The sequence below is a fragment of the Saccostrea echinata genome, unplaced genomic scaffold (genome assembly GCF_033153115.1).
Source record: "Saccostrea echinata isolate AGI-Se365-2 ecotype Australia unplaced genomic scaffold, CSIRO_AGI_Sech_v1 ptg000029l, whole genome shotgun sequence".
Lineage (NCBI taxonomy): Eukaryota > Metazoa > Mollusca > Bivalvia > Ostreida > Ostreidae > Saccostrea > Saccostrea echinata.
The window spans coordinates 18,617,906-18,718,917 of NW_026889778.1; the positions used below are offsets into that span (position 1 = coordinate 18,617,906).

Genomic DNA, 101,012 nt, shown 5'->3' on the forward strand with positions numbered 1-101,012 from the left:
GGACAGACAACAATGTGCTTATTTATGAATACCGCTAAGAAATCATTTATGTATACCTTATACGGCATGGAAATGTGTAGCGCAAATTCATGATTACGCCAACAACTCCATACCCAGAGACTGCGGTAAATTTTGAGAAAGCCAATTTATGTACACGTACAGTATTTCATGAAACGCGATATGTTATTTTCATGAAAAATACATGTATGCCTGCATGTATATCTGTGATTTACACACCAGTAATTCACACTAAACTTAAATACATTCCTTATATTTACATTTAACGTGTTTAAAAGCACCAAAAATAAACTCAATGTTTGAATTTCCCTCTGTCCTTTATCGTCATATTTCATTAACGTCTCTGTACCCTTATTGTGACCTCATTTTAGCGCGAGTTTCTCTGTGTATATTTCTACGCGTGAGTATATACAAAAATGCATTCAAATCAATTTCAACTTACAAGGAAAACAGCAAATGTAAATACATTCAAAATTTACGAAAATCATTTCATAAGAAAGTGTGTAAATCATTCAAAGCAAGTGATAATTGATCCTAAAATTGTGAATAGATGCTACCTAGACTAACGAGTAATATTGAATGAATTATTATCTAAGTTTTATAAATTTATAATAAATAGTATTCCTCATTTATAAACTCTAAATTTTCTTCTTAATTCTATATCATGTAAAATGGCTGATATTTTCTATCTTTCAGTGCGCACGGGGTTATTTGATAAAAATTCAATACATACTCCCATTTATTTCAATTGAACCATTTTTATGCTTTCTTCTCTGTGTGGAATGACATGTAACTTCTTTTGATCTCCAGACGCTTGATTAAATATATTCGCTAAAAATCCTTAAGAACGATAAAAATACAATACATTTAAAATTAAATGAAGATTTTGCCTCACTTCACCATCTTTTGGAATCCTCAAGCGAATATCCAAATAATCAACGATGTAAAGTCTTATTTGATTTCCACTGGATAATTATGTTTGTGTTACACACCTTCCAAAAGATCAGCAGCCATCCTGGACTGAAGCAGCTGTATGACATTCTCTTGTGGTAACTGTACATGAAAACTCTGCGGAAAAAATCCCGATTGCCCCCCTAACTGCTCCCCCCCCCCCCCAGAATGCTTCATAAACTTTTAACTTACCTCCTCTGTAACTATTTAATTCCGAGAGGTTAGTGCGGGTAAAATTTCACGATTGTCAATTGTAATTTCTTAAAAGCTCCCGCTGAGGTGTTTTGATCTTCTCTGAGTTGCATGCATACCCGAATTAGTTGTCGCATGTCGATAAAAATACGTAATAATAAGTGTGCTTTAATTGTGTGTAATTAATTTTTATGCATTTGAATGTTGCATTTCAGATGCAAATGTCAGGAAAGAAGATTTCATTACTTTTTCTCAATTATTTCCCTTTTCATTTGATGCAAATGGTAAATACAAGATACGACTTGATGAATTGGGATTGCCACTTATCATTCAAGTTGATTATGTTTTAAATAACTGTGTGATTTTCTTTTGTTTATAAAATGTTTGTATATTATATGTTACATTTCTATGCATAGAGATCTGATTAAAAAAAAAAGATTTACATTATACCTTTGTCACATTTCTCCCCCTCCCATCCATCAACACACCCCTCTTCACAATATCCGGTCACGTGGTGACAATCTGTTAAGTTCGCACATTTTCCACAAGCTGATTGACATTGATGCCCGTATGTTCTATTGGAACATCCTGTTTAAGAAATATTAAAATAATTTAGAACAAAAAATATACCCATTGGAAGTAAAGTTTCTATTAAAATACTTTAACTTACTCTGAGTACATTTGTCTCTCTGCCAACCATCTGAACATATCATGCTTAGACATTTCCCATCTAGAATGTCACAAAATTTTCCTATGCAATGTTCTGAACAATTTCTGTCACAGTTTTCACCAAACACACCAGCGTCGCATCCTTAAAATACAAAAATGTAGCAAAAAAACGTCACTTAGTAAAATAACGAGTAATCAATGCAAATAAAGGCAAAAATGATTTTTATTTCAATTTTTCAACATTTTTCTTTGCGGATTGTGTATGTTGCTAGACAAAATATAACTGCCTTCAGGTCTAAACGAACGAATTCAGTTAGGATGTGCCAATGGCCATGAAAAAACGTCTACTATACTTCATACCTAACAATGTAGATAACATTTCGGTTGTATTACATGTACGTGTGTCAACTCTTGATGAAAAGAATATTTCGATTACGATATGATTAAATATTAACCGATAACAGAGAAATTCTTTCCTGGATATAAATATATACGAATCCAATGTAACATAAATTACTGTAATGTAATTCACGAAGCAAATGACAATTCGACCGTGTATTCAAAAAAAAATCACAGCAATTTGAAATCAATTAATGGCGTCATTGATACTTTCGAATGAGAGGAGACTTGTATTCCATATTGTTGTCTTCTTCAAGGTAGACAGATTTGATAACGAAGGTCAACCCCACCCCCACCCCCCACCCCCAAATGGAAATTCTGAATTCTAGACTATAGACTATATTGGAATATTAATGCATTGCATTTATAGAAGACGAGGGTAAAGCACTTTTCTTAAAAAATAATCAGTTATATTTTTAACAAAGAATTACATAGTTTAAACAATCAAAGCATCGAAGGTTATAGGGTTTCGTGGCAATAAAATTTCGTAAGGCAATTCACTTTACTTTTTTGTGACAATGAGATATTACCAATTTTCATTTTATAAAAAACTATAATATGGAAAGTATATGCTTTTTAATAATTTCTTTTTTTTTCATATTTTACTTCTGCAATTTGAATTAATTAAATTACTGGCCAAGATTATTTTTGTCCAACAAAAATACAATTTGCTATTCATACCATCAGTTTGTGAACGAGTTTTCTAACATACAGTGTATTTAAGGTTAAAACATATAATATTTCGAGCTATGTCTTGATTCATTTTTTTTAATTATGTATATAAATAATATAATAACAATATAATCAGGTATTATAATAACGCATATATGTAAAGTCACATTTAAAATTGTTGTGAAAGACACCCAATTTTTCTTAAAATTCACAAAAATACATAGTCAATAGTGATAAACACAATGAAGTTTTTGTTACAAGTTACATAAATCAATAAATAGTATCCGATTAGTGCAACACAATGACGTCTTATACTATTATGACGTCTTATCTAGGTAGTTCAGAGTAGTTACAGCAGATTGTTCAGTGCGATATTTTATCGACATACTTTTATTCTAGTACAACTCTTAAATCTTGTACATATACAGACAAAAATTTCTTAGCAGTGAATAAAAAGAATTTGTAACTAACGATTTTACAATTCTTATTTTTAAATCTTAGATAAGTATTCTTCTGCTAGACTTCCAATAACTTGTAAGTGTTGTAAAAACAGCATTCGAACAACCTAATTGAAGTATGAATGTACTACACATCTGAGGAATTCTAGCGATCAAGCTGTATTTCAAATTATTTAAATGGTTTTAAAACTCACCCCCCCCCCTTCCCTGAGGGAAAATGGACGAGGGATGGAGAATGCAAAAAATCATACTTGTCCTACACAGATTTTTCCTCACTTTGATTTGTTTCATTATTAAGAGTCATTCTCTGTAATGGCTTCAATTTTAATGTAGGAGCTCTGGCTCGCATAGTCTCAGAATTTCTCCAAACTCTGCATGATAACAGTCTTTGACGCCGTTAACTCAAATCAGGCAAAAATTGGTATCTACGTTCATGTTTTCCATATCAAAATACCCTTAAGTTAGAAAAATGTCATTTTTGAACATGTCTAGCGTCCCATGGTTTATGTTTGCAGCAATGCAGACAAGTGGCAATGACTGTTTCCAAAAATTGAAGGTTTTAATGTTCAATGTTTTGATCCTACATGATCTTATCTTTTTAAATACATTTTTATGTAATTAGTATTCAATTTTTCAAGATTGTCGTCCTAATTTCCACATTTCAAAAAATTCAAATTTAATTCTTAAAATAGAGCGTTGAAATGGAAATTATAGGAAAAAAATATGCATAAAAAGCTGAAAAATATTTCGTTTTCTTGGATACCTTCGTATGTAGATTCCAAAAGCTTTTATGATTGATTTTTATAAACAAATAACCCGACTTTCAATTTTGACATGTACCACACAACCTCTAACTGGATATGAGTAGGATCATTCATGATTTCTCGGTCCTTATTCTTGTAGTATATTACAGCTTCCAGTCAATGAGGTATACGTTTGTATGAAATATATCTCCAACATATTGTCTAATATGTTTTAAAAGACGCAGCAGTCCAGCTACCATTCCAAGTTTTCACAAAGTTTATATCACACAGCCACCAATCGCTCCAACTCATATCCAAATGATATGAAAAGGATTTCGTTATCGGGACTTCAGGATATGCGTTGGAGGGACTTTCTGCATTCGCTTCGGAGGTAATTTGAGCTCTTTTTCTTGTATTTTGACCATTTTCTACAAAACAAAGAATGTGATGGTGACTTTGTTTCAGTGGATCTTAGACGCTTAGATGGACCTTAGATGTATTGGCTCCAGTCTTTGGCGCCCTTTTTTCAGCTCTTCAAAGATTTTATTTTTCTTTTTATATAAATATTTCGGATTTCCAAAGTTTCAGCATGAGCATCACTGAAAAGGCATAATTTGTCGAAATGCGCATCTGGTGCATCAAAATTGGTACTGTATATTATTTATATTATAACCCTTGGGTTGAGGCACTGTTGGTGGACTATTAGTCCCCGAGGGTCTCTACAGCCCAGTACCTACGTAATTCGGTACTAGCTTAAAAATACGGATATATATCAAATTGCTGTGATAAAATTCAGAAATTTATTTCAAAATTAATGATTATCTCCCTCATGCATAGCTCTGATCCTTCGATGTATTTGGCTCCAGTCTTTGGCACCTCTTTCAGCTCTTCAAAGTTTTTTTTTCTTTTAACATAAATATTTCGGATTTCCAAATTTTTGACATGAGCATTACTGAAGAGACATAATTTGTCGAAATGCACATCTGGTGCATCAAAATTGGTACCATATATGATTTACACGCTACCGGATAGTTTTGTGTAACGAAACAGACAGAATAAAAGATCTAGCGTCTTTTTAACACTGAGTTCAGTCCAAACAGTTCACAGTGAGGCAATAACTTAATAAAAGAGGTGGAATCACATTCTCTGTTTTGGAAAAAAAATTGTCAAAATACAAGAAAAAGAGCTCAACTTACATCCGAAGCGAATGGAGAAAGTCCCTCCAACGCATATCCTGAAGTCCCGATAATGAAATCCTTTTCATATCATTTGGATTTGAGTAAGAGCAATTGGTGGCCGTGTGATATAAAATTTGTGAAAACTTGAATGGTAGCTGGACTGCTGCGTCTTTTAAAACATATTAGACAATATGTTGGAGATACATTTCATACAAACGTATGCCTCATTGATTAGAAGCTGTAATATACTACAATAAGGATCGAGAAATCATGAATGACCCTACTCATTACATGCCATCGGGCATGATTTGTGCTATATTGCTTCATATACCTGTGGTAAATTTTATGCTTCTAGTTTAACTTGAGGAAGCATTGTTGAATCCCACCCCCATTTTTTTCACAATTTGGGAAGAATAACCATGCATTCATTTTGTTTGCTTTATACACAGAGCAGAAAAGAAGATTTTCAAAGAATTTTTAAATGAATTTTCTCTATATTAGCAAAAGAGCCCTGTCCTAAATCCAGAATCTCAGAAAAAGAGACCATGACTTCACAGTTTTGGACGAAGCACTCTTGCACATCATATTCATGCACCTAGTATGTACTATAAATACACAATATCAGAGAAGATTTTCAAAGAAAAAATGCATTTTCCCTATAGACGAATGTATGGATCCCCATCCTAACTCTAAAACCCCGGACCCAAGGGCCCAAATTTCACAGTTTTGGAAGAGGCACACTTGCTTAGCAAAACTACTTAGTTTGTCTGAATAATATACATGGAGAGAGAAAACAATTTTGAAGAATTTATACACTTTCACTATATGGTCTACAAGGGCCACTCTAACACCAAAACCATTGACCCAGGCCCCGTGAATTTTAGAAGTTTGAAGAGGGTGAAATGCTTATGACAATCATGCCTATAAATTGACTTGGGGGCTATGAAATTCACAATTTCTGTTCCCCTTCATTCATAAATGATACTTATTGGTTGAAATTGGTTGAACGGGTCAATTAAAGTTGAAAACTCACGCCGAACGAAAACAGATAGCATTAGGTACGTACCAAAAGTAACTCATGTACATGTAACCTAAAAGTACACAGACCAAGTGTCCAAATGGACAATTTATGAAAATGTGACAATCTATCGACATTCTTACCTTCTATTTTGGTTTCACAAATGAAAAACCATTCTGATTTCGTCCGGGGAGACTTCCCACTGTTAATTAAATGAGTGTTCTCCTCAAATCGTTTCACAACAAAACGGCCATGTATAGCACATGTGGTATTAATAAATAATTGTTTGTTGGTATTCTTTCTTAGTTTGGCGCATAAGAACCCCGACGACCAAGAACTTGAATTAGAAATATAAACTGACAACTGACCATTCAGAGCATATGATGAAACTTCCCCTGTAAAATAACATCTTAAATTATGTTGCATGAAGTAATTAAAATCAATGTTTTCAAAAATCAATTCATTTCATTTTTTCTGTCAATTACAGTGCCGACGATTTTTTTTATCGTTTTTAAGATATGATACACGTAGATAATAGACAAAAAATGGATGCCTGGATTGTTTTACAGTGTAATTACTTAAGTTGTAAATGGTGCAAATATCAAAAATGGAAACTTTCTATGATGTACAAAATTCAACATTTTTGCTTTCATCTTTATCAACATATACAATATCTTTATCACTTTATAGGACATTATTTTGAAACTTTGAATGAAATATTGTAATAAATAAACTTATTCATTTTATTTTTATTAACATGGCTTCAGTTATTTGTTATATTCATGATTTAAAAAAAAAATAAATTAAAAAAAAATAAAATAAAAAAAAAAACAACAAACAAACAAACAAGAGGCCCATGGGCCTTAAGGGTCACCTGAGTATAATACAACACTGTATTAGGATCCATAGTAGTATAAAACAAAATTAACTGACAGAAGAAGCAATGTTGCCCAATTATTTTAAAAATCTCGTAAAAATACCCTTGCTTATTGTAAAGTGCTAGACCCGAGTGATCTCCTTGGAATCATAATTGGTTTTCCCAAGTCTTACAGGGATGATAATGAATGCAAAATATACAAATGCAATGGATACTTGCCGATTGTGTAAGGTATTCAATATATACAGATATGTTTTTGTCACTTGTCTAGTGGTACAACTCAGTACACACAGACTTGGGTATACAACGTAGCTATTTGCCTCTTGTCACCAATTACAATAAGTCACCCTGGCTCTCTGTGATTCTTTTATACATGTATTGCTTTCCAGGGAGGAATCTTACTTTGAGCATGCTTTGCTCATTTAAACCAAGCATTCATTTTTATTTTGTTTCTCTATACTTGTATAGAACATTCGATCTTTCTTGTATTCCCATTCAATCAAATAACCTGTTAATTAAATCTTATACAAGGATTCCTTGATTAACTACATTTAGCAAAGGGTAGTAACTCTCATTTGCTTCACTTATTACAATCGTGGACTCTGCGCAAGAGCAAAGAAAAGGTACATTTAGTTTCAATTATATTTAAAACATTAACATTGATATTATTACATTTAGTTTCTTTGCTTAGTACTCAGGGGCAGAGGAGAATATTTTCAAAGCATTAATACATTTTTGCAAATTAATCTATAGAGCCCCACCCAAGCACAAGAACCCCTGACCCAGGGGCCATGAAATTCACAATATTTGAAGAGGCATCCTTTTTCATCATAACTACATGTACGTATTTAGATTATTTCCTTAATACTAAGGAGCAGATAAGAATTTCAGAACTTTAATTTATTTTCAGTATATAATAAATAACCCTCCCCCCACGTAACCCCTGACCCAGGGGCCATGAAATTCCCAATTTTGGAAGAGGCACTTTTCTTCATCATAACTACAGTGTATGAAATTAATTCATCGGCTTAATACCCAGGAGTAGAGGAGAGGATTTTCATAAGAATTAATGCTTTTTCACTATATAATCATTAGAATCCCGTCCTAACACCCAAACCCCTGACCCAGGGGCCATGAAATTCAAAAGTTTGGAAGCGGCTTTCTTCCTCGTCATATCTATGTACTTAGTTCATCGGCTTAATACCCAGGAGTAGAGGAGAAGATTTTTACAGAATTAATGCATATTCACTATATAATCATTAGAGCCCCACCCTAGCGCCAGAACCCCTGACCCAAAAGCCCTGAAATTCACATTTTTGGCAGAGGGCTCAATGCTCATTACAATCATTACAAACAGTTTGACTGCTTGATGTCCAGGAGTAAAGAGGACAGTTTTTAAGATTACATTAATTTGATGGTTTTAGCCCCACCCCTCAGGCCCCACTTGGGCAGACATGAATTTTACAATTGTTACACCCCCCCCCCTTCACCCATAGATGCTTTATGGCAAAATTTGTGAAATTGGTGTAGTGGTTCAAGAGAAGAAGCTAAAAATATTCAAAAGTTTATGACCAATTGACGACGAACGACGAAGGACGAAAACAGATAGAAAAAGGTCATTTAAGTGACTCAAGTGACCTAAAAAGTTTGTATTACCTGACCTTAAACAGCAAAGTGTGATAGATGTCTATTGTTTTTTTTTTTTTTTTTTTTTTTTTTGGTTAACGATCTTAATAATATCAGAAATTATTTAGTGAAGAGATTTAAGGGCAATCGTTCGGGCGAAAATAACACGGAGCTAAAATAACCCTGTAAGAGTATTTAAGTGTACTAGTATTTGACATGTTTTTCTTTGTAAGAATATTAAAGATTATGTATATCTGTTTTAAAACATTTACCTGAAACTTCTATCCGGTAGATACTTTTCAAAGTTGTGAAATCTATGTACCATGTAACATTCTCAGTTTTTTGTGTTCCATGACATATGGAGTAGTCGCCATCCATAATCGCTATTTCTTTGACTCTCTCATTCCCAGCAGACATTACTCCATAACGACCTTGTGACAAATTTTCTTTGGAAAAAAACCCACAGTTATATTTGTATTCGTAAATGCATCTTACGATTTATTTTCATCTTCAAAAATTGGTCGTGCATGCAAGATATGAAATGTACGCTCAAGTTAACAAATATCTTTATTTTGGCTTAACCCAGCAAACCCTTAACTTACCCTTAGCGCATCGTCATCATTAAAAGACAAATTAAGAATTTAGAAAAGTCATTTTTAGGCTTGTCATAGCAGCTGAAGTTATACATAGCTATCTAAATTACTATTTCACTTACCGTAGCCATGACAGTATGCAAGTAAACTAAACATGATCATCATCTTGAAATCCACAATGGTTACAGGTGGCATATTATATTTCAGTGAATATCCTATTCTTCTTTCAAAGTTCAATGAAAAGATTTAAGAAAAATTTAACAAGGAAATAGTGTTTTTTTAACGACAAACACTTCAACAGCGGAAAGGAGAGATAATGAAACATTTTATTTTTTTTCAGCGACTCTGTTGTAATACAGTGTTTCTACATTATACAAAGCGACGCCTTTCACACTCCTATTCAACTGGATGTACATTGACATTTACCGATGTTTCAATGATTATCAAATTCTTTCATTCCATAGTTATGCCCAATGATGTTGTTTGACTTGGAAACAGAAATGAGACAAAAAAGGGTTGGTAACAATAGTTTGTTTGAAAGAATGTAAGCATTTATGAAGTATTTCATTATATTTGCCCTTATTTGATAAAACCCAATATTTTCTACATAATTAATTCATTAAATAAGTATGGTATTTTGAACTTTGGGAATGCGAATTTTGCTTTAAAAAATGTTCCTGCTATGAAAAACAAGTAATACATGTATACTGTATTTGGAATATTAAAAATTTGTCATCAAGTGGTCACTTTACAAACAAAATGAATCATTTTCCTTACTTTAAGGTTTCTTTTTTTTTTTTTTGTAGATAATAACAAAGATTAAATTCATAGAAGGTAATGAAGGTATGACCCTAGGCTTCAGAATGTCATAAATATGCATCTCAAACAATTTGTAAATAGCTTCAAGATTGCAAAGATAGGTTACTATAACCTACTTATAGATTGTCACGCTCTTAGGCCCCAAGATACTTCATAGTTCTCACAGTGGGCAAAATATCAGTTTTAACAAATTTATTTTAGGAATCTTAAGATCAAGTCTTTTGTCCTAGCGCTATGTCTTGAAGAATTTGAACCTACAGATATCATCATCCTTATATTTGCTTTAGGTTGTTCTGGAGAAAACTTACTGAGTTACCATTTATACTACTTTAACGTTCCAAACTTATATCCTCTTGCTGACACATTGGTTGAAGGATAATATATTGTAAATAGTACAAGCCTATTTTTGAAATAGCACCCATGCTAAAAAGTTCAAGTAGACCGCCGTAGCATACGTTCTTTGATAAGATAAAAAAAAAACACACACACACACACGAAGAACAAATTTAGGGTAAAATATACGTAATATTCAATACAGGATTACATATGATGAAAATTTGCTGGAAACTCTAAACACTCTTGCGGAGTATTCAGTAGAGCATATCAAATAATATTAAACTCCATTTATTTAATTTCATTTTTTAACAGGGGAATTATTTTAAAAAGGGAGTTATTTATTATTTGTCTTTGAGTGTATTTTTCAATGAAATATTATTTCAACTACCTCACACATCATATTTGTATGACAATTAACTTAAAAGTGTTTTGTAACATACACTTTTATTAGACGGATATAATAGATTTATATATTCTATGATAATTTGGTGTCTGGAAATATTCTTAATTGTATGAAAGAACCTTTCTTCCTTCACATTAAAGTTTACAAAGCTTTTTATAATCTTATAATAATCTGCCATCTACAGTAGTGTAGTTTCATATTGCCAGGGATATCTCTTAAGGACAGACGATACGTTCCTCAATAATATATAATTTTTTCCAAGATTTTGTCATTGAAGTATTGCTACTTTAACAAGTTTACTCACAAAAAATTGAGGTACCTTACCAGGCTTTTGTGCAAGATACCAGAGGATGGTGTTTCCTATATAATCCTTTTGGGAAAATCTTTATTTGCCAATATCACACTTTTTAGTGTTTCGATTATTTCAAGACAATAAGAAACCTGCTAAGAAATCAGAAAGTAGTTAAAATTTTGAATATTTTTCATACACTATTAAGAGTTGCAAAACAGATATTTGAGGAACGTATCATCTGACCTTAATTCTCAAACTCTTAATATGTGTTTATATCGTAAGTATATATATTCATTAAATTGCAAGATTATTTAGATTTAAGTTTCATGGCGTAGTATAGCTTTTATTTGGCAGAAAGGAGTGAACGAAACATACTTATGAAGAAATGGTCCACGATGAGGTGTTACTAAAACTCTAAGACTTATGACTTTCTGTACGAATTGGCCAATAGCAGTACTGATGAAACATATCCTTGGAATTAACACCTTATGTAAAATTTTTATATTGTTAAAGGCAGAGATTTAAAGCACCGCCTTCAAAAATACCTGGTCTGTGTACCCCTGTCAATCAAATGCATTAAGGTACATTATTGGTTGCTAGAACTTGATTGACATTTACTTACTAGTCCCTGTGTATACCCTATATACCTTGTTTGGCACTAATGGCGAACTTCAAATTAACTTTTGATCCTTTGATATTTACCACACATAGTATAAACAACAGAGAAGATGTATTACTATGGAATTTTTAGCTTGATAATATATGTATATACATACCTGTAGTATTTGAAAAAAATATGATATTCTTTATAATAATATAAAATTTTATATCAAAATTTGGTAAAACTTTTTCAAAGCTGAACAAATATTTTGAATAATAAAAGTTTTTAATGGGTGGGGATGCTTTGACAAATATTCAATTACAAATTAATAAAAATTATTGAGATTAAACTCTATTTTCAACTTTTTATTTCTAATTTAGAATCATCTCAAAAAACCAACACAGGTAAAGTTTGACTTCTTGGGTATTCTACTGTGTATTAAATCACTTCCTGTGTATAGGGATTAGGAGACAAATGACCACAGGTAGACTGCTAGCCCTCAAGGCATTCACACCTGTACAAAATAAGTCCCTCCCTTATCTGGAATTTACCACCCGGTAAAAAATCTCTGCCTTTAAGAACATCTCTTTAATATGTACTCATTTAAAAAAAGAGATGTGTGGTATAAATATTAGCTTATTTGTTAATCTGAATTATTGTGTTTGCTTATAATGAGAAATGAAACACATTTCACTTATATTCCACAAACTTCATCCTCTGTTTTTTATGTACAGCTCAGAGTAAATTCAAATAAGTCTGAAGTTTTGTGTAACATTCCCTAAGAAATCAATTTTTTTTTCTTTATTAAACAGAAAAAAAATCCTGCATAAAAAATAATGAAAATGTACACATTATTTATTTATTTTATTATTCTTTGTCCATCTTTGCATGCCCTCTGAATTAAGAGAAAGAGAGAGAGAGGGAGCTAGGGAGGGAGAGAATCTGCTACATAAATTGCAGACTTTAATTACACTTTTTAAAGTGAATCAGTTTGCAGCAAGTACAATATTATGACATCATAATACAGAATGATATTTATGTTCATGCATGGTAGTTCCTGAGAAAAATGACGTTTTTCTTACTTACAAAGAATCTTAGAGAAAAATAATTAGAAATGTTAATATATAAAAATGTTGCTGCAAGTCGATGCTTGTGGGTAGCTTAAACTGTCTTTCCAGTGCATGCACCAAATATCCCTAAGAAGCATAAAACAGTTTTTTATGAACTAAAGTACGATATAAGTGATTTTCTTTACTATTTTCCAGGTGGTTTTGAAGGAGACAAAATTGCAACTATTTCTCCAGCATGGAATGCGTACATGTATATTTATCATCCCTTTCTTCATTAGTAATACATCCTTTTACATTCATATTCATAAGTTTTTTTTTTCATAAGTATTTTAAAGGCACAAGTTTAAATTGATAATATATCAAGAAAATATTTGAAATCTGCATATCTAATTTATTTCTTAGTATCTTTATTGCATAACATTAGAATTTATATCAAAAGCAATTAACCAAAAGGACAACATGTGCATTTTGTTGAACAACTTTTACAAAATGAATGTATAGTTAAGAAAAAATATTAGATTCTTGCATTGTCTATACTTAAAAGAGCACTACTCTTTACATCATGATTCGGATAACAAAGAATCCCTATTCACTTAAAATTTCTCCTTTTTTTCTGTGTCTTTTCTTTCTCAAATGCCTGTTCTATATCCATTTTCCTTTGATATCCCTGTAATTACTACCACTAATTATGAAATTTTATGTTTCCCTAAATAATATGAGATTTGAAATTGTACATTACAATCACTCTTAATAAGGTTTCTGGTTTTGATGTATCAACCATCACACGATAAGTGGGATATTTCGATACTCTATTCTTACGAATCCTAATTTAAAACAATATTTACAAGGTTTTCATGAGAAAACATTCTTTTTCCATAAATAGTTTTGTGAAAATGATCCCCTTTCACCGGGTGTCTCTAGTCACAAGGTTTTAATGCGTTAATCATTCACTTTCTGTATGCTTATAGATAGTGATGTGGATATAATCCCGTTTCACTAGCTTTTGGATTTTATAATTGTAATCCTCGGTTTCTCTCATCACAAGGTTTCCTGTGTGTGTGATAATTTCCCTGACTTTGGAAGCTTTCGAGGCCAGGACTTTTCAGCATCTGTTGCTTTCTTTCCCTTAGGCTTTGGTTTTGTTTGTTCCTCATCTTCCTATTTATCATATATAAATAACACACTTAAAATTTGCAAAGAAAAAAAATATAATTTACATAAAACATTTCAAAAAAAATTCACTGCATATGTGAAATATAACAACGTTGGAGGGGATACAGTAACGTGCTTGTGAGAGTACAATGAGAGTGGGGACAAGTGAGTCCATGCATAATGGAAGTAATAACAAGGTTTTTTGCCATGGGGTTGCCCCTATTTAGCAATACGTTGGCCTTGTGAAATCTAAATTATAAGAAGTACTTTCAGTTCTGTATGGAATCTGAGGGGGGAAAAGATACTGGAGCAAGTGAGTTATGTAAGAGGTAAAGTATATATAATTCATGTACAGTACCTTGTCAACTAGGTTAAACCTTTTCTTGATTCTTTCCTTAATCAGCAGTCCCTTGATTAACAGCTTCCAGTTTCCTATCACCCTCTTCTCTTTTTTCTGATATATAAAAAAATGTCTTTAAAAATATTATTCACCTCAAAAAACATGATATTACTACTTGAGCCTGTATAAGGAGAAAGATTGTGTAATTTAATGAGAAGTAATGAACTTGCTGACAATAAGACCAGAGCTTGCATTTGAAAATGTATTAAATCTAATCTTTGTGAACTTATAACTGAAATCTTGTCTTTAAATTCCATTAATACAAGCACACAATGGATGAAGCCACATGAGTAACTCTGGAATATTTACATCCACTGAATAGTATTTCCTTTATTTCTTAAGAAATCCATTGCTGTTTATCTGTGAGTAAACAACACTAAGCAAGCCACCAGTATAGATTTCTTGAGCAACGGCTGTTCCATCAATTATACATACAATGTCATACACTTCTATAATACAATATTTAACATGTTTAATTTTACATTGAATGTTTTTTTATTCAGATATAAATATAAACAATAAAATGAATTTCTTTGTTTATTAGTACGGGAATTAATGTCGCAGCTATTGCAGAAAAAAATTTACATAACCCGCTTACGCGGGTTATGTATTTTTTCTGCAACAGCTGCGACATTAATTCCCGTACTAACAACCAAAGAAAGCATTTTATTGTTTAATTAAAATTCCTTGTAGTACCTGTAAAACTGGATTTAAGAACTGGCTCCTCCAAGACCATAAACTGAGAACAGACTTAAGTCAAAATTTTGATTTTAAATATTTTGAGTTCTAATTAATTTATGTGCATGAAACGTTGCAGGTGTGCAAATTACAAAAATCCATACACATGGAGAAAGATGTATTTCATTATCAAAATTATTTTAAAAATTATATTAATTTGAAATTTTGACTTAAGTCTATTCTCAGTTTATGGTCTTGGAGCCTAATTTGACTGTAGTAATTCTGGATTTAAGAATTAACGAATGGTAACTCTTGACTTATTATTGAATTGACTTAGCAACTCTGGATTAAAATACTAGGTTGTAATATAATAACGTTGGATTTAAGTACTAACTTGTAGTAACTCTAGACACTGGCACTAACTTGACTTATTAACTCTAGATTTACATTTAAGTACTGACTTCTTGTAACTCTGAATTTAGAAGCCCTGACTTGTAGTGCCTGTTGATTTAAGAACTAAGTAACTTGGATTGTAAGTTCTGACTTGGCTGTAGTATCTCTGAATTGAAAACTACTGATCGACCTTAATAGCATCAGAATTAAGTACTGACTTGTTGTAAATCTGAATTGAAGAATTGGCTTGTAACAGGTTTTAAGCATTGTCTTCCAGTAACTCTGGATTTATGTACATTAATGATTTATTGTAAGTTTGGATTTAAGTACTGACTTGGCTGTAACTCTGGTATAAGTATTGAATTGCAGTAACTGGATTTAAGTATTGATTTATAGTAACTTTGGACTTAAATACTGACTTATAATAAGATTGGATTGAAATACTTTGAGTAACTCTAGATTTAAGAACTGACTTTTAGTTACTATGGATTCATTTAAGTAATTCTGGATTTAAGTAATGACTTGTAGTATTCTGGACTTAAGTACTGACGTTAAGTAACTCTGGATTCAAGTAACTCTGGATTTAAGTAATGACATTTACCTCTGCCTCTTTTTGTTTCTGGATTTCCTGTTCTTCATCCCAAGCTGCCAATAGAACATCTTTATGTTCCTCACACACAATAAATCCATCCAATCTGTAATATTATAATAATCAAAATGCAATACAACAAACACAAAGCGTTCATAAACAATGATTGCATTCTATTTGTAATCACATCCAACAAAGAGAATGACACACATAACTTTCACAAACTTTTAAATATGAATCCATCCTGCAATCAGATGAAAATTGCCAAATATACTGTGAAATCACTTATTTTCGTAGGAGTGTAATTTTCATTCTTTTCAAGGTATGCTGAGAACCCATGGATTTACGTCCTCCACGAATTGCAAATTATCATACAATATTATATAACAACTCATCCATGAAATCAAAACCCCACAAACCAATTTTTTTTCCCTCAGAACATGAAAATTTTACTGCTCGAAAATATGTGATTTTACATTAGGATACGCAAGTCTACTTTAAAGTTAACACAGGACCAAATTCTGAAATAATAAACATACTTGCACAGGGCACTGGGGCTAACAATGGGGCATTTAGTGTGAGGGGCATAATTATATAAGGTATTCAATGTGAGTGACATTACTTACACAGGATGTGAGAATCCACAGTGTGTGTCCCAGCCCACCATGGCAGGGACACAATCTATGTTCAACTTCTTAGCTACCTTGTTTAAACCTGGTACTGAAATATGAGTTCAGTAGTAATTAGATATTTATTCAAATCAATCAATACTGAAATGGTCATGAGTGTTGCTATTTTTTAATGATTATTGGGTTTGCTTTTGGCTTGCCTATTAAATTTGCTTACTGAATTTATCCTGTGATATTTTTTTTTTCAAATCATAATTATGTAACATCTTATTCAATTATTAAAAAAAAAATCACTTTTATTAATCATATTTCTTTTATATACACCATAAATAATTCTAAGGACCTGTATACATACTTTTGAGATGAACAGTCCCTGCTGGTAACATAGTAGGTTTGAACATTTCCACATTTCCATAGGCATTCCTAGGAACTTTTCCCTGTGTTTCAATAAATTTATATGCTTTAATGCATAAAAATACAATTTGCTATACTTTTTTTTTTAATCAGAGTTTTACATTTAAAATAATAATGTGTGATATTATCAATTTATGTTTAGATCACTCTAAACGTATATGAGCTAGTGGTAAATATTAAATGACTGAGTCAATTCAAACAAAATTTGGATTCAAAAGAAAATGTCTGTTTCAGCATGTCTTGTCTGATCTGTCTCAATTATCAACATGTTTGACAATTTAATTCAAGTATTTTTGACTGTGTAAGTTTTCAGGCAAGAATTTTAAGGCTTGAGAAATTCTGATGGTACAAATGGGAAAAAATATACATTTTTTTGGTTCCTTAACCATACATGTGAATTAATTTTTAAAAAAGAGATTTATCTTTCTTTGATTAATTATCAAGTATAAAAATTTTGTGGCCAATATGTGAAAAGTTGATAATGTAAGGAATATAGTTTAGAAATCACTTCAAAATCTCATGCTGGAAAATACTTTTTTTTTCAAAATAATTAGGCCTTAGGAACCCTGCTATAATAACTTTTCAATGTATGTACACAATTTGACTCATAATTCTGTATACTGTACAGTAAATCGTGGTTACAGAGATGTGATTTTCATTCCCTGTAGTTTTAAAACGTATCACAAACTTATTGAATATAAAGAATTACATGTAACAAATCAAAATTGTTTGTCCCTGGCATTTCACTACAAAAATTTTACTGTAACAAAATACAGAAATCTTACATCAACAGCTGGTGGAGGTATATAGAGTTCTGTCTGCCATAATCCAAATACCTCCAGATCTAGTGCATCTGGGTCAAGTTTGGGCTTATTCTGTAAATGGCCACAAAAAGCATGATTAAACTGATAAGTACACAGAAATGTACCCATATAATGGTGTCACAGTCTTTTCAAATTAAGATTTCAATTAAAAAGAATTTTCTGGCACTACAGCAAAAAGCATGCTAAGTTCTTTGAGAAAACCATCTGCACTGTATACATATCAACCATTTGTCTTTTTTTTTTCTTATATGCTATGACTAATAATTTTTCTGTCTGTTTGGTTTATAAACTAGAATTTATCACATACCCATTTTGGTCTTGACTTCACCATTTTGTACGCTTCTTCTCCAATCTGGAATGGCATGCAATTTCTTTTTTATCTTGCTGACAATGAATTAAATACTAAATACTGGCATGATGATATATTTGCTTCTGAAAGCAGTATACTCTGTTACTTCAGTCATTCACAAATAAATCAACACATGGTGCATTTAAGCTATGCATAACAACCATCTAAATCAACACATGGTGCATTAAAGCTATGCATAAAAACCATCTAATACATTTTTTTTTTCAATTTTCAAAATAATTAATCCTCAAATTGGTAATTATAGAATTAGTGTCTACTAACCCTCACAGCTCTGCCTTCTTTCAGCCAAGTCTCTCTGGAATGTAACTGTAAATAGAAAAAAAAATCTTAAGAAAAAAATGGGTAAAGCTTAATATACATTTAGTAATAAACTCTACCTCCTTTTTAAATCCATCTTTCTCTCAGAAGTATAATTATACAGAAAAGAAAGCTTAACTAATTATACAAACAAAATCAATGATATTCATTGACTTGTATTCCATAAGTTGTAATTATATATATATATCTTCTTCAAATTACAGTTTACAATATTAAAGATATCTTGCAATACAAGAGAGTTTGCTGGGGGGGGGGGGGGGGGGGGGGGGGGTTGTTTACAATATTTTCAACTGGGGGGAGGGGGCGAATACAATATTTGCAGTATTTACTAGAAGTGGACTTCCATAAATGGGTATATGAAAATTCACCACAAAATTATTTAAAAATATGTAAATCATATACATGTACAACTAAGCCACATGAAATCTTAATACTGGTTTTACAGAATCTCAACCAGTCCCCTGAATTTACATGTATCTTGAAAATAGGTTAAGACTGGATCTACATAAATCTAAATACATTTTCTTTTACTTTCTCCACTTGAATACATATACTGCAATATTATTGCATTATAGAACTAGAAATCACAATATATAGCAAAATGACTTTCATGACAATACTCAGTTTTATTACATTTTCAACAGTGAAATACTGTGATTTATTCATTGAATAAAAGTGATATTCTCTCACAGTGTGAAAGGAATACCAAAATGATATTCTCTCACAGTGTGAAAGGATATCAAGTAAGTAAAAAATAATTTCTGGCCTGTCATAAGATAGAGATAGTAACTAAGCATCTTGATAGAGCTAAAACTGCAAATTTCTTCCCAAATATGTTGCGAAAAAGCATGCTTTGTAATGTTTTCAATAACACAACTGCTAAGCTATGATGTCTCAACTGCTCAACTACGACGTCAAGCTTATGACACTGTGTTAAGAAAAGACAGAGGCAAAGGGAAAATAAAAGAAAATGTAATAAACAGAAAATTCAATGTTTTGTAGATGAATATGGAATTTATTTCATTCGTGGGACAGGATTTTTTGACATTTTCACTTGTGCTTCGTACTCGTGAAAATATAAAAAAAATCCTGTCCCACTGTGAAATAAATTCCATATTCATCAACAAAACATTGAATATCCTCTATTTACTAAACATTTTCATAATCTACCTCATGTACACACTCTCTGGCATAAACTGGTTCCCCTCTGATGTAGCCTAGTGGTGCTGATGTCTCCGGGTAGATAGCCTCAAACTTTAACAAATGTCTCCGAAGGGCATATCTATCAAAAACACCTTAACTTTAATTTCAGAAGTGAAACCCCATTATTACTGATATCAGTATAATTATGTTTGACTTACCGTTATCTTTTCCAGGTTTGATGCAAGGAACATAATGTGTGCCTTTATCACGGTTTATTTTTTTTAATCTCAGTACATATATTTTAAAAGAAAATTAGATATAAAGCTTAATGCTCACGAAATTAATTCAATATTTAGAAATTAAATATCTGCTTACAGAGGATGGCTCTTAAAGGCTGAAATATTGGTGGGTAATGGCCTCTTCATAAGGTTGGCTACAAATAATACAGAAAACACTTAATTATTACATATCAGTGATCAATCCTACCATTTTAAGACTCTAGACTAAACTCTGAATTCCAAGTTTTTCCCTAAAATATACGAAAAAAAATTTTGCTGTACATATTTATCATACTTTACACCTTTCCTTCTTTAAAAAGCAGAATTTTGTTAAAATTTAACACATTTATACTTCCATTCTTTATCAAATACAACCTCCAAAAACATACATGTATCATTTGCTAATTTGGCCAAATCAAGCAAGCCTTCATCATGAATTCACTTTAGTACCTTTAATTTCCTCATCTTCAGCTCTGTCTTCCTCACATTTGTACACACTCAGTGTCTCCTCCCACCACTCTGGATCCACCCTTAGCTTTCTGGTGTCTGTCATCCAGTTGGAGGCATATCTGGCTGTTACATCCTTCCATTTTCCATCTGAAATAATGTTTGTTACTCTAAACTTACAATTACTTGAAATGAAGAAATTTGACTGACAATACAAAGTAAATAATACAATTAACAGAAAGAATAATACATGGCTTTAACAGAAAGAATAATACACAGCTATTGCATGAAACATTTAAAATACCTCCATTATCCATCTTTACTGTGTATGTTATTATTCTAATCTTAATTTCAACTCAGCATGTTGCAACTAATTTTTATCACAGTGACAGTGACTATATGAGCAAACAGAAAACTGCTACAGACAGAACTATTGTCATCACAGTCTGACCTTCATTGTAAGCCACAACGTAGTGGACAGGCTGGGTAGCAGCACTCTCTATACGGTAAGGACGATTGATGTGTCCCCTCAGGCAGTCAATACCTGAAACAGCAAAATCAAGTACAGTCAAACCTCGTCATCTCGAACTCCATGGGACAGAGAAAAAACTTTGAGATATCCGAGAATTTGAGATATCTGGAATAAAATACTTATTAATAAGGGATAAGGGGTTGGGACTTCAAAATCACTTTGACATATCAATGGTATTCGAGATATCTGTGTTTGAGATACTGAAGTTCAACTGTATATGTACATCATATTTTTGTTTTTCACATCTTGTAGTGGAAATGACATTACATTTTAGCTTGACAAACTTTCAATTAATATGGATAATTTCTTCCTGAAAGAATTAACCTTTAGCCTTTAAAATTTCTAAACTACAGGTTGAAGGCAATATTTTCATTTATTTGTCAGAAATTTCAAATCAAAACAAAAAAATCACATACATGTATCTACCAAACTAACAAATGTACTTCAGAGTCTTTAATTCCTATAGAAATTCTACCACTTACACATCCATGATTTCTCAGGTTCCACATAAACCTCCACCCATTCATCACAACCTACAATATATTATGGAATCAATTTCTCTACCATCAAATACAGTAACTGTAGACATACTTTTTTCTGCATATTAAGGATTAATTTTTGGTATGTACATGCACCCTGTCACAATTTCTCCAAAGAAATTTGTCACAGCATACTAAAAGTACATTTTAGAAATACAATGGCAGTCAGGGATCGAAATGTGCATATAATTTTCTACCCGCAGATTGAATAGAAAATGTAATTCCACAAAATTATGACCCCATGGAAAAAAGTAAGTTTACAGTAAACCAATGTTTAGTTGTCGTTAAACACTGATTGATACATGTATTGTCAAATACTAATAATAATTTTTGTCAAGATAGTACTTGTAACTGGCATAAAATTCTTTAAATCAAAGTTTTTTTTTCTAATTTCCAGCTAAGGAGAATACTAAGAATCAATGGAAAAACTAAAATTGGAATGTGCATGTCATACCTTGTTTGGACACCAGCCCTTCACTCTCAGAGTCTGAAGATAAGACTTTTTTGTTCTTTTTCTTTCCTGACGTGGATTTTCTGACTGGACTTCTGAATGTCCTTGTTTCTTCCTCAAAATCAGAATCTTTATCTGACCTGCTTATAATGTCAAATACAACGTACGGCACACATTTAGAAATCTGTACACTATAACTAACTCTAATATTTACTCTGTCCTGGATTTTACAATTATTTTACAATCACAAATGAGTCTTCTTTGTCCAGTTCATCTCAAATTCAAAGACTTAAATTTCCTTCACGCTATCATTAAGGAATGAATTATTTATTTAATCTAGCATTTGTGGTAAGAAAATGGGAATGTGATAGGAGGTCATTACGATACGTCCATGTCATCTAAGTAAGAGAGACTTAGCTTCATCACTGCTGTGCTACTCTGTATTACAATCAACATTAACATTCTGAATCCTACAACAGAGCAAATTATTCCAAAACAACTATACCTTTCTGAAGATTTGTCAGACAAGCTCAAACTATCTGAACTCCTCTGCTTTCTTCCTTGACTTCCACAAGTCTTTTCTGGCTCAAAGTCATCTCCTGAGTCATCGATATCACTGTTGTCATGGTAACTGTTTGGCCTCACTTTGGAGTCCCGCTCCCTGAGACTCTTGTTTTTGATTTTTTGAGTTTTTGACACCTTTGACACAGAGCTCTGTTCTGTAGATTTCCCAGCAGTACTCTGTTTCTTTTTATTACTGCTTTTCTTCTCTGTCTTGCTTTTACTTTCTTTGCCCTTTTTCTCTGCTTTAACCTTTTCTTTGGGATCTTTCTTGGAGTTTTCCTTGCTAGGTTTTTTGATTGCAGCTGGGTTCCCTTTTATGTTAATTTTCTTCACATTTTCTTCCTGAAATTAAGTAAAAAACATCAACATGCATACTATTTAACTTCACAATATCTCCTTGTAAAAGAAATTTAATATGAAACATCTAGTTGAACATGCATGCATACAATTTAACTTCACATTATCTTCTTGTAAAAGACTTTTTTTATATGAAACATCAACATGTATAAAAATTAAACTTCAAATTACATGTAAAAACGATATCAAAGAATTACAAATAAAATTCACATTTAATGTAGACCTACTGGACAATACATTGTATTTTTATTACAGTTTCAACTCTCCTGTTAACCAAACTAATTTTTTTAAATTAAGCTCACCTGTTTATTATTTTTAAGAGGGAGGGGCTGTAGAGATGTAACCAGTCTGGCATTGAAACCTAAACATCTTAACAGGGCCAGGTAGAACTATGTGAAATATGACAAGCAGAAGTCATTGTCAATAATATATCACCAAATGTACATACATGTACCAGTACATGCATCAACTTGAGACACAGAATTTATATGTACCAGGTATATGTGATTCAATTTATTTTGACATTTTAACATTTACGGTATTTTTAGGTACATGTATATGGGATAATTTCTGCTGATGTCCATTTTTGAATTGCAGATTTTGAAATAATTGTTATATTTAATTTCTTTTTAAAAATTCAAACTGCAAAATTTGCCTGCTATGTGGTATAATGTTGGTAAATGATAATACATTGTAAAGTATTAATAACAGTGCTACAAAATAGGAAGTACTTACTAAAACAAACTCCATACGACTGGCAACTTTTTTATTCTCCATTCTTCTTACAAGAGATTCAGGCTACATAAAACACAGAATTTTTTAATATGAAAACATATATCAAGGGGAAAAATATAATCAAAAATAAGTCACAATTTTTACAAAGTTATTACAATGAAATAATTTGTCTTAAAATTATCATTCAAACTTAGCTGCCTGCAGAACTGTAGCTCTCCGAAAAATAATATTGACAGACCGGAGAGCTAACAGTGCCACCCATAGATAAAACTGTATATTTAATGGCTAAGTTTTGAATTTATTTTACCAAATTCTTACCTCCAACTGTACAAAAGCTTGATTAAAAAAAAAAAATTCCTGGACTCTATCAAATACTCTCATAGTTGACATCTGCACAAAGGGTGTTGGACTGAATTATATTGCCACCCAAAATGGCAATTAATTAGGTGAAATTTTGATGGTCTCAATTTCAGGCCCAGAAGGGCTTTTAACAACAGTTGTAACAAATGATTTGTTGTGGAAATAGTAAAAGAATATGTTAGGAACTCACAATTAGTAATATTTTGAGATGGCAGTTTAAATATTATAGAGAAATAAACTGCAAACTTTTTGTGCACAATAAATATATAGTGTTTTTTTTCTCTATGGTTGGCACTGTAGCTCTCTGGTCATCCATCCCAATTTTTTCAGACCAGTTAGCTACAGATCGGCAGCTAGTAAAGACAAGCATGATAAAATAAATCTAATGCCCTGTTCACACGGAGAGTTTAATTCGCAGTAAATTAATTCGAAGTAAACTAATGCGAATTAAACTAATGCGAATTAGAATGCGTTCACATGAGAGCTACTGCGAAGTAAACTAATGCGAATTAAAATTATATTTCTACAGTAAGGCTATTCTGTAAGCCTATTATGACGTCATTTTCAAATCACGTCACATTGTGCAGAGCAGGTACATTTTACATAATGTCATAGTGTCTGTACACATTTTATTGATTAACATGATGAACAGGGCATAAGTGAACTCTTGGCTTGCTTGGAAAATACACTTTTGATTAAATATGTTCATTCTTTACACAATACTGAATAAAAATACAAGCAAAAAAATCATAATTATATGAAAATATACGCATACCAGATTAGATTTTTCATCATCAGCAATGCTACAGTCAATACTAACAGTCCCTTTGTACCAATTTACAAATCTTGTGTGAGTAGACGCATCGTACTTCCTGAGAGGGAGGGAGGAAAATTCAGGAGGAATGATAGACAATGCCACACCCCTTAGGACCGAGTCATTACACACCTGATTCAAGTAACGACCCGTAGACAGCAAACACATCAGATGTACCTGTAATGAGGTGAAATAATAATTTTTAAAAAATTTCTAACACATTCATGTATCTTTTGTTATTATCAAGATGTCTTTTTCAGACAGAAAAAGGTCTTATTCTTAATCACAATCCAGAGTTATCTTTCCTGATACATGAACCAAACAACCAAATAGCAGATCATATGCTGCACTAAAACATTTGCACTTGGAATGAAATGTCTTTAGACTTCTTGGAATTTTTCAAATATAAAATTGTTTTTTATTCAATGAACATTATTAAAGATATTGATGCTAATGTAAAAACAAGTTCCTTTCAAGCTTTGAAGATACATGTATGTTTTACAAGAACCTTATAAAATCTGAAGCATGAACATGCAGATAAAGGTGATGTGACTGAATGGAACAAAAGCTCTGGATAGAAATTGATCCCAGGATGAAAATGGTCAAAAATTTAACACTCAACTACAGTTCAACACTCACTTTAACACTCAACTTCAGTTGAACCTTGATATCTGATATACCATGGATACGTCAAAGTGATTTTTATGTCCAACCTTCTTTTTCTTTATGTTTTAAACCTCGTTATCTTGAATGCTTGTATACCTTGATTTTTTTTATCTGTCCCATTGAGTTTGAGATAACAAGGTTTGACTGTATATTGTTCACACGGTAGTCATTTATAATGTCTCATCTATGTTCAAACAGAGCATTCCCACAATTACAACTTAGTAGCTCACCTTGTGAATATCCTCCCTTAATTCTTTGTTGAATCTGTTAATTTGTCTCTGGACATAGGCTTTCCAATCAAATTCTTTCTTCTTCCTGATTAGAATATTTAAACAAAAAAATTGACTCTTAGAAACACATGAGCTAACAATAGACTTTATTGTCAATTACAAACTATCAGATTATTGGTATTTTTAGCTCTTGTCAAGCTTGTGTAAAATTTTCAAAAAGCTTAATAGACAGATGTTAATTGATTACCATAATATAGGAATATCCATGTACATGAAGTAAAATCTGTAAGAATTTTTTTATCAATTCAATATCTGAATGAAACACACTGTATAAATGTTGATAAAAATTCACCTTTTCTTTATGAAGTTAGGGGCCTCTAAAATCACTTCCACTGGTTCCTTTGGAATCTGAGACTTCAAAGGGCTGCCTTCAACATCTAAAATGATTTACCATTGTCATATCAGTTGACTGTGTGATCAAGTAATTTCTATACGGTAACCATAGAGTTTCTTTTATATCAAGCACTCCCGTAAAATACAAATGGATTATTTGTACATGTTGTGTGCAAAAGTTCATCACATTTTGGTTTTAATGTGTTTTGTTATTAACTCTATCATTATTACTGACAATTGGGAAAATAACACACATGGCAACAGGATTTAATTCTTAATATACTAAATATATTTCACCTTTGACCTCCTCCCAGTCTGACTCCTCCTCGCTGTCCCCGTCTGTGTCCCCGACACTCTCCTGACCCCCAGTAGACAACCCTGAAGGACCTGCCTTCTCACTCACCCCTTCCATGTGCAGCAACACTGACATTACATCTGAATGGTCAATGTTCTTGGACTTTTCTGAGGATCCTTTGAAATGAACACTTTCAGGTGGGCAAGAAATATCATTAGACCTTTGAGATTCATGTGTGGAATTCTCTACAGATTTTCCTGAGTTTTTCCTTTTTGACGAGGACTTTTTATCAACATTAGTTTTACTAATCTGTTTTACATCTTTTTTGTCTTTCGTATTTTTCTTTGTTTCTTCACCTTTTTTCTTGAGCTGTTCTTCATCTTCACATTGCTCTTTTCTTTTCTTCCTTGCAGCTGCTTTGTGTGCTTTCTCTTTTGATACTGAATGAGGCGTACTCTTTGTATCTACACCTTCCCTTGCTTTGCAGATTTCTTCTTCGTTGGACGACTTCAATTTTTTTGTCACGGGTTCAAAGTCATCATCAGAGTCGCTAGATGACATGACACCAACTTCATCACATTCCCGGTCAATTTTAACTTTCACATCACTTAATCTGTTTTCTGTACTTTTATCCAACTTAATTCCAAGATGTTCTGCTGTTACTGTGCTTAGATAAGGAATATCTTCATCTTTTACTTCATTATTCCCCTTTGTGCTGCCTTTTGTCTTTGCTTTACCCCTTGCTGATCTTTCAATCTTCTGCCTACATGGATCACCCAAGTTGTCTTTACTCTGAACACTCTCTGTTCCAATTTCTGCTTCATCATTTGTGTTACCTGAAACCTTTTTCTGCTTTCGTCCACGAGTCTTATTTCCATTCTTCATTTCTCCATCATGCAATAAAATTGGTTCATTTTTGGATGCACGACTTCCTTTACACTTAGTGCTGCTGGGTTTACTATCCGCAGTGGTTACCGTCCTTTTTCTTGATTTCCCTACACCCTTGTCCGATTCTCCAGAGTGCTCCACTGCGACCCTCTTTCTTGATTTTCCTGTAACCAGCTGGTCGCAACTATTTGTCGTTTTTATTAAGTTTAAATCATCATTGTCAATATTTCTTGTGCTCTTGTCCAGCTTTACTGTGCAAGTCATTTTAACATCACTAATATTATCTCCATCTGCACCAGTCTTTGAATCTGCATTTGATTTTAACATACATTTATTTCTCCCCCTGACTTTTGTGCTTTTTGCTACCGTATTGTCAGTTTCACGATGAATGCGTTTCCGTGCTGGCATGTTTATTTTAAGAATCCTGGAAAAAACAAAGAACTTTAAATTGGACCGAAAAGCTTTTATGCAACACCTCTACTGCTGTAGGCGGGTAAGAAAGTGGCTCGTGAAAAAGATATCAATACATGCACGTTACATAATTACCGAATGTCATGAAATATGGCAATTGTGCTTTATTGAGCTAATTTTTGCACTTAAATGGAATATGCTATGCATAGTAAATTTAATTTTGAATGCAATCACGATTTAAATACTTACTGAAAACATTCCCACGTGCTTTTGTTTATTTGGTTTTCGGTTATGCAACCTCTTCTCTTTTTTTAGACAAGTCGTACCATTCATATTTCGTAATTGTTTTTCAAAATTCGAGCTGAGCTTGAGGTCAAGATCTAATAAATGAAAGGTGCCTAAAGATTTCTCAAATTTTAGAAGTGAGTTCTTTTAATGATCCATTACAAATATAGCTTGGTAAAAAAAGGTGTATCGGGACAAAATTTTTAGGCAAACGCAATAAAAATTCATCTTTTAAACTGCCATTTTCATGATTTTCAATGAAAAATGAAGAAGGTCAGTATAAATTTCAGTTTTTTTTCATCTCAGACAAAGGAAATGTATCAATGTTGCCTACAGTCTCTCAGAAACAGGTTTTTCGTATCTTCTTGACCTCTTCCTTAAAATGATATTAAACTGAATATACATGTAGGTATCGGAGTTACTGTTAATATGATTTCAAATTGAATTCCCTGAAAATGCTTCATTTTTAACATAATTCTATTATAGCCATAAAGTACGGGGAAAATTCATTTATAAATCAATTATGACGTCATAATGGTTCTAGCACCAAAAAGACAGTCTAAACTCATTTACACGTACAAGATTTTGATTTAAAGTCCCTCTCCCTTTTTCTCCCTTCTCGTTGACGACTATGTATATGGAAGGGATACCCCTTCCTTTAAGCAAGATATTTTTAAATATATTTTCTGAAAAAGGGGAGGATGTCTGAAAAGAGTGTTTATATTATATGTAGCTGTTTAGTTGGGAATTCTCACTCAAAGAACTCTTGACCAAGTACTTTTTTGTAGCAGTTTGATTGATCCCTCCCACGTTATTGAACCCCAAAATGTCAACAAATATAAGAGTAGGATTAATACTGTCCCACTCCCTAAGATTTAAACATACATGTATATTGTGTATTTCAACCCACCCACTGACCCCATGCCATTATTTTCCTTTTGCTCAGTTTCAAAGCTTTTGAAGCAATTTTTTTTGTTTTCGTTGTCAATTATTTTTCTGATTGACTCTCTCTCTCTCTCTCTGATTTCATGCTTGAAATTTAGCTTTGCACCAAAGGAATTAAAGTATACATGAACACAACTGAAAATCAATTGCTCTAGAATGAACATTAGAAATGTCAAGTGATCTTCATTGGTATGGTGAACAAGTATTATGCAGCAGTGGTGTCTTGGGATTTGAAGATTTTTTTTATTTGGCTTTGGTTTGTGTCTTATGTGGTTAAAATAATATCTGGATTTCACAATTATTTAGGCCTCAGAATTATTTACATGAATTAAGATGAATGCGAAAATGCAATCTTATGACAGTTTTGATGAAAAACAGTTATTTATCTGCACAAGTTCACAAAGCCTGTTAGAGTTTTCACACTTTCGACTGATAGCGAGAACGGTTTCTGGTCACGTGATGACTAGAGTTCAATTCACAAAACAGTTACTTTTCAAAGACTGCAACAATGACTTTGTATTATATTCTTCATAACAGAAAGAAAAGTTTTGTATCGTTTTTCATTCAACAATGAGCATGTGCCTTTTTTAGTCACATCCTTGTAATTGCCATATCTTAATTCGTACGAAAACTGCATTCTTAATCATTGTAAAGAATAAATTTTCTTTCTATTTGGATCCTACAAAATTAACACAGTCACAACTCAGATTTATGCAGACAAGACATTAGTTTCAAGAACAGAAAATATATTAAGATTCAAAAATCTGAGGTAAAAATTTATTAAAAAAAAAACACTATATCAACATGTTTCCCTTAGAATAGAAGGGATTTATTTGACCAAGCATAAAGATCACAGGTTGCATATGCAGTACAATGCATGTACATGCATGTGCAGATACATGAAGCAGGTTTGTTCACGTGCCTTTATTGCCTGAAACAAGCAGAAATATTATCCCACCACCACCCTCCAGAAATCTCCAATTTATACTTATCTCTCAAATGCTTAGCAGTTATCTTGTGAAATTTGCATAAGGTTACTCTGGGTGTACTCAAATGATCTCCCTTTGAACGACGTAAGTACAACGCTCATTGGAATAAAGCTAATGTAAATGCAAAGACTGGGTGACGAGATGGCGAGAGTTCGTCTTGAAAAACACACAAAGTACTGTTCAAAGACTACAAAATTTCCCTGATATTAAGCCCTTCAAAACAAGCACGATATTAAGCACTTCAAAACAAGCTCGATTTCGTTAAATCTTACAAAGATTTAGTGTTAATGCATTTCAAATTTTACAAATTCACGTAGTATATTGCCAGGAAAGGTAAACAAAATAAATTTCATAATACATTTTACGTTACACTTAGTCAGAAATGTTATTTTCAGAAATAAATGGCATCAAAATCGACTAAATAAAAAAAAATGAAAGTTTGTGTCTATTGTGAATTTTTGAGGCCAATTGAATTCTCCCTCTCTCTCTCTCTCTCTCTCTCTCTCTCTCTCTCTCTGATTTCATGCTTGAAATTTAGCTTTGCACCAAAGGAATTAAAGTATACATGAACACAACTGAAAATCAATTGCTCTAGAATGAACATTAGAAATATCAAGTGATCTTCATTGGTATGGTGAACAAGTATTATGCAGCAGTGGTGTCTTGGGATTTGAAGATTTTTTTATTTGGCTTTGGTTTGTGTCTTATGTGGTTAAAATAATATCTGGATTTCACAATTATTTAGGCCTCAAAATTATTTACTCATGAGCTACACGTATTTGTCAAGATTACGAATTTCACGCAGTCTGATGCATGGTAGACAAATTTCATCAATTTTATTATTAAAAAAGTAATCGGGGGTTCTTTTTGATCTTGTAACGGCAATGCGTAGTAATGTATCTAAGATGAATGCCAAAATGCAATCTTATGACAGTTTTCATGAAAAACATTTATCTGCACAAGTTCACAAAGCCTGTTAGAGTTTTCACGCTTTCATTTGATAGCGAGAACGGTTTCTGGTCACGTGATGACTAGAGTTCAATTCACAAAACAGTTACTTTTCAAAGACTGCAACAATGACTTTGTATTATATTCTTCACAACAGAAAGAAAAGTTTTGTATCGTTTTTCATTCAACAATGAGCATGTGCCTTTTTTTTTAAGTCACATCCTTGGTAATTGCCATATCTTAATTCGTACGAAAATTGCATTCTTAATCATTGTAAAGAATAAGTTTTCTTACTATTTGGATCCTACAAAATTAACACAGTCACAACTCAGATATATGCAGACAAGACATTAGTTTCAAGACAGAAAATATATTAAGATTCAAAAATCTGAGGTAAAAATTTATTTAAAAAAAAGCACACTATATCAACATGTTTCCCTTAGAATACGAGGGATTTATTTGACCAAGCATAAAGATCACAGGTTGCATATGCATATACATGAAGCAGGTTGGTTCACGTGCCTTTATTGCCTGAAATAAACAGAAATATTAGCCCACCACCACCCTCCAGAAATCTCCAATTTATACTTATCTCTCAAATGCTTAGCAGTTATCTTGTGAAATTTGCATAAGGTAACTCTGGGTGTACTCAAATGATCTCCCTTTGAACGACGTAAGTACAACGCTCATTGGAATAAAGCTAATGTAGATGCAAAGACTGGGTGACGAGATGGCGAGAGTTCGTCTTGTAAAACACATAAAATACTGTTCAAAGACTACAAAATTTCCCTGATATTAAGCCCTTCAAAACAAGCACGATATTAAGCCCTTCAAAACAAGCTCGACTTCGTTAAATCTTACAAAGATTTAGTGTTAATGCATTTCATATTTTACAAATTCACGTAGTATATTGCCAGGAAAGGTAAACAAAATAAATTTCATAATACATTTTACGTTACACTTAGTCAGAAATGTTATTTTCAGAAATAAATGGCATCAAAATCGGACTGAATAAAAAAATGAAAGTTTGTGTCTATTGTGAATTTTTTAGGCCAATTGAATTCTCTTTCTCTCTCTCTCTGATTTCATGCTTGAAATTTAGCTTTGCACCAAAGGAATTAAAGTATACATGAACACAACTGAAAATCAATTGCTCTAGAATGAACATTAGAAATGTCAAGTGATCTTCATTGGTATGGTGAACAAGTATTATGCAGCAGTGGTGTCTTGGGATTTGAAGATTTTTTTATTTGGCTTTGGTTTGTGTCTTATGTGGTTAAAATAATATCTGGATTTCACAATTATTTAGGCCTCAAAATTATTTACTCATGAGCTACACGTATTTGTCAAGATTACGAATTTCACGCAGTCTGATACATGGGAGATAAATTTCATCAATTTTATTATTAAAAAAGTAATTGGGGTTCTTTATTGATCTTGTAACGGCAATGCGTAGTAATGTATCTAAGATGAATGCCAAAATGCAATCTTATGACAGTTTTCATGAAAAACATTTATCTGCACAAGTTCACAAAGCCTGTTAGAGTTTTCACGCTTTCATTTGATAGCGAGAACGGTTTCTGGTCACGTGATGACTAGAGTTCAATTCACAAAACAGTTACTTTTCAAAGACTGCAACAATGACTTTGTATTATATTCTTCACAACAGAAAGAAAAGTTTTGTATCGTTTTTCATTCAACAATGAGCATGTGCCTTTTTTTTTTAAGTCACATCCTTGGTAATTGCCATATCTTAATTCGTACGAAAAATGCATTCTTAATCATTGTAAAGAATAAGTTTTCTTACTATTTGGATCCTACAAAATTAACACAGTCACAACTCAGATATATGCAGACAAGACATTAGTTTCAAGACAGAAAATATATTAAGATTCAAAAGTCTGAGGTAAAAATTTATTTTAAAAAAAGCACACTATATCAACATGTTTCCCTTAGAATACGAGGGATTTATTTGACCAAGCATAAAGATCACAGGTTGCATATGCAGTACAATGCATGTACATGCATGTGCAGATACATGAAGCAGGTTGGTTCACGTGCCTTTATTGCCTGAAATAAACAGAATAAACAGAAATATTAGCCCACCACCACCCTCCAGAAATCTCCAATTTATACTTATCTCTCAAATGCTTAGCAGTTATCTTGTGAAATTTGCATAAGGTTACTCTGGGTGTACTCAAATGTTCTCCCTTTGAACGACGTTAGTACAACGCTCATTGGAATAAAGCTAATGTAAATGCAAAGACTGGGTGACGAGATGGCGAGAGTTCGTCTTGTAAAACACATAAAATACTGTTCAAAGACTACAAAATTTCCCTGATATTAAGCCCTTCAAAACAAGCACGATATTAAGCACTTCAAAACAAGCTCGACTTCGTTAAATCTTACAAAGATTTAGTGTTAATGCATTTCATATTTTACAAATTCACGTAGTATATTGCCAGGAAAGGTAAACAAAATAAATTTCATAATACACTTTACGTTACACTTAGTCAGAAATGTTATTTTCAGAAATAAATGGCATCAAAATCGGACTGAATAAAAAAATGAAAGTTTGTGTCTATTGTGAATTTTTGAGGCCAATTGAATTCTCCCTCTCTCTCTCTCTCTCTCTCTCTCTGATTTCATGCTTGAAATTTAGCTTTGCACCAAAGGAATTAAAGTATACATGAACACAACTGAAAATCAATTGATCTAGAATGAACATTAGAAATGTCAAGTGATCTTCATTGGTATGGTGAACAAGTATTATGCAGCAGTGGTGTCTTGGGATTTGAAGATTTTTTTTTTATTTGGCTTTGGTTTGTGTCTTATGTGATTAAAATAATATCTGGATTTCACAATTATTTAGGCCTCAAAATTATTTACTCATGAGCTACTGGTATTTGTCAAGATTACGAATTTCACGCAGTCTGATACATGGGAGATAAATTTCATCAATTTTATTATTAAAAAAGTAATTGGGGGTTCTTTATTGATCTTGTAACGGCAATGCGTAGTAATGTATCTAAGATGAATACCAAAATGCAATCTTATGACAGTTTTCATGAAAAACATTTATCTGCACAAGTTCACAAAGCCTGTTAGAGTTTTCACGCTTTCATTTGATAGCGAGAACGGTTTCTGGTCACGTGATGACTAGAGTTCAATTCACAAAACAGTTACTTTTCAAAGACTGCAACAATGACTTTGTATTATATTCTTCACAACAGAAAGAAAAGTTTTGTATCGTTTTTCATTCAACAATGAGCATGTGCCTTTTTTTTAAGTCACATCCTTGGTAATTGCCATATCTTAATTCGTACGAAAAATGCATTCTTAATCATTGTAAAGAATAAGTTTTCTTACTATTTGGATCCTACAAAATTAACACAGTCACAACTCAGATATATGCAGACAAGACATTAGTTTCAAGACAGAAAATATATTAAGATTCAAAAATCTGAGGTAAAAATTTATTTAAAAAAAAGCACACTATATCAACATGTTTCCCTTAGAATACGAGGGATTTATTTGACCAAGCATAAAGATCACAGGTTGCATATACAGTACAATGCATGTACATGCATGTGCAGATACATGAAGCAGGTTGGTTCACGTGCCTTTATTGTCTGAAATAAACAGAATAAACAGAAATATTAGCCCACTACCACCCTCCAGAAATCTCCAATTTATACTTATCTCTCAAATGCTTAGCAGTTATCTTGTGAAATTTGCATAAGGTAACTCTGGGTGTACTCAAATGATCTCCCTTTGAACGACGTTAGTACAACGCTCATTGGAATAAAGCTAATGTAAATGCAAAGACTGGGTGACGAGATGGCGAGAGTTCGTCTTGTAAAACACATAAAATACTGTTCAAAGACTACAAAATTTCCCTGATATTAAGCCCTTCAAAACAAGCACGATATTAAGCCCTTCAAAACAAGCTCGACTTCGTTAAATCTTACAAAGATTTAGTGTTAATGCATTTCATATTTTACAAATTCACGTAGTATATTGCCAGGAAAGGTAAACAAAATAAATTTCATAATACACTTTACGTTACACTTAGTCAGAAATGTTATTTTCAGAAATAAATGGCATCAAAATCGGACTGAATAAAAAAATGAAAGTTTGTGTCTATTGTGAATTTTTGAGGCCAATTGAATTCTCTCTCTCTCTCTCTCTCTCTCTCTCTCTCTCTCTCTCTCTCTCTGATTTCATGCTTGAAATTTAGCTTTGCACCAAAGGAATTAAAGTATACATGAACACAACTGAAAATCAATTGCTCTAGAATGAACATTAGAAATGTCAAGTGATCTTCATTGGTATGGTGAACAAGTATTATGCAGCAGTGGTGTCTTGGGATTTGAAGATTTTTTTTTTATTTGGCTTTGGTTTGTGTCTTATGTGGTTAAAATAATATCTGGATTTCACAATTATTTAGGCCTCAAAATTATTTACTCATGAGCTACACGTATTTGTCAAGATTACGAATTTCACGCAGTCTGATACATGGGAGATAAATTTCATCAATTTTATTATTAAAAAAGTAATTGGGGGTTCTTTATTGATCTTGTAACGGCAATGCGTAGTAATGTATCTAAGATGAATACCAAAATGCAATCTTATGACAGTTTTCATGAAAAACATTTATCTGCACAAGTTCACAAAGCCTGTTAGAGTTTTCACGCTTTCATTTGATAGCGAGAACGGTTTCTGGTCACGTGATGACTAGAGTTCAATTCACAAAACAGTTACTTTTCAAAGACTGCAACAATGACTTTGTATTATATTCTTCACAACAGAAAGAAAAGTTTTGTATCGTTTTTCATTCAACAATGAGCATGTGCCTTTTTTTTTAAGTCACATCCTTGGTAATTGCCATATCTTAATTCGTACGAAAAATGCATTCTTAATCATTGTAAAGAATAAGTTTTCTTACTATTTGGATCCTACAAAATTAACACAGTCACAACTCAGATATATGCAGACAAGACATTAGTTTCAAGACAGAAAATATATTAAGATTCAAAAATCTGAGGTAAAAATTTATTTAAAAAAAAGCACACTATATCAACATGTTTCCCTTAGAATACGAGGGATTTATTTGACCAAGCATAAAGATCACAGGTTGCATATGCAGTACAATGCATGTACATGCATGTGCAGATACATGAAGCAGGTTGGTTCACATGCCTTTATTGCCTGAAACAAGCAGAAATATTAGCCCACCATCACCCTCCAGAAATCTCCAATTTATACTTATCTCTCAAATGCTTAGCAGTTATCTTGTGAAATTTGCATAAGGTAACTCTGGGTGTACTCAAATGATCTCCCTTTGAACGACGTAAGTACAACGCTCATTGGAATAAAGCTAATGTAGATGCAAAGACTGGGTGACGAGATGGCGAGAGTTCGTCTTGTAAAACACATAAAATACTGTTCAAAGACTACAAAATTTCCCTGATATTAAGCCCTTCAAAACAAGCACGATATTAAGCCCTTCAAAACAAGCTCGACTTCGTTAAATCTTACAAAGATTTAGTGTTAATGCATTTCATATTTTACAAATTCACGTAGTATATTGCCAGGAAAGGTAAACAAAATAAATTTCATAATACATTTTACGTTACACTTAGTCAGAAATGTTATTTTCAGAAATAAATGGCATCAAAATCGGACTGAATAAAAAAATGAAAGTTTGTGTCTATTGTGAATTTTTGAGGCCAATTGAATTCTCTTTCTCTCTCTCTCTCTCTGATTTCATGCTTGAAATTTAGCTTTGCACCAAAGGAATTAAAGTATACATGAACACAACTGAAAATCAATTGCTCTAGAATGAACATTAGAAATGTCAAGTGATCTTCATTGGTATGGTGAACAAGTATTATGCAGCAGTGGTGTCTTGGGATTTGAAGATTTTTTTTATTTGGCTTTGGTTTGTGTCTTATGTGGTTAAAATAATATCTGGATTTCACAATTATTTAGGCCTCAAAATTATTTACTCATGAGCTACACGTATTTGTCAAGATTACGAATTTCACGCAGTCTGATACATGGGAGATAAATTTCATCAATTTTATTATTAAAAAAGTAATTGGGGGTTCTTTATTGATCTTGTAACGGCAATGCGTAGTAATGTATCTAAGATGAATGCCAAAATGCAATCTTATGACAGTTTTCATGAAAAACATTTATCTGCACAAGTTCACAAAGCCTGTTAGAGTTTTCACGCTTTCATTTGATAGCGAGAACGGTTTCTGGTCACGTGATGACTAGAGTTCAATTCACAAAACAGTTACTTTTCAAAGACTGCAACAATGACTTTGTATTATATTCTTCACAACAGAAAGAAAAGTTTTGTATCGTTTTTCATTCAACAATGAGCATGTGCCTTTTTTTTTTAAGTCACATCCTTGTAATTGCCATATCTTAATTCGTACGAAAAATGCATTCTTAATCATTGTAAAGAATAATTTTTCTTTCTATTTGGATCCTACAAAATTAACACAGTCACAACTCAGATATATGCAGACAAGACATTAGTTTCAAGAACAGAAAATATATTAAGATTCAAAAATCTGAGGTAAAAATTTATTTTAAAAAAACACACTATATCAACATGTTTCCCTTAGAATAGAAGGGATTTATTTGACCAAGCATAAAGATCACAGGTTGCATATGCAGTACAATGCATGTACATGCATGTGCAGATACATGAAACAGGTTGGTTCACATGCCTTTATTGCCTGAAATAAGCAGAAATATTAGCCCACCACCACCCTCCAGAAATCTCCAATTTATACTTATCTCTCAAATGCTTAGCAGTTATCTTGTGAAATTTGCATAAGGTAACTCTGGGTGTACTCAAATGATCTCCCTTTGAACGACGTAAGTACAACGTTCATTGGAATAAAGCTAATGTAAATGCAAGGACTGGGTGACGAGATGGCGAGAGTTCGTCTTGAAAAACACACAAAGTACTGTTCAAAGACTACAAAATTTCCCTGATATTAAGCCCTTCAAAACAAGCACGATATTAAGCCCTTCAAAACAAGCTCGATTTCGTTAAATCTTACAAAGATTTAGTGTTAATGCATTTCAAATTTTACAAATTCACGTAGTATATTGCCAGGAAAGGTAAACAAAATAAATTTCATAATACACTTTACGTTACACTTAGTCGGAAATGTTATTTTCAGAAATAAATGGCATTAAAATCGACTAAATAATGAAAGTTTGTGTCTATTGTGAATTTTTGAGGCCAATTGAATTCTCTCTCTCTCTCTCTCTCTCTCTCTCTCTCTCTCTCTCTCAAGTATATTGAAAAACAATGCAACATGCCTGAGAAGTTTTTTTTCACATGCATTTTGATAATTAAAAAAATCCACTGGCAACTAGATCCATCTTTGGGGGTGGGGGGTGGGTGTGTTCACCATTGGTACTTTTAACGATTAATATGTTTTCTATTCTCTTTGAACGTTAATACGTATACATATGTATTAAACATGTATGCCTTTGAAATCCACATTTCATACTAAATACAATATCTGTAAATAATACAATATCCATAACTTGACGATGATTACAAATTTACTGTAAACACATGAAATGGATGGGATTCCCACTTTTTCTCCTACTCTGTGAAACTGTATTGTAACAATTGCATTATCCAATTTACAATCATAATTTACTTAGGTCATCTTCAAAAAATTGTCTGTTTTCCCTCTCCCGATCGACTAACCAAAAATGAACCGACTCAAAACTTTTTTTTATTTAACCTCCAGGTATAAAGATGGAATTATTAACAATTTTCAATTGCCAATGAGTACATTACTATTATAATTTCTTGAAGAAATAAACATTTCGAACGTTGAAATTCAGTTTTATTCATTTCAAATTTCCTTTTCCTGGATACAATTCAAGTTACATGAAGCTTTCAGTATGCTAAACATTTATACCAGCTTCCGGGGGCTTCGACCTAAAGGCAGTCCCCAACCCCCCTGCGTTTATTTGCATTATGTTTAAAAATGGTCTATTTAACACAAGATCAATGACATAGATATGTCATAGGCGCTCCTCTTGTAATTCTGTAATTGACGAATGATTAGTATACATGTATATATAGGTCTGTCCTCTATACTATAAAATCACGTTCATTTACATGTCTTATTATGTATAGTGAGGTACTTTTTTGTGTGGAACGGTTATTTTGAGTTTTATCCAAATTTTTCGAATGGTATACATGATAAGGAAGTGTAATAAGTATAAATTATATATATATATATATATATATATATATATATATATATATATATATATATATATATATATATATATATATATATATATATCCAACAAGCCCGGGGTCGATCATATATCGGGGGGGGGGGGGGTCCTGTCCACAAGTACCTGTGATATTTGGGGAAAGTTGGCAACAAAGATGGAGAAAAATGCCTAAATCGATTTTATAAAGGGCAATCGACTCAATTGATGTCAAAGAATATCTTATCTGCTCCTCCAGTTTTTTTTTTCAAAAGAATTGAGTTGTATTTCTTAAGTCATACTGGCCTACAATACTTATCATAAGGATCAGAATAAATGCTTTATTTTGCTGAAAAAAGGCGAATTCGTGCAAACCCTTTTTATAATAATTATACACGAAGAAAAAGAAACAACCTAATTTAAGGCAAAATATATTTATTAACAAGTTCAATTATCGGCGCCAAAAAGAAATTTTGGAAAGAGAGAACAACAGAGCTATAAGACATCTCAAAATGGATGCATCATTTACAATTTCACAAGTTTTGACAGGGAGTCCCTGTAAAACAGGGTGTTCCCTGAAAGGCCAAAAGGTTCGAAATAGTTGGAAGAAATTTTGCTCTGGTAACTCGGCAAAGCGATCTATCTCGCTTGCTTCGTTACCAGAAAAGGAAAGCCAAAGATGAATTTAGAATAGTCAAATTTTGTCAGCAATGCTAGCCTCGTCCGTTTGTGAGGCCAACATTCTGGAAAATTCCAAAGGTACATGTACGTCTAAAAGAGAACAATGTAAAATTAACAGCAAAAGAGAGCAGAGGGATAAAAGAGCTCGGGTGTCCCCTCCTTGGTTCCAGAAGATTTGAAATTTAGAAATAAAATGCTTTTGGTAAATTTTATGCCAGTCTTTTTTCAAAATTTATCACTGATGTTGATATATTTTTCAAGCCGCTCCATTTCCTTGTGGGCATTTTCAATTTTTTTCTGCACGATGGCCTCTTCCCTTCTCTGCTGGGCCCTTTCTTGATTTTCTGCCTGTGCCTTCTCTTGGTTTTCTGATTTGGAAAAAAAAAACCAGTTTAATAACAAAAACTAAGAATAAAACCTGTATTTAGAAATTATAGCTTAATGCTTTATTCGGGCTGTTCAATAATTTAATTTACCTCTCCATTTTTCAAAATTCTCTTTTTTGTCAGTGGTCAATCGACTAGGAGGTCTGGGTGGCAGCTTTAGTGCTGAATCCTCAGTGAGGAAAGTAAGATCAAAGGCCACTCCCCCCTTCCTCTCAGTCATATCCTCCGTGATCATTGTCCGACGTACATTTTCATAGGCCTCCATTTCTTCCTTCCCCATTACTCCTACTTTGTTGTGTTTGCCAAGACAACTCTGAAAGATACCCATGGTGTTTTTCGGTGTGTATAGTTGTAACCAACAGCGAAATCTTTGGGGATATATTATGACGTCATAACTATTATTACGCCATTGTTATTGTGACGTGATAGTGAAGGATCTACATTTCTTTTATTTAGGACGTTACGCGTGATGTTGGTGCCATTTTTCAATTTTACTAAATTGTTCCAGACCTATTAAACCCATCTTTAACTTCAAAACAATACTCGCAATATGGGTGATTTTGGTATGAATCAATAAGTTCTGAATAGAACCAGTCAGAAAATAATATTTAAGTAGATATTATGCAATATGTTTAGAATTTTACAACACAAATTAAATATATTTTAAGCGTATATAACGCGTTATGTTTTTAACCAACGATTTGTGCATTTTTCTTGGGTAGATTATTTAAAAATTAATCTACAGTTCTCATTTTTCTCACAACGCAAGAGAAATCCTGTAATATTGTTAACGATTTTGCATTCAGTGGTGGCAAGAAAAAGAAAGCAATGGTTTACACGGAAAAAGAATATGTAACGCAAATAATAAAACATGTACAAATAATAAAACATGTGCATATAATAAAAGTTATAAAACATGTGCATATGAATATAAACATCAGATTTACTCAATTACAAGAAAATTTAAATAGAAAAAAAAAATAAAGATTTATATCAAACTACATGCTTTGTAGCGAATAAATGAGTTACAAGTTCGACAAAAATGCACAGAGTCTAACATTGATGTGAAAAAATAAGATCAATTAGTCTTTCGAGCGGTTAAATTCTAATTATTTTTACTCGATTACAGAATAAATTATATGTTCATTACGTGCTAATTCAAAGAGTCAGAATGAAGGTCAGATTGATAAATTCACTCAATTAATTAATATTTTACGCAACATTTAGGGGGTTCTACATATTTGTCCAATGGACGGTTATGACGCGTTATTCGTTTAGTTTTAACGTAATGCACGAAAATGGGTTTAAGAGTGGTTTGAGTAATTAACAAACTTAATTTATTATACACAATTTAAAGCGTCCTTTTTGTTCATTTGTTTAATTACAAGTAATCTTTTTTTTTTTTTTGCTCATTTTTAAAGCACAGAGATCGCGATAGGACAATAATCATGCTAGAAGTGTGTTTAGAAGCTTTACGTTCATATTTCCGTAGCGCTATAAAAGCGTAACGTCAAGCGTCACCAACATCACGCGTAATGTCTTTCACATCAAACACCCCTATATTTCGGGCCCGAAATTTTTCTCTTGAATTTGCAGAGTAAAGATATATACACACACACAAAATGAATACCCCCTCCCCCCCCCCCCAAAAAAAAAACATGGACCCGGTAGGATGTCATGAAAAGGGTATGGATCCCCACCGCCTTCAAGAAAAACTAAGAAAAAGCACTAACACTCCCTCCCTTTCTAACGATCTTTTATGATTGGAAATACATGTAAAGTAAATTTTGACCAGATTTATTTGCTGAACCATTAACATCTCATTTCCTACTTCGAGTTATTTATAATTTATTTAATAATTTTTTTTTTTGGGGGGGGTGTCTTTCTTTTCAAAATTGAAGACAATATGAGTTCATCCGAAAATAAGAATTTAATGCTTATATTTACATTCTCCAATTTTCTCTCTTCATAATTGTTAATCTCGTAAATCTTTATTGTGAATTTAGCGCCTTTCAGAACTATTGTGATATAAGTAAGAGCCATTGTGACGTGGAAAGTTAAATACATGTAACGGATATGAATATTGCGAGGGGAAAAACGACAAATTAATTTCAAACGTACAATTGTTATATTCCTACATAAATAATGTCTTAAATATCTTAAACGATTGTGGACTTTCAAATATTTGGAACAGTCAAGCCTTCAATCCAAATTGGTTAAGAGCGAAAGTAAAACTAACTTTAATAGATCAATTTAAACAAAAATGGAATTCGGATGTTCAAAATTTATCAAAGACCCTAAATTATAGAATATACAAAGACGAACTAAAATTTGAAAAATATTTAGAAATTCTATCACGAAAAGAAGCCATAAATTTCTGCAAATTCCGTACTTGTAATCATTATTTGCCAATTGAAACTGGACGTTGGTTAAATGAACCAAGAGAGATTAGACTATGTAAGAAATGTCAATTAAATGAAATAGGAGATGAATTCCATTACATATTAAATTGTACGGCAATGACACGTGAAAGAAATAAATGTTTAACACAAAAACAATTACGATTCAAAAATACAATTACATTTAGAGAAATAATGAATTCAGATAAACAGTCATTTTTAAGAAAACTGTGTATATTTATTAAAAAAATTACTAAAACGTGCTCCCCAAACTAGTAAAGACCTAAACCTATAATTGTACTATTTGTCTATCCTCATACTCACGCATGCCATATATGTGTTTTTATTTTTCATCATTGTAGTTTACATTTATATCTCGCTATACAATTGTAAAATTGTGAAGAGATCAATAAATTCAGTTCAGTACAATACTTGAATAGGGTAATTGTTTTTAATTAAAGTGATCCGAAACAATATACATTCTGATGTTCCTAGAGTATTGAAAATGCATCTAGTTCCTACTGTGTATTCTACCGCGCAGTGAGAAAGTTTCGTGTGCATTGTACATTACCAAGAATTTCATAAAGAAAATTAATTACACTGAATGCAAATATATGTCTGTAAATGCAAAATTTGTGTATATGCATGGAAAAATCTTAAATCTTTTGACATATTTTCGGATATTAGATCTATATATTATTTTTGATGATTTTGGAACATACCACAGACAGAAATTCATAAGATTTTAATTTTGTTCCCTTGCACTTAGAAATCTAAATCTTTATATAATTTTATTTATTTATTGGGGGGGGGGGGGTGTGCATGCATTCTTTCTTAAATTTTGTAACTGGGGATGAACGGATTAATTCAATAATTGTTTTCGCCGATGGAGGTAAATTGAATGACATACTTTGATTTATCCTCCCTTATCAGCCAACATGAATTCTTTATAACCTTGAAAAAAGAATATCATAGAGCCGAGTATGTTCTAATTGATTCTCTCTCTCTCAACACGATTTCTATGGTTGGCATTCAGAAAAAAAAAATGATAAAGTAGTTAATTTCTTTTTTGTCTAGAAAAACGAAAAGAAGGGACAGGGTTTGGATACTTTAAAAATCAAAGAACAGGACGGGATATGAACACTTAATTAAACTTTAAAAGACTTATAATCCAGTACACTGAAATTTGGTGTTTTTCCTGTCCTTTACATGTACATGTAGTTTAAATTTCTTTTTTTTTAAATTAACGCATATCTTTTTTCCTAACAAATAAAATATTGATTGTTTTTCCATTTTTTAATTTTTTACTTTTAATGCATATATATATATATATATATATATATATATATATATATATATATATATATATATATATATATATATATATATATAATATCTATTTTATTGGAATGCAAGTAATTGTGAACTTCGTTAAAGTATAATTCACGGTTCTTTTATAAATTCATGTCCTGTGTCATTTTCATTAATGACACGTGAAAATCGAGCCACTACGACAGGAAATCATAAAGGACATAAATGATGGAAATAAATTGAAAAAAGTAAGTTTTGTGAGATTTTAGCCCTTAAAGCAAAACTTTAAATTGAGTTTTTTAAAAACGAATTTGAGTGATTATTGCGCCGTAAATAGGAAAATTGTTGAATAGCTGAATTTATTTACTACTTGGCGGTGTGTATCCGCGACAGAAATGATTCAGACAGGTACGAGCGCACCTGCTGATATTTAATTTCACGTCAACAACGATCAGCCATTTTATTAGCGAGGGAATTGGCATGGTCTGACATGTGCTACAAAGTTAGGTGTAAGAAATGTCAGCGATTTACCTGGACAGGTAAATTTTTCGTAAATTCATTCAGATCAGAAAATTTTACACACATTTTGTGTCTTAATTACCACGTGTTTGCTGATCATATGTGCAATTCATTCGTTTAAATGAACTATTAATGGCATTGTTTTAAAACATGACGAATCTTCCGATGCTTTACCTTTTTGACTTGCCATGTCCGTTATTCATTCAAGCACACCTTTATGAGACGAAAACACGGAGCGGATCGAATGAAATGTTTTTATTTAAATTGATAGGGTGTGGACGGCATATAGAGCTTGTTTTGGAGGATATTCCAGTGGAGGAGAGGTGTCAATGTAAAAAATCAGGGAAATGTACGATATTGTAAGTATCACATGACATTCTCTCTCTCTCTCCGCGAATCAAAGGTCAAACCACAGGGACTTGTGTTGCTCCCGAAGTGTTAAAAAATATTTATTGAAAAAAAAAAGGCCGATACAGTTGCAATGTATATGATTTTTTAAAATATCTTTTTATTTACACCTCTATGGTCAAACACATTTTTCAGAGTAACTGTCATGATATTTGTTAAATCATACTTACGCATACTTAAATTATTTTCTTCAAGATTAAACGTTTAAATTGATGCATTCAATTTTTAATTTTACCTTTAACAGATAGTTTCATCCTATATGGATGTACAATTACGTCAAGAGGAAACAGAAGAATCTCAATAATTATGCAAGTTTTACTGGAGATCATCAGAAATGCAAGGAACACCCACATTTTATTGCATATTTTACAGTATGTGCCAAATTCTTCATAAATTATACATGTATTAACATAATATACATTTCTTTATTCAGTTTTAGCCCTTTTGAACAGTTGAAAGCATATTTGCATATTATTCAGTTTATTATTAGAAATATATATTTATTTTCCTGTGGTTGAAATATTTAGACAATATGTTAATGTATTTCTTTGTGTCCCAAAATGTAAACCTAAAAGCTAAAAGGTTTTTTTTCATCTCTTGCATTGGAAGAAATGTTCAGTCTTTTTGCCTTAAAAGAATTTTTATTATTTACTTTAAAATGGATAATGAAGGCAACTTTATCCAATACTATCTAGAGCTAAAGATCAAAATAATTTTTGAATTATTCATGTGACATTTTTTTTTTTATATATATATTTTTGATGCTTTACAGCTTTATTAGACATTTATTGTGGTAATGGAAAGACACCTACAATGTAGCCTACATTAAATCTTAAAACTTCTTTCTGCATATTGTAAAAATATTACATGGGTCTGGCCAAATAAATAGTACCAAGCAGGCATAAGGTTTTATTTTTTCCCAAGTGGCTAAATGCATTTATTTGTCTTCAGTTGTTGATATTGTAACTTGAAGGTAGAAAAGTTTAAAATTTAGAGCAAGTCAATATTGGTTTTACTGGGCATTCAATGTATTAAATACCCCCCACAGCATTGTCCAAAGTGTTATTTTTCAGCATTATTTATCAAATTTCACTTGGAGGTGATGTCCTACTTTAAGACCTGTATTCTTCTGAGGGTAAAATCTTGGTTGATGGCACTTTTAAAATTTTTTCGATTTACGACAGCCAGAGGCAAAAAATTCTTAATCAAATGACAGGACAGGTACAGGTATCTTCTATCAAAAAGTAACCGTATTTTCTCAAGGTCATTCAATTGTAGCGAATAGATAAAAAGATGTTGACTAAAGAATCACATTACTTGTTTAAAGACACTTTTAAAGAGAATTATACATCCATTAGAAATCAGATATAATGCACTGAAAACTACCTCCAAGGTAACGTATCGTTCTTCACATCAGAAGATAATGGCTCTGAGGAAATTTTAAAGAATGGGTTAAGTTACATTTCTTTCTCTATATTCTAAGATGTCAAACTGATACTTTTGGGTGTAAAGTATTTCAAATTTTATCGAAAAGTTACATGTACTATTAAGTCAACTAAAGATGGTAATGTCAAAACAAAAATAATGGTGTCTTCAGACTTTTTAAGAGCAGTCAAAATTCCTTTATAACTACATGTACATAGTTCTTAAAAGAATTTGTGAGATTGCAATAATTGTATATCTACTGTAAATGTATTAAATTTAGTGTGTATGATATTTAGCAAAAATTGTTTTTACAACAAGTTGGGGTAGATTTGATTTAGCACTTTCTGAACATGTTAAATATTCAGAGACACAATTGCTTGATTTAGCAGAAGATGCCTTCTGCAAAGGGTGCTAAATAAAATACACCACCAAATGTAATATGTTTACAGTATTTTCTAGAAAAATCATATGTTTGCAAGAGTTTTAATTCACTAGCAGACTGAGAAATTGCTATTTTTATATTTAATGTTCACTGAGAAGAAGCAAATAAAAGGTTGATATGGCACAAAGTAAATTACACCCTCCCTCTACTTAAAAAAAAAAAAAAACAAAAAAAAAAAAACAAAACACGTCATCTGTATTTTATGAACTGACTGTTGACAAAAAGTAAATTTGGCCTATATAATTATTAATTATTTAATGTCATTGCTTTTGAATTAGATTTTCATAATTTTCTTAGTGTGGGTTTTTTTTGTTTTTTTTTGTTTTTTTGTATTTAGGAGTGTAATGCTCTAGTAGAAAACTTTAAAGTCCTGAAATATAATGAATAAATTTGGTTAAATTTGCTCTATAGAAATCAAAATGATCTCTGCATACCCATCTTGTAAGACTGTTGTTTTCCATTTATTTCTCTCAATGTTTTCTGTTTTAAGTTATAAAAAATCTTTTTATTTGTTATACATGTATGTAAATGTGCATGGACATACTTGTATTTGCTTCAGATAGTTTTGTCAGGTGCATGGAGAAAATTTGTAAAATTATATAACCTAGCTTTATAAGAAATACTGATATAAAATTCTGTAATTTTTTGCTTATGATTATTCAGAAGAAATCTAAATCATAAATAAAATGCAAACAATTTCAGGGTGCCTTGCAGGGCAAAATTTGATAATTACCTTTTTACATGACAATTTTATAAAGGAATATTTTGTACTTTGCTTATAAGCATTATTTAGTACTTTACTTAACAATCTTTAATATCAAGACAAAGATCTATCTTTCATTCTGACATTACGAAATACTGGAATGATATTTTGACAACAGTGTTTATCCCAATAGAGTTATCTCTCTTATCAGAGGGTCAGTGAACCTTAAATGCTTACACTTTGGGTTTGTACTGTTATAGTAATGATACATGTAGTAAGATGTTAATTAATTTTTCATGATTACTGCAAAATTAAAGTATCCCTTATGTCAAAGGATTAATTAACTAAATTGACCAAATAAATTTTGTCCTTGAGAAAATCAATCTAATTAAAATTAGATCTTTGATCTTCTTTACTTGGTAACTTGAAAACAGTTATATACACATTAAAGCTTAAGATCAGATTGAATCAAAGCAAATTGTTCAAAAATATATTTAGATTTCCAGTTTATTTATGTTTCTTGAATTAGTTATTTTTAAATTATTATTTTGAGTCAACTTTGGAAATAAGAAAATTGTAAATTTATCTTAACAATTAATGTACAAAGGGTCATAATGCTCACACAAAAATCAACAACATTCTCTTCCTTTAGCTTTATTGCATAGTGCAGGTTTTGAAACCTTAAAAAAATATTCTCATTTTGTTTGTTACATATGTAATTGTTCTTGTTTTTTGGTAATTATTTATGTATATATTAACTCTGTTGTCTTTTTAAACTCATAGGCAAAACAGGGGCATTTTAGTGCAAATGTAGTTCATTGTTTTTAGGGTTCATGTGGGCTTTTAGTGCACTTTGTATTGATAATTAAGTCATTGCAAAACTGAATAGCTATTAAAAAATTGTGTTCAACAATAAATATAGTTTTTGTTACAATGCTAGCTGCATGGTTTAATTAAAGTTTCACTGAAACAAAAAATGTAAAATTCTTATAAAATGTAAAATATGGTTTAATTGGTTTTTTTGATTGATATGTATTATTATATATTGTTCAAAAAAGAATTACTGATTATATAGTTTTTATATTGAATATTTCAAAGGATTATGGACCTATTGTTTTGTTTTTTTTTTAATTTGGAATGAATCCACCACATTTGAGCATTTTAAAAAGCCAAGGGCTCTCTTATTTATGACATTTATAAATATATTCAAGCATATATATTTCATGTGAATTTTTATTTCTTTTCTGTCAAGACATTTTTCTTGAATATATTGTATTAATATATATAATGCATATTATTTGCAATGAGTGTATCTTAAGTCAAATGCATGCTTTATTTTTGAAAGATTCTGTATTTTTATTACTACAGTTTGGTGCTAAAGTATCATATAGCATTTGCTTGAATGCCGAGTCTTAAAAATTTCTATGCCTTAACAAGGACTTGCACAGTATAGTGTAGTGTTCCTGCCCTTCATTTCTTTACATTTGTACTTTGCATATTGTTTGCATGAATTTTGTCAATAAACTAGTCATATAATAGTGTCTAGTCGTTATTGTACATGTCCACGTTTTAAATAATGAAGTAGCAAAACAAAGAGAATATAGAGGCACATCCTCCCAATGTCAGGGGTCCTGAGTCGACTCATTTGGTAATGTAATTGCTTGAGAGATAAGAAAAACAGTTATCAAGATTTGTAATTTCCCCAACAGACATTGCTGCAGTCAGCCAATAGAATATCAAATGAAATTTGTCAGGGGTCCAATGGCGATGACTTGACTCGAGACCCCCTGATGTGAGGATGATAGAGTGTGGCAGGCAAAGGAGAATAACTCCAACATTTCACTTTTAATGTATTTATTAGTGAGACATATTTTAATAAATACATGTACAGTACTTGAACATAACAGGTAGAGATTACTACAGATAAAGTTGCTATATAGCATAAACCAACTCATTCAAAAAAATTTCAGAATGAATAAAAGAGACAATCCAAAACATTAAGATCTGATATTATATGAGGGTTGATCAAAAAGTTCACGAACTATCTCTATATTTACAAAACCACAATTCAGATATGAATGAAATTTGACACACATATAGTCATGTCATACACATGTTCTATAAATAGCAAATGTTATATAATGTTTTGCTCTGTATTTGTGACATCACAATGTGAAAATGATGTCAATATGTAGGTGACTTGTGACCAAAAATTGTTGACTCAGTCTTACTCGTGCAATGAACGGCTGTAAAGTTTAATGTATATCATGGAAATTCCTTTGCAGTAGAATATGATAATTTGTACAAGGTTTATGAAGACAAAAGACTTACCAGAAGTTCAATCATTAATTGGATTGATTGTTTTAGTGAAAGCAGGGAGATGGTTAAAAATGATGTTTGTTCCGTTGCCCAGCGAAAGCAAGCTGAGGAAATTAAAAGATGTGTCCTTAGTTGAGCAATATGTTAGGAAAGATCGCCAAGTTACAATTAGAAAAATAGTTGGATATCTTAACAATGATATAATTATTAAATCCCTAAAATATCATTTACTTTAGACTTTAAACATGTGAGATATGAAAAAAAGAAGGCGCCCATACTTTATCCACATTGGATAAATGACGCTCCCGAGACAGAGGACTCAGGTTGGGAAGGGATATCCTTATCCACCCATCCTATTGCCGAGATTTGACCCTTTCTGACAGATGGACTGTTCTTGTTATAAAAAATAACTTGCATGGTAAGAAATATAAGACTCAGAAAAATCTTGTAGTTTATGTGACCACATGATTGGCGCATTGGAACAATGGCAGATGTGCATTAAAATCGGAGAGGACTACTTTAAAAAATAATGAACACTGAAATCTCATTTTATTTCTTTTACGGAAGTAATTCAATTAGTTCGTGAACATTTTGATCACCCCTTGTATATGGAAATTCAAATTTATCCTTTTGCCATATGTTAATTTTCTATTGTTAGGCAAAAAAAAAAAAATTCTCGAACCAACAATTTCAAACTTCAATGTGGCAGTGTTTGACCTCTTCCTTTGGAAGTGAATTGAAAAAAAAACCCAATGCAATAAAAGACTAAGCAAATAAAAAGAAAAGAGAAATACAAAAGAACAATCTCGCAAAAATAAGATGTCACAAAAATTTAGTGATCTACAGTAATTCCTAGCTCGTCAATCAGACATAACACTGCAATACACTTTCACAACTTTTTCTATTGATACAATCACAACCAGTTTTTCATGAATTTCTGTAAACAACCTCAAAAATATACAATTTTAGAAGTACATCTTATATACCATTTCCAAATTAAATCTTTCACCATATACAATTACTTATATACACGTATAAGTCTTTGCAGATTTACATCTGTCAAAATGCTTTGTTACAGTTAGACAATTTTGTACACTTATAAATAGATTTTACTGTACTATTCAAAAGTACATTAAAACTCAAAATTTTCTTTTTAAAAAAACACATACACACAAAATACTCAGAATAAGATGAAATTTTTTTTCTTTGAAGTGAGGAAAAAAAAAATTCTCAAACCAAGATCATAAATCATGACAAATATTCTTGCTTTTTGTTGCTGCAAATACTAAAAGGCTACATATAATTCCCATTTCTTGTTAAGTTATTTTTTAGGAGTCCGCTAGGCCTGATCAGTTTTAACTGGAGACCCTTCTTTTTTCTTGGCATGTGCCAGCGCTTCCCCCAGCATTGCTGCAGCGTCCTCAGCATTATACTTTTCTACTGTCCTGTGGAGTACGTACACACACGCGGCTAACCCTCCCATGTTGAATCCCACCATATTTCTACACTTCCAGTATTTGGCCGTTATTGATAATGCCTGAGTGTAAAAAAAAAGTCTTACAGTAAAACAAGTGTAATAACAGTTAAAGGAAAGAAAAATACAGTCAAACCAGATTATCTTAAATTCAATGGAACTAAGATGAAACTTTGAGATATCCCTTGATTGGAGATAACCACATTAATAAGGGTAAAAAAAAACCATAATGTGTTTGGGACTGCCAACTTACTTTGACATATCACTGGCATTCGAGATATCAGGGTTCGAGATAACGAAGTTTGACTGCATCATCCTTTTAAATTTCTTACAGCTCAATCTAAAGATATTTGTGGAAAAATACTTTGAATTTTACAATTAGTCAGAAATCTGACAAGAATCCCTCCTTAAACATAACCTTAAATTAATAGAATATGAAATCTTACTTTATTTATACACTTCTTGTCCTGTGTCAGTAAGCATGCCCGGCCTCTCTCTACTCGACAGGCTCGCGCCATCTCCATTAGGGTGTTAGGATACAGTTTCCAATTGTTCATTTTGGATCCACTCCTTTAAGATTATTTACAAAATATTTGAAACTGGAAACATCTCAGAATGTAAACTAAATGACACAGAATATATTAATTAAAATACTCTGTGTTAAGATTTAATCATGAACAGTTTAAAGAGGGCACTTCCATTGTATTTGATCTTAAAACTTGATCCTGATATCTTTATGTGACCTAAATTATGGCTTCTCTTCAAACCAGGATCCATCTTGATGCAATATCATGATCAAGAAAAACTAGAACTGTCCAAAAGGGACAAATACCCCCCGCTGGGTTTTTCAGAGAAGGTACCAAATCACTAATGTTTTCTAGATGTGAGAGGTGTTCACAATTTACTTAAACATTTACAGTGAAAATTTAATTACTCATTATATTTTTTTTTAATGAAACTAAGGTGCAGCCTAATAAAACATCAATACTAATAATTACAGTGTTTTTTATTACATTGAAAAAATAGTTTGCAACTATCTGTCATCTTTGTGAGACATGACACTCTGCAAATTGATTGTTGAAAAAAAAATATCATAATTAATTATACAAAATCAAATTGATCTTAATACCTTTATATCAAACTCATTTTAAAAATAAAAGGCTGGTTCCAGTAACTATGTATTTTGACAGACATAAATTACAATTAAGAGACTTGGAGGACAAAGATCTTTATTTCTTTCTGCCCAATTCCCAGGAGATATAGATAAGACCTGCTTGATCAGAGATGCCCTAACAGCTTCCCACACTGAACTCATTAATTAATCGTTAACTAGATGCATGTCCACTCATTACTCCCAAGGGACAAATGGATTTACACTATCTGCTGTGTAATGTAAAAACTGTTCTTAATACTTTGTGATTTTTTTTTAGTTCTAATGAGTAGTTTTAAGCTGTAGTTCACATTTTTTTTACAGATGTTCTAGATTCTATGTCTCAAACCTTAGACATGAACCTGAAATGACTAAGTCAATAAAAATGAAAAAAAAAAAAAAACCACCTGTAAAATGTAGAAAAAGGATGAATCGCTTAAACATCCAAATCTGCCCCCCCCCCCCCCCCCCCCGATAATTTACAAAAAATTAAGTTAAAGATTTTCTACATATTTTTGCCTCAATCTTTCCATCAAACATTGTAGTTTATTAATTTCAATTTCAATTTTTACTTCCTTGCACTGTAATTAGGTATTCATGTGATTAATGTAGCAGGGGTACGTTGTTAACATCGATTTCTCATAGACTTAAGGCCACACCCCCATTTTGCAAGCCCATTTTTTATATGAGCGCATGGATGTTTCAAGTTGTCGTAAATACGGTCAATGTAAAGAGTTATATTAGTCATTTACATTCATGAAAGAAATTGAAACAGTCTTGTGCTCGTTTGTTATTTTCCAAAAAAGGTGCAAAATCATGGGTGCTTGTCTCCATAGTAAAGGCACCTTGTTTACAAATTTCAATCCGTCTTTGACCTCATGAGTAACAAAGCACTGAACACGTGACTCAAATCTATTCACTTCCACGCTTTGAGCACACCGACATTGTGTCTAGTGTCTGCAAGCCATCGATGGTCAAATCATTTTTCAAACGGGTAATTAAAATTCTGGGAGAAAATTTTTTTATGATTAAGATGTGTTAAGATTTTCGGTCGATTTTGTTTGATTAAATTACTGTGGGTATATATTATACATTTGCCCTTGTTCCTAAGTATGCATCAGTGCTCCGTTCATTGACTTGGAAGATATGAAAGATTTTTTTTCAGTTAAAACTGTCATTAATTTTATACTCCGTTATTTGAAAAACACAAATTCATCATATCTTTAGAAAAATAAACTGTTTGATAGAAGTGCACAAATGCATACTTCCAATAGAGGAAACCTTCATGGAAAGAAATTGAAGTACGGAGCGCTCAAAAAACCTGTGTATCGGATGAAAAGTCACTGGATGAATACATTTGCACAGAAAGCATCCCTAATTTGAATAGAAGGAAGCTTCGGTAAAATTTCTTCTGAAGCAAATGCTGTTAATAACTTTTTACATCGGCACAAAATTTCACTATTTTTTTTTTTTTTTTTTTTTTTGCAGATCATGTAAAAAAAAGTCCATGTTCGTCGGTATTTTGAAAGCATAATGTTTAAAAGCAAGAACATGCTTTTGTATGACCCTTTCACATGTCCGATCAACGTAGATATTAATAAAAAAAAAAAATCAGTCGAATGAAAAAGGGCTTTAAAAATACCTCGGAGTGATTTATTATTTATCTTACTACAGGGAGAGAGTTTGTTAAAATCAAAAGGTACAGGAGTGCATGGATTTGGACAATTAATGAATTCCTAAATGAGGAAGATCATATTAACCTGTCTGGCATGAATAAGCAGGATTTTTTGAAACAATGCAATTTGGACTGTACAAAGTACACTGACACTGTTTCTTTATCCACCAGCGTTGATACTGACGATAAACTGACGTTTAATTGATGTTTAAATTTTCACTTTCTTAACTATCTATTTTTTATACACCGAGTGTAGTTTTATATCATAATTCAACTGCCCACGTGTTTTTGTTGTAGTACTCGGATTTTGCAAAATTATATATATGTGTATGAAAAAAAAATTCTAATTATGTAATAAGCTTAAATGGATTAATTATCTCTTTTTCAAAAAAAAAAGAAAAGGTTTCTTTAAAGTATGAAAAATAGTGTATCCTTCGTTATACGTTCTGTTTCCAAATTCCATTGTTTAGTTAATGTATAAATAATTTAATGAATTTCTAGTAAATCATTTCAAATACGACTCGTAAGTTAAGCAGAAAAGAAATCAAAGTTAAGCCAGCCAAATTAAAAATGTATGTTTATATTTTGTCGGTCTTTAGCATGAAAAAAGGCTTTTTAGGTGTCAGTTAATCATAAAACTTAGTACACCTCGAACACGCGCTAATGTATTCATACTAATCGCACGCTTGATAGACGCTCCGCCTTCTCATTCAAATAATACAATGACCTACATAGCTGTAAAGGCGAAACCGGGATTTTACAGTGAAGTGTACGATTTTATTTAATCGATATAATGTATATATTGAAAGTCTCTTTCCCCAAGAAATCTTTTATGAGTATCTATACAAACTATGCTTGAAGACTCGAGGTATAATATAACAATGTTCTGATTTGAAAAGGTAAAATTTTGCATTTAAAAAGGGGCGAGAAAGCAGTGTTATGAGGATTCATTCTTATCAAATAATGTTGAAAATACCAGGTGCACATCTTCATATGGTAAATAATAAGTGTACAAATTTTCATACAAATCTATGCAATTATTTTGTGTATACCCATTTTTAACATTCACAAGAGGCCCAAGGGCCTTAACTGTCACCTGAGTATAATGTAACGATCCATAGATTGAAAAACAAAATAAGCCGATAAACAGCTAAGTTGCCCAAAAGCATGAGAAATAGGATGGTCAGCGATTTTGTTAATCGTGAATTTCAGAGATAACTGTGAAGGAAGATGATTGCTACAAAACATACATCTTTTCTTGATCAACTGTACTTATATTCTGCGAGTGAATAAATAATCTAATTTTCTATTAGGAGTTAACAAACTTGTTAGACGTAGAGCGTATTTACCACGAAAGAAAACGATAACGAATCTGATTTTTAATAGCTGCAGATCTGTAGCTCGCTGGTCTGGAAAAAATTGGGATGGACGAACAGAGAAGCTCTCTGATCGTCCATCCCAATTTTTTCAGACAGCGAGCTACAGATCTGCGGCTAGATTTTTAGATTAACTGTATAATCCAGAAACACTAGCAAGGAATTCTGAATGCAAAAACATTGGCAGCCAGGTACGAGGCGGAAACCATGTATTCAATTCATTGTTTTATTTTTAAATTAATGTTAATTAAACATGTACATTATGAGAAAGATTCACTTGCACGTTCGAACAAGAACGTCGACAGTTTCACTTGCCCAAAATGAAAATTTACTTGCCCCAGGAAAATCAGACAATCATTAATGTCGATCCCTGCCCCTGGGGGACATGATTTGAACAAAATAGAATCTACACTACCTGAGGATGCTTCCACATAAAATCAGGGCTTTGCTGTTCCTGAGAAGAAGATTTTTAAAATTTTTCATATATATTTCTATGTAAAACTTTGATCCTCCATAGTTGCCCCACCCTACCTCCGGGGGTCATGATTTGATTAAATTTGAATCTATCCTACCTGAGGATGCTTCCATATAAATATGACCAGTCTGGGCTTTGCTGTTCCTGAGAAGATGATTTTACAAGATTTTTCCAATATACATGTATTTCTATGTAAAACTTTGATCCTCCATTGTGGCCCTGTCCTACCCTGGGGGTCTTGATTTGAACAAATTTGAATCTACATTACCTGAGGATGCTTCCATATAAATATGACTTACATGTATCATGGCTTTGCTGTTGAGAAGAAGATTTTTAAAGATTTTTCCTATATATTTCTATGTAAAACTTTGATCCTCCATCGTGGCCCCGATCTACACTACCTGAGGATGCTTCCATATGAGTTTCATCTTTCCTGGCCCTGTGGTTCTTGAGAAGAAGATTTTTAAAAGATGCTATTCATTTTTCACTAATTCTTTATCATCTCCCCTTGAAAGAGGGCGTGGCCCTTCATTTGAACAAACTTGAATCCCCTTCACCCAAGGATACTTTGTGGCAAGTTTGGTTAAAATTGGCCCAGTGGTTCTTGAGAAGAAGTCAAAAATGTTAAAAGTTTACAGACAGACAGATGGACAGACAGCTAGACAGACAGACAGACACTGGACAAAAAGTGATCAGAAAAGCTCACTTGAGCCTTCGGCTCAGGTGAGCTAAAAACTGAGGTCCTTTGTCACAGTAGCTGGTGGCACGGAAAAAGAGCTCTCACTGCTCAAAGGCTGTAAGTACCAAGTACTCGTCTAAATGATTTGCAACCTTCCACTGGCAAGTGGTTGAAACCTTTAGAAGGTTATTGTTTGATATTCACCAAAAAATATGAATATTGGCCTTGGCTTTGCTTCAGTCAATATCAATATTTTTGGTGAATATAAAATCAAATTAACCACCTAAAGAATCCATAATTGTATAATACACACAATCCAGATAAGACAAGTTTTATTGTACTAGTTAGGTGAAATACTATAATAATGTATTTTATAAATCTGTTATAAGCTGGTATGATGAATAAATGAGAAATAAATTTATAGTTACCTTATTCCAAATGGCTACAATAAAGAATAAAAAAATGTAAAAGGATTAAATAATGGGATACATCTTCAACTAGCATATAAATCTTTTCAGCTTTATTCTTCCCTCTATTGATTTTAAGACAACTGCTATTTGACAGATACATGTATGCAATTACCAATACACATGTACATGCATGTATGATTTGGATTCTTCTTTTTTTTTTTATTTTGTCTGTTAAATTTATTTAATGCAAAAAGAAAACACAAACTAATTGATTCCTTTAATAGCATTTAAAATACTCAGTTCTCAAAGCTTTTTTTCATATTTATTTAATATACATCGCAGCTATTTACACATAGATAATGATATAATTATCTCCCCTTACCAGATCAGTGATAAACACATCCATGCTCTCCGTTTTCAGAGGTAATTTGGTCACGTCCCATCTCACAACATCCAATGAAATAGGCCTGAAAATAGCATTAAAACTAAATTCTCCATTGTCTACATCAGACATGACGTATCCAATATCAATCGGCAGACATCTTTATGGTGCTATAGATGTATGTAGGAGTAAAGAAATCTGATGATATAATGGAACACTTTAATGCCTTCAGTTTTGGCTAATTCTATTACCCTCTCTTCAAGGTCCCACTTAACCAATTTCGATTCCCATATATCATGTTAGCTGGAGATGGAAAGGTTCATTTATCCCTAAGATGAAAATCTGAACAAATAACATTGACATTTACAATATATGAATATCTACCAGATAGACTACTTTGACTTGTCAATTTTTTCTATTTTGGGGAGTGGGGTGGTGGATGGGGGTGGGGGGTGAAGGCTGGCACTGACGATTGATTTTATATCGGTTATAATAATTGATATCTTACTGAGACTGACGCACAAAGTCAATATTCTGCATGGTTCTCTTCACAGCATTATTTATCATATCACCACATAAACTGACACAGGTCTCATACGATACTGCTGACTGAAAACAAAAATAAAATAACTTTGTGATGAAGATGAATTAAAAGGAGACTGTGGCACTGTGCACACATTACATGCATTAAATTAATGTTATTGTAAAATGATGGTGACTGTCAGTCATTGTGTGCAGATGGACGATTCTTCCTCCCCACATAATGCACCTGTGTAGGTGTCCTACAAAAAACTCACCTGTATTGGAATAGTTCCTCCCCCACACATTGGGTCACAGATCACCTCTCCCGGCTCAATCTTACAAAGTCTACAAAGGAAAACTCATCAAATTTAGACTACTGATACACTCATGCACATCAAAAGTAAAAGACTGTGGTGATATAAATTATATGAACTTCGGTATATCATACACTGATATCTTGAATACCATGGATATGTCAAAGTCACCTGGAAGTCCCAGCTACTTTTCTTCTCATTCCAATAGAGTTCAAGATAACAAGGTTTAATTGACTATATTTACAATTCTTCACAAGATTAATAAACAATAATTCTTCATCTATAATCATTACCTTTATTAACCAGGTTAATAAAATATTTTCTATTCCTGATTTCTAGAAATCAATCAAAATCATTAACAGCATACTGCTGTTTTTTTACCTGAGCATATTGTATGCAATAGTAGCCCTCAGAGCTGTTGGTCCAAAAGCTTTGATAAATCTATGATGGAGAGATTGTCGTGTTAAACCAAGACATACTGTAACATCACGATCCTCAATGTTTAAAATCACCTCAATGTCAAAATTCTTCATGGACACATTCCAGTTGAAATAGTTGAACACGCCCCCTCCAAAATTAGCAGCTGCCCCCATGGAGTCAAAAGGGTGGCCGTGACCATTGCGATTGCATGTCACTCTGAATGAAGGTTTTGTAGGGTCATGACCTGTTAATTTTTGTTTCTCTGTGGGTGCTGACTGGTCAGTCTCTAAATTTTCTGATTGGATATTTTCTGTTGTTTTTATCTTTTTGATGACTGGTGATTGGTCAGTTTCTACATTTTCTGCCTCGTTATTTTCTGTCTCAGTCACATGTGCTGGAATATTGTCTGACAGATTTTGAGAAATTTCACTGCTCTCTTTCGTACCCTTGGAAATATCACTGCTCCCATCCACTGAAGCTGTGTTTTCCAGATCTTGTGTGTTTTCCACATTCTCTCCCTTTGCAAATTGTTGAACATCTTTTCCTTTTTCTCTTGCTTGCAATTTCCGCAGCTTCCTTTTCTCAGATTTTGATAACTTAGGTTTTTTGGGTTCTAGAGATGGGTCCTTTGGATTATGAAATCTCGAGGAAAGAGTTGCCTCCCCTAGATCTTTTGGTATAACATCTGGAGTGCTGGCAATAGGGTGAGCAAATGAAAATATTCTACTCCAAGCAGAGAGTCCAAGTTTCCAGTTTACATCATAAACAAGTTTCCGAAGAATGGCCATACACTCTAGCTGAAAATTAAATGTTGAAACTAAGGGAAAGCAATTAAAACATGTTTTACAGAAGTAGGGCATATAACAGGCAAAAATAATAATATTTCCACATACTAGGTGATGATTATTCCATTGCAAGATGCCAGTAAATAATTGATATATTGTGTGATACTAGCTGATAATAACTTTTTGAATTACTGGAGCATATGGTCTCTAATCTACCTGCATATGAATATATATCAAGAGAAGTATTTTTCTCTTAAAAATTACAAATAAAGGAATACCTCATCATTTGTGAAATTGACATTGGAAAATCTTGACATGACAACAAAACAGTTATCAATTCCTCCAAGCTCCAAGACCTGAAAGAGAAAATATTTTGCAAAAACTAAGTACAAATATGTATACTTATGTAGCACAGGCACTTGTTTCGGTAATAAATTTTTAACCCACAGTATAATAATAACACAAGGTATCTAACTCCGAATTACACGCAGTACCCCCCTCCCCCAGAATCGCACTCATTTACACTTTCAGAGGAAATACACTGACAAACTGTTTATACCTATATTTTCTATGATAATTTATCTACACAACCATATATGGCATGCTTGTCTTTATTTTCTTTAGTCTCCGTAAACAGCGTCAAAACTCTGCTCGTCGAGTGGAAAAGTCGAATTCAACCATGAAATGGTATGTGCTAATCCCGCACATAGATTTTGATTGGCTAAAAATCTGTTTCTAAAATTACATCGGATAAACATCGTAATGTTTTCAGGGAAAATCAGACGTAAACAAGTTCTATTTACTCATGCAATATTTAAACACTGGAATTGAATTTATAAACCCACTCATTTTTTAATTTTGTTCTCTGTGCGGGATTAAAATAAAGACAACCATGCCATATATGCTTGTGTAGATAAATTATCGTAGAAAACATAGGTATAAACAGTTTGTCAGTGTATTTCCTCTGAAAGTGTAAATGAGTGTGATTCTGGGGGAGGGGGGTACTGCCTGTAATTCGGGGTTATATACCTTGTGTTATTATTATACTATGGGTTAAAAATTTATTACCGAAACAAGTGCCTGTGTTATGTAGTTATAAAACGTATGCTGTCATGTAAATTTTTTTCTACATATTTTAATACCATTGATATCTGAACACATAGGATATCCAGCAGAATCATTAATTTTTTAGGACTAATAAAAGCTCCGAATTTCAAAGACAATAATAAGATTGTTTAACAGGAAAGGAGAAAAATGTGACAGACCAGACAGGGATTCAAAACCCGGGCCCCCTGAATCTCCAGTCAGGTGCTTTACCAACTGAGCTATCTGGCCACACGCGATCAAACCTGTCTGACCACCACATTCCTCCCTCCATAAAGGTTTTCATCCCCGAAGACCCAAACCCAGGCTCTTCCCTGGCAGGTCTTTCCAGGGAACGGCACAGAACCAAATTTAACAGGAGAGGAGAAAGATGAGATGGACCAGACTGCGATTTGAACTTGGGCCCCCTGAATCTCCAGTCAGGTGCTCTACAAACTGAACTATCTGGTCACCAGCCATCGAACCCCTCTGACTACCACGATTGTATGAATATCTTGTGAATGACAGTAACAACTACAGTGTACATTCACTATACCAAAGGTAAAATCCAAAAAATTTTAACTTTAAGACAAATTATGTATGCTTTCAGATTAGGCTGCATGTTCAAAATGATTAGCCTGCAGTGTACTAAAAAAACTGACTATAAGTCGTGATGAAAAATAAAAATACAGTATTCATGCCAACACCAGTTTCATGTTAGATGATTTCACAATGAACATACATTTTTTATAGTTACTAAACGTATTTGAAATAATTTCTGATATATATACAAGTAAAAAGAGTCAAGTGTCTTTCACCATATAGATTATGATAAAAGAGTTTTATTATTGACCTTATTAACATCTTCTGTAGGAATTTTGAAAATGATTCGGCCACGTTTGAAATCCACTTGAACTTTTAGCTTTTCCTCTGCCTCTTCCTTGGCAACATTTTCAAAACCTGACACAACTGTCGCCTCAATTTCACAAATATCCCCCTTATTCTCCTGTGGCATGTTGTCCATGGGCGCAGACATCTTGAACACACGTACGGTCACATGACAGTGTTTTGATTCCTTTGTACTTCCGGGGGAATCCCGCTAGCGAAAGCGACACGGTCATGACGGTGCTCTGTAGACACTGGTCGATAAATGTCTTTCAGGTATATAAACAACACCGATCGAGGGAAAACTTTTAACTAGTAGTTATCCTTACTACCGAATATGGTGTTAAAATACAAGAACTTTTAGGAATGATGTCACGATAGATTTTGGGACTTGTGCGAGACATGAGAGTGAACTGTCGAAGGGTCGCTTTCTTTATACTGGTGGCTTACTTCGTTATCTCGTGTTATTCTGGTTTTCTTCTGATACAAAGACGCAGGGCTCAAGCCGCTTACGAATATCAACGCATCCAAGCTTTAACAGGTAAGTTTGTAGGCATAAATCAGTTTAAAATTTAAAAAAACTAAAGTGGGGGGGGGGGCACCTGCACCTACAGGTAGAAATCATATATCCGATTTTGTTGAACAGTACCATAGAAAAATATTGTTGACTTTAATCTGTATGAATTTTTTAATTGAGGATATAAGAGGAAAACTCTGATTAACATAGGAAGGAAATTTCGAGGAAATATTGTTCATCCTTTAATTTGTATGAAGATTAATTGCTACGTTATAGTGGTCAGTGCATTGTTGTGTGGTTTTATGGACTTGGCTGTTTGCCTTAGGTAGGAATAAATGAGATATAGAGGCCCGATAAACCCTGACTCAACGTTCATTACATCATACAGGACCTTTGTCCACTGCAGAATATTTAAATTGATTGTTTGAACATAATGTAAAGTTACGAGAGCATTTAAAAAGTTTTTGAAAGTGCTCTTAATGTATTTGAACAAGCAAGTATAAAGAAATGCATGATCTTTTCAGTTTGTTAAATGTTTCCAGTCAGACACTTTTAGTTCGTTAAATCTTTCTAATTAGCATGATTAGACACTTCTTTACTTTTAATGTATCGCAGTGCAGTAAATAACAGGAACAAGAAAGTTACTTCAAAGAAAAAGAATAAAAAAGAGTAAGAGCTTCATAACTTAAGCCAGATTATGTTTTTAGTGTGGCATACATTAGATAATGTAATTTGCTCAATTAATTAATTTTTTATTAGCACCTTTTGGAAGTTGTTATTTTATAAAAGTAAATCTCTGGAATGTTAAATAATTGCCAGCATCTTTATCATGGACAGAGAATATTTGCACCTACACAAAATGCTCTAAGGAACAATTAATATAACCAACAAGTTCTATAGAACATCTGCAGAGATGTACCTTTTTAGATATGATGTCGCTTGTTAGTGCGAAATTCACATCAGGTCCGTGGGCTTTATATTACAATTTTTCCATTATTGTGCATTTGGCAGATAAAATAAGCAGCGTGCAGCTAAATTATAGGGGTCTGAAATTACACCCTATAACTGAAAAGAGTATTTAGACATGTATACATTTTACAGATTACATAACCTGCACTCTTTGTGGTAATTGTCATTAGATGAGTCACCCAAGAGTGCACAGGCATCATGCATGCATGGTCACAAACTTGTTATTAAATTAATTTTTCATACAGAAATTTGCATGCCTTATTGGTATTAATCGTGTTAATTTAAATTCAACCTGTTGGTGTTAGACAAGTATACAATACATGTTAAGTTGAAGGAACACAACACAGCTCTTGTGAATATCCTTAAGAAAAAAAGAATAATCTTGGTTAATGTGACTACCTGTGTCACCTGTTTTTTTAATAAATCAGGGATCATTTGGGTCAGGGTCACTCAGCCCGCAGCCCTTCTTTTTCCCTCTATTTTACGAAGGGGTCGGTCTCTGTCACTGTGACATGAATGGCCTGGATACTTATCTCTTTACAAACTTAATTCATACTAGAAATATTCAACAAAGAGAGAGAGAGAGAGAGATGCAACACCCAGGGTTGTCCTGAAGACCTGGGGGCCGGAGAATTTCCCTGCCTATAATGGCATAATCCCCCGGTTATTCTTGTATTCCCCTCAACCCCCTGTTAGGGGAGGAACCACATACCCCTTATACTTTTTTAATACCCCCTGCTATTTCTGAATCAATTCTTAGTGACATCCCTGAACACCTGATAGTGTTCAAGTCTTGTCAAAGGTGAAGCTCACCTCATTGACAAGTGTAATTTTTTTTAACAAAAACCAGGTGCTGCAATATAAAACAACAAAACCAAAATTTTACACTGCACAGACCATTTGAGGTATTTCTCATAAACTTATTTGTCACGTTTTGCAATACTTCAAATTACAATCCACTGATCCAGTAACTTCCTAAGGTGCTCTAAGAATTGGAAGATGCACATAAGATTTGAGTTTGCATCTATAAGCTGCTTAGTACGTATTTCAGTTTTGTGAAATATATATATATATATAAAAGAAATGACTGTACAATTTGACTTCATGCAAAATACAAATTTTCTTTTCCAGACTTTTCAGATGACAATGGGAATGCCATAGGAAGACAAGCGGCACAACTCCAGTACAGACATCAGTTTCAGAAAATCCTATGGAACCTTGAGGATGATCAGAATGTGGTTGCCATGGGAAACAAGAGCAAGCCAGAGTACATTGTGGAGATTTGGGGAAAAGCTGCCATAAGTAAGTCTACACTCTTAGAGGATTCCATACAATGTCTAATGCATGTATAATTGTCCATCTAATGCAGGAATAATTGTACAATGATCTCTGTTAAATCAGCATACTGCAATATGAGGAATATATTTTATTGCTTTAGTGGGAAAGAACTGTCCACTGAGAGCATTAGACTTGTCACAATTTTTTTTTGGTATTGGACCATGCATGTAATGTGTTAACAAGCACTTGATCATTTATCGATATCATATCATAATTCTTTTGAAGATCTTGTTATCTGCTCTTATCTGCCGACATGCATGTGTCAATGCATGATACAAAAATACAGTGGATAAAAGATCCGTACTAAATACCGGTAGTCTTTTTACCGAAAATGTAATATTATGCTCTGTAGATATTGTGTTCACAACTAATATCATCCGTCAACTGGTATGTTTGCTGCAAAATATTGTACTTGTTGAATGCATGGAATGAAATTAAAATACGCAACATGAAACAAGACTAAATATTTGATCAGAGAACTGGCAATTCTATATCAAAATGATCAGAAAAAACTGAATGGCAGAATACCATAAAGGGGAGACATTTTGTCTGTTAGCTATAAGCTCTGCATTTTGTCTGTTAGCTCTAACCTTAAGGTGTAAGCTCTGACTTCACTATTTTGGTTTTAGAGACATTTTGTTTTAAACAGTGCTCTTTGGGAAAAGATTAATTTTGATTTTAATGAAAGAAATATGAAACAACACTTGAAATCAGTCATAACCATGCACTGAATTCATGAAATAACAGGTTTGTCTTAAAGAAAAGAAAAAAATATGTTTCAGAGTTCCTCCTTGCTCAAATGTTTGTTGGTAGAGTTGACGTTACATACAGTGTAGAATTCTAATTTAAATTGATTGACTTATGGCAAGTCAAAATAGGTCTGGGTGATCAAACTATTTCTTTTGCCCAAAACTCATTAGATTTGAATGTGAATTTCAAAAATATTCAAAAATCATAGTCTCCATTGTACTCTGTCGTACTATTGCAAACTTACAGATGAAGGATTTTTTAAACATTATGCTACCAATAGCAACTTAGATTCTTTGATAAATTCATATCACTGTTTTGAGCTGAATGGTCAGGATATGCATGGATAGGAACTGCATTGTGTAAAAGCTGATCACTTGCGGCGTTCAGGCAGATTTTGCCCCGGTTGCTAAGATAGCTCATTTAGTAGAGCACCTGACTAGTGATTCAGGAGGCCTGGGTTTGAATCCAGTGGTCCGTCACATTTCCCCCAGTGTTACATTTGGTGCTACTAGCTATGCCATGCGCTCATTGCCCTGAATGGAGGTGACAATTAAAGACCTGTCAGGGAAGAGCCTGAGTTGGTGTCTTGGAGGACAAAGACCTTTAAAGAGGGAGGAATGTGGTGGTGAGCAGGGTTGGTAGAGCACCTGACTAAGATTCAGGGAGGCCAAAGTTAAAATCCTGGTCAAGTCCGTCACATTTTCTCTTCTCCAGTTACGCTCTCAAGGAACTAGTGCCAAATTTTTATAGATAGCAGACATATATCTCTACCTCTCACATAAAGTTGTCTAAAGAGCATTGATGATTCAGACTAAGATGTTTTCAAAAACAAAGGATATTTTTATCTTCAACAAGAGTTAATTGTCATGGTTTATGTATACTTTATAAAGATTTCTTGGTAACAGCTTTTCCCAGCCTTATCATTATTTAGCACCTAATCTGTGATAAAAATGTCATCTTTTTACTGCGCTGTATAAAATATTGGATAGCTGAACCAGATATCATTTATCCACCATAGCAAACGATCTTCAGAATTCATTAACAACTTTCACAAGCAACTAACAGTATTCAAACCTAGAGAATTGATCCTATTTGGTCCACGTCTTATGGCCAAAGCAAGTGACGAACAAAGAAAAGAAAAAAAACATAAAAAACATAAAAACCCTAACACAAAATGTTTCTTCTGAGACAGACTTTAACACTCGGCGTCAAGGAATTGAGTATCGAAGAGCAAACGATTTTCTCTGGGGAACCCTTGAAGTATGATCCAGGATGGCCTCCAGTGAATTTAAAGTCGAAATTTCTGGCCTATTTTTCTATACTTTACCAGAGAAACGTGTTTGTTAAGTAACAGAGTGTTGATTGTCAACCAGAAGTGTCAAATAATGGCAGAGGTTGATGAGAGAGTTTATTTTTTGTAAGAATTGGTGATGAATGGCAGTGTCTGTATTCAGGAGACCTTTACTGGCAGTAATGATCACCTTGAGATTTTATATCTTTTAATTAGATATTAACAGTTGTTTAATTTGTATGCAATTCTAAAGGGTTTTATTTTGGAGTAGTAAGATTAAACAAACCTCTCTTGAGAATGTTAATTTCGAGCAGTTTCTTTTCACAGGTTGATTTATTCAAATACTGTACAAAAAATTTCAATACTTTGAATGTATCCTTTCTGTAAGAATTAAAGGTTGTAAAGTTAAACATCACAGAAATGCAATTATGTCCTGAATTAAGTGAGATTTTAGGAGGTGATCGAGTCAGTCAGTAAGTAGAGACGGCTTTCTATGGATCTCTAACACAAATCACCATGGAACAGTCTGTTCTTAATTCTCAAGACACTTTCTTAGCATTAAATATTATCTAAAATAAGTATGGAAATTTTAATGTGTGGTAATTGTACTTTCAACAGAATATATAGTGTAAATAGATATTACAGAGATTTTATTTAAACAGGTTAACTTTTTTCATTCATTTCTATCATTTAAAAATTATTTAATCTAAACAATATTTCCATGTCCATTTTAAAATTTTTAAAATAGGTATATACAAAATAATGCTTTGTAATGCTATGTAATACAGTCCCTGAAACGTTCTACTTTCCCGTTTTTCCGTTCGCTCACCGTTCGTTCAGCGTGCGTTCACCGTTCGTTCAATGTGCGTTCACCGTTCGCTCTCCGTTCACAGTTTTGCGTTCACCGTTCACCGTGCGCTCGCGTTCACCGTTCACAAAGCGTTCAGCGTACGCTCTTCGTTCCGTTCACTTTGCGTTCACCTTGCGTTCAGCGTTCACCTATCGTTCAGTTTTCATTGTCATTCGGAACTCCAAAGTGAAAGGACTTATCTTTTTGTAGGGAATGAGTTACAGGTTTTTTAATTTAATAACTAACATATCATGTTTGAAGTATTATTATTTCATGTTGAAAAATATCTACGATATATATTTTTATTATTCTAACTTAGCTGTTAGGTTATTTATTAAATTACTCTGGAAAATAAATGTTGTTATAAGCACATTCTGTACCTATGTAGAACGATGCTGAAATATTAAATATAACTAAGGGCAATGTGCAAATACTTCAAGCACTGCAACATTTTGTTATTTTGTTAAAGACGACAAATCGTTAATGGTGACATAATTACATATGTATCTAAGTCAAATAATTACGCAGCAAAATTACGAAAATATTTATTTCTAACACGTTTTTTTTTTCAATTACTACAGAAAATATGATAGAACTAGTTCTGAGAGTTATACATAGTACTGCGGATATACTGTTAATTTATTATCTTTGGAGCGAATTAAATTGATAGTGTGGTTAAAGGAAATATTTATTTGAAATGTACTGCACTACAGAATTTTCTCTAATATAATATGTAAAGTCTATAGTTATAGAGAAAAAAAAATCTTTCTTCACCGTAACTTTATATGTTTGCCATTCGATATGATTAATACCCCCCCCCCCCTTTTCCCCTAGATTGGTTATTTAGTCAGTACTGTATTTCCAGAATATTTTAATCAACATTTTTAAAAAAAAAATAAGTTAAGGTCTTTTTTAGAACAAAAATTTCAGTCTCAAAACAAACATGCATCTTAAAAAAGTCAAAAAATAATAGTAGTTCAAAATGTACACGTGTCGGCGGTGGTATTTGAAATTAGAGGAGAGTATGTTTCAAATTCAAGTGTTAATGCCCAATGTATTTTATTCATTTATTATTCAAATGTTGGGATCAAATCTAGAAATGATAAAAATAAATGTTATAACTTGTTGGAAATACTCGCATTTCGTCTTCGATGGGACGAAACTTTCACACCTGCACAGTGTCGAATGATTTTGATTTTACAGGACAAGTACGTGACTTCGTGTGAACTTGAAGCAGGAAAATAAAAACGAGTAATACTGTCAAACAAATGGATAAAAAAAAAGTTACTTTCACTGTCTGATATATTTAGAAAAAAATTTCAGAGTTTTTGTTTAATATTGGTACGAACAATTAGCGAAGCCTGAAAGGAGGGGGGGGGGCTAAACGGAATCTCTCTCTCTCTCTCTCTCTTTCTCTCTCTCTCTCATTTGTCTGTTTAATAAAAACTATAACAGCATACTACATAAATATCAAGTTCGGAAAATTGAATTTATAACAAATAATAAGAATATGTATCTTTGTATTAGCTTATCCGAGTATAACCACGGCCATCTACATATACATGTAGAAGTCTGCTCAATAAATCATCATAAAAAATAGAAATGACACATAATATATTATTGTATTAAAAATTTAAAATACGAGCGTATAAATGCAAAACCTCCACTGACTTTTGTAATTATTTTTTTTTTCATTACTTTACACGAAATCACCCTGACACAGAGATATATGAATGGATGTTTCAGCCGCTTTACTTCATTCTATAAGTCAGAAGTTTTCTCTGATTTGTTTATACTTCAGCGTTCGGCAACAATTGCAATGTTTTGATGCGATAAGAATCATGTGATTAAAAACTTAATGTGCATGCATCGTCTTTCTTAGGACAATTTTGGAGAATTTATTTATTGACTTATTTATTCATTCATTTATTGGTTTACTTATTTATTATTTATTTTTTTTTTTTTGGCACCTAACATTTTAAGGACATACGCAAGGTACCTTACCTACTGATAATTTTTCAAGATATTCTTAATTTAAGATTAGAGTGCCATCAGATGTTCATAGACAAAAAATTGGCATGCATTACCAGGGGTTTTGAAAAGATATCAGTTGATGAAAATTCTTGTGTAATATAAAGAAAAATATACAAAAATTACTAAACATATATTCTAGATGTTCTGTTTATCAAAACTTGTTTTAGAAGAAGTGTACAACAGCATATATAGACATTAAAATGTAGCACACAGTTCTTTAAGTATTGGAACTCTTCAACACCAGGGAAAAAAGACAATAAAGTTCAAACTACATTGCGTATGTCCTTAATACAATAAAATAGTTTCAATGCAGGGAAAATATCAGAGGCATTCCGAATATATCGTTCATCTTGCGTTCACCGTTCGTTCACCGTTCACTTTGCGTTCGCGTTTGCGCTCCGTTTGCGTTCTGCGTTCGCTCACCGTTCACCGTTCACACATCGTTCACCAAGTTGCGTTCAGCGTTCACATATCGTTCACTCACTGTTCGCTCTGCGTTCGTTCAGCGTTCGTTCACCGTTCGTTCAGCGTTCGCTCACCGTTCAAGTGGGAAAGTAGAACGTTTCAGGGACTGTACCAGCATTACTCTGGATTTGAAAAAGTAATGCAGCATTACATCACCATTACATGGAATGCAAATAATTTGGCATTACACTTTACTAGCATTTTCACTTTGAGTTCAAGTAATGCATTGCAACGCATTACCATTACATTTAGCATAACCCCAAGCCTGCTTGTGTAAGATACCCTTTCTTTGAATAGATGTAACTTGCTTTTATGCATAGAACTTGTTCTAAATTCTATAGATACCTATTAAATATATACCAATCTGTTGACAGTTTTTCTCAGTGTTCAACCTCAGTATGTGCACTAATTTGATTGCTTACATATATAAGGCCAAAGCTCAGGAATTGTCTGCAAACTGCATTTATAGATTAAATCAATTTTTATATTCCCATAAGATTTTTTAAATTAAAAAAATGTAATTATATATTATCTGAACACAACACTGGCTTAAGAACGAGGAAAAAAAGTACATAACATTTGTATGCCAAGAAAGCTTTTATTTCTACAGAAGTAGAACCATAAATCATTCATTTTGATTTCTCATTTACTGAACACAAGAGTTGCATTTTAAAGACCTAATAACAATGTCATTAATTGAACAACTATTTTTCCAAGCTTTAAAAGAGCTGCACATTTTCATGTTTTGCTTTTGGCAATATTTTAAGTTATAACATATTTAGTTAAAGGAAAGTTTGAGATGCACACTTACAAAAAATTCTTTTTAAATTTATGATCATTGTTAATTGCCATTTCCATCAAATTTTGCTTCTGACTGATCTTTTTAGAACTTTGCATGAAGTTGCAACTCCCTCTGTTCAAATACAATATGATAAGGTAAGCCAAATGGTGAAACACTGTACAAATAAAATTAGAATTTATTCTTAGGGATCTTTTTTGTGTCACCATCTTCTGTGACGGGGAACCTTGGCTCAAATGATTGGTCTCCACGTCTCACTGTGGATTCAAACCTGCAACATATTGATCAACTCCTTACTAGTTACATAAATCTAACCACTTTGCCAATGTGGGTGACTCTGAAATTGTCATCCTCGGACAACATTGTCAGGATAGAAATTTTGTCCCATATGGTACACAATTATAATTGCTGAAAAATCCCATTTCACTGTCTACAGACTTGTGTCTTTCCTTTCCTCAATGATAAAACCACTAAAGGGGCAATCATTTCTCTCTACAAATTAACCTGTTCATTGGGTGGTCTTGAGGTCGGTGACCAATCCCTGTGTAAATTCTGCTTAATTCAGCTGTAATCTTGCAGCCTTTGTGTAATTATGGAGTGGCAGCTATTTAACCTCACTGGCAGTCAGTCATCTATAGTGTCCCCATAGTAATTGGTCTGTCCCTAGAGATTTATGTATGTCTGTAAAATGATGCTAAAGATGAACTCCTTCTATGCTTGTCGATCTGTCTGATTCTTGACACAGAAAGTCGCCATAGCAATAGTCTGTTATTATAGTTCAATAAAATATCGCAGGAATTGAACCCCAGTGAATAAATCTATAATTGTAGTACATCTTCAAATGTACAGGGACTCAGGGAGATGGGTATTTTGAGTGTATTCTGGTTCAAAGTTGACGTGCAGTGCCCTCATTTTTGCATTATTTCATGCTCAAACGAATCCCTAAGAGTATATGTCTTATAAACACTGGTTGCCCTTTATTTGTACAAAATGATTTACACTGATGCATTTGATTATATAATTGGTAATGATGATAATAGTGAAACTGCGTGTCCAGTAATACATGTATATAGATTAATAGATACCTATCATACGTGTATAGAAAAATTAGAAATAATGCTCCATTCTACTTATTAAGAATTACTTGAATTCCAGTTGATTTCATCAAATCTGCATAAACTGGGCTTTTTTCCATAATTATATATTCTGTACTAAAATTTATTAGTCTATCATACAGTGTAATCAACTTTTTAGGAGATACCCTAACGTTACAGTGCGGCACATATTATGAGCTTCTTTACAAGATGTTGGTTTTGATATTTTTTTCTTCCTAGTAGATTCCTTATCCCAGAATGTTAATGTTCAGATATTCCATAATTAATCTGTCTCCCGTGGAGAAAGGGGCTTTTTTTATTAAACCAATTAGGACGTTATTCTTGAGGAAATTAATCGGGAAGAAAGATAGATGCAGTTAGTGCTGGGATTATGGGACTGAATCTGCATGTTGATGAGCTAAAGACATTTTAAATTAGGCTCCAATAATAGCTGATGGATTTCTCCATCTTTTTTCATGATGAAGTGGCTAAATTAGGTTGAGAGGTGTGAAGGCGATGTAAGACTCTCTGAAATGAGCAGGGAAGATGGGTTTATATGGAGAAGTAATGGACCTTTAATATAATCAGTGGTCCAAATCCATTTTGGGTCCCTCTGAAAAATGGATGAGAAGCAGTTAAAGTGGTTAATATTTAAGACGTAAAGAGAGAAAAAAAGGGGGAAATTCTGTTGTATTCACTTTTTGTCTACATTGAATTTCAAAGCCAGTACATGTACATTTGTATATATAATTGGCTTATTGTTGATTGAATTTCAAGACCGAAAAGAAATTACCATAAATATGCTTTTAGCAAAGTGCCAGGGACAAACAATTTTGATTCATTGTAAACGTAATTCACTTTACGTTTTAAAACTGTAGATACTGTTACAGGGAATGAAAATAACTTTGCTGAATTCATTAAAGATTGTTTACTGTATTAAACTAGTACTGTGTTTTACTTTGTGGATCAAATTAATTAAGACTTTTAATTCATCAATTTATGATACCAAAAAAGTAAATATGACTCACTTTCAATTGTCAGTGGTCATAAAAAAAATTCTTGAAATACTAGACAATTTTATTAATGAAGCCATTTTTTATGACTGTCACAAATCGTGTAAATCCTGGTCTCAGCAGGTACCAGGGATCAAAATCTCACTCCACGTTGCTTAAAGGCATACATCACCAGGATGTGTCAAACACAAATTGTCCTCTGCCATTTTTAGCAAATGGAGAAAAAAATTCTATTGTAGTGGAAGATGTACATGTATAATTCACCACTGAATCATTGTTAATTCACATTCAGAGTTTTCAGCTATGGTCCAGAGAGGAACTGAATCAGATATCTATTTGATAATTATGAAAGAACAGCGAGAGATGAAAATGATAAGAGGATATGTTGTTAAATTTCATTTTCATATTTTTTTTAACTTCCTTGAAAAGTGTTTGAATTTAATCTCAGTTTCAGATTAATTTACTCATCCCCTGCCATTGAAACCAAAGGGGACTAAATGTTTCATTCATTTTGTGTATGTCTGTCTGTTCTATCTATCAGTCTGTCACACTTGGTTTTCCGCAGTATTTTCCTAATTTTTAATTCAGTCCGCTTCAATGATTTTTGATGGAATTATAGAGCCTTTTTAATTTTAAGGGGAATCAGATGACACTTGCAGATATATATAGTATTGTTTGTGCGGTACTCTTAGAATGCTAAATGTTGAATTTGCTACAGTGCAATTTATGACCAGGCCATTTCATTAATTAAAGATTTCCATTTAAAATTGTTAAATAAAATTTGTGGCATTCATGTTATATAAACATGTATTATAATATTAATAGTTAAAAAAAAAACATCTCTATTATTAGCGAGAACTACCCAGTGAATTTAACAAGTATAGGCAAATGAATGACATTACAGTCAAACCTCATTATCTCGAACTCCATGGGACCAAGAAAAAACTTCAAGATATCCGAGGATTCGAGATATACGGGGTAAAATACTTAAGGGGTTGGGACTTCAAAATCACTTCGACATATCCATGGTGTTTGAGATATCCATGTTCGAGATACCTCAGGTTCAACTGTATTATTAATATGACTTAAAATTGTGTGCACAATTTCATATTTCTAACAGTTGGCTGAATAACTTGAAGTAAATTTTGTGTGGAAACTGTTCTACATTATGATGTATTGTGGTTGCTTATAGTAAGAAAACTGTATTCACAATTTAGAATTCCAATCTGTCCAATATTTGTTAGGCTGCATGCAATCACATTATTTTCCTTGATTGAAAAATGTGAAATATAACAGGTCCACATGTTACACAAAAGCTACATAAATCACAACAACAAATTACTTTTCTCTCAGCTTGTCCATGTAATAATGTAATATACGGACAGAACAAAATAAAATCATGTTTTCCATTACATGAACTAAAACACATTATTGGAAGAACACAGTGTGACAAAAAGAGATATCTCTCCCTCTCAGGGTTATGTCACAAATCTGATCCATTGGCTGATGATGAAGAAATGTAATATGGAGATGGTTAGTTATTTATAGGGAGGCAGAATAATTATTTTCTTTGGAAGTAAATTCTCAGATTTCTGCCAGAGTTATTGACATTTCTCAATGATTAAGTGAGCTTCCATGTTGATTTTGGAAAAGGGCACCTGTCAATCAAACCTGTAGGTCACCAGAGGTCACAGTGATTATTGAATCAAATCTATCTTCATCTGCAGTTTACTGAATAACATGAAAAGTACTTAATATGCACTTGAATAATTATATGCATTGCTTTAAATCACATGTTACATACTGCTAAAATTTCTGAATCAGCAAATATGCGTAAGAAAAAGTTGCATATGGATTTATTAATGCTGAATGAAAGTGCCTGGAGAGCTTGAAAAATTGGAGAAGCTAAAGCACTTATGATAATTCTAATTCCTTTTATCCTGGCCACATTCCATAATGGGATTCAAGACCTGGACATAAGATCATATCCTTAACTCTGTGTTTCTAGAATGAATTGAGACTTTTAAAATTTTCTTCAATTTCAAGAACAGCAAAGCCATATTGATAATTAGTCATATTTATTTGGAAGCATCTTCAAGTATAATAGCTTAGATTCAAGTTTGTTCAAATCATGACCCCAGGGGGTAGGGTTGGAGCCACAGTGGTGCATGAAAAAAAAATTACAATGGAACATAAGGGAAAAAAATCTTGAAAAATTAGCTTCATCTCAAGAATGCAAAGCCATGATTTGTCATATTGATGTGGAGCTTTAGTATCCTTAGACAGTGTAAATTCAAGTTTATTTTTTAAATTGTGTCCCCTGGGGGTCAGGGTAGGACCACAGTATGTGGTCAAAATTTTGCGTAGAGATATATACAGTAAAACTCATTTAATATGAACACGGATATTGTGAATTCATGGATATAGCGAAGTTTTCTTGGATCCCCAGCTATATGAATTTAACAAGTCCCTTATATGGATATAACGAATTACGGATATAGTGAAGTAATTTCACAGGTCCCCGGTGAGTGACTTCGTTATAACCGAGTTTCACTGTAGAGGGAAATCTGCTGATGAATAACAGCAGGGCCATAGTTACTCATGTGAGCTTTGTGGCCCATGGGCCTCTTGTTTAATCATTTGAAATTGCTGAACATCATCAGAATTATAGCTGTTTGTCAAGTCACCAATTTAGTGTGGCTCTGATCAAGTCATCTTACTAGATGTATGTTAGAAGTGTGAACACACATAGGATCCTCCAAAAATTCCAAATTCTCTGCATACTTCTGTTCAAAATTGACACAGAAATATTTTTGTAGAATACAAATTCTTTTATTTTATGTTTATGCACGAAGCTCAGAAAGATCTACAATGTAAAAATTAAGCACAATTAAATGTATAATTGATGTTGATTGTTAATTTTTTCTTTAGGTCTGTACCTGTGGCAACACATTTTTGATGCTGAGCTTGGGCCCCGCATGGGGGGAGTGTGGAGCTATGGGACCAAAAGATTCCAAAATATAGAGTTCAGGTACTGCTGTCATGTAAATTGTATCAAATTATATCTTAAATGAAACCTGAATGCACATGTAAAATATTTTTTATCATCACTGCAATTTTAAAGATGCATGGTTATTAGGAAGAGTACTGATGAGTTTGTTTTCTTCTTTGATTGGATGTTGAGTTGTCTCCCTTTGTGAATGAAGAAAGTGTAGATAATGAACAATGATCAATCTCTAAAAAATCTTAAAACAATACAAGTGTATGAATAGGGCATGGAACATGGACCCTCTGAATTTCCAGAGGTGGGATCAGGTGCATAGGAGGAGTAAGAACTGTAAAGAAATATTGAAGTCACAACTGTCACATGTATGTAATCTGAATTGATTCATGACTTTTTTGTAGGTTGTTTGATAAGCAACTATTATAATAGTACAGCTAGCTTATAAATTAACACTGCTGATTCAGAAAATGATGTAAAAATGATTTTAAGAAAAAAAGTCTTCCTGCTTTAGATTTAGAACGGGACCAGGAGTAACTCCTTCAAAAGTGCCAAAAGACACACAGAACCTTGTACTGACCCTCAATGTCCGAGACTTCACAAAGATTGATCCGGCTAAAGCCTGGCTAGATGCTCTGTCTGGTTTCCCACAGCTGAAGAATGTTGCCGTGGTTCTCCTTGGCAATGAGCAATGTGACAACGAGTGGATCAAGCCATACTTAGTGACCAATAAGGGACCTGTCAAGTTTGTTTTTGTTGTTTATGATAGCCCTGATGTCGACAACAAGTACTTCTACCAGTGGCCACTTGGTGTTGCTACGTAAGTAAAACATTGGAATGAATCAGAGCAAATTCGGATAAAGTATATGGTTGATTTCTTATACAAAAGTCATGTTAATTCATATCTTCATTCTTGTATTACAAAAATAATGAATAATTGAAGTTACTGTAAAGCAGTTCCTGTAAATCTGTTTAGTTACTGTAAATGAAAATTACAGTTGAACTTCAGTATCTCGATCATCAATATCTCAAATACCATGGATATGTCGAAGTGAGTTGGAATTCCGAACTTCTCTTTCTCTGTGTATTTAACCTCAAGCTCGGTACCTCTGATCAGTCTTGGGATATCTTGAAGAATTTTTCCAAAATTCCATCAAGTTTGAGATAATGAGGTTTGACTGTATTGCAGTTAAGTCACAGCTGCTGACAATATCATGAATAATTACAAAATATTTTCTTGTTCAAAATATAAAGTGCTTAACAATGATCAATGGAAGTTACTCTAACAACTTATCATTTTACAAGACATTTGAAAATCATATCCAATTCTCACGAAATATATACAGTGTCTGGCAAAAATGAAGTCGCACAAAGTGTAAGTGATTTGATACTGTACACTAGGTAGTTCTTATTTAACACTGAACATTCAGGAGTAAATATTGTATATATTATCATTACAAGATATTGCTTCATTGCTAGCTATTAAATACAGGTATACCTTACCAAACATGCATAAATATTTCCTCAAGCTACTTCTGGTTTAACATATGATTTAGGTCAAACAACATGAAATTAACAACAATTTATAGAATTGATTGCATTGAATTAATATGTAACTCATAAACTAAACCGGGTGAAAATAGGCTATTCATCAACTGATATAGTTGTGTCTTTATCCAGCAATATAGTAAATAATGTACAATCTGCTATATGTTTTCATTTTCTAGTTATAGGAATTTTCCTAAAGTGAAAAGTGCCTTCATTCCAACCTCCATACAAAGAAAGCATATGTGTAACTACATGGGGACAATATATGTCAACTCTTCACGACAGGTGCTTCTGGATTTATTATCCACCCCTGAAATGAAGGACAGATGTTACGTCAAAGTTCGTCATGAGTAAGTATATGTTGCCTTTTTAATGGTCTACACTTACTAGATCATCTGCTCCAAAAGCAAGTCATTTTGAACACATTTTGTACAGTTGAAGACAAAATTTTGAGAGGGTTGTTGTAAGTGCAAATTGCAGAGATGATGGAGACTTCTTATTTCCATTCAGGTTCATTTTTTAGCCTCATTTTAGAAAAAAAAGAACTGAATTGTAGTACTTTTACATTGTAATATTTTGCATTTTTTAGATGGTTACCCGATGAAACCGAGGGCTCACGAGATAATTACCTTAAAGTATTAGCACACAGCGACCTCACTTTTAATCCTGTGGGAATGAATCCAGAATGTTACCGCATATATGAAGCCCTATCTTATGGCTCCATCCCAGTTATAGAGGATGTCCTAACCCCAGGGAATTGTGGGAACTCCTCTGGATTTCCAGTAAGTGCCCCTCATCGACTTTTAAAGTCTGAAAAAGCACCTGTGATATACATCAAAGATTGGCAAAAGGAACTTCCTTCCATTCTTGAGAAAGAGGCCAAAATGACACTGGAGCAGAAATCCAAACGAAGAAAGAACGTGTTGTTGTGGTATGAGAATTTCAAAGCTAAAATGAGGAACCGCTTTGTGTCTGTGATTCAGGAGAAATTTTTTGGTGTTCATCAGTTATTTTGAATATTATATTCCTGATAATTTGTGTGATAATTGCATCGAATATAATTGCCCCTTCATCTGTCCAGGCTAAAAAATGGGTTCATTTTCATTCGATGAAAATGATTTGTGTTCAGAAAATGTAATGGTCACGAAGACCTTCTTTTGACTCAATAGGTGGTAAAGGGGAAAGGCAAATCAGATTTGTGTGTACAGTATATTGAATGAAAAGTAGTGAGATAAGTTTTACAATTTCCCCCCTCATATGGAGGGCAAGATTTGTCTGTTGTTTCTGCATACACACTGTTCTAAAGAATGTGATAAGATATTGATAGCTTGTTGAAATTTAGAGAATGTATTATAATAATATATATTTGTGTAGATTTTTGTTATTTTTTATATACATCAAGGATGTACGTGTCTCAATGAACAAAGGTTGTTAAGTGTACAGAAAACTTTTTTTTTCATATTTGTACATATATGTGTTAATAATTATATAGTCTTTTACTTCAAAGGCAGCTGATACTGTGTAGCTTGTAATTTTTTTTTCATTAAATCATTAAGTAATCATTAAATTAATTATGAAAATGTACAAAGAAAAAGGGAAATTTTAAAATGGGTTCGATTAAAATTTACAGGGATTTGATCGAGTTACTCCAAACTTTCTAAAAACAAAGTAACACAATTTTGACAACATACATGCATCATACATGTAGATACCTTATCTGTAAGTTAAACCCAATTTTTAGAATAACTGATTTTTTTCAGAAATAACTTGTGGCTCAATTCTTTGGTATGAAAAGAATTTTTTTATGTAATAATATTCAGATATTATTAAAAAAGAACTGGACGTACAGGTCCTTGTTTTGATGTGCAGTTTTACTTAAAGTAAAACATGAGATAAAATAAGAGCATTAATATTTGAATTGTCAAATGTATGGTCATGATGGTTAAATGTACATTGTGCGACTAGGATAAAAGTGTCATCTTGGTTATATCATATACATATATACATTACAAACACCCTGGAAATGTTGAAAATAGGGACTGCTGAGCTAATTCCTCCTGTATGCTGTATATATTTGTGTTGAAAAAAGGGTAAAATGAATTCATTCTATAATGACTCCTTGCCAAAATTTGTTAAGGACCCTCTATACACCTGTGCAAAATGTTTTTTGAACATTGAGAAAATTATATTGAATAAATTTGTAAATAATGAGCTTATCAATTTAATTTTCAATATATGGTACGTGGCATTTACCTCCAGGAAAAATGTTCAAAGACAATCAAGTATCAATGAACAGAAATCACTATTGTTTACTTCCGTGGAGAAAATACATGCGAATAGAATAAAGTGTTCATTTAATTTCTCTTGGCCATTTAAAATGTTATGAATGCTTGAACTAATTACAGATTGAGTAATATACTGTAAATTTCAATTGATTAGAATTTAGATCTAAGGACAGATCACTCTAATTGCAGAAAAATACCATAGAATCAGAACTCTTTACTGTGCAGTGTAGAGAGGGTTCTTAAATGCATGTAATAATGTGTGGTCAGCATTTGTTAAGGGGAATAACTCTTCACAGAGAACTTTTGTTCAGTTCCATAGGCCGATGAAATATTTTGGATCATTATTTTTGTTTTCCTTCTGAATGATATTAGAATAGGAAAATGATTAAGTGTACCCAAGATTCATTTGAATTTTCAGAAATCTAACAAGCTGAAAATGTGAATTCATCTTAATTTAAAAAAGACATAATGTCTCTGATAGATACAATATAAAGGGTACTGTTCATCAAATCTCATTATTTCTACACATTTGAACTATTGATACCAGTTAAAATCTATAGTGTTAGGATACAAACTACAGTTCTTTTTGGTGGTGGTTAGGGGGAGTAGGGGTGTTAACATTTATGTGGTCACATAGGATGAAGAGGTGGGGAGGTAGATTTTGTCACCCCCCAAGGTTTTTAATAAAATTGATTATGTTTGAGATACATGTACCTATATTGTTTACTTTTAATCTTCTCATGTTGTATAATATATTTCTTGTCAAAAGAAAAAAAATTAACATGCCAAAATCATGGTTATCATGTTATACTTATTAACTATTGCTAGTTCATCCCACAAATGGTGCTGCTATTATTCATAGCTTGAATAAGTAATTTCAATTATGTGTATATATTTTTGATTACTTACATAACTTGGTGTTTGATTTATGTCTCAGTTTCATAACCATTATAATTATGAAAAAGTTAGTTCTACTTCAGTGTACTCAAGTCAGCTAAAATGTTTACATCAAAATATTTCTGAAATACAGCTCAGCACTGGTATTTTACTTATTTAGTCTTATTTCATAAGTTTAAGATGCATTAAATTCATAACTGTTCTATTTTTCCCTGTTGAAACATACTGCTATTGTTGGAACCCATGGGTTTTCTCTCCATTATACTTCGCAAAGTTGAATGTACTGTAACGGAGAGAAAACCCGTGGGTTCCGACAATGACATACTGCATACAGCCTAAATTTTGCTGACCCCTCCCCCCCCCTCATTTTGCAGGTTATTGCTCCTCATTGTAGGTGTTAATTTCACAAAATGATTTAAATATATTGTTCCATTGTGAAAATAGCAAAAATAAAATGTTGAAAAGAAACTATGACTGTGGTGTCCATTATTAGATAATTAAATGTCGATAGTGCCGCTACATGTAGGTTTACAAAAAGCACTGTTGATGCTACGTACATGTATTAAGAATTTAGAGTAAAAAATTGAGCTTTCTTACTGGTAGAAATTATTCGTCTTCTCCATATTCTGTTTAATGTCACATTCCATTTGATATCTAGGCATTCTAGCATAAAACTTGAGAAGTGTAGCCATTTATAACATCCGAGTACTTTTTGACATGGTCGTAATTAAAGTGGTTTAATATGCTAACAGTAACTTTTGATTTGGAGAGAATATTAAAGATGGAGTCCATGTACCAATAGGAGGGTAGTGACATCAAGCAATGCTGTAACCCACTTTGACTGAATTGGACACTCAAAATAATATTGGTTTTCTGAGTTGTTGTATGATAAGGGGAGATCACTGTTTTCATCATCAAAATCAATTGATTTTAGGGGAGCTTCTGAGCAGTCCATTTTGACAAAGAATTACCGTTGTTCCATGTGAATGTGCTGTACACATTGTTCCAGCTTAATTGTTGAATGTGCATTCCATAATTATGCTAGTGATATAACAGACTACCTGATTTAATATGCCATCTTCTCTAAAAAAGAGCTGTACAACTGAATATTGTTCTATATGTTTCAATAAATGAAGGAGACAACCTGTTTTTATTTGTAGATGACCATATTGTACAGTAAAACTTGTCTAATCTGGATGTTGTGTATTCCAAAATCTTATCAAATATAGTGAAAACTTTAAGTGCCTTTCAGTAAATTCAATTGTGTAATATGTTTCCTAATCCGGGATGTCTTATCTGGCAATTTACTATGGAACCATTAATGCTGTGTGGATTAGACAAATTTTACTGTGCATGTTTTTTTAGTAAGGCTACCTTACAAAGAAGAATTTTTCATAGAAAATAATTTGATCGGAGCTTAATTAAGAATAGTGATTAGTTATTTTGATTCTTGTAAATTCTTTGATCAATTTCATTGTTAAGTGTAGTTTCTTACATTTCCTGATTGTCAGAAGAATAAAGGGAGAAAAATTAACTTGTTCTGTATGTTTATGACCAATATCAAAACTGTCAATTCGCCCAGACATAGTTGTGGTCTTGATTTGATTTCTCCGTGTTTTAAAAGGATAAAGAAATCAGTAATACATGGGTCAAATGATTCAATCTGCTTCATTAAAGATCAAATGCCCCAGAATCACTGATCTCCTCTTTAAATAACAACATTGCTGTATTTTAATTTCCTTATTTATTTCCATATCGTCACTGATCTCCTATTTAAATAACAACATTGCGGTCTCTTTTCCGTATCTTCTCTTCAGGGTTTATAAATTTTCTGTGTGGTAAAACAGTTCTAGCTTCAACTGGATTGCCAGTGAACTTTAGTTTGGCTAAGTATTCCACAACATGGTTCAGTGCTAACCTCTTGGATCCATAAAACCTGTAGTATTTAAACAAAATCAGTCTAAACATAATGATTTGAAATAAACAAACTGCTCCAAAAAGGACTGCTTACTGAAATTGAAACATTTAAAATGAATTCTGAATTTCATAAAAGGAATACAATGGACAAGACCAGCAATGTCTTTAGAACAGATTTCTCTCTGGTGATTTGGAGTTTTTTATGGACATATAAATATTACACATATTTGAAGAAGCTGACAACAATTTTACTCACGTTTCACCAATATCAATGGGCAGTTTGCGAATTTTAATGTTATCTTCAAATGCCCTGCTGTATGACAACTTGTCTTTTGTCGTCTTATCTACTATAGCACCAATAATAGGGATCCCGTCTTGTTCAGGAATATAATAATGTTTTGCATCTGGTGAAAGATACACCAAATCCTCTCTTGGAAACAATTCCAGGTAACTTTTCTCTGTGATTGCAGACACTGGAAGATCCTTCAATGTCCGATCAAGACCACAGTACTCCTTAGACCTAAAAACTTTTAAAAACTCATTGTCTTCCAGTGATGGTTTGGCATTACAAAACATTATATTCAGAGTTGGCGTTGGTTCAAAGGCAGATCTGTTGATACACTCTACTAAAGAAAAAAGTTGTCTGGCCACTTGAATGATTTCACTGAATACTAACGAGTCCGCAAAGCCTAGGTCAATCAGAATGGGGTCCTCCAACAACGCTGCCTGACCCACGCGATTGTTGATTATAGTCCGTTCTGTGAAGCTAAACATGTCCTTGTAAAAGCGTTCTCGGATGTGTGTATTTTTTTCTGGTGTCACTTTTTCACGTGGTGTCTTGGTTTTCATCCAGTGAATTCTCTGAAGATACCTATAATACAGTAAATGTTGGAGAATCAGGAAATATGGGAATCCTTTTTCTGAACACTGTTCAACACTCCCATGAAAAGAATTATCAACATGTATACCCTTTAATGTTTCCATGGTATTTTGTTGCAATTTCTCCTTTTTTTTAATCACTGTTAAAAATTCTCATTGACTTTAACAGTCTTGTGGGTTTTTTTTTTGTTTTTTGTTTGGTTTTACCACTATTAAAAATTCGGTGAGACCTGTTTAAGTTGATGAAAATTTTTACTACCTTTCTTCACAAAATACTTTCGACTCACATAAAGTTTCTTTCTCTGGCTCTTTTGCCTTCCAGGTTCATTAAATTCAACCACTGTGAATCAGTAGGATCAGGCATCTAAAAATAGAGTAAAATACAACAATCATCCAATGAAAAGCCTTCAGAAAGTACTCGTATCAATACCTGTGGTTATCGAAACATGCAACAGATTATTGAACACACAGACAGAAGGTTGTCTAGTGGGTGTGTGATCATTTGCCTGTCATAACAACTGCCCATATTCAAAAGTAACAATGCTCTCACCTCAGTCACCTTGGCCCTGTTTTTTCTTAAGATTTTCCCCATTTTATTCCCATGAAAATTTTGACCCATGGCAGTGAAATTTCCTTTTGAACTGACATAGATGAGTATGATTTTTTTTTTTCATTGGGATGTCAAAATATATTTTTTGACATCAAATATATTTTGAGCAATCTGTTTCTTTTCAAAAATGAAACTTGAATGAAATATTTTAAGTCAAATCATCAAATAAATGTAAAAGAAATGAATTTAATTTTTGAAAATTCATGAGGTGCATGAACTACAACACTTCATGCCCTCATATTTTTCATGAAGTGCTAATGGGCTTCATGAAATATGCATGCAGAAAGTGCTGAAGTTCAGGTCAGTTCAGGTTCAGGAACAAACTGAATCTACACAGTACCTTATGATGTTTCCATATTAATATGACTAGTTACAGCTCGGCTGATCTTCAGAAATTAGATTTCTTTCCCCTGCCCCCTTTTATAATTCCCATGTTGAAATCCAACCTCTTAATATGGCCCCACCTTATCCCCTGGGACCATGATTTGATTAAATTTAAATCTACATTACATGTATGTCAGGAAGCTTTGATATAAGCTTCAGCTTTTCTGGCCCTGTTGTTTCTGGGGATAGGATTTTAAATTATACCATCAAATTTTTACCAATTCATAATTAACCCCCCTTAAAACTTCCTGTGGCTCTTCATTTACACAAATTAAAATCCCCTTCACCCAAGAATGTTTTGTGGCAAGTTTGGTTGAAATTGGCTCAGTAATTTTGCCTGTGGGCTACCAGCTCCTGAGGATGTAAGATGTAATTGCCCACATAACGAGTAAGAATTTTATCAGAACCTTTCCAAAACCTGACCAAGCTTTGATTCTACAAATAAATGCACTTTCATTTTCACTGTTTCCCTACCAACAAAATGTTTTCTAGACCCTTAATCACCTTAATATTATAACTTTATGAGGTCTCAAAATGTTGCAATGTCATTTATTTACTGTGTCAAAATCATCAGGAAAATGAAAGACTCTGGACAGCAAAGTAAATTTCTCAGAGAAATTATATAATAATGTACAAAAAGATTGAGAAAGTTTTTTTTACAAAGTGCAGAGAAAATTGTGGGCCCCAAAATAACAATGTGGGCTAGTAAAACTTGCAAAGTGTGTGTGTGTGTGGGGGGGGGGGGGGGGGGGGCACATGGCCCCTTAGGTTTTAAATGTTATTTGCAACCCTGTAATTTAGGTTACCTTCCAAAGGCTTGCACTAAAATGATGTTTTATAGATTCTAGTAATCAAGTAACAATACAGATAGTCTTATTAAACATGTTAAACAGATGCAAATTGTTCTAAGAATTTCTCTGAATCTTTACATCTAATTTGCCCATCCTGCAGAGTGCCAGATATTCAGACTGGACGATCTGAAATAGCCTCTTCTCCTCCGGACTGGCATGTTTCTCAAAATCTTCCAAATTCCCGATCTGGTCAGTGGGATAAAACTTTTTCCTTTCGTTTGTGAGAAGACTTGGTGTGGAGGAAAACCTTTTTGACCATCGTTGACTTCTAAAATAATTTGTTCCCCAGCTTTTTCTCAATGACCTTTGAAATTAAAAAAAATAGTACAATTAAAAAATGATTACCAGCAATGTATATAAGCTACCGTATATACTCACCTATAAGTCGGTCCGCCTATAAGTCGGTTGTATTTTTAAAGCTTAAATTGGAGGGATTGTCCCACTAAAATAGCAAACATTTTATAACTCGCGTATAAGTTGGATAAAGAATTTTGGACCAAAGTTTAACTCCCAAAAAACCGACTTATAGGCAAGTATATATGGTACTTTTTAACATGTTTAATGAAAATTTACAACAAATACACTATTAACTTGTTCATATAATTTATATGTATAAATTAGGTAGAAATTCTGGGAAGAGTACTCAAAACATTTCTATATATTAGAAATATCTTTACTTAAATGCAAGAAGCTTGATTCTTTTACAAAAACGAACATACTTCGTGGAACACAATTTTGCCTTGAGAGGATATTTCTTTTTTTAACTACAGGGCATTGTGTATGCATAAAGTTTATTATTGGCTGCAGCAGTGAAGATCTATTTGTTGTTGTGTTAGAACGTGCACATGGGAAAATGAGGCATTATTTATTGTTTCAATAGAATAATTCATTTTTGATAGCATTTATAACATGCATAAATGTTATAAATAAAAATTTTTAAAATTGTTTTAATTATTGATGCTAATGCTTTTCAATTTTTTAATCATTTTAAATCAGATATATTAAAAATATGATTTTACAAACGTTCATACAAGATGTGCTCCCTAGAGTTGTAGCATATACTGCTTAAAAGCAACTCGATTCTATTTTCAGGATAATTACATTACATGTACCGGGTAGGCGGGTACTTAGAATTGGTACTAATTTTGTTCTGAATTTGCTACACTTGCTATCAACACAAAGACAATTTTTTTCACTTCTCACTTATCAATGTATATTGTGATGTCCATCATCTGCAGTAATCATCTACATCATTATGTTACGTACATCCAGGGTATCATGATCAGCATGTAAAAAGTTTGTGGCTGATTTGATGCTTTGCATCAATATTATCTAGTTTACCTCTGTAGTAACTTAATGGACCCCATTATCTTCTACAACAACTCAGCTTCATCGACTTGTATTGTTTCCTATGTATCCTAAAATATAAAACACAACTGATTAGAATGGTACATAATTTTTTTTTGGGGGGGGGTGGGGGGGGGGGGGAGGCACACTCAGTGTTGTTGGATTTAATGCAATTTAATCTTTACAGTACATGGCTTGTCCAAAAATATCTGCCATTTTTTTTTTTAATTCATGTTAAACACTTTCTAGAGTCTCCTTTCTTTTGTTATTTAAACTCTTTTGTTTTAAATCTTATTTAAACAGTCTTCTTTCTTTATTTAAATCAGGGCCTTTTTTTCTTTTGTTTCTTTGGACCAAACTTTCCCCATTTCCCTCTTTCAGCCAATCATATGTATCAAGATTGTATTCTATTTCTAAATTCATAATTTTTCCAAGATTTAAGTATAATATTATTTTCCTTTATGCTATTTATGATAATTAATTATAAATTTTAATCATCTTTCTTTTAAGTTTTGATCTACAGACATTCTGATGGAAATGAACTTGGGTTGATGAAGGGCACTGTCCTTATGTACTACAAAAGTACACCAGATAGGAAAATTGCTAACATAAATTTTGATCAAGCTTGTTTTTCAGCTGAAAGACCAGTCTGATCCAAATTTGTGTTAGCGATTTTCCTATTTTCAGATTCCTTCACCTTTGTGTTTTTAATTTATAGTCACAATGACTAATATTTAAAGATTTGGGAGATATTTTGTGACAAGCCCTTGTGTTTAGTCAATGCTTTATTTAACAGATCAAATTTTATGCATTAATCAATGAAAGAAAATAAAGAATGATCCGACTCCAATAATTTCTGTAAACAGAGCTCCATTTTTCTACCATGTTCACCCTCTTACAGTATTAAATTAAAGTAGGCATTTACTTGCAATTTTTTTGTTGTTGTCTTTTTTAAATAAATTATACAGGTCCGGCACAATCTCTTGATTTAGTTATATAGCTTGATTTAGCTATATACCTTTATTAAGCTATTCAGAATAGCTTGATTAAGCTATTTCATCATACTTTTTTCTTAAATGTGTTATTTTTTCAACATGCACAAAAAGTCGCACCCTGGTGCAGTGATAATATTCAACCTTGAACTCTTCTGAAAATAATGCATTTAAAAATCACTCATCAAATTGCGTCTCCTTAAGAGACTTTGTACTCAAAGTTCTAAAAGTTTTGGGGCTATATATAAATCAATTGATACAGTTACTTCTTCATTGAAATTATAAAAGAGGCCAATTATGGTCAACAAGATAATTGATTGGTAATAATTCAGTACAATGATAAGCAATCATACTTATCCATGCCTCAACGGACACAAGGTAGTGTACAGTTACTCAAACAATGGAAATTCATTTTTTGCTTAAAAGTATTCAAATGTTGCAGTGCTTTGATTTCTGTTGTTGTTTTGATAGCCCATAGTACATATATGAATAGTCAAATACTTGCGACTTTTGTCTATTTCCTACAAAAAACATTTTTCTGAAAAACTGCACAGAAATAGCATTATCAAGCTATTTTAAATAGCTTAATAAAGCTATAGAGCTTTTTCAAGCTATATAGCTAAATCAAGAGATTGTGCTGCACCTGTTATAAAAAGCAAAATCGTGAAAAGTTGCACTGATATAGCTAAATAAAGCTATCTGGAGTAGCTAAATAAAGCTACGGTGGGTAATATTCTACCTACGTAGCTAAATGTACTGATTGTACTGGACATGTCACGATCAATCTGTCCTTCTTCTTTTTGACCACCCCTACACTTTAAAATTTTATAGAGTACTGTAAGAAGATTAATATTGTGACAAGCCCTTGTGGTGTGACATGTGTACATGAAGTTCGAGGAAATTCGAGATACTCAAAGGTTTAGTGTATATGATACTAGCGTCTTCTTGTCCCTACCTTTGACATCAATGGCAAAACCGTCGATTAGGAAATGGATGTTCATGCAGTACTGTTGGTATGCATGATAAGCAATATATGTCAGGGTCAGTTAGAAAAATACAGCAAGTCTCACCACACAGTCAGGCACACATGCGTTTGTTTATTGGCGCATGCGCATACGTAATATTAAACATAAATTTACTAAGGATAGCTCAACATTTTCCGAAATGATGTACCACACACATGCGAAAAAAGAGACTTTACAATGTAGAATATACATTAATGAGAATGACATGAAACCCGATCTGCCCAGATATAATGTACGTTAATATAATCAATTTGGATATAATTCATGCAACTCACACTGAGCACTTGACAATTCACCACAGGCACCTGAATTTTTATCAATCAGCCAAATATCGAAAAATTCTACCCATATATAGAGGGGGTAGAATTTTTCGATATTTGGCTTATTGAGCGACTGATTGATAAAAATTCAGGTGCCTGTGAATTCACTAAGGATGAAATGCTTCAAAATCATAATATTTTATTGTTTAATACTTTTAACAGTTTAACATACAGTCAACCAAGGCGAGGTCGAGCTACCCGTACCTAAACTTAATAATAATAATAAAAAAAAAAAACAAACAAAGAAACGTTGCCGGTATAACGACGAAAAGTGATCAAAAAGTTGACACAATTGCAATTAAATCAGGTCTTAATAACTGGAGCACTGATCACAGTAGCCCAGTGTATAGGGCTATGTATTGAGCAAAAAATTTCGACTTGATTATAACATGTATAATGCGATATGCGATATATTGGGTTCTTTAATAAGTCTATCAAAAAAGTCTTATAAACCATTTAATGCATGAATTAAATTGTTTTACAACTCATATCAAAGTTCTTGTCTCACTCATTACACTTCAAATTCAAACTTCTAACGACTGTAAAATCAACATGTTAAATAAAGTTGTCTATGTATTTTGTAATAATTATCTAAAATGTGCTACACTGTACCTCCTTAAAAATTATATCATAACTGATCAATTTTAATTCAAAATAGTTAAATATAATCCTTGGTAATTGAAATTTCTAACTTTTTCACAGAATTTATATGAAAAACTGCCTGCCCGATACGTATTGGAAGTTATTTTTTCGATATGATACATTCTTGAATATCGATACGTATCGATATATCTATATATTGATCGATACAGCCTTACTAGTGTCTAGGCCTATCAGCTGCCTATGGGCGATAGCTTCGTACGCCATGGGAGCTGTCCAAACTTTCCAGTGCCTTATAAACCTAAATGTTTAACATATATGTAGTGAGTGACTATTCCTTCGGATTTGAAAGTCAATGGTCTTTCGGCTGAGACTACATGTAATTCAGTCCCGTAGGAAGCAATTTCAGTTTGGGGGGGGGGGGGGTACAGCCATACATTTTTCAGTTGGGGGGGAGCACTATCAACTACCAAAATTTCCTTGACAAGCAAAAAAAAAAAAAGGTCATCAGACGTTGTATTTGAGGGGGCACAAGCATATAGAATAGAAGCTATGTTTTCTATAGTCATCTATATATCGGCAAAATTATTGGGGGTGGGGGGGGGGGGGTGGGCAGGTGCCATGGAGGAGTGAGCGCCAATGGCCTTATTGAGAAAATATAGCGGTAATGATCACCCGAAATTTCGAAGAAATGTAGCGGTATTGACTTGAATTTTTTCGCAATTTAGTGGTAATGTTGACCTCCCGACAATTCAGTGTATAAATAATAATTAGTATGAAAAATGTCAGTCAGCATTTGACTCACTGATAGATAGTTTTTGCTGACAAGGTCATGTTTCGACCATAGAACTTACGAATTGATGACTTTAAACGAGACTTGATATTCTTGTTTCATGATCGAACTTGTTTGTCAATAACTTACCTCGTTTTAGAAATTGTACAACATGCTCTTGCGTATCGAATCAGCTGAGAGATATAAATCCCGTAGGCAGGTGAAAATTAAGGGTATATTGCTGCATAAGTAAGGGAAGTTGACGACTGAAAAGTTAAAGTCATCACGTTATTATCATGAAGCTTTGTAGTTAGGTTACCATTAAAGTCTTTTTCTTGTAAATTATCCAAATATGAAACAGATGTGTCAGACTCTGTGGTATCTTTTATTTCAAGCTCACTTGGATATATCGTGTACCATTAAAGTCTTTTTCTATTAAAATATCCAAGTATGAAACATACGTGTCAGACTTTGTGGTATCTTTAATTTCAAGCTCACTATGATATATCGTGTCGACAAATGAATGGAAATAACTATTATTAATTGATAAGGCGTCGTCGATATAACTAAATGTCCAGTTGAAGGCCACAAACAAGTGTATTCGTCTTCTCCTGTATAAGATTTTGAATAAATTCTGCTTCATATGAATACAAAAATAAGTCTGTTTATTATGGGGCGCAATTGGTACTCATGGGAATTCCAACATATTCTCCAAAAACCACACAGATATTGTCAATTTAGAAACTCAAGCATCTTTTAATATCAACTTCAGAATACTTGTGTAATATACAAACGGAATGGTTTTTTTTAACAAAATAATTTTGCAAATGACCAATGACAAGGTAAGTAAATTTACGAGTGCCATTTTTATTGAATAAGCAGCTGCCAATGATGTCAAAATGCCTGGACTTTTATTTATATTAATGATATACTGAAGGAGTATTCTACATATATATTTAATTTTTTATCTAATAATTTTCAAAATTGAATACAGTAAGGTAAAACTCGATTTAAAAAGATCAGAGATTTGATAAAATGTTAAATGATTATCTTTTAACACATGCCTGTTAAAACACCCCCCTCTACCCCCACCCCGGCAATTCAATTACGGCGTGCAAGACTGTCATGCACAACAATTGCAGCTCGTACAATGCAATAGGTTCATCAATCTCAAGATTTGAGCGAAAGAAATATTCTTTGCCATTTTTAAATGCCCGTTTTTCAGATGATAAGGTCGATTTTTTTTCTAGCCTAACAACCCTTGGACTTCCTGTCCAAGGACTGTCATTTATGCTCCATCACCTTTATTTTGAGATTTTCCAGCTTGAGCAATGGAAATGCGTACTTAAGTCATTTTCAGGAAGTCTTGGCATCGAATACGAAAAAGAAAGGAGAATTTATTTTTCGGAATATTGCTGCATTACTTACATGTTTGATGAACAGATACAGACCCTTAAAAGCCCATTTTATTGCCAAATATGTTTTTTTTTCTATTAAGCTAACTGTGAAATTGATTTGAAAATCATTTTTATATATTTACATTTGCTGTGTTTTTCTACTAAGCCAACTGTGAAATTGATTTGAAAGTCATTTTTGTATATACTCACGCGTAGAAATATACACGATGACACTCGCGCTAAAGTGACGTCACAATGAGGCTACAGAGACGTTAATAAAAATGTAACGATATAGGGCAGCGAGAAATTCAAACATTGAGTAAATATTTGGTGCATTTAAGCATGTAAAATGTAAATATAAGGAATGTTTTTAAATTAAGTGTGAATTATTGGTGTGTAAATCACACAGACTTGCACGTAGACATATTTCATGAAGCGCGCTAGCGCTTCATGAAAAATATGCCTTCTTGCAAGTCTGTGTGATTTACACACCAATAACTCACACAAAACTTAAAAACATTCCTTAAATGTTTTGTTAAACATGCAATTTTTGATATTTGTTAAGTGCACTCAAACTTAACTTTCGGTAATGGTATGATAGTCATTCAACCATTAAATTACCAATATTTACAAAGTTGATGATCATGATATCCTTACTTTTTAGATACAAAATTATATCCTATATATAATGTTTCCCTCTAAGTAGGGTGTTGCGTTTCTTTTGCGTTTCAGTATACAAAACTGGAAAATTTAAATTTAAAGTTAGAATTGAAATAAGAAATAAAAATACAATTTTTGAAATAAATTTGGAAAAAGAAGAAATTAAAAAAAAATTAAAATTGTGGCACTGTTATCTGTTCCTAATTTCTCATTATCAAAATTCGACAAACTTGTAAACTTTACTTTTGTAGACTTGTGAATTGTGTGGCTGTATATATATAGATACTGAAAAATATGATAAGTATCTTGCAACACATTCAAGTTAAAAATCTTGTTTAAATATCTTGTTTTATGCAAGTAGACGAAATGTACAAGTATGATATCAAAAGGGTCAAAAAAGAGTAAATTTTGAAGTACCCATACCCGAGAAGCAATACCACATAATAAATGCAAAAAAACAACCTAGTTATACGTTCGAAATTACCAATATCTTAACTTTAAAAATGAAATGATTTTATGGTGTCTCTTTCCCTCCCATCTCTTTCTCTTCCACACTCTCCTGCTCATTCCCTCCTCACTCTCTCTTTCCTCACTCTCCCCTCTCCCTCCTGACTCTCCCCTCTCTCTACTCTCTCCCTCCTCCGCACACCCCACTCACTCTCCTCACTCTCTCCCTCCTCACTCACTCTCTATCCTCCCTCCCTCTTCAATCTACCTCCCTCCTATCTCTCTCTCCTCACTCTCCTCTCTCTCCAATCTCTATATCTCCCCATCTATCTCCCTCCTTCCTCTCTCTCCCCCTCACTCACTCACTCTCTTCCTCTCCACTCACTCTCTCCCTCCTCACTCTCTCTCCCCACACTCTGCCTCTCCCTCTCTCTCTCCCTCTCTCTCTCCCAAATCACTCTCCCTCCCCTCTCTCCCTCCTCCCTCTCTCTCTCAACCTCCCTCCTCACTCTCTCTCTCCCCATTCTCAATCCACTCACTCTCTCTCTCCCCACTCACTCTCTCCATCCCTCCCCACTCTCACTCCCTCTCCCCCCAACTCTCTCTCCCTCCCCCTCTCTCTCCCTCCCCGTTCTCACCCCCTTCTCGCTCTCCTCACTCTCCCTCCCCACTCACTCTCTCTCTCTCTCTCTCTCTCTCTCTCTCTCTCTCTCTCTCTCTCTCTCTCTCTCTCTCTCTCTCTCTCTCTCTCTCTCTGATTTCATGCTTGAAATTTTGCTTTGCACCAAAGGAATTAAAGTATACACGCACACAATTGAAAATCAATTGCTCTAGAATGAACATTAGAAATATCAAGTGATCTTCATTGGTATGGTGAACAAGTATTATGCAGCAGTGGTGTCTTGGGATTTGAAGATTTTTTATTTGACTTTGGTTTGTGTCTTATGTGATTAAAATAATATCTGGATTTCACAATTATTTATTCCTCAAAATTATTTGCGCATGAGCTTTTTGTCAAGTTTAGGAATTTCACGCAGTCTGATACATCGTACATATATTTTAAAAATCTTATTATTTAAAAAGCAATTGGGTGTTCTTTATTGATCTTGTAACGATAATGCGTAGTAGTGTATCTAAGATGAATGCAAAAATGCAATCTTATGACAGTTTTCATGAAAAACATTTATCTGCATAAGTTCACAAGGCTGTTAGAGTTTTCACGCTTTCGATTGACAGCGAGAACGGTTTCTGGTCACGTGATGACTAGAGTTCAACTCACAAAACAGTTACTTTTCAAAGACTGCAACAATGACTTTGTATAATATTCTTCACAACAGAAAGAAAAGTTTTGTATCGTTTTTCATTCAACAATGAGCATGTGCCTTTTTAGTCACATCTTTGTAATTGCCATATCTTAATTCGTACGAAAAAGGCATTCTTAATCATTGTGTGTAAAGAGTTAGTTTTCTTACTATTTGGATCCTACAAAATTAACACAGTCACAACTCAGATTTATGCAGACAAGACATTAGTTTCAAGAACAGAAAATATATAAAGATTCAAAAATCTGAGGTAAAAATTTATTTATAAATAAACACTGTATCTATATGTTATATGTTTCTCTTAGAATACGAGGGATTTATTTGAGCAAGCATAAGCTTCACAGGTTGCATATGCAGTACAATGCATGTACATGCATGTGCAGATACATGAAGCAGGTTGGTTCACGTGCCTTTATCGCCTGAAGTAAGTAGAAATATTAGCCCACCACCACCCTCCAGAAATCTCTAATTTATACTTATGTCTCAAATGCTTACCAGTTATCTTGTGAAATTTGCATAAGGAAACTCTGGGTGTACTCAAATGATCTCCCTTTGAACGACGTAGGTACAGCGTTCATTGGAATAAAGCTAATGTAAATGAAAAGACTCGCTGACGAGATGGCGAGAGTTCATCTTAAAAAACACACAAAGTACTGTTCAAAGACTACAAAATTTCCCTGATATTAAGCCCTTCAAAACAAGCACGATATTAAGCCCTTCAAAACAAGCTCGATGTCGTTAAATGTTACAAAGATTTAGTGTTAATGCATTTCAAATTTTACAAATTCACGTAGTATATTGCCAGGAAAGGTAAACAAAATAAATTTCACAATACACTTTACGTTACACTTAGTCACAAATGTTATTTTCAGAAATAAATGGCATCAAAATCGACTGAATATTAAAATGAAAGTTTGTGTCTATTGTGAATTTTTGAGGCCAATTGAATTCTCTCTCTCTCTCTCTCTCTCTCTCTCTCTGATTTCATGCTTGAAATTTTGCTTTGCACCAAAGGAATTAAAGTATACACGCACACAATTGAAAATCAATTGCTCTAGAATGAACATTAGAAATATCAAGTGATCTTCATTGGTATGTTGAACAAGTACTATGCAGCAGTGGTGTCTTGGGATTTGAAGATTTTTTATTTGACTTTGGTTTGTGTCTTATGTGGTTAAATAATATCTGGATTTCACAATTATTTAGGCTTCAAAATTATTTACGCATGAGCTTTTTGTCAAGATTACGAATTTCACGCAGTCTGATACATCGTAGATAAATTTCTTAAATTTTATTATTTGAAAAGTAATTGGGCTTCTTTATTGATCTTGTTAAGGCAATGCGTAATAATGTATCTAAGATGAATGCAAAAATGCAATCTTCTGACAGTTTTCATGAAAAACATTTACCTGCATAAGTTCACAAAGCCTGTTAGAGTTTTCACGCTTTCGATTGACAGCGAGAACGGTTTCTGGTCACGTGATGACTAGAGTTCAACTCACAAAACAGTTACTTTTCAGAGACTGCAACAATGACTTTGTATTATATTCTTCACAACAGAAAGAAAAGTTTTGTATCGTTTTTCATTCAACAATGAGCATGTGCCTTTTTAGTCACATCTTTGTAATTGCCATATCTTAATTCGTACGAAAAAGGCATTCTTAATCATTGTGTGTAAAGAGTTAGTTTTCTTACTATTTGGATCCTACAAAATTAACACAGTCACAACTCAGATTTATGCAGACAAGACATTAGTTTCAAGAACAGAAAATATATAAAGATTCAAAAATCTGAGGTAAAAATTTATTTATAAATAAACACTGTATCTATATGTTATATGTTTCTCTTAGAATACGAGGGATTTATTTGAGCAAGCATAAGCTTCACAGGTTGCATATGCAGTACAGAGAATGTACATGCATGTGCAGATACATGAAGCAGGTTGGTTCACGTGCCTTTATCGCCTGAAGTAAGTAGAAATATTAGCCCACCACCACCCTCCAGAAATCTCTAATTTATACTTATGTCTCAAATGCTTACCAGTTATCTTGTGAAATTTGCATAAGGTAACTCTGGGTGTACTCAAATGATCTCCCTTTGAACGACGTAAGTACAACGTTCATTGGAATAAAGCTAATGTAAATGCAAAGACTCGCTGACGAGATGGCGAGAGTTCATCTTAAAAAACACACAAAGTACTGTTCAAAGACTACAAAATTTCCCTGATATTAAGCCCTTCAAAACAAGCACGATATTAAGCCCTTCAAAACAAGCTCGATGTCGTTAAATGTTACAAAGATTTAGTGTTAATGCATTTCAAATTTTACAAATTCACGTAGTATATTGCCAGGAAAGGTAAACAAAATAAATTTCACAATACACTTTACGTTACACTTAGTCACAAATGTTATTTTCAGAAATAAATGGCATCAAAATCGACTGAATATTAAAATGAAAGTTTGTGTCTATTGTGAATTTTTGAGGCCAATTGAATTCTCTCTCTCTCTCTCTCTCTGATTTCAAAACAAGCTCGATGTCGTTAAATGTTACAAGGATTTAGTGTTAATGCATTTCAAATTTTACAAATTCACGTAGTATATTGCCAGGAAACGTAAACAAAATGAATTTCATATTTATAAATTTCATATTTGCATAATTTTACACTTTACGTTACACTTAGTCACAAATTTTTTTTTTCAGAAATAAATGTGTATATATATATATATATATATATATATATATATATATATATATATATATATATATATATATGCATAATACGGTACATACATGTTTCATAGTTATTTACAACAAAAATTAACGGGGAAATATTTATTCTACAACAAAGAGAGAATTCTTCTGTTATCTTAAAAGAAATTGTAAAATGTTTATTCTTGATCTTTTTATTTTAAAAGGATGTGGCAGAATTGTTTATTTATGCATAAAATAAATGTTATTTAAAATGATAAGGGCGATAATTTCACAAACCAGAAAATAATGATTCTCAGTTCACAATTAGATCATTGCGTTGTTTGTTTACGTATTCAATGAAGAAGAATTTTACATGCTTGAAGAACAATTCTTATATGTGTGTTTACTAACATGCAACATTGCAAGGAAGATGATTTGTCAGCTTGAAATCCCTGTTGGATATTATTTATTGTACTGTTGTATAAAGTAGAATGTGCGGCCGATGTCCTAAATTATCCACATGCTGAGAGAAGGTCTATGAAATATTCTTTATTTGACCAAGTATGCAATTAAGGTTTGACATTCACTCCCCCTTTCCCTTGTATGCATTCAGTTTACTTAAATTAATTATTCTTATGATTTTTGTCCTGTCCAGACATCGCATCGTTGCGTTGAATGTTAGCCAAAATGCATTAATTTGCATCATGACTCCGTTGTTCTACGCATTACCCAATATGTCATATTATCTCATTGCAAATAAATGTTCGTTTGGAGCTTTATTCAAATGCGTATTGTTAATAAACCCACATGTAACCTTTACTTTTTGCATGGTTCTACTCTACTAACCATAGATTTCCACTTATAAACGCCTTTGAATGGATAGTGTTAAATGATTAACCGTTGGGCCATCAGTGTAATTTGAGTAAATGTTCACTTTATAACAGGCCTTAGCCATGCCTCTGTGAAATTACAATCGTTCAGAGCCTTTCAATAAAAAAGAGAGTCATGATATTCAATATCATAGATATAGCAAATTAGAATTAAACGTGCGCATTTGTGTGTGAAAGGGGGGGGGGGGTAATTTCGTTGATCAGTGTATCAGTTTTCTGCATTTTGATAGGCACATGTATGAAATTTAGAAAACAAAATCTATTTATTTGTACTGGCAGATGTTAATGTAGAGAGGATGGGTTTTACTGACAATTAAGAGTTATATACATGTATTATAATTGCGCATATTTTTCTGAAGCCCCATTAAACGATAGCAAGTGAACTTTTTCAAAAATGAAAAAGTGTTTAACTTTAATTAAAAACGTGCGCACACATTGACTTATGCGTTCTGTATACTGGTATTAATACATCTTTTGTATTTAAATAATTAATTACATTATATTAAGTATAAATTTAATGGGATGTTACATAGGAGAAAAGTCCGACGCGTCATGTGCGCCCAAGTTATTTCTAAAATGTGCCAATATGAACCCTTTAAATGCAAGGGAAAAAACACACCAATCAAAGCCCCCCCCCCCCCCTTCCCCAACACACACACACACACGCTAAGCTTCGACAACAAAAGAGAAATAACGCTAACAAAACAATTATGCAGATAAAAAATAATTAAATATTTATTCGTTTGAAATTTCATACGTTATATATCTAAGCGGATTAATGTGCATGGTTTGATCGAATTATAGCAAGGTTATTTTGGACAATATTGAGTCTATATATGTGACAGGTTGCAACATCCGACAAGTATGTAAGTTATACATTTTGCATTAATTTCGACGCAAAATGTAATCATCCAAAAATCGTATTATCACATTTTACACATAAAAATGAGCATTAAAGAGCATTATTTTGTTAAAGACTTTGTTGACACTAACAAACGACAAAAGACATTAGTAAAGATTTTGAGCTAATTACTATTTGTGCCCCCTGATATCGAAGGTCATAGGCATATTGATTTAGTTCTGTGTGTTATTTTTTCACAAATTTAATCTTCCCTTTATCTTTATGAGATGAAGTCTGATACTAAATTCATAGAAAATCAAAGATATATACGGGCTAGAATTTTCTTATTAATCTTCCATTTTTTTCACGCAGATTTATTTGGGTAGGTTTCGAAAACGTTAACCTTTTTTATGATTTCTGAAGAAGAAAAAAAGAAGACTATTATTAAATTAATAATATTTTTATTTGTTGCACATTATTTTCCCAGAGTAAAATCAAAGAGGAATACAATTATGGAAGCTATACATTTTTACTTATATGTTTCTTTTTCTTAAATCAGCTAAAAATGATCTTGATTTTTTAATAATTACAACTGTGGAAACTTATTTTATTAAATGTGATAAAACAAATCAAAAAATGTGCGTATTCTTGCTCTAATAGTCATAGAACATCATTATAGCCTTGTTAAGTTTTCCTCTAATGGAGATGCACATATTGTATTATCAATTTAAAGTATAGTATAACCTTTTTATTTTGTCATTTAAACGTCAAAGCTTTTAGAAATGAACACTTCATATCATATGTATTTGCCAAACAAGAATCCATGCATTTTTTTGTATCAAAAAATAACACATGGTCATTATTCTACAGGGTCATTTTTCTAAAATCCACATGGAGAAAAAATGACGCAAAGGCCATAATTTCTACAAAGAAGTTGGTCATTTTGTAGAATATTGACCAATGGGTAAAAACGATCCCTGGTCAATATTCTAAGGGGGCCACTTTTCGTCGTTACACCCGGATCTATTCAATGCTCTACCAAGCCCCTATCTTTATTCCTTACAAAAATATTTTTAAAAATGCTGTAAAGGAGTTCTTCAAATTCAGAGGTACTGTTCTACAGCATATTACTAAATTGTATGACAGACGAGATGACTTCATCTTTTCCATCGTCAACTTTCCTTATTTATGTAGTAACATTCCGCTATCACTTGCATATGGTGTTCAATTATGTCTCCCGATGCAACTGTTCTGAGAACGATCAATTTTTTTAACCGAAGCGAGGCATGCTACTGACAGGTAAGTTGATGTTACAGGGATTTCAACAACCTCGTTTAAAATCAGTATTTTGTACAGTCTATGGTCGTTGTAATGATTTTGTTAGCAAATATAACCTATCATTGGGTCGTATTTTGGCTGACGTGTCTCATACCAATTGTTAGGCCTCTGTTTTATAGATTATAGATAAGGCTAGCCGCAGGTGTAACCAGTCAACAAGGAACGCTTACTCCTCCTGCACACCTGATCCCATCTCTGGAACTCCGGGGGTCCGTGTTTTATGTCCTGATCCCAGATTTGTATTGTTTATAGTTTTTTTTTTTTTTGAGATCGATCACTGTTCGATCGTTATCTTCACCTTTTTTTTCATTTCGACAGTTTGTACTCAGTCATGATATTCTTTATGACAAGTGCATCACCATAAGCGGAATATCCTTTGAAACACGATCATCATTAATGTTCACACGGAGAGTTTAATTCGAATTAAACGTAAGTTACTGCGAATTAAATTTAATCCGCGTTCACACGGAGAACTTAATGCGAATAAGTTTAATTCGAATTAGTTTACTCCGCATTAAATTGCTTCCCATTAGCTCCGTGTGAATGCTAAGCGAAGCTAATTCGAATTAAATTTTGACGCATGCGTAAGGGCAGAATTAAGTCACAGGACACATGTCGATGGTCAAATATAGGTACTTGTGCTATTTTGAGCGGAAAACAAAGGACAATTATGTTAATCACTAAAATGTGTACATGCAGACACTATGTCAAATATATCTGCTCTGCACAATACGACGTGATTTGTAAATGACGTCATGATAGCCTCACTGTATAGTCTTGTTGTAGAAATAATTTTTCATGAAGCGCTAGCGCGCTTCATGAAATATGCCTACGTGACAAGTCTGTGTGATTTACACACCAATAACTCACACTAAACTGAAAAACATTCCTTATATTTACATTTTACAAGTTCAAAAGCAACAATATTATGCTCAATATTTGAATTTCTTGCTGCCCTATATCGTTACATTTTTATTAACGTCTCTGTAGCCTCATTGTGACGTCACTTTACCGCGAGTTTCACCGTGTATATTTCTACGCGTGAGTATACACAAAAATGAACTTCAAATCAACTGCACAGTTGGCTTAGTAGAAAAACATAGCAAATGTAAATATTCCTTAATCAGTTACAACTTGGGCTTTCCAGATAATCTTAAACGTCTTTTTTTTTTGGGGGGGGGGGGGTAAATTATTTTTAAGAAGAGAAGTTGTGAGAGCTATTTCAAAAACAATCTAGTGTATCACTTAAGGAGGTTGGATCCTGCCATCAAAAGTAATGAGAGTTTTTTATAAAGTATATTTTTAGAATTTATACACATAGCTTTATCAAAAATCAAAACAAAAAATGGGGGTAAATGCGCTTCTTTTTGCGCTACAGAGCATTTAGTTTGACCTTTTTGCACTGAAAATACATCTTACACATAAATCAATT

The 101,012-nt window shown here is 32.8% G+C and overlaps 5 protein-coding genes and 1 long non-coding RNA gene across 7 annotated transcripts; 2 read left to right on the top strand and 4 right to left on the bottom strand.

Annotated features, from left to right (window-relative positions):
* Nucleotides 1-13,733: 13,733 nt before the first annotated feature.
* LOC133194585 (DNA repair protein complementing XP-C cells homolog) lies at nt 13,734-27,339 on the bottom strand. Its single transcript, XM_061330520.1, has 21 exons — nt 26,489-27,339; nt 26,151-26,235; nt 25,799-25,883; nt 24,864-25,079; nt 23,729-23,791; nt 23,296-23,382; nt 22,578-22,978; nt 22,076-22,215; nt 21,565-21,615; nt 21,002-21,094; nt 20,554-20,700; nt 20,201-20,258; nt 19,853-19,964; nt 18,626-18,670; nt 18,302-18,346; nt 17,956-18,045; nt 17,112-17,193; nt 16,754-16,847; nt 16,140-16,233; nt 14,426-14,521; nt 13,734-14,073 (listed from the first exon to the last, which is right to left on the bottom strand). The coding sequence occupies exons 1-21, from the start codon at nt 27,045-27,047 to the stop codon at nt 13,954-13,956; spliced, it is 2,763 nt and encodes a 920-aa protein (XP_061186504.1). The 5' UTR covers nt 27,048-27,339; the 3' UTR covers nt 13,734-13,953.
* Nucleotides 27,340-40,039: 12,700 nt separating this feature from the next.
* LOC133194586 (uncharacterized) lies at nt 40,040-40,632 on the bottom strand. Its single transcript, XM_061330522.1, has 2 exons — nt 40,381-40,632; nt 40,040-40,272 (listed from the first exon to the last, which is right to left on the bottom strand). The coding sequence occupies exons 1-2, from the start codon at nt 40,616-40,618 to the stop codon at nt 40,130-40,132; spliced, it is 381 nt and encodes a 126-aa protein (XP_061186506.1). The 5' UTR covers nt 40,619-40,632; the 3' UTR covers nt 40,040-40,129.
* A 3,744-nt stretch (nt 40,633-44,376) lies between these two features.
* On the top strand, nt 44,377-49,038 carry LOC133194587 (uncharacterized). The gene is made up of 3 exons (XR_009722126.1): nt 44,377-44,539; nt 44,791-44,878; nt 45,172-49,038. It is a non-coding gene; the product is annotated as an uncharacterized LOC133194587 (long non-coding RNA).
* Nucleotides 49,039-51,079: 2,041 nt separating this feature from the next.
* On the bottom strand, nt 51,080-61,630 carry LOC133194588 (tRNA (guanine(6)-N2)-methyltransferase THUMP3-like). The gene is made up of 9 exons (XM_061330523.1): nt 61,415-61,630; nt 59,757-59,834; nt 58,655-59,490; nt 58,235-58,304; nt 57,946-58,046; nt 57,438-57,522; nt 57,074-57,087; nt 51,737-51,860; nt 51,080-51,353 (listed from the first exon to the last, which is right to left on the bottom strand). Exons 1-9 carry the CDS (start codon nt 61,595-61,597, stop codon nt 51,156-51,158), a joined length of 1,689 nt encoding a protein of 562 aa, XP_061186507.1. The 5' UTR covers nt 61,598-61,630; the 3' UTR covers nt 51,080-51,155.
* Nucleotides 61,631-61,695: 65 nt separating this feature from the next.
* LOC133195678 (ribitol-5-phosphate xylosyltransferase 1-like) lies at nt 61,696-81,831 on the top strand. Of its 2 annotated transcripts, none has more exons than XM_061331584.1 (6): nt 61,696-61,987; nt 64,073-64,234; nt 75,498-75,597; nt 76,082-76,387; nt 77,295-77,465; nt 77,705-81,831. In XM_061331584.1, the coding sequence occupies exons 1-6, from the start codon at nt 61,849-61,851 to the stop codon at nt 78,129-78,131; spliced, it is 1,305 nt and encodes a 434-aa protein (XP_061187568.1). In that variant the 5' UTR covers nt 61,696-61,848; the 3' UTR covers nt 78,132-81,831. The 2 variants fall into 2 exon arrangements, with proteins under 2 accessions (XP_061187568.1, XP_061187567.1); XM_061331583.1 differs by having other exon boundaries at nt 61,698-61,987; nt 64,064-64,234.
* A 195-nt stretch (nt 81,832-82,026) lies between these two features.
* On the bottom strand, nt 82,027-88,352 carry LOC133194589 (tRNA methyltransferase 10 homolog B-like). Its single transcript, XM_061330524.1, has 6 exons — nt 88,233-88,352; nt 86,280-86,356; nt 85,017-85,242; nt 83,381-83,457; nt 82,471-83,085; nt 82,027-82,233 (listed from the first exon to the last, which is right to left on the bottom strand). Exons 2-6 carry the CDS (start codon nt 86,303-86,305, stop codon nt 82,071-82,073), a joined length of 1,107 nt encoding a protein of 368 aa, XP_061186508.1. The 5' UTR covers nt 86,306-86,356; nt 88,233-88,352; the 3' UTR covers nt 82,027-82,070.
* Between the last annotated feature and the right edge of the window lie 12,660 nt (nt 88,353-101,012).

What these genes read in the sequence shown, in the direction of transcription:
- LOC133194588 (XM_061330523.1), bottom strand. Translation starts at nt 61,597, where the DNA reads ATGTCTGCGCCCATGGACAACATGCCACAGGAGAATAAGGGGGATATT. An exon ending in TCAATTTCACAAATGATGAG is followed by an intron (nt 59,491 to 59,756) that starts GTATTCCTTTAT and finishes TTTAATTTTCAG; the next exon opens with CTAGAGTGTATGGCCATTCT. An exon ending in GACTTTGTGCGTCAGTCTCA is followed by an intron (nt 57,523 to 57,945) that starts GTAAGATATCAA and finishes TGCTATTTTCAG; the next exon opens with GCCTATTTCATTGGATGTTG.
- LOC133194585 (XM_061330520.1), bottom strand. Translation starts at nt 27,047, where the DNA reads ATGTCATCTAGCGACTCTGATGATGACTTTGAACCCGTGACAAAAAAA. An exon ending in ATGATGAAAAATCTAATCTG is followed by an intron (nt 23,792 to 24,863) that starts GTATGCGTATAT and finishes TGTTTTATGTAG; the next exon opens with CCTGAATCTCTTGTAAGAAG. An exon ending in TGTGGATTCTCACATCCTGT is followed by an intron (nt 16,234 to 16,753) that starts GTAAGTAATGTC and finishes ATAATATTACAG; the next exon opens with ATTGGATGGATTTATTGTGT.
- LOC133194586 (XM_061330522.1), bottom strand. Translation starts at nt 40,618, where the DNA reads ATGGGTATCTTTCAGAGTTGTCTTGGCAAACACAACAAAGTAGGAGTA. An exon ending in GAATTTTGAAAAATGGAGAG is followed by an intron (nt 40,273 to 40,380) that starts GTAAATTAAATT and finishes TTTCCAAATCAG; the next exon opens with AAAACCAAGAGAAGGCACAG.
- LOC133194589 (XM_061330524.1), bottom strand. Translation starts at nt 86,305, where the DNA reads ATGGGGTCCATTAAGTTACTACAGAG. An exon ending in GCAGGATGGGCAAATTAGAT is followed by an intron (nt 83,458 to 85,016) that starts GTAAAGATTCAG and finishes CTCTATTTTTAG; the next exon opens with ATGCCTGATCCTACTGATTC. An exon ending in GCCAGAGAAAGAAACTTTAT is followed by an intron (nt 83,086 to 83,380) that starts GTGAGTCGAAAG and finishes ACTGTATTATAG; the next exon opens with GTATCTTCAGAGAATTCACT.
- LOC133195678 (XM_061331583.1), top strand. Translation starts at nt 61,849, where the DNA reads ATGAGAGTGAACTGTCGAAGGGTCGCTTTCTTTATACTGGTGGCTTAC. An exon ending in TTGGGGAAAAGCTGCCATAA is followed by an intron (nt 64,235 to 75,497) that starts GTAAGTCTACAC and finishes TTTTTTCTTTAG; the next exon opens with GTCTGTACCTGTGGCAACAC. An exon ending in TTCCAAAATATAGAGTTCAG is followed by an intron (nt 75,598 to 76,081) that starts GTACTGCTGTCA and finishes TTCCTGCTTTAG; the next exon opens with ATTTAGAACGGGACCAGGAG.